General features: G+C 38.8%; 5 protein-coding genes across 9 annotated transcripts in view; 2 read left to right on the plus strand and 3 right to left on the minus strand.

Annotated features, from left to right (window-relative positions):
* Positions 1-472: 472 nt before the first annotated feature.
* On the minus strand, positions 473-46,802 carry LOC139147693 (neuronal acetylcholine receptor subunit alpha-7-like). Its single transcript, XM_070718854.1, has 10 exons — positions 46,521-46,802; positions 22,193-22,286; positions 20,400-20,551; positions 15,761-15,805; positions 14,793-14,902; positions 12,606-13,029; positions 11,983-12,079; positions 10,230-10,424; positions 4,734-8,151; positions 473-4,499 (listed from the first exon to the last, which is right to left on the minus strand). The coding sequence occupies exons 2-9, from the start codon at positions 22,233-22,235 to the stop codon at positions 7,733-7,735; spliced, it is 1,485 nt and encodes a 494-aa protein (XP_070574955.1). The 5' UTR covers positions 22,236-22,286; positions 46,521-46,802; the 3' UTR covers positions 473-4,499; positions 4,734-7,732.
* Positions 46,803-53,066: 6,264 nt separating this feature from the next.
* Positions 53,067-53,543, plus strand: LOC139148699 (histone H3-like). The gene has a single exon (XM_070720182.1). It carries the CDS (start codon positions 53,090-53,092, stop codon positions 53,498-53,500), a length of 411 nt encoding a protein of 136 aa, XP_070576283.1. The 5' UTR covers positions 53,067-53,089; the 3' UTR covers positions 53,501-53,543.
* A 6,022-nt stretch (positions 53,544-59,565) lies between these two features.
* Positions 59,566-61,046, plus strand: LOC139148700 (histone H3). Its single transcript, XM_070720183.1, has one exon. It carries the CDS (start codon positions 59,595-59,597, stop codon positions 60,003-60,005), a length of 411 nt encoding a protein of 136 aa, XP_070576284.1. The 5' UTR covers positions 59,566-59,594; the 3' UTR covers positions 60,006-61,046.
* A 2,271-nt stretch (positions 61,047-63,317) lies between these two features.
* Positions 63,318-103,009, minus strand: LOC139147694 (acetylcholine receptor subunit beta-like). Of its 2 annotated transcripts, XR_011555780.1 has the most exons (9): positions 102,846-102,959; positions 79,524-79,666; positions 78,451-78,495; positions 71,094-71,203; positions 70,156-70,606; positions 69,346-69,430; positions 68,418-68,609; positions 65,790-66,897; positions 65,201-65,406 (listed from the first exon to the last, which is right to left on the minus strand). XR_011555780.1 is itself a non-coding variant. In XM_070718855.1 (8 exons), the coding sequence occupies exons 1-8, from the start codon at positions 102,916-102,918 to the stop codon at positions 66,440-66,442; spliced, it is 1,557 nt and encodes a 518-aa protein (XP_070574956.1). In that variant the 5' UTR covers positions 102,919-103,009; the 3' UTR covers positions 63,318-66,439. The 2 variants fall into 2 exon arrangements, 1 of the variants encoding a protein (XP_070574956.1); XM_070718855.1 differs by having other exon boundaries at positions 63,318-66,897; positions 102,846-103,009.
* Positions 103,010-119,478: 16,469 nt separating this feature from the next.
* Positions 119,479-135,794, minus strand: part of LOC139147695 (neuronal acetylcholine receptor subunit alpha-2-like) — a 61,718-nt gene continuing 45,402 nt past the window's right edge. For 3 of the 4 annotated variants that reach the window (XM_070718856.1, XM_070718858.1, XM_070718857.1), the window contains 7 exons: positions 130,293-130,432; positions 130,058-130,102; positions 127,535-127,644; positions 125,409-125,838; positions 124,084-124,180; positions 122,068-122,250; positions 119,479-121,223 (listed from right to left, as the gene is read on the minus strand). In XM_070718856.1, coding sequence (XP_070574957.1) covers positions 120,817-121,223; positions 122,068-122,250; positions 124,084-124,180; positions 125,409-125,838; positions 127,535-127,644; positions 130,058-130,102; positions 130,293-130,432 — 1,412 coding nt within the window. In that variant the 3' untranslated portion in view covers positions 119,479-120,816. Of the gene's footprint in view, positions 121,224-122,067; positions 122,251-124,083; positions 124,181-125,408; positions 125,839-127,534; positions 127,645-130,057; positions 130,103-130,292; positions 130,433-133,606; positions 133,745-135,794 lie in introns of those variants that run through there. The other variant, XM_070718859.1, reaches the window with a different exon arrangement.

Raw genomic sequence — 135,794 nt, forward strand, 5'->3', positions numbered from 1 at the left:
TTTTATTCGGTCGGGCCCTGGCGCGCGGAAAATGCACCAAAATTTGTAAAGAACACAGCTTGACATTGGAAAGGCAGCATCAACCAGCAAAGCTAGCTCTCTCTCTCATATATTCTTCTACCGAAGTGCTTCGATATGAAAGTTGATTAATTAATTAAAGATTTCTACTCAAGTTGCCCGAAGAAAAGTGCGACACTGAAGTGCTTCGGAGGGATAACCCGAACATGCAATGCTGCATCCCTCATTTAATATGAAGCGACGGTATCTAAATTCTCGTAATTGCTCCAGTTCGCATATACAGGCTTCGGCCGAAGAACGAATTATCTTAGAACCACGTACAAACACAGAAACCCCGTGACGTGCACGCACACGCATCGACAGACAGACAGACAGACACACACACACACAGAAAGACAGACAGACAAACACACACACACACACACCCTCAAGGATGAATGACCATTGATAAGTCTTGTTACAAGCTGACGACGGATAATCTTTAATGGAGATACGCACGTTACACTATATATTGGTTTGAATAATTATTAAAATTGACATCATTCTGACGTGGCTGGCTACAAGCCTGAGACGTATGTTACCAACCCTTCTTCAAAAACGACGCGTGTACGTGACAAGCTGCTCTCACAAAGACTGATAAAGTTCAACAAATCCCACGATAACGACGTTACCAATGTTACCAATGAAGAGAAGCGCGGGAGCTGACTATGATAGAAGAGCGACAGAATAAATAACATACAGAATCCTACATTATTAGCGAAATATCAATTTGAATTGAGCACCAATCAAGGACAAGAGGTGAATTTTAAGGTGAGATGGTACACCCAATCGGATAGTCACACAAACTCAGTATAAAAGTGAACAACTTTGTATCGTTATCACATTGTGGCAGCTCGTGCAGAGCGCCCTCGTGTGATATAAATTATGCATAGTATAAGGCTTACACATCATATTTTGCTTTCGACAAAACAGTAATACAAAATCTTTCATGATTGAAGTCAGAGCAAAATCTACAGACCCTTCTGCCCAAAAGTAACTTTATTTGTATTAAAGAAAACCAAATTCCCCGCTGAACGTGACATGAAATTGCGCCATGGATTTTGTTGTCTGACAACTCGAAGTCCAGACTGGAAGATCAGTTGCTCGAGGCAGGGCTTGCCTTCCTCTGTACCAGGAAGGGTACAGACCTACCTAGAGCAATGGATCTTCCAGTCTACTTGGAGCATACACAGTATATAGAGCAGAGGTATTCTGCTCTACTGTCAAACTGTCTCAAATTTAATTATGACTATAGTATCCTCTACATTCACACCCCTAGCAGTGGTGGCGCTGCAAGCGAGTCGACTTCTTACACTGACAATGTGCACCAGCTGGATCGACTTGCTCGAAATATAGTGCTTCCCGCATTTCTCTAACACGGAGAAAATATTCCGTAATTTGACGTGAAAATTCTTCCAAAAACTGATGCGAAACATACTCAAGCTGGCTATTAATTGGCCGGCAGATGTAACTTTTAATGTTGTTTTTCACCATTTCTGTTTTTAATGTCAACCGCAGATTCTTTTCTACCCCTTCCCTAACTCCAGCATGTCAAAACATCGACTATTTAATTTGTCAACACAGCGTCAATACATGTAGAATGCACTGTTTATGTTTACGTTTGAATTCTAGTCCGGACCAGTTTCACTCGCCGACAGTAACAATGCAGTCTACACATGTACTGCAGGCTGAGTTGACAAGCTGAACACAATCTCGATATGCTTGGGGGAGTGAGACAAGAAACTGTAGCTGACATTAAGAATAAAAAGAGTGAAAAACATTAAAAGTTACCGCTACTGGCCCTTTAAATTATCACACGCCTTTATTATGTCAAGTCACCTGTGGCCCAATAATAAATAAAGCCTTCTTCGAGCGCTCAGTGCATGCTGCTGAATGTGTGCTGTTGTCAAACGGCAATCAAGTGTGCAATACTCAAATCGTGCAAACAAAAATCGTCTGTGCACCAAAATCGGGATGTAGGCAAAAACAGGATTGGCGAGAAACTTGGCAAGCGAACGTCCCACATATGCAAATAAACCACAACGCATGCGCAGAAGATAAACGCTACAGGAAGCTGAGAAAGTAAACCAATTTCTCACGCTCACCTTTGAACCTGGGCCTTCCAATGTTTGAGTCCATGGAATGTAAATGTTAGACGATACGTAAATATTTATTTCACTTGATTGAGACGACATTTTGAAATTTAAAAAGATGAAAAAGAATTACATTGTCTGCCCATTTTGAATTCGTAATTGCATCACTCGATGCCATTGTAAACATGTTTTTTAATTTGAAAATTATCTTAAAATATCAAAAGATAACGAAGATAGTGGGGTGATTAAGTAAGGAAAATTAGTGAAGCAGTGAAATAGAATTATCACGCTAAACCTAAATTACAAGAACGATTTTATTGTCGTGATAGAATTAATCGAGAAATGTCTACTGTCGTGTCACATGATGACATGACGAAATATAGGTAAATGGTAAAATTGCTTGTCATTGGTTTTCAACTCGTTGTGAGATCTCGCGAGACTTTTACATTCATTGTATCAATTGAAGCCAGGTCTGGTTTCGTGCTGCAGTGAGTTTTGTACGTATTTCGAACAAAAGCGGTTATTTTTATGCAGTTTTGTATATGAGAGATAACATACCAATTTGCCTTTGTCGCGAAAACAATACCACTTACACACAAGATCTCGTCAAGTCTCGCGAAGAGCGGACATTTTTTCTTATCGAACATGCAATTCCTGTTTCATTTTCTCTGAAACATAAGTTTGAGCAAAATGGACGGCAATGAAAAATTTTAAGAAAACAATATTGAATATCACTGATTCTAAATACTAAAAATTCTAAACGGCCTCTGAACCGTATCCTACACAAAAATTTGCATAAATAACCGAACTCAGTATCTACGTGTAATGTCGAACATAAGTAAGTTTTGATATTAAATATTTAAATAAAGTAAAATCTAATAATGCATCCAGTATTTCGTCGACCGTCTGACAGTATGTTTTACAAATAAGGATTCATAACGAAAAATCATCGTTTCCCGCCCTCACAGTAGACATGATTACTTAAGCAATAATGTACCCCTCTCAGGGTGAGCAAAGTTTGCTTTCGCCCATAACGGAGCGAAAGGGGGTACAATATTACTATTATTTCATAGATTTGGCAATGCAAGCGAATTTGTAGATATAGAAAGCACCTGGGGCCACAATACTGGATAATAGAATAATCTGGGGATGACGTCACAAAATTCACTGGTATTTACAAAGGTATATAATTCTATAGATACTGCACATACATTTAGACGGAAATTGGTTTTTGTTCAATAACTACAACTTTGAAGTACAGTTCTTAAAATCTTTGCCGGCAGTCAAACTTGTTCGTGCTCTAAGCAAAACACCCATGGGCGACGATCCCTGATGGTTTCTTTGCGATTGCAGTGGTATTCGGAAGAGCCATCATGACGACGTTCTGTGAACTCTTTTTCAGTATTCTGCATTGGATGTGGATCGGAATCGCGCAGACTCAGTCATTTGTAGAACACAAAATGTAAAACCGTCGGCGCTTCACATGAATGCAATAATGTTAACGGGTAGACGGTCGCTAAAAAGTGACTACTCGTTCACCCATTAAATGTTGATGCACACGTCTCGTGCAACGACGTGCACTCAGCAACGTTAACAGGTACCATCGCCAAACGGGACATTTTTCCCACACAGAACCATTCAGTATTACATCATCGTCAAAAAAAGCAAAGTAGTTGAGCATGACATTAAGAACACAACGAGGTAAAAACTGAACAAATTAATGGAAAAAAAATTATCGCTTTTGTTATCTACATACTACATAAAATGAAAGCACATTGTTCTGAAGACTCACAGATACTTAAAAGGAAACAGTCGTCGGAACTGCGCCTGTGCGAGTTTCTAGCACTATATCTAGATGCACCTCATTATCATAGCTGCAACATTTAAATTATACGATGACAGACATGTTTTAACTTTCACCAATCACCATCGTACCTTGGATACAGTGTTTACATTGGTCTTATGAGTATCATACGACCTTTGAGCTCAGTTCCGACGAGTGTATTCCTTTAACAAATCAAACTTGTCTGAAGACTTATAGATACATGAAAGTGCAATGCAAATGAACGACAGTTCTGATTAATAGACACTGATAAGCTGGGCCATAATTTGCATACCATCGTTGGACGCAGCGTCCTCTCTTGATACATACACACATGAGGAGGGCGGGGGACAATTTACAGAACAACTACATACCGGGAAGGGGTACAGAAACCATGGACAATATGAGACCGGCATTACAAGGATGACACCATTCATTAAATGTACTTTCACTACATTACTAAGTTTACTGCTTTACGGGATGACGTACCGCCACAAATAGTGGCTGTTAACATACATGAGGGTTCGCTTAAAGGTATTCGGTCACCTGTTTTTTTTACAGCCAATCACAGATTTTACGCGGGTGGCCACTTTTTAAAAAGGGCGCCCCACACGACAAGCCATGGCATACTTAACAGCGTCGTCTGCATGAGCTTTCACGTATCGAATATGGGGATTGACAGCTACTGGTGTCACGGGTAGTACGCTAAGCCCCGCCCCTTTACCATATATGGAATATGCAAATTTACGGTGACCGTGTACCTTTAAATGTTGCCACGTTGTTGTTATGTCTATGCATGCATTTACAGAGACTCTATGCAGACACTTTACACTACTGAACTATGCACATCCAAGATCCGCATATGTAGATGCAAACCAACACATGAAATACTAGGAATGAATATATTTAGATGTTAGTCGTACACCAATGCACAAAGTTTTAAAATGGTTTGTTTTTGTCTGTTTTTATCACACATTCATGTGTCAGTGAACACCTAGGCTTGTTATTCCATGAAAGTCTCCTGACTTCCCCGCCTCCCTCCATCGAAGCGTTACATATCGAATTACTTTACATTACAGGTATGTACATGCACATGCGCACTAGCAACATATGACAGATGAAGGTGCAACATTTCTAAGTTAGTAATACGTTAAATCTAGATGGAGAAAAACAATACCGTATGGAACCAGACGGGAACGGTCCTTACTGACAGGAAAACCTGTTTATACGGTCACCTTATTGGACGAGCCGTGTCTGTTTTAAATGCGTCCCGATTACAGGTTACCCCCCACAATTTGTAACGCTTCACGTTACCATGGAGACAGATCTGCCCATGCCAGACAAAGCCCGGAACAAAGGGTGTCCGTAACGACAGGTTTCGATATACACTAAGTGTACTCTGAAGAAGTACGAAAACTACTTTAACATTACTCGGAGCACAGGGATGAGAACGATTAATGGCAAGGTCAGAGGTCGAGGTGATGTCAGAGGTAACCAAAGCAATATGGAGTTTTGGATAGACATATACATTACATCTTCAAGAGAGGAACGTGAACATCTTTTCAGCTCCACAAGTTGAGCTATTAAACTGAACTGCCTGGCCCTCGCAAGCTGCAACAGTGAGCCTGCTTTATCGACACGCAATTCTCAGTTGTTTATTCGATCATTTTCTCAATCCGTTGCACAATCCTAGGATATTCATTTCAATTCAATTAGGATAATTCATTTTAATGCGTTCAGTATATTACTTTTGAAAAGCACACACGTACACACGAGAAAGTCAGTGTCTACCTTGATTTTTTGAACAATGAGTATAGTCCACGAGTTTTCGGTGTGCAAACCGACCGTTAGGACCAATAGAAGTTGTAATTTCAGAAGCACCGATAAAATAGACCTTTCATGTTTAAGCCAACATCTTAAAATGCCAGTGTTTCATGGCGTAAAGTTAACGAACTGATCCTCGGAACTGCCGTCTCTCCTTCAGCTGATTTTAAGGTGTTGTTCAAAAATGCCTGCAAAAATTTCCCGGGCGAGAGTTGTTAAGACTCTCTCACTGATCATGATCTAGTTCGTTCACTGCAAACTTTGAATGGTCGCGTTTTTTTGAGGCAATATTTCAGGTTTTTCCCGATTTCAAACACACTTGCAGTGATGAGGACTTTAATTTCATCAAAGTCACAGAGAAATCCATCGCCTTTTTTTTTAAATGAAGAGGTTCGCCTCCTCTGTTGTTTAACCGGGAAAATCCGAGGACAATATTTTTTCCCTCTGTGGCCCCAATGTGGCATTACATGCCTGGAAAGCAAGGCCCGGGAACAAGTATAGGTGTACAAGAATTGCTATCTGATAATGATGAATAGACTGTTTTCAGGGCCCGAGAACGAGTATAAATGTACAAGAAGTGCTATCTGATATAATGGTGAATAGACTGTTTTATCTACTTTCGCTCCATCTGTAAATGATAATGGCTGACAACTCTTTGGAGTTACTACAATTTATTTATTTATTTATCTATTTATTTAACTATCCTTATATTTATCTGTTTATTTCGAATGTGCATGGGCGAGATGTTCAAAAAACATTTAAAGTAGAGACATGAGCCCAAATTCCTGAAAGTTTCCTCCTCATGTCCGGTAATTAAATGAGCCAGCATCTCTGAAATCCACCTTTTAAACTTTCGTTCAGACTTCGCTCCACTTTGTTCAGAATCATCATTGCAAGTCAGGCTCATTATGCAATTTTTTTTGTGCGGGAACAGAGATGCAGACTATCTCAACTTTTCTGGTAATTGAAATTCAAAACGGTCGCCATTTTGGGATAAATTTTCCACTGTTTACAGTTACAAAAACATGGTAGAGAATAATATTGAGTTCCTTCAGTGAGTCTGTACATGTTGTCGACCAGAAATAAATGATAGTAAAAGTTCAAAAGCTACTCTCGAGAGCCATTCTGGCAAAGTAACTCGAAAATTGTAACTACGAACAACTCCTAGCCTATCCTTCATCTCTAAATTTGCCAGTTTGTAATACAATACCGATGCTAAATCAAGTTTTTGGTCGTTAATTATTGAAGTTAATTTTATCACTGGTCACCAATAAAAGACAGTATAAATGTACTCTTTTCTATATATGTACACGTATATGCAGACAATATAATTATTTTAAATTTTAGTCAGTGAACGATCCTTCCCATACGATTTAATAATAGCAAAATTGAAAGTAATCTTCAATACTTGAATAGAATTTTCGACGCAAAATTATTTTATAAACTCAAGTGTCTATTGAATTGAATAATTTTAAAAGCATTCTGTACAACATTATTTAAAAATATTCCGCCTTGTGCCTTTGATGATGGAATTTAAAGCGCGATAAATTTTCCCGCTCTTTTTTATGTGACACTCAACTGACTTTTCGTGTTCGAGGTTACATCTTTCAAACTGTAAGCAATCTCACTGCCTAAAGTTACCTACACGGCTTTTGTCAGCACATTTTTCTCCGTTACTCAAAAACAACATCGAAATTTCTGTGGGCATCAAAACCAAGTGGAATCTAACGGCGCTAGAACACATCCTGAAAGCATGGGCTTTCAGTTATCCCACCTTACACAAAGAACGAAGTTGGCCGCATTCTTGAGCGAGACGGACGTTTGGAAGTAATGCCCGAACTTGACTGTGAAAATGATGTGCACATAGCACATTATAACGAATTCGAACGTGGAAGCATCTCTCATTTGTTTGGCAGAGCACTGATGTGCCAACAAATTACATCGACTTTCTCGTGGAGTACATCTGTGCGATTAAAGATATAAAGATCGACGTAGAGAAAATGACGAAAAAACATAAGAACAGTCTGTCGATGACGCATGCTACCTGTTTCCAATCGTCGCTGACGTCATTCTCGTGGTCTTCTCTCTCGGCCCGCTGGACCAGGGAGTCGAGCGTCTTATGTACCTTCTTGATCTCCTTGACGATGGAAGAAGTGCGAGGGTCGTTACTGCAGTGGGCGCTCGGCGAAACGGTGTCGTCGTCCCCGTCGGCTGAGGAGTTCCTGCTCTTCGCTGGGGTCGGCGTTGACGGGGGCGAGATGGCATTGTAATCAAGTCTGTACACGACTTTGTTCCCGATGGCATCGACCAGGACAACATTGCTGCGTAGTGGCGCTTCAGGTGAAACCGCGGGTTCTTATGAATAAGGAAAAACATGGCTTTAGTGAGTATCCAGTGAACTCTCTCACATAAGATGGCTTTGTTACTGTTGGTACCTCAAACATCACTTATCAAACTATGAGTATGATAGAAGCTCCAGTGACTTTCTCCTTTTATCAACACATTTACACAATCTTTATAGTTTTCCGCAAAACTTCTATGAATCAAGTTACGACAGTGTTGATATTGCCATACTGTAACCGAATTGAGAATAATAGAATCTCACACACCAAGGACCTGGGATCAGATTTCTCACACGAGTTGGAGATATTTTGTCTCACACGAGCCGCAGGCGAGTGTGAGACAAAATATCCCCAACGAGTGTGAGATATCTTATCCCAGGTCCTTGGTGTGTGAGATTCTTTTTCTCACATGACCACAAAATGCGATAAATTCATATTGGGCACGTACAATATTATCAAAAACCGTGACAACTCTGTCGTCTGTTACTGTACTTTGACCTGCTTACTTCGTAGTTCTAGTCCGTGTGTTACTCGTCGTGCCATTGGATAATATTTTGCGCGTGGAACAAAACAGACTATTTATCATCCAATCAGAGCTCGTGTAATATTTACTGCAGAGTGTGGGACAGTTTCTGAGAGTGTGGTATCGATTTTTCCCACACTGTCGATCCCGCACTCCCAGCGGCCAGGAATGTGAGAAAAAATATTCCCAACGAGTGTGCGAAATCTGATCCCAGGTCCTTGGTGTGTGAGATTATTTTTCTCACATGACCACAAAATGCATTAAATTCACATTAGACACGTACAACATTATCCAAAATCGTGACAACTCTGTCGTCTGCCACTGTACTCTGACCTGCTTACTTTGTAGTTCCGGTCCGTGTGTTACTCGTCGTGCCATTGGATAACATTTTGCGCTTGGAACGAAACAGACTGTTTATCATCCAATCAGAGCTTATGTAATATTTACTGCAGAGAGTGGGACGATTTCTGAGAGTGTGGGATCGATTTTTCCCACACCGTCGAGCCCGCACTCCCAGCGGCCAGGAATGTGAGAACACTCAGTCATTATATTCAATTATTAAACGAAACTGTTACTTTTGATGATATTTTTCTCTTTTTTTTAATTTCGACTACGATTCCTTGTTCTCATCACCAAAGCATGTTGAAACACCTGCTACTTAGACATAGACCGTTTTTGTACATTGCACTGTTATTGTCTGTCCGGACCAGAATTCACTTGTCAACAACAACAATGCAAATTACGCGTGTGTAGACCAAGTTTGACAAGGTGAATATTTCGCAAATCTGCCCGTGGCAGCAAGAATCTAGTTTTCAAAGTACTGGAAAATCTATACAAGAACAAGAAAAATAACTGCTGTGTACATTCCCACTGCTTCTAATTAGTAAGGGCAAGTATGGCAGTATTTTTAAAAATTCTGTGTTAAGGTAGAATGCACCTCGGGGACAGAAATTCAGGCCTTCAAATTTTATCAATTTTCTTCTGACCTACCACTTGTGGGGGCTCATTTTGAAGCTCTTGGCGAAAGAAAAGTTTTCACCGTCTTAGTTTTTCGAAACTCGAATATATTATTATTTCTCATAGAGTTAACACAGGGATGGCGGCCATTTTGGATTTCAAATGTCGACAAATTACAAGTTATTTGTCTCTCTAGTACCAAAGTTTGCGCGGTGACCCCTGATTTTTATTCTTGCTTTGATAAGAGAATGGTTGAAAGTTTCACTGAGGAAAGTTTGAGCAAAAGTTTAATAAGTCTTTCACTTTCGAGGTGCATATTACCTTAATTTCACTATTTCTATATTTCTTTTATAACGAGCGCCCCCTGTCGGTGCACGAACAAACGCTAGGAAACAAGGATGATTTATCGTTCAAAATGTGCCAGATTTTGTTTGTTGTAATTTTTGCAATCACATGTGAACAAAATTTGTTCCTTCTATTGGAATAACAATCTGCTGACTTTGACCGAGGTGACAATTACCGATTTCTAGACGCCTTGTGAAAATGAGGATGAGAACTTACAGTTTTGACGAATAAAGAGGAAGACATACTCCAAAATAACCCACACCTACCGTTTTGTTCGTGCTCTTTTTTGGAAAACCTGTCCCTCATCCCGAGAGCGGTGAGCACGTATTCATTCATGGTGATTTTCCGCAACCATAAGGGCACGTCGGTGTGGTCAGGGCCATGGTGCCAGAATTTCAACACGATCACGTTCATTCCAGTAGAAATTGCCACCAAGATCATGTTCAGGATAAGGAACTGGCCTAGAAAATTAAAACAATTAAAGTGACGGTAATGTATGACCACGTGTTTGAAGTTTTTTACATATGTTTTGCAATCACACATAACTAGAAAAAAGTTACTCACACTGATAACCTAGGAGAGTCTCAGTTTATATATATATATATATATATATATATATATATATATATATATATATATATATATATATATATGCACACACTCAGTGACACACACATCGAAAGTTGGAGGCTATATGCGCATGAATGACGTTAGCAGCATATACATCTAATTTTAATTATGGGATGTTCTCGACGAGAGTGGAGTGATTGATAGTGAATAAGTGCATGTGCAAGAAATGTTTTTTGAATTTTTTTGTCAAAAATCTCAATCCCCCACACAAAACTAGCTACATTTGGTGAAATTATATGTTTGACAATTTGATATGAATGTACTTGACTAGATTAAGGTAGTTAGGAGTGCACATAATGATATTTGAATTTCACCAAAAAATTTCAGTGCACTATACTTTGAGAGTCCATGGGTAACATTATATTAATAACACTATTTCCAGAAGTAAGCCAGCCATATCTGTGCATTTATTATGTTTCATTATTGATATGAATGTACTTGACTAGATTGAGGTGGTAAGAAGTGAATGTGTATACAGCAAATATTACATTGGAATTTCACGCAAACATGTCAGTGCAATACACAGAGTTAAACATGTGGCATGTGCTCCATATGGGTTAAAAGTGGTGGTATCTTTTGGTCAGAGTAAGATTTAGTATGTCGTAAATATAAAAAAAAACAAGGTCAATTTTTAAAGAATAAACCAATGACAGGGGCACAAACGAAGGGGTATGAATATAAGCTTTCAAATTTTGAACGGGGAGGATCATGTTTCAACAATAGAAAATGAGGAGGGGCAAATTATAGATAGAGATACTGGGGAGGGCTTTTACATGATGGAGCATTTCTGATATATACCGGCCCAACACCTTATGGAAGCTCCCTAAATACATAGTTTAGTGCATGTAAAGAAGATATCAATATTGGAAAAGATCTATAGTGAATACATACATTGAATGGCCTCGATGAGAAATACACAAACGATATATCCTCCCAGATATGTACAAGGTGGTGTTATAGGTGATTGTTCTTAGAACGTACTAATGCAATCCGATTAATATAAAAGACGTCGAGATGGCGAGTTTTTTACCTTTGCTTTTTATTTGCCGTTCTTGTTAGCTGATTTTCGCTTCACTGGTGAGGCGTCTACCAGCTATCAAGCACAGCAAAGAACAAGTGAAGTGCCGATGGTTCACATTTCAATACCATTAAATCTAGTTTTGTTCGAGTAAAGCTCCCCTCGCCGCAAATGGAAATGTTATGCCAAAATGACGCCATTTTGAAAGCCAAGTTTTCGAAGGATTGTTCTTATATCTAGACTATAGCTGTTGAGGGCGCTGACATTTTCTCCGTGTACCTAATGAATTGCAGCGTCGATATGACCATGAGTATAGGGTGAAAAATTCACCACGAACAACGTGACGTTGAAGGTGGTAACACGATACTCACAAATGATAGGAACTTCGCTGGCTGTCGGTGGCATCAGGTCCCCAGACATTGTTAAAAATACCGCCATAGATAAAAGAATTGTGATGCTTAGGCCAATCTGAAGTTCAAGAGAACAAATGAGGACAAGATTATAAATCGATGAATGATACAAAGTTATCAAGATCAGTATTTCCCATGACAAATTAGGAGTTCATTTACTTTATGCAAAGTACAATTTGAAGGGAAAAAATAAAAGATTATTACAAAAATGTTGGTTTTCTTTTTATTCAAATGTAAGAATAACATCATCAACAACAAAAGCAACATCAATAACTATCGATATAATAGCGGTGGTGACTACGATAATGATGACGAAGACGACGATGACGATGATGATGATGATGATGATGATGATGATGATGATGATTCAACAGATAGAAATAATCCCGCAAATGAGATTTACAGCCATGAAGGAGAAAAATGAATGTATTTTTAAGAGGAATTAATTGTCTTCTCGTATGATATCCGTCTACAAATTGTAAATTCCTCGCCTATTTTGTACTGGGTGAAATTGGTCAGAGTGAAAAAACGCTTGAAAGCTCAGTAATGCACGAAATTTGGACCTTAAGTACTCCTCCACTGACCTTTTCGCCGGAATCACAAGGGAGGCTGAATCCCAAAAGCGTCAGAGCAAATATAATGATGCATGGTATTATCAAGTTAAATATGTAGAACAGCGGCGCCCGTTCCATGATGATGGTGAGGTGGATCTGAGAGAAGTTGTACGCGTTGACTATAGCAATGGTGTCGATCTCAGTGACGTTCCATTCCCCACCGGTGGGTATGTCTTCCGAAATCGTCGCATTAGTGGCGCTCAGGACGAGGTACCGATTACTGGTGCGCCATGGACTGAACGTGAAGTTGCAGATTTGCTCGTCGAACGGGAAGAGAAAGAACTCGATGAAGCAGAAGCTCTCCAGTATCATCTTTGCGTCGTAGGTAACCATTCCTGATGACGACACTGCCACTGTACCTCCGCTCATGAGGTTGGCGGCGTCAGACTCGGCGCTGAAATAAGCGAGAATTGAAAATGGCATCATGACGGCGTTTTATCTAGAGCCTAAGGACGCAATTTTCCTGACATGACTAAGGTCTGTCTGGCATGACAAATTTGTAGCTACTTCAGAAAGATAAGTGACACAGGAAGACATGCATGTTTCATGTAAAAATACGGCAGGTAAATTCCATTTTATGTTGTATTTACCTGGGTCTATCACCAGAACAAAAATCGTGAAATTTGGCAAACATATCCCCATTCTCCTAACGGTGCCTACACATGGAAAGATGTTCCAAATCAGCCGGTATGAAAAGCGGTCAAGTTTACAGGAGGTTTGATATAGGGATACATGTATTTTGTGTTTAGAATAGTGGACTTTGCCTACAGGTCGTGCAGCGTATTTGCCAATTTCATCGACCTACACGTAGAAATGTTAAAGCAAGAAACTGCCATTCTTGTGTTGTCGTTTTCGTGAAACTTTCACGAAAGACACAAACGTTCAGATTGAAAAGCGAGGTGAAAAGCAGTGTCTCCGTGCTTTATTTCAATGTAAGATGCCGAGTTCGATGTGTTTCTCCATGCAAAAGAAATCGCAAAGATGTGTTGACCCTGAATGGGTGGGTACTAATTACAATGTAATGATTTTGTCATATACCATCGTTCATCTCTACTGTCAAGTCAATATAGCACTTGTTTTGTCATACATCTGAAAGTAATTCACATAGGAGCATTTGAGAAATATACACAAGTCTGGAAGAACATGGCAGATCTCGAGTTGCTCATCTAAGGAGCTTCAGAGCAATGCGAACTGCGTGCAAAGAAATCAAGGTTAACTGAGTATTCCCATGCGATGTATTTCAATGCAAATATTTGTTTTTACATTTCTTGTGTAGTTACTGCTATCTTTGGCATATACAATTACCCCCCCCCGCAAAAAAAATAACACACTCATGCACACACACACACACACACACACACACAGACACACACACGAGAGCAGTACCAGTGTGTAGCTGTTTACTACGTTAATGAATGTTCACACAATTTTGTATGACCATATGAAAAAGTCAGGCATCAACGGTGTTGTCTCCTTGAAATTTACGAATGCAATTAACGGACACTTATAATGTCAACACTGTTTTCGGACCAGGACACACTAACATGTAATAATACTAATACGTAATAATGAATAAGGTCAAGTTCAGTAACATGGCTAGAGGTGATCTGATACAGAAGAACATTTTGGCGCTCACTTGTGACGTACAGGCAGAGCTTGAGCCGTATACACCAAACCTTGTCAGTAGTAGGTATACAATTATGAGTTATTACTTGTTGTGCAGAATGTTGAAACATTCCTTATCGGATCAAATTTATGATAATAAAACGGTAACCCTTAATACCATCTATAAATTACATAATACACCAGAGACAGAGACAGACAGACAGACAGAGAGACAGAGACAGAGACAGAAAGAGCGAGAGAGAGATGACAGACAGACACACAGAGACACATAGTTGGACCACAATGGAAATGTTTTTAACTTTTTCGTGTTATCCCAACACTTTCATGGGTTTTTTTTGTATTTGTTTGTATTGTATGGTTTTTAAAGTGCTAGATAAACCACATCAAATAAAAATAACACAGAGAGACATGTGGACAGAAAGAGGAGCGGAATAGCGAAAGAGACGGACAGGGCGAAAAGGCCGTTTCCGTAGAGAGTGTTTTATAGGTACCCTACAACAGTCTTGCTCACAACATAATAGATCGACTCACTTGTTCCACAGAGTAACATCAGGGAGCCATACTTCATTTGACATGACCCAGATGGTGTCAATGCCGCCGAATTCGTCTGGATCCCACTTCAGCCCAGCGTCTGTCCAATTCTTCACGACACGTGGCAGGCATAAAAAGACGACAAAAACATCTCCCTTGAATATTCTTATGTTGATCTTGACCAAAACACCAAACGAACTATTGCACAGATACAGTGATTCAATACGTGGATACATAATTTATTCTCAATCCTCAAGTTCATCACAATGATATATATTCGATGCGATGGTTACTTGACTTAATACCATATTAAAGGTATACAGTCACCTGTAATCTAAGTATGCTCAAATGTGGTCAAAGGGGCGTTCCTTGGTATTCAAAATACCCATGTGAGGGCGCTGTTTTTTAAAAAGCGGCCACCCGCTTAAAATCTGTGATTGGTTAGATTTTCTCTTTCCATGGTAACTGTAGCAAAATTGGAATAGGTGACAATATACCTTTAAAGGCCTTGCTTTTGATAAGTCTTTGTGTACCAACATGCAGGCGTGCAAATCACGGAGATATAAAAACACAACGACAACAAAAATGGTAATAACTAAAATTCAAAGCAACGCATTAAAGGTATACTGTTACCTGTTCCAATTTTGCCACAGTTACCATGGAAAGACAAAATCAAACAGGTGGCTGCTTTTTAAAAACAGCGCCCTCACACGAGCATTTTGAATACCAAGGAACGCCCCTTTGACCATATATGGGCATATTTAGATTACAGGTGACTGTATACCTTTAAATCGAAGGATCCTGTCATTCTAGACAATTTTACATCTGTTTTCAGAATAGTGCGATATTTTTGTCTGCTTCCCAGTGATAACTCATGATTTTGTTGTTAAATTGCACCCTGGCGTCACTTTCGAAAAGATGAAAATTGATAAGGCAACGGAAGCAAATAGTAAAACTGCAGTTTGTACCATTTTAAGACCGGCCACAGTTTTCAGGATTTGTCGCTTTTCATCCTGGGAAGAAACCAGAAAAAAATGGTTTTAAAATCATTTCACTAGAACACCAGGCCAAGCACACATACTTAATCTCGAAAGAACAATGTTTATGAGTCTGTATACAAAATTGATACGAATACACGTACTGTCAATAAAATGATATTTACATATCGTCGAGGTCATGCTTGTTTGTTTTTCTCACTATTTATAGAAAGTAAATAACCACTGTACAAAAATTAATATCGTAAAATTCTCATGTCGTCAGCGGCGTAGCCCTCATAAAAATCTTACTTTTTATTATGCCCTGTAAGTAGGTATATCTGACGAAAACTAAAAAAAAACAGACTAATATATCATTTGCTGTCAATTTTTTCATGCAAAAGTACACATGCACGGTCTGCGCACGTGGGCAATTTTTTTTTCTGAACCATTTTAATGACACTGTTTTATCATCGATTTGACTGTCTTATGTCTTACGTCAATAATTCTTATGTTTGAACACTTCACTGTAAAATGTCAGTTCAATCTCCCATATCTCAGATCCACACTCTGATATTTGCCGACGGTGTAATTAGCCGTTCCTTCATGGTTTCGCGTTCTATAGCTTATCAATATTATATACCCGACTGCTACCGTTACATCACATTCGAGTGCAGCTATATAGCGGGCGCTTACTTTGTAAACATGTAGGCGATGATGCTGATGACAATAAGAAGGGATTTTTTACAAAAATATGGGATGAACAGTTGAACACTTGGCAACAATATAAATCGACTTCTATACATACAAGATAAAATTTCCATAACGTAGGCCGTAGACCGATAACAGGGTCTGAACCTAAGTTACACAAATTTTCGTTCGCGTATATTAAGCGTTTTAGTATTTTGCAAGCGTGGCATATAACTAAATGTTATAGGGAGGACGATACCAAGTCATCATTTAAAAAATCTAACGGGATTTTCCAGGCGTACAAGGATAGAGCTTAGTGGAGAGACAGTCGGGTGTTGGTTCGTGAACTAACTTGACGTAAGTGGCATGATAAAGAAAAATGATTTACCTATATCCCAATTCCCAGCAGGATCTCCAGTTTTGCGAGTATGGTGTCTCGCATGCTAATAAAATCTACGTTTTCCCTTGTCTAACATTAACCTCCTTCAATTTTTGTGTTTGTGAAGCTTGGTGATGACATTTTGAATTCACAATTCAGAGTCAGCGAATATCAGTCACAAGTCAGACTTTTAACAATATTTTTACAGATTAAACTCCGCATTTTTTATGATCTAGACCATATCGGGCTCGATAGACCAAACTTACGCTGTCTTTACTTATTTATTCTTGAACTTAAAAATGTAGGTTTTGTGGGAACTTTGGTGCATGAATCGACCCCATAGCTCCAGCTACCAATTCAAATAATTACACACAAGTTCACAAGCTTTATTTCCTGACTGTGTTTCCCTCATCGTATCCACGGTAACTATATAAGTATGATCAAAAGCAACCGCTACTCTCGCGACAAGAGGAAAAACATTGTTTGTGTCTTGGATTTTCTTAGAAATACTGGAAGAGAACAAGTCGCATAACGAATGTGAAGTTTTTTTACTAACCAGTAAATTTCCGCTCAGTTCAAGTCAAACGCGAAAAGAATTTTCATCAACGATTGTATTGGGATGGATATAATAATTACATCACGGAAAAGAACGAACAAAGTCACTGATATAGTACCTGGAAAATTGCAATGCGGAAATATTTGTTGCTGATCCTTCTGCGTTTTCGAAAAGGGAAACAAACTCCTAATAAGTGAAAAGCGATTCTTCAGAGAGCACTTCTTTTATCTTTCCATAACTCTAGGAAAAAACTCATCTCAAGGCACCGCACGGAACGACATGATTCGAACGAGACCAGAAACGAACACACACACACACACACACACACACACACACACACACACACATATATATATATATATATATATATATATATATATATATATATATATATATGCAAATAAACACACAAAAAGCGCGAACTTTTCAGCTTTTCACCCTAAACTAACAACAGCAAGAATTAAGATTTAATATTTTGGCCAATTTGATGCACGCATTGAGTAAATAACATTTCAAATTTCAGACCAGACTTAAATTCCAGATTGACGTTCTCGAGTGGTATTTTCTAAGTGCAGACTAACTTGTAGCTCTTTAGCCTCAGTCTTTCTGATTAAATGCAACTCTATGGCTGAAGCAAGCATCGAAAACCGAGACTTTTAGACGGCAGTGAGTTGGAAACATCTTCACTGAAAAGCATGTTAATGTTCGGTTGTCGTAGATAGGAAAAGGCTGAGTCCCAAAGCTGCTTCATATAATGTCATTAAACTCTGTGATAAGAGTCTAGGAGAATGGGACGGACACAACAAGCTGTCGTGCAGAACACACCCGGCGAAAACACTCGGCTAAATAGTAAAAATTGACTGCAACGTTATTACCCTTTAAGCAGGAAATTTAACCGACAAAAAATTTTGAAAAAAATCTTCCTCAATATTTGACAAAATAGCTATACGAAATAAAATAATTAACCAAGAAGCAAAACCTTTTCTGCTAAAGAACAATAAATACTTAAAAGTGCTACCCCTTCATACCACTTCATCCAAAGCTTTCACCTGAAAAAATATTCAGTTTTTACCTCCATAGCCCGAACGGGCTTACTTATGTTGCACAATCGCAGTAGAGAATGCGCAATGGGCTAAACGCTATCCAGTTAGTGTTGCCAGAATTCAAGGGCGAAAGTCTGCTGTAATGTCTTCACTTCAGCTTCAGTACGTGCCTCGAAATTGAAAGACTTAAAGGGCCAGTGATGCTAACTTTTGATAATTTTTTCACCATTTTTGTTTTGAATTTGAACCATAATTCCTTGTTCTACTTCCCAAAGCACGTTGATATACATAGTGTTCAGCTTGTCAACCTAGCCTGCAGTGTATGTGTGTAAACTGCTTTGTTATTGTTGAAAAGTGACTTCTGGTCCGGGCTAGAATTCAGATGTAAACAATGGCAATCGTTTTACACATATGAATGCTAAGATGGCAAGCTAAATAGTGGGCGTTTGAACATTCTTTTGGGAGAAGAATACGAAGTTGCAATTAATATACAAAACAAAAATAATGAAAAAAGCATCAAAAGTTAGCATTAGGCCTACTGGCCCTTTAAGCTTTTGCTCAAGCTTTCCGTATGGAAACTTTAAACCGTTCTCTCTCGAAATCAAGAATATCACACAGGGGTCATCGTGCAAACTTTGGTACTAGAGAAGCAAATAGCTTAACATCTACCGAAATTTGACTTTTCAAAATAACTATCTGTGGGAAAAAATTAAAAAAAATTGTATTTTCACAAAAACGAAGATAACTCCAAGAGCTTCCAAATGAAGCCCCACGGGTGGTAGTCTAGAAAAGAATTCTAAAAAAATGAATATCCGAATATCTGTACCCTGGGCGCTCTCTACCTTAAAATGAAAATAGAACGCACAAAAGAAAGTTGTTTGTATCTGTTTCAGACTTCAACCAAGTCCATCGTGTAGAGACACAGCTGTCACAAAGTGATAATTTAAAACTTAAAAACCTTAAAATATCAACGCTGGCGACACCTGCACCATAAGAGGAGAATAGTCGTCGGCCGATATAAATAATCATATTGTGCATTTAATACAAGGTGCATCAAAAAGCTGAAAAGTCAGTGTCGCCCATAAATCTTTTCACGCACACTATGTACTAGTTTTTCCCAAACAAAATCACACACCCATTTGTCAAATTCACAGGCAAAGCATAGACAGTAGAGTGGGGACTGTCTATGGGCAAAGCAGGACAGCGCCTACGAAGCCGAACTCACCTGACAAATAATGTCGTGATACCATATGACGTCATTGTCGGAAAAAATGTTGCATCGTTTACATTATTAGCGGCGCTAAACAAACAAAAGAACGCTGTAACAGTATTTTCCGAAGTCATCGAAATATGTATATGCATAAATAAATGCATAGCGATTGCGTGTTGTCTCCAACAATGAATATTGAAAGGGCAGTCAATGAAGCCATTTCGATAAATTGTCACCAGAGGTGTTTAACATTGTAGAGGTACTGTTCTAAGATATTTTGAACAAATTTTAGCTTTATCGGGAAAGTGAAACTTGCTAGCTACTACCCTTCGAGTTGGCCCCTCCCCGTCACAACAGCTCACCGCCAGTACTCCTTGCTCCCCAACAAAAAAGCTCCCTACTGCACCCCCTCCCCACCATATGATTTTACCCTCCCTCTCGACGAACCTCCGCAAACCTCCGAATCTTATCCGTTGCCCATCCCCTGGTCTGATATCATGTTGTCATGGATGTCCCCTGAGCGAAAGAATAAACATTTCCCGGCAAATAGATAAGAATTTTTGCCCGCGCAGAAGGCCTTTCCTCGCCCACCTGCACGAGGACAATCAGGTCAAGAAATTACCTGAATTACTAGTGATGCTGAATCGAGATTTAGCGCATAACATTCACGCTATCGGTCTCACCCTGTCAACGTCACGCATTCACACTCAGAACACCCAACCAAACCACGAAAAAAGGGACGATTAGGGACTTACAACATCCACTATTCTCATCAGAAAATATTCAAACGACACCGTGATGACGTCAGCAACATTCTCCACAGGGCGGACTTCTCTCTTGTAACTGCTATTGAACAAATAATCGAAAAGCTCCCCTTCTATCTTGGCACCGGCTCCGAGACCTGAGGCTGAACGATACAAGGAAAGTAACGGTTTTACGATTAATCTCATTACTCACAGTCATTTTATCTGCTAAAGCGTGACTACTATTGCCCAGAACATGGTTAAGTATTAATAAAACATTGTACGACAGTCACCGGCATGCTACAGTGTAGCATCAAATTTATTTTGCAGTCTTGACAGTCAGGTTCGATCACACGGAGAAAATATTCATAGTCGTGCACTGGCTTCAATCTTGACACACATCATGTACGCAAAATGTAATTCAATTACTGCGTATCTGCCTACCCGTTCAATTCATTCACAATATTAATTGTCACAAGTATAGTTACACGAAAATATCGAACCTCGGGGACAGTTTTTCGGAAGCTCCAAGTCTTACAATGCCATTCTAGACTGCTGCTTGTGAATTCATTCTAACGCTTGTGGAGTGACTACAGTTTTCAGTGTATTCCCCTTCTATGAAAATGAAAACTATATTATCCTATAGCTTATTCTACTTCTACTTTCAAAGGACAGCATAATTCGGTAAGGCAGGTATGGCCTTACTTTGTATGAAAAAAACAACACTTTGCGTTAAAGTCAAGGACAAATCGACCCAAGTAACCGAATACTGAAAAGAGGCAACCTGCATTGCCAAGATACATGTATAGAACGGAAGTTGGGTTACTTCCCTTACATTATACATACATACTACATATAACCCTTTAGGGTAAATTTATCGGTGATGTGGTCTAAATTGGACACATAAATTTCACAGTAACCGAGGTCTTAAGGGGGGGTATGGTTTCATCAACCTAAGGTTATTTGAAGATAAGCATTACGTTCCTTCACCAAAAATTTAAGTTTTCCACAAATGCTTTTTTTTGGCAAATTATGGCTTGGCCAGCGACATCTGATTTGCTGTAGGTTTTGCTTGGGCCCCGGATGCGCAAATGCTTAGTTTTCACCAATAATGCTTTGCAAATTTCGACGCCATGGATTTTTTAACTAGGGTCATACATCATTAGTGATCTAAAATGGGGCCTTTAAAATAACGAGAATTGATGTCTAAATGACGTATAGGTTTTGACGTGCGGCCACACACCCTTTGTATTTCTCCAAACAGGTACCTCCTTAACGAGGTTCAGAAATTCGAACTCGTGGGCATATATATCTCAGCCGAGTTGCTACGAAATCTTCCGATCATAACTGCTGCCACAGTTCCTGATCAGAACTTTTCGATCCCTGCATGTCGGTCATATGTGAGTTTTGCATCCGATACCTTCGCATCATACTTAGATAGACGTCTCCTCTCATGACGAAAAGCCTAGGGGCATTTTGCACGAAAGAATAACTTAGTATAACTCAGTTGACAACCCGAATGTTTCGTCAAGAGTAACACCACACAGCATATGCTTGTACTCACGTATTAGATGGCATGGATGAAGATACCGCCTTAACACGTACAACATAATATTACCATGGATTGTGAACATCAATTTAACATAAATATGACACACATATTCACCTATGCATATCTAATCAATGTCTAACATGAGGAGCCTAGGAAATTACGGAAAGGCGGCTAAAAACACGGCATTATGACAATTCCTTCTAGTAAGAACAGAACATCCTGCTTATACGATGACACTATGTAAAAAACTCACCTGACAGTAGACATATCGTGAAGAATAGAAAGCAGTTCGCCATCTCCGTCGCTAACTTGTTCTCTTTGAGCGTACGAGTGCTCTCGACGTCAACCTACGCAGAGATTAAAGACGATATAGGTGAAATTGTGTGCCAGGACGTAATGAAGAAAGTGAATAATGGTGCTACTAATCACTCGTTCAATGCACTTGTAAAATATTCATCGACGCCGAATACATGTAAATATATCAGGTTTTTCAGCGTCCACAAGTGTCTTGTATGTGTGGGCAGTATTATGGTCCGTGTCCCGTATAACCGCCTGTGTCATGTGACTGCTGATGGGTGTTGTGGTGGGCGAAGTGTGATGCCGGGTACCTATCACACTGCAACGGTCTTTCTCCGACAGTGAATGTTCACAGCCTCCAGAACTGTGTACGAGCGAAGTTATGAAGCATACGCGCCGTCATGGCCATGAGTATGGGCGAAGCTGTAAAGCGGAGCTCTACAGTCATGGCCATACATGGGACGCCCGTGACATTTTTTTCAGGTCATTGTTGGAAATTTCGAAGGCAGGCTATGTTTGAACTGTTCTGTTCCTGGCAAGCTATTTGCGTCACGGCAATGTGTTCCGGTAGGCTAAATACATCGTAGAACGCGGGACCGTGACCGAAACCGCGATGAGAACACAACAGAACAAAAATGAAACGGCAAACAGTTCAAAAATAGCGCAGTTACTCACAGTTCAGCCCGTCACAGCGTCGGCAATGATGACCGTCAAAGGTACCTAGCGTTTACTCGGTTACACTTGAACGTAAATTTGTATTTCATGCATGCAGTCAGATATGATCCAACATGGTTTGAAAGCTGCCGAACTCTTTTCTGCCGTTATCCCCTCAGAGGTATTTCGCTCTCATGTTTTGTCCCACCAGCAAATATGTGAGTCAGCCGCGCCAGCCGCGGTTTATTGAATATGAATATTTTATCAAGATATAATTAACTTTCCAATTCAGCAGCGAAATGAAATGTGATGTCAATTCAGATAAAAAAACCAATCATTGACGATGGAACTGATATGATACGGCCAATCTTTCGTCAAATCCCAGGCCGCCGTTTAAACAACTTTTACAACGATAAAAACCTGACGAGCTTACTCCTGAAAACATTCAATTTTCATCTTTGAAGACTTCGCTGAAGAGATTAATAACAAATACTTGCACATTCTTCATGAGTTATAATTTGTCCCCGATGTATAACATTACACTGCCGTGCTGTCCCCCGTACTTTTTCCATTACGTTCACGCAATTCACATGATGTTTGTATTTGTTTACCCTTGTTGAGCAACGCCCTAAAGGACAGTGGCCTTCCATACACAGATTAATATGTATGTATGTATGTATGTATGTATGTATGTATGTATGTATGTATGTATGTATGTATGTATGTATGTATGTATGTAGCTAACTATGTATCTAGCTATGTATCTATGACTCTATGTACAATGTATAGATATCTCATCGCGAACACATGTCGAATACCAGCAGAGTAAACCTGAGACAAATAGAGAGACAGTCCTCTATTTGTCTGTGAGTAAACCCTTGGGGAGTAAACCGATTGATTCTGATTTGCATGTTCGTGCTTGACTCTGCGATAATCAATCCAGAACATAGAGTGTGTGTTTGTACGTCACCGAGATTGTTTATACCATGTTTTTACCACGTTCTGCAGTTTTGATGATTTTTTTTTTGTTTTTGTGTTGTTTTTAAGGGGCGTAATTTTTTCTGCCAGTAACCAGGCGTAATATGACCTTGCACAGCAAGTGAGCAATTTACACTCACGCTCATGCATATCATGCCATAACGCTAAATAATCACCAACACCGCCTTTGGAGACCGTTTTGAGGCATGAATTAATAACGCTCTCCTCGTCAGCACGATAAAAGACCTCGCAGTTGAAAATACGAACGATAATGAATAATTTATTTATGTATTCATAAAGATAGTTCCAACTCTATATCGCATACAGAAATAATTGTCTATTAGGTCATGCATCGTTTGTAAAACTGTCTTTCCTAATGAGTAAAACAAGGTCGAATTTTATCAGTGTGTTTTAAACATTCTTCAAATCTCGTCAGCATCACAAACAAATCTTTCCTATCTCAGTTTGCCGAGGGACGCTTTTCAATTTATGAGGCAAGAATTTCTTTGGCTTTTGATCAGATATCCCGTTGTTCATTTTAATTCATTGAAGAGTCTGTTAACGAGAAAGGCGACCTGTCAATCGTTTCCTCCAGGGTTATATAGTAGTGTAAGCTATACAAAGGGATTAAATCAGGCATAGACATTATGATACCACTTCTCGTTATAATAAGAAACAATTCACACCTGCAATACATTATATATATATATATATATATAAGTGAAGAGGTCAAAGGGCACCAAACTGAAAGGACTGACTGTTCAGTTGGTCCTGCAGAACAGCATGTATTCTGTCAACTTTTAAGTAAGTTTTCTCACACTACGCTATTGCAGCAAGTTTAGCAACATCTGTATAGAGTTTCTACGAAGTTTTGAAAATATGGGCATTTCCTTGGACCAGTGGAGAGCAAAAATTGGTTGCTTCATGCCGCACTCGAAAAAGACGGTGAGCACGCCTTGCATAACAATGAAGAGATGGTATGTGTCATTGTCATTGAAGGTGGTCTTCTTCATGCTACTACTGTGTGCTGGCGATATTGAATCTAACCCAGGCCCAAACAAAAGTAATACTGCTGCACCTCGACCTGTTACAAGACAAACCAAGTTGAGTGAAGTCGGTGTTGAGGTCCCCGAGAGCCCGGTAGGTGCAAGTTCGAATGTTGAATTCAGGGAAATTTTAGAGCAGTTGACGGCACTTCGACAAGAAATGACTGGAAAGTTTTTACAGCTGAATAATTGCGTGGAAGGTCTGAGAAACTCCATGACACAGCAATTTCACGAATCCAGTGTTAAAATTCAGGATTTAAGTCTCGATATTCGTGAGTTAAAGGAAGATAACGAGCGTTTAAAAAGAGAAAATGAAGACTTGTGTAAACGTCTAAAGAGAGTAGATGAGAAAGCGGAGTACATGGAATCGCAATCAAGAAGGGAAAATTTAGTTTTCTACGGGTTTGCAGAGAAGGAAAGTCGCGAGACATGGGACGAGTCAGAACAGAAAGTTAAAGATTACATTAAAGAAGAATTAAAGATTGAAGATGACATTGATATCGAGAGAGCGCATAGACTCAACACTAAATCATCACCGCGTCCAATAATCGTCAAATTTTCGCGATTCAAACAGCGGGAAAAGGTGCTCATGACCGCAAGACGAAAGAAAAGAAATACAGGCGATAATTCACAAGTCGGAGTAGCAGAGAATTATACGGACAAGGTACGCGCTATCCGTAAAAAATTAAAACCATATCTCGACGACGCCAGGAAAAAGGACAAGAAGTGTACACTGTCATATGACAAATTAATAATTGATGGTGAAGTCTACACGTACGATCTAGAAAATGATAAATTATTAAAACTCAACAGATAGGGACTGGGCCAAGGCTCAAAGTTTGCAAATAGAAGAGACTTGTCTGATTTTTCAAATACATCAAATTTCACATGTAAAAAATTAGGCTGCATAACCTGGAATGTTAGAGGGTTATTGAGTAAATGGAACGATGGAGATTTTATAGAATTTATAAAGACTTTTGATGTTATAGTATTGGTTGAAACATTTGTCTCTGAATTGTGTAATATTCATTTGGATGGCTATTGCGCCTTTTTCGTTAGTGGACAACAAATTAGAAGGAAGGGGAGACAATCAGGTGGTATCGCAGTATTCATTAAAACAATTTTTGCTAAGTTTGTTCGGAGACTAGAATGCACTAAAGACTTCGTTTTGTGGCTGAACTTTGAGTTTCCAAATCAGAACAATTTATTGATCGGAGCTGTGTACATACCACCTGTTGGATCGCATTATTCTAGTGGTGACATGTTCGCCGAGATCGAAAGTGACATAGTCAATCTGTCGCAAAGATTTTGTAATGGTAATTTTATGTTAATTGGCGACTTCAACGCTCGAACTGCTGAACTAAATGACTACATTAACGATGACACGGGTAATCACATACCTGTTGGTGAATATTACAGTGTGGACACAGATGTGGGTACACGTCATAACTGTGACAAAGAAGTAAACGAATATGGAAATCTTTTGCTGAATTTGTGTAAATCAGTCTCCTTGCGTATTGTAAATGGTCGCACAACTTCTGATAAAGAGGGGCATTTTACATGTATAACTGCAAAGGGTGCGAGTGTTGTTGATTATGTTCTTGTTTCGCATAATATGATTGGTTCGATCTCTGACCTCGAAATTGGTTGTAGAGTTGATTCAGATCACATGCCAGTGGAATTTTCATTAAATTATGATGTAGAAGCTCAGTTAGGTACTGATGATGTTAATCAGTACAACTGTATGTCACAATATTGTAAATACAGAGTTAATGAGGAAATGTGTAACAAATTCAAGGAGAATTTGAGTACGGGGGTTTTTGGACCTAGAATCCATAATATTATGAGTGATATAGATAACACGCATGTAGACGGGGCGATTGGTAAAATCAATGAACTTTTTTATAGTTTATTGCCAAGTAATCGATCAACAAGATTTAACAAAAAATGCACTAAGTTCACTGGAAATGTTTGGTTTGATGAAGAATGTAGACGCACACGGGACAAATTGCACATTTTACTTAGACGTTTTCGCCATACTAGGTCGTTAGATCTTCTTGAGCGCTACAAGACCCAGAAGCATGATTATAAAGAGATGATTATAGTGAAAAAGAATATACATCGTAATGCAAGAATCACAGAGTTCATTAAAGCAGCTTATGACAAAGACAGTAAAAAATTCTGGGGCTATGTCAGGGAGTCTAGGCCTTCTATTCCGTCTTTAATCAGCTCACATGATTGGTATGATTTTTTCGAGTCATTGTTCAATCCAAGTAGAAATGCCACTTGTGAAAATTCAGACTATTCAGACACGTGGGAGTATTTCGATACAACTGTTACAGAATTTGCTCAAGGTCAGTTTCCATCGTCTGTTCATGACCAATATGACGACATGTTGAATTCACCAATTACTGTGGAGGAGGTGGAAAATAGTATTAGAAAACTTAAAGCAGGAAAGTCCCCTGGTCAAGACGGTATTCCGCCTGATTTTTACAAATATTGCTGCAATGAATTAAGCAACTTACTCTGTGTTTTATTTAATGCTATTTTTAGTTCGGGTAAATTTCCGACGGCCTGGCGGGAGAGTATTATCTTTCCAATTCATAAAAAGGGATCGAGACAGTTGGCAAGTAACTATCGTGGTATATCTTTGCTCCCGATAGCAAGTAAAATTTTTTCCAGAATTTTATATATCAGGTTATGTAAATGGGACAATATTTGTGAATATAGAAGGGAGGAGCAAGCTGGCTTTAGAGCTGGTTACTGTACTACTGATAATATTTTTATTATTCACACGCTCATCCAAAAATATTTAACTACTAAAAGGGGTCGCTTTTACTGCGCATTCGTAGATTTCGAAAAAGCCTTTGATAGGGTCAATAGAACAGCCATGTTCTTTAAACTTGGTAATGCAGGTATAAAGGGTAACATGTATCGCATTTTGTATTCCATGTATCAAGAAGTCAAATCTTGTGTTTTAACACCATCTGGTCTGACTGACTTTTTCAATTGCCCTGTAGGTGTCAGACAGGGATGTATTTTGTCTCCTTTTCTTTTTTCCTTTTTCATAAATGACTTGCACGAAGAGCTAAGGGTTGATCATATTTTAGGTGACGATGTCGGATGTTCAGTCGGAATGATTAAACTTTTTTACCTTCTATTTGCTGACGACCTCGTACTAATGTCATACAATGCAATAGGACTACAACGTCTGCTTACCAAATTAAAAACTTACTGTGACAAGAACAAATTGAAGGTTAATTTAAGTAAAACTAAAGTTGTTGTCTTTAGAAATGGTGGAGTGCTAAGGAGCTATGAAAAATGGTTCTATGGTCAGCAGACGGTTGAGATCGTGTCGTATTATGTTTATTTAGGATTGAAATTGTCTTCAAGAGGCCTATGGTCAAGGGCTATTGAACAATTAGCAGACCAAGCATCAAAGGCCCTCCATGCTTTGATGATTAATTTGAGAAAATTTGGCCAAGTGCCAATTCCTCTGTGCTTTGAAATATTTGATACAAAGATTGTACCGATTTTACATTACGGATGTGAAATATGGGGCTATCATGAAGCCAAAGTTGTTGAAAATGTCCATATCAAGTTCTGTAAATTCTTACTTTCTTCACATTCATCGTATATTCACGTAGCTGTGAGAGGGGAGCTAGGTCGCCCAACTCTAAGGGCTATACGTCTAGTGAGGATGATAAAATATTGGCTGAGAATTTTGAAAATGAATGCTGATCGGTATGTTTTGCAGTGTTATCACCTCCAGTGTACTATGGCGGAGTCAAACAAGGAATGTTGGGTAAAAAATCTTAAAAGAGTTTTATTTACATATGGATTTGCTGATACATGGTATAATCAGGGGGTTGGAGATGAAAATAGATTTATTTGTATTTTTCGCCAACGATGCTTGGACATTGATTTTCAAAATTGGTGTGAAAAGGTAGTTTCACTGGACAGATTGTCTAGCTACCAATTGTTTAAAACTGATTTGGTCTTAGAAACATACCTCACCATTGACATGAAACCTGTATTTCGTTCAGCATTACTTAAATTTAGAATTTCTGCTCATTCTCTTATGATTGAAAAGGGAAGACACTTGGGAATTCAAAGAATGGACAGAAAATGTCCGGTGTGTATGGATAGTATTGAAGATGAGTTTCATTTCCTTTTCGTTTGTCCTCTTTATGTAGAACTCAGAAATCAATATATTCCAAGTTTTTTCACAGATCAGCCACTATCACAATATAAATTCATAAGAATTATGAACGCTATAGACCCAGTAGTTATAAGGAATTGTGCGAGATACTTGTTCTATGCTTTTGAAAAAAGAGCATTGTTTTTACAAGATTTATGATTGTATTGGTTTTGCCTTTTTTATGACTGAAAATCTGTTTGGCAGTATCAGTTCATGGATATACCTTTGACTCTCTAAGTGTTTGCTATGTATTGATTTGTAAGCTTGTACATAGGGCCGGTGGCCTGTAGTACTTATTGAATAAATACTACTACTACTACAAACTATATATATATATATATATATATATATATATATATATATATATATATATATATATATATATATATATATATATATATATATATATATATATCATTAAGTAATAGTATCTGTTACATGAGTTTCATACGTTCCATATTTCTTAAATAGAATGGTACGTCCCAAACATGTATGTATGTATGTATGTATGTATGTATGTATGTATGTATGTATGTATGTATGTATGTATGTATGTATGTATGTATGTATGTATGTATGTATGTATGTATGTGTGTATGTGTGTATGTGTGTGTGTGTGTGTATGTATGTATGTATGTATGTATGTATGTATGTATGTATGTATGTATGTATGTATGTATGTATGTATGTATGTATGTATGTAACTTGTCATCTAATGTGTGATCGCAATAGTGGGGGCGGCCACAATGCAAAATGTACTTCATCAATACTATATCCACGTAAATCCGATAATAACATATACCCAGTGTTTGACGTGTGCATACGGTGCAAGGACACAAAAATAATCCCCGAGCCGTTATTTTGAGCATTTTTACACGGTACGCTATCGAACGCTTTATACAAGAGTAACCGCAAGATATTGAACAATGTTGAATACAGAAAGTTTTCAAATATAATTGACCGGGATGTTTTTCGTTCTACGCCTCTCAAAGATTACAAACCATCAGAAGATCTCAAGCCATGAAGAGAATGAAAGGTGGTTAAATCAGGACGATTAACTTTACTTTAATTATCTACAACCGATAAATTTAGTTCTAGTTTTTTAGTCTGTGTAAATGGTTCAAGAGTAAGCAAGCTGCCAAGTACCCCTTGAGTAACAAAAACTTCGAATTCACTCGACAATTCATATGTTATATTTCAGCCTGTAGTGGTTTTTCTCAGTACTAGTGTTGGTGGACAAGTTAGTGATCTGTCCCTGTCTGTCTGTCTGTCTGTCTGTCTGTCTGTCTGTCTGTCTGTCTCTCTCTCTCTCTCTCTCTCTCTCTCTCTCTCTCTCTCTCTCTCTCTCTCTCTCTCTCTCTCCCTTCTCTCTCTCTCTCTTCTCTCTCTCTCTCTGTCTCTCTCTCTCTCTCTCTCTCTCTCTCTCTCTCTCTCTCTCTCTCTCTCTCTCATATCCCGCTCAGCCATCATCACGTCGCATCTTTTGTAAGATATTAATCGAACTACACGTAGTGTCACTTCAATAAGACAATGGGAGAGATTTGTCATTTTCACCTGTCATTCTCGTCATACTTGACATATCTGGTTGCGTGACAACTGGCTGATCTAGAGCTAAATCATATAATGACGGCCTATTTTTGTTTCGCTGTTTTGATCACATGGCAAAATACCAGGAGAATTTTAAGGATGCTACAGGCCGACTTATTTATAGGGATACATTTACATGTAGTTAAAGATCAGTCAGGGACGTGAAAAGAAGTAAAGTTTAAGCTGTTATACTGATGGATTGGGAACTGTATTCCAACATTCGAAGAACAGAAAGACCTTTGACCCGTGGCAGTTTTGAACCTTTGAACTTACAAATTACCCTGACCGGCATTACATCGAGTATTAGATGAAATTCGGTGAAAAACATCGGTCAAATGAGGAGGTGCCAGGCCATTCAAGGACTTGAATGTCAATAATACAGTGAAATAGATAATTCGTACTAGCTTAATTGTCAAGCTGTGCAAAGTAATAAAGACAGTTCGTTGAGAAACAATGATATCTATCACTAAAACAACTCTTCCAGTCCCCTTTTTAGCTCCGCTGTCAGCGACGCGGAGCTTATTAAATAGGTTGATTTTCCGTTGTCGTCCGTCGTCGTCCGTCCTCCGTCGCCGTCCGTCGTCCGTCAACATTTGCCTTCTCCTCTGAAACCGCAAGTCCGATTGCTTTGAAATTTTATATGCAGTTCACTTGGGGTGACCTCACTTAAGTTTGTTCAAATCGTGATGAAATTTACTATTTTTGGGGCATTTTTTGCTGTTTTTGGTAAAAAATCTTCTGCTCTGAAACCGCTCGTCCAATTACTTTTAAATTTGATATGCAGTTTATTTAGAGTGACTTCAATTAGATTTATTCAAATCGTGGTGAAATTTGCATATTTGTATTTTTAAGGTAATCTTTGTCGTTTTTGGTGAAAAAATCTGTAAAAGTCTTCTCCATCAGATAGCTTTGATATTTTTTACATAGGTTCCTGGGATGATCTATAGCAAATTTGTTCAAATTGTGCAGAAATATGCAAATTTGCATTTTAAAGGCAATTTTTGCCATTTTTTGTCAAAAAATGTGATACGCAAAAAGTACTGCTTTGATAGCTTTGAAATTTGGTATACTGATTTCTACAGATGAACTAAGTAATATATATTGAGTTTCTGATGAAATCTGTAACTTTGTATTTTTCGGGCAATTTTTGCCATTTAGGGTCAAAAAATGTATATTTCCAAAACTACTCATCCGATAACTTTGAAATGTGGTACACAGGTGCTTATAGATGAACTAAATGATATTTATTGAAATTATTATGAAAATGTACAATTTTGTATTTTTGGGGCAAGTTTTGCCATTTTTGGCCAAAAAATGTGTTTCTAAAAAAGTACTGGTCTGATAGCTTTTAAATTTGGTATACAGGTTCCTACAGTTGATCTTAATGATATTAGTGACATAATGATGAAGTCTGCAATTTTGTATTTTGGGGGCAATTTTTTCCATTTTTGGTCAAAAAATCTGTTTCTCGACAAATTGCAGGTCGATAGATTTGATATTTGGTATATACAGGTTCCAAGGGAATATTTTAATATTGAAATTATGGTGAAATCTGCAATTTTTATTTTTAGGGGCAATTTTTGCCATTTTTGGTCAGAAAATTTCATTCTCAAAAAACTTCTTGTCAGATAGCTTTGGTTGACATGTTCTTAGGTATGATCCAATGTGATATACTCAAATTTTGATAAAATCTTCAATTTTGTATTTTTGCAGCTATTTTAGCCACTTTTTTCTGGCCACCGAAATGAGCTATCAAAGATTTCCACCTTCTTCGTCAACAGGTGTTACAAATAGTTATTCTCTACATAAACACAGCGGAGCTATATCGGCCGTTAGGTCGCTTGTTGAGTTTGTAATACGCTTAATATGTATTTTAACTTTGAAGTATTCCCCCTGACAATACAACAATACTCAATAAAAGAAAGGAACAGGAAAAGTGCACTTTACACAACCGAAAGAGTATACGTAGCGGTAAATATACATACATTATACATCAAATTTATCACCTATACCCAGGCGTGGTCGCAATAGTTGTGCGGGCGTAAATGCAAGATATACTTTTTTTGTATAGACGAAGGAGCGATCGATAGTTGCGATAGTTGGAAAGGCTATTTTTGCACCAATTCTTTTCTCAGAGTTAATGTCAAGTTTCAAGTGTTAGAATCAAGATATTTAGTTCAAATTTTCAGGATAACTCCCTTAGTTAATATTTTCTCCAAACAATATAAAAATTGTATATTTGCAGCCATGATTTTGAAATATGACACCAGTAAATATTCAAATTTAATTTTTCATATTTTTTTTACATATTTGAATTTAATAATAATTGGATAGTATTAATATTACCAAATTAGTTATAAATATGTTGACACTATTTATTGCTAGATTTGTACGGCAGGATGTGTAAATAAAATTTGTTTTTATGATTTTACATGGGTTTATATATCAAAAAATTATTACAAATTCTTTCAAATTTCAAAATGTGATTATTCAAAAAGTACTTCAAATACAGGAAAATTGTGCCGTACAAATCTTATCTGTAACCTTGTCAATAGGCTGTAAAAATTCCATGTCCATATCTCATTTTAAAGTTGGATTAAATTGGTATACAATTATCTAGGAAAACTGTTATTCTGTCAAAAATGTTGAAAACAAGCCATATTTGCACCCCTCTTTTGAAGCCATAGAGCAGTTTTTTTGGTTAATCTCACTTTTGACACCTCTTTGACACTCAAAGAATCTAAAAATGCATTTACAATAGCAGTCACTCACTCTGAATGCCAGCACCGCCTTGTCAAACTTTCCTGAAAAACAGCAAATAATGACTTTCCCTTTTCAAACATTTTATTAAAAGCTAGGGGACCTCTACCATAGTTAATACACTAAGGACTCCCCAACTTCTTCTTATTTGGTCAGTTTTTCAGAAGTTTTAACAGGCTATAACTCTGCAATGCCTTTGTGCCCAAATGTCTAGTTTTTTTTATTCCACAGAGAATGTTGACTACTTTTATATTTTAATAGTTGTGTTGAAATTTATAACTGACGCTCTAGCCTTTCCAACCACCTTAACGGGGAACGGAGACTTATAATAGTAAGTACAAACGTTTAGGTTCGAACTAAATTTGGAAACATTGCATCCACGTTCTACCTACTGTCTGACGGTTCGAGCAAGTAACGAGCTCTTTATAAAGCTGCAAATTTACATTGACAGCTTTATTTACAGGTTCATTAACACTTTTAGCAGAGCCCAGTCCAACCGAAAATGACGTGGCGATGAATACTGGTAACTTCTCTGTCTTTACGGAGTGTGTTAATGTGTTGAACACGCCAAACCTCTTCTAAAATGAAACACTCGCTCCCGAGATGGACCATGCCTCTTAACATGATCGTTCCCGTTGCTGGAAATTGTAAACAGGCAGTCTCTCCGTATTCTCGTTCGCATGGCTTGGAATAGTGAAAACATTAAGTATCGCTAAGGTCACCACAACCCACACTTTTGACCGAATACAAACACGGAAAGGCTGTAATTTTCAACATTTTCCGAAAACAAAGCAACCATTCACGCAACTTATTGGGATATACACAACCATAAGACAAACCTTGCTGATTATGTCCACTTTGAGACTAAAAAATTGATTTTGTCTTGACAGCTTTGCGCACGAATTGATCCCCTGCGCACAGTTATTAAATGGTAACCCTCGCCCAAAGTTTCCCTTTATAGCAGACGGGCATTTCATTGTTTCCAGACAATGGCTTTGTTTGAATTTTAAAATGTTTAACTCGCTAATACTATATCCACGTAAATACGACAATAACATATGTTCACTTTTCCATAGAAATGTGCTTACGGTGTAATGGCACAATATATAACCCTCTACCCGTAATTTTGATCTTTTTTTACATGGTACACTTTCTAACACTTTATATACTATTAATCAGTAACCACACAATATTGAATGTAGAGAGTGTTGAAATATATACTTGACCGGGGTGCTTTATCGACTTTAAATCTGTTTCAAGCCTCTCGAAGATTTCAAACCATCAGAAGATCTCAAGTCGGCAAGAAAATGCGACGAAGTTAAATAAGGACGATCAACTATATATTTAACGTTAATTACCTATAATCGATAATTCTAGTTTTATCTTTAATTTTACATACAAGGTTTAAGAGTAAGCGAGCTACCAAGCATCCTTTGAGGAGCCACAAATTCGAATCCGCCCGAAGTTCTTATGTTAAATTTAGTTTTTAGCGTACTTTTTTGTTTGCCAATTTAGATCTCTCTCTCTCTTCCTCTCCCTCTCCCCCTCCCTCCCCCCTCTCCTCTCTCTCTCTCTCTCTCTCTCTCTCTCTCTCTCCTCTCTCTCTCTCCTCCCTCTCTCTCTCTCTCTCTCTCTCTCTCTCTCTCTCTCTCTCTCTCTCTCTCTCTCTCTCTCTCTCTCTCTCTCTCTCTCTCTCTCTCTCTGCACACCCATCGCGCAGTAATCTATTAGACAACGTTAGAGAGATTTGGCATTTTAATTGGACACATTTGCATGTGACAACTGGCCGAGCTGCGTACCAGCAGAATTTAAAGGACGCTCCTATTTGACATATTTATAGGACTACATTTGCATGAACATATACACCAGTCATGGATTTGGTTTACTAGAAACGAACCAAAAACATTTATCATGTACATCTTCCTCTTATTGAGTATAATGCACTAAACTTGAACCAAAGAATAAACTTAATATTCGATCTCAGCACATTTTTGTCATTGATATGTTCGGTTGCAATATAGTACAAGCTTCAGCACAGTGAACCGATCTCAATTTCGTGACCTTAATTCGCACACGTGACCTCTAACTCTGAACATACATTTTTGGTTATTTATACCGTCCGACGTCTCTATTGAGAGATGGTTGAGCCAGTCCGCGGAATTTCGTATTTATGAATCAGAGAGAGCATTTGAACACCGACGTCCTAGTCCTAGTTCTATATGGCATCGTAGGTTTCCAACAATAAAGACATCGAGTCACCAGGCCATCCTGTTGACTTTAAAAATTACAAGTTCGTGATAGGTATCCTAAATATTTCGAAAGGGAGGCTATTTATATCTAGGTTTACCAACCGTCTATTAAGAACACGATTGGAATTAATGTTGGACAATTGGATGGTGAAGTAACGCCAATTTAATCTGCAAACGTAACCTCATCTGCTTTTCTTTTTAAATTGCACACTCCTTTTTATGAGAAATTTGTAATATTGCAACATTCAGCTATAGCGCACCGTACACTTTTGAGCAATTTGAAAAATATAGGCCTAAATATCAAATCATCCAAAATTAGTTCCAATTGTGTTTAAGGTAGAATGTGACTCGGAGACAGATATTCTGACTCTTAAACTTGAAATATTCATTTGGCCTACCACTTGTAGGGGCTCATTTTAAAGTTTATGGACTACATGTATACATGACAGTTTTTACAGGCTTCAAGCTAGTTTTTGGAATCTTATTTTCTCCAAAAGAGATAGCACAGGGATGGCAGCCATTTTGAATTTCAAAGATCAGTAAATATTTAAGTTGTTTCTCTAGTACCAAACTTTGCACGATGACTCCCGATTTGAATTCTTGATTTTGAAAGAGAATGGTTGAGCCTTTTTTGGGGGGAGGGGGAAAGTTTGAGCGAAACTTGAAGTATTTCATTATCGAGGCGAGAACTACCTCCATATCTCTATAGAGACATCGGCCGGTATATATTGCATTAAGTCTATGTACAAAATGTAAATATCAGTGAGCAACAATTATGAATTTCCAAACCAGCCCTTTCTAAATCATATAATAACAAAACATCAACAACATTATTAAAGTAAAAGAATAACAATGAAAGTGATGGTACGGGAAATTGTAGGTACTCATGACGTTAATAACAAAATCTTCAAATTTCGGTTTCTTTCAGTTCCCCTGAGGAGCACATGACACTTCTTTTGCTGCGATGCCAATAAAGTGTGTAGTAATGGTTTCAAACAAGACACATTTGGCTCACAAATCGCTTAAAAAATTTTCACCTTCTTGAATAACTTTGACAGAGATTTAATCACAAATGTGCGATGTACAGTGGAGTACACAGTGTGCATTCGATCATTGCATTGCGACGTCTTCTCCTGCATGTCACTCCGTATTCCGTATTTGTGGTTGTTGGCACGTCCACCGCATTTTGTTGTACAATTAAACTTATCAAATGTTTTCACATTGAACGCATATGGCCGTCACGTACGATCACTGAAGGCAACGTACTTGTACTCGTCATTGGATATAGTCTTAATTGGCATTGAATATATAATGTCTATGCATTTGTTTCGAGGGTCATAAGATTTATTTCACTGTATTAAAGCCACTCTAGCTCTGTGCATTATTCTTGTCAAGTTTTGTCTTTTGTTGTGCGATAATGTAGGGTTCGCAGTTGGTAGATTTGTCATTTGAATTTACATGCTATCATATCAAGGGAATTAGCCTTTTCTTTTTGGCATTTGTCATCGCATGATAATCGGCTAGCATGCACTGTATATGTAGATTCCATATTGCAGACACTGGCTGCATTATTCTTGGCACTTATTACTTCTTCATTTCAATTCAACAATGCGCTTATGCGATTCCCTCCCTTGTCCTAGTCCTTGGCGGTTGCATTCTTGTCGTTTTAGCATAGACCCTCGAGAAATTCTCGAGGGTCTATGGTTTTACTACACTACCCTAAAAGTATTGTCTCTTTAATGAATTAGAAGACTGTGAAAATGAAGGAAGAAATAGGGAAGATGATGTAAGAGACAGTGGTGACGAAGTGAATAACTAAGAAAATAAGGTAAATATAGTTAATTAGCATAATAGTAATTTTTCACCAGAATGATGCCATGACCTCTGCTGTGACCTCTACCGAGCGATTGCTAAGTGACAGGCACTAATCAATATCGCGGCCAGTGTTAAACAGCCGCCCCTCGCCTAAATCTGATTTTCTGTTGATTTCTATCTCAAAATTAATTAAATTGTTTCTTTATACACATGGATTAGATTATTCGAGCTCCGAACTTCACAGAAGTTGTTGTCTTATACATATTTCGTGATTTATGTTAATGTAGTCACCAAAACTGCCACTTGATTTGAGCGTACGTTGTTTAGCCTCGTTTTGAAATATATCTCGTAAATATTCATCACGTGATGATATTTAACATATTTAATGACTTTAAGCACTTGCTAATTGCATAAATAGCAATAACTTAGCATGGTAGTAGCAAAAATGTAGGTGGGTGGGATAAATATTATAATACAAATACGTTACATACCCACGTCTGCAAACAGAAAATGTGTCTTGCTGGTTTATTTATGAAACAGCTATGTAGACTCGGGCGTTTAAGTATTTTTTTTTTCAATAAATGAGGTTGATGAGTGTTCATCTATGTATTTTTTTTTTATTATTATAAAGCGGACAAAGGACAGATACAGAGACAAAACAGCTACACGAAGCTGACAAAAAAACTAACAAGCAACAAAGAGAGACAAAGGACAAACTACACAGCACAAAAAAAGGAAAAGGAAACTTCAAAAGGACTACACATAATGTTTCCATTTTGACAAATGTTTCTCAAGATTTCCATTCTTTACAGCAATATTTCTTTCTACATCCCTCACTGTTCTGACCGTGTTTATAAAAGCAGAACTTGACAACCTCGCAGAATTTATAAAACAGTTGTTGACATATGTATTTGGATGTCATACCATATTGATACTTTAACTTAAATATATATCCGGGGTCAAAAAGACGCCGATCTAGGGTTGACTTTCTTTTCATTCAGTCAGCAAATCTGCAGGGCTACTCTCGTCGGGTGCTTTAGCTAGATCTTGAGGATAAAGTTCATATGGTACAGCTGCATCTCACTTGCACATTGATGTTAACTTTATCTTGCAGAGTATTTGCAGGCTTGGCTGGCTGTATTCTGATCATATGAGCGCGATGATGGTCCTATCACGTATATCACAGAATAAATTAGTTCACGTATAAACCAAGGTTGCAAGTATTTTTACATTGAGTCATTTGTAGAAACTGCGCCATAAACAAATGTTGAAATAACCAGGCCAGAGAGAAATTCATGAATACTGCAGTGCTCCGTATTTGCTGATCTTGCAAGGCAACAAAACAGGCAAACAATTGTTAATCATTTTCTCACGTACCGGTACATTTTCCTCCTGGACCATTAATTTTGTAAAATTAGAATGGTTTGCTGATTTTCGTAAATACAAAAACACATCAAAATCAGCTGAAGTAGATTCGGTAATTTTGTCGAACAATGATCTAACGGCGATGCCGACCTACTCAGGAATAGACCAGAAGATCTTGGCAGTGGTTGGACAAGTTTGCTGCTTTTTGAACTTGAAAATGTTTGTTTTTACTGTCAGACGACCGGAAAAGGTGCAGGACAATGGGAAAAATTTGTTTTTGAATTATTTTACACGAACATTAACTTAATACGCTCATTGTTTGTTTGACTCAAGACGGCGACAAAGGTGCACAATTATGAGGAAAATAAACTGGCAGATAATTTCCGCAAAAAACTTGGAAGTTGGACATCATTTGCAGATCTATAAAAGTTCTGTTTTATCATTTCAAAGTGCTTGAACCAGTGATTCAAAATGTCCAATGAGGCAGGCCATCACTCTCAAGGAGGCGTATTTGCATGAAAATAGATCATAGCCGGAATTTTTAAGAGAGAAATAGCCTTCACAGTAATATGATCCAAAAGGGTGAACTAAACTAAAATGAGGCTGAAGTTTATAGATATGACCCATAGCTTGCAGTAAACAAACCATATGGTTCATATGCTGGTAGATGAATTGACAGATACCTACCGGCATCAACGCAGAGCCTAAGGTTAAACTCTACATTGACGTAATAAATATCTCGGAAACGTGTTGCTAAACTAGTAATTCTATCTTAAGTGTTATGTTTAAATATACATCAAATATTTAAAAGAAAACATCCTTCACCCGATGAACAAATCGAAAACTAGTTGCACTCATAACGTGAAAGCCTGGCAAGGTGAGAATCAAAGTTCTTTAAAAATTGCTATAACAAGGGTTGTGGTATTCAATGCAATGGTCCACCTTGGAAGAACGAACAATTTTACAACTTGCTTTCCCACCTATTTTATTCATCTCAGATTGTAAATTTAAAGGGACATAAGTTGTGGTATCGGTTATGGTATTAAGTTAATGTTCGTGTAAAATAATTCCGTATTGTAAGCACGTTTTCAGCATTCTGTGTCTACAGCTACCGTGTCTGACCTTAATTCCTTTGTCATGCTGAAATTTTGAGTATTTTTTGTCAACACAGCTTGTATGTCTGTAGTGATCATTGTTTATTGTTTACAAATGAATTCTAGTCCGAACTTGAATACAATTTTCAACAATAACAATGTAGATTATACTCATATAGGTTGTGTTGATATGCTAAATACTTGGCATTAAATTAAAGTTTAGGGATTCAATGCAGTAAGAGTAGGGAAACCACAAAACAAAAGTTCTGAAAAAATAGCCAAAAGATACAGCTCATGGTGCTTTAAGCCGACAGTTCACAGTTTGGGGAAATTTAGGGGTTAATATCGACGACATGTCTTTTTTTATTGGACACCATGCGATTTATTTGAATCGTTACGCCGGCAAAAAGACATTTGTTATCGGATATTTTTGACATTTATAATAATCCCGCGGTTGCTTGATATATTGATCGCTTGGCCGAAGAAAAGTTCACAGTGCCTTTTATATCGACAATATCCCGCGGCAACTGAAAGTTGTCAAGAGTGATTGTGCCATATATCATGAAAAGCCAGCTGACTTTTTGCTGCATCAGCTTGCGCAAACAAACATGAAAGGCTGTACCCCAGAAATAGCACCCACGGTTGCCCATATGTGTAGCAGGAAGCTATGTTATAGCCCAATCATCTGTATCTTCTTGCATGTTTTTCAAATAGATGGTTTGAAATCGAGAGCAAGTTTTGTAAATATACTTATCGAAGTGTGACCACAGGACGTTTTTGAAACATCGGCGACGAAAGCACAACTTGCATTTTAACAACAAAATACATGTAGTTTTCTACGTGCAATACATGGCTGCTGCGAGCGAGTAAAAGTTACAAAGACCGAATAATTGACTGAATCACAGACAAATAGTATGGAAACGCAGACTGGAAACGCTGCATGCCTTTTGTTCCACTGTCGTCTCGGTAGACTATTGGCTTTTCATATTAAAATGAGCTTCAAAGGTGTTAAACTTTTTGGAGGCTTTGTTTGTGGTTGATAATTACACGGGATTATGCGAAAATACGACGAGATGGCATCGTACTGCCAGTCGCGTAGCAACCATAGTTACTTTGTGAGCTCTCATGCCAGAAACACTGCTTCACGCCAATCAAAACATAACACAGTTTCATAAACATGTCCTTCCTTGACGCACGTGTAAAAGACGGTATGACTGACCGTAAACCATTGAATAAAACCAGACAGTATCGATAAAAGACTTTCAAATTTGGTTCAAAACACTCATTATATATTGATAAAAATATGAGAGGAATTTTTAAAACGTTAAAACTCACTTTCCTGAAGCTCAAAACACTCCCGTTTTCGCCAGCACGTCCATTCCGCTCAGCACCTACGACAACAACAACACAAACCTTGCCGAACATACTTTCGCTTAACAATTGGCGAAAATCCGAAATTACCGAAGGATGCATGGTCGGCACTCTTCGAAAAAGAGAGGCGAGAGCAACCTGAGGCGAGGCGAACATGGATGGGTTACGTAACCGCTTCACGCCTTGAACAATACCCGTTGCGACTCTGTATGCTTCTCTGTGACTGAATCAATGATCGCCGAGGATTTATGACGCCGGAAATCAACCAAATATGAACTGAAAATACTCATGTGTTTCATAATATATTGCAATTGTGTTTAAATTTAAACTTTTGCCACATGTTTGCAACTGCTCTGAAACTGTTACGATCAACATCATGAACAATATTCATCGCAGATTGTACAAATATGTAATTAGTTGAAATGAAAATACGAAATTTCTTCGACTGCCTAAAGTATAAATGCTTTATGACATTCAGTGATGTTGTATCAAAGTATCTTCAAGTAATTCAAATTATATATCGCTAACTATGAAAGTTCATTAAAAATGCAAATTAGCAATGAGCTGAAGTAAAATGCTGGATGACTTTCAATAATATTGTATCATAGTATCTTTTTAAATGTACATAGCAAGTTTCATCAATTTTTGTCAAGTTTCGTCAACTTTAGTCTAGTAAATTTAGATATATATCCATAATTAGAAAAGTTCATTAAATATGCTTATAGCCCGGTGCGGACTTAATCCATAAATCCGGCAACATATTTATATAACGATTGCAGTTTCAAAGGAGAAAAAAAGACAGAGACACCTCATAATCTTCTTAAAACCATAGTTAATCTCGATCCCAGGCCTTTTCGAGCCGAGGTTTCATGATTTTCAATAATATGTGTCATGGTATCTTCGATATATGTAGCGAGTTCCGTCAACTTTGATCGACTCAATTTAGATATAAATCCCTAATTAGCAAAGTTCATTAAATATGCAAATTATGAATTGACCGAAGTAAAAATGCTTAATAACTTTCAATATTTTAAATCAATATATTCGATATACATACCAAGTTTCATCAATTTTGATCAAGTCAATTCAGATATATCTCTAAGTAGGAAAGTTTATTAAATATGCAAATTAGCAATTATTTTTCATATCAACCCTTTTTACCTTTTACTGCTGATATATCCTGGTGTGATCAACATTTGTGACAAATCTCATCAAATTGTGTGCAGTCGTTGTCAATGTATATCCATTTTTTCATTTTTTCTAAAATCATCAATTGTGCAAATGAGCAAAAAGTACAAGAAACATCTACCAAAAACTAATCCGCAGTTCTGCCATTTGCAAAATAAATCTATGTATCAAATCTGATTTTGAACTGATAAGCCGTTTTTGAGATATCGGAGTAACAGACAGACAGATATACACAAACAGACAAACAGACAAAAAGATGTCGCTGCGACATAAGACCACGTGTGTGAACACGTGAGCTAAAAACATACTCAAGAGATTGGATGGTATTTTTTGAGGCGGAGGTAAGCAAAATGCCGGCTACCATTTTTTTTTTTTTTGAACGCGGCCTAACGTGGCTGAAATGAACAACGGTTTAATTCGCAAATGCTCATATCTAATTTCGAATAAAGCGTTTTTTTCTTTCATGAATACTTTTGTTTGGAAAACGCAACTTGTATCAGCTCTCATATTAGCTGGTAGGACCTTGAATGCACACGGACACCTCGTTCACAAAATTAATAAAGGAATTTTGACTCATGAAAGTTGGTGTTATTTTAAACGCCCGAACCACGGTACTACACGGTTCTACACACTTTCATTTTCATCGATCATTAATGGTCTTATCTGTTAGCAAAACAGAAACAGACAAGATAAGGAAGACAAAGCTAATAAGAGAGGCGTCACGGGGAGGTTATTGATACAAATATTGACAACAGGGATCGCACGGTGATACTTATCGTGTTATCGCATTTTGTGTTCAACGGGTACCGGATGGACTACTCACTTCAGTGAACACTTTTCAGAGTGATTGTTTTTCAGTGGAAAGTTTTGAAATATTCCTATCCCATGCGTTAATTTGCCTGTTGAAGGCCAGACGATTTACCCGACAAAATATTTAGTGTTCCAGTAACTTTTCTACTTTTTAATGACATTTTCATATATATATATATATATATATATATATATATATATATATATATATATATATATATATATATATATATATATACACACACACACACACACACACACACACACACATACATACATACATACATACATACATACATACATACATACATACATACATACATACATACATACATACATACATACATACATACATACATACATACATACATACATACATACGTACGACTCAAAGCAGTGGGGACAGAAGCCATTAATAAATTAAAAGCACTGACTGCAAGATATGCAAATTCTTTACACCGTATTTAAAACGAACGAAACTCAAAGTTTCTCCAACGGTGAAAGATTTGCTTCAGGCAAATTTTGCAATCTCGGCTGTTCTGACGGTGGGATTTTGCAGTCACTGTCCTTCGTGGTGCTGTCTGCCGTTAATTGATTATTATGCAATTTTGTGTATTTTGACTGGGTTGAATTTTAAAGTCAGATTAATAAGTTTGTCTGTTTGTTCGGTTTTTTGTTTAATATGAATATTTAACCATTCTATTTAGAGTAATTATTGAATTGTTTAAGTTGTACAAAGGAAGTCGCAGAGAATCAAATAATCTTGCACCGTTGACAAGAAACGCTTGGTTTGTGGACTCCGACCGGGGCACAGTGAGTGGACAGTTTCGATAAACCACAGCCAAGTATTGAGAGACTCGTTCTCAAAAATCTGCGCTGTGTCGTTTGTCGGCGTGGTTCGGTTACAACACTCACGCCATGACCTGGTATGTCTGCCTTCTCTTCGCCGCCGAAAACAGCAGTTTGGCATCCATTGATAATTTCGCGCACATCCAAAAAATACAGAGGACGAAATCGTTCCCTGTTGTTGTCAAGTCGTCAAACAGAACGAATAATGACCAACAAATAATTATCAGTCGGATCCCCGGTGGATCAGATCACTCGATGTCAATTCTGCAATAATGTTTATAACGTTTTATCGCAGTTTTATTGAAACCGTTTTAACAGTTTAATTATAGGCTAGTTTGGTGGTTTGAGTTTGTGTGGCAAAAGCATTCTAGGTCGAATTGTGAATATATGTAGCACTCCAAGGTTGTTTATGGGCTACAGTCAAACCTTGGTGATCCATACATCCGACGCATGAACAGGGAGGCAAAAGTTTTTTTTAATGATCAAAATCGCGCCTTCAAAAGATTTTATTAGAACCTGTCATCGGACCGTCGTTTACGCGTTCCAAAGTGTAGAGCAGTGAGGCTGTCAGTTTTATTCCGAATTCCATTTCAATTTTAAACGAGTCAAATGCCCAGTCATTCTACTTGAATTTAGCTTTCTTTGTTTTATGTATTATGCTATGTTATGTCACGTTATGTTTTATAATTTTTGTGATGTATTGTGTGTTTAACACGATTAGAACTAATTTGGGATAATACGATCTTTATATTTTTCAAATTTCTCAACAGTGTTAGGTGCCCTATAGTTGAATGTTGCAATATTACAAATTACTCATAAAAACAATAGTGTAACTTAAAAAGGAAAGCAGATGCGCTTACATTTGAAGATTAAATCGACGATACTTCACCATCCAATTATCCCAAATTAGTTCCAATCGTGTTGTTTTGTATTCAGAACCACATGTTAATTTCTCTATGGGAGATATAAAAGTTTCTGAATCTGAAAATGTGCCCTTTGAGCAGCACTGGTACACAACGCACGGAACGTCGTTCCACAGTTTTAACAACATATTCAGTGGCTAAAAACTATCAAAACGCAATAACATTATCCTTCGTACCTGCTAAATACTTGGATCCGAATAACACAGCAATCAATCAATGAACGACACGTTTGTGCCGCAATATGACATTTGCAACAGTGAGTGTTACCTGGCATAAACACGTCATGAAAATATGTGAGTCGCGGGATAGTTTACGCTGCAACACAACCCACGTCTAACATGATATCTTCTTTCGTATTCCTTTCGAAAGAAAACGGAAAAACTCAAGTTGATAGAACTGTTCACACTTGTACACGAAGCCCTCCAAAGACTGAAAGCGAATCTAATACATTTTGTCTCCCCCCCCCAATGATTTTCATTGAATCGAGTGCATATTTGAGCGATAGCCAGGACGCAGCAATTACTTACGCAGCATTTTTTAACATCGTATTTGTACATTATTTTAAGCAGTCTATTAATTTACAAAAGTGGAGATTTGTCTGATTATTATTGGCGAACCGTTCGTTTAAAGAAGAGAAAATTTTTCTTCCGACCTCGAAGACAAAATATAAATATCGTTATCCGTTGTCACTCCAGTATCCGACGAGGTGTTTCAGCAATGAATGGCGTTGATAATTAAAGAAGACATTAACACGATTGGAACTAATTGGGATGATTGGATTTTCATATTTTTCAAATTTCTCAAAAGTGTTAGGTGCCGTATAGCTGAATGTTGCAATATTGCAAACTACTCATACAAAAACAAGTGTGTGATGTAAAAAGAAAAGCAGATAAGATTACATTTGTAGATTAAATCGACATTACTTCACCATCCAAATATCCAAAATTAGTGCTAATCTTGTCCATTGAAATACGATTGCAATACATTAATATGATGTTCCAGAGATATATTCTGTTTTGATAATCACCTGTCTGCAGCAATTGGTACCAAAATAGATATTAGCGCAGAATGTGGCGGTAGATGCAGACCATTTTCAGACACAAACTGGAATAGCCACAGCTTGCCATGAAAACAAACTGAACTAAATAATATTTTGAAATGAAAATTCGCGATACTTCACATCAGAGAACACGTTATAATTATGAACTCGCTAATGAGAAAACACTGAAAAATGATATTAAAAGTGATTGAAGATCAAATCGAGTGTAATATTGATTTTTTTTACCCTTAGCCTACAGACATTAATAATTAACCATCATTCTATATCATGATCCAGAAGCTCGACAAAATATGGCTTTCCTAGAATAAATGAAGCAAAACTAGATCAACCATACCTCAGCTGATAGCACTCTTCAATTGGTCTCGCGTTCTCGCTACTTCGTATGAATTATCTTCGAAGTTAACTTGGTCCCCGGGTCTGTACACGCTCTTCGTTCATATCGGCATATAGGGAGGCTGGACTGTACCAAAAAAAAGATAGGGGTTGTCTCAAATGCTTGGTATGTTACCGCGTCTAATTTTACGGTTAGCTGAGCGTTGTTCACGGCGTATAATATAGTTTCATCCCTATGTTTGCACTACATGTCTGTTATACGTCAGCGCGGCAATCTGCAGATCTGCGTAGAAGATACGTGAGATCACGTGCAAAATCCAGGTCGAATGATTGGTCTTTCCAAATCCGAACAGTACTGTGGCTGTAGGGGTGACGCCGGCACAACGTCTCTTGACGAGCCGACAAATTTCATAATTTTTAAAAATCTTACACAATATAGCGGATGGTGATTAGAAAGGCGCAACAACGCGTGCCTGCCAGAATTTACCGAAACTATTCGTAAAAAATGACTGTGTGCGTCTCGTCTGTCTGTCTGTCTGTCTGTCTGTCTGTCTGTATATGTATGTATGTATGTATGTATGTATGTATGTATGTATGTATGTATGTATGTATGTATGTATGTATGTATGTATGCGTGCATGTATGTATATTACCATGCCCTGTCCATTGCGTTTTAATTGGCCGAGCTGAATCACGTGACTGCCCACAAATACACAGTAATGGTTTGTTTTCATGCCCGTGAATATGAATAATATCGTAAACACAGTAAATTTTCGGCTAAAATGAAAATTGTAATTTGTACAAAGATCATAATCAACCACAAAATAAAATGGAGCATTTATGGGCCAAGTTTAGATGTTTTTTCAAAAAATCTCCGGCTTTGCAAAATTTTTCAGCGCGCGCACTACTCACTGACAGGTTCTGGGGCCGCATTGTCGTTCGCACGGAAAATTTTCGTAAATAAATTTTGACGGTTTTTTGGGGGTTCGTTGATAATATAATTGAAATAACAGACTCCGCACTGACCATTAACGTTTATTTATGGGTGCGGGCTCGAGGAAAGCCAACATTAACGGGCTCGGCAAGCCTCGCCCGTTAATTTTTGGCTTTCCTCTTGCCTTACCCATAAATAAACGTTAATGTTCAGCGCGTCGCCCGTTATTTCTATATTATTGACATGTAGCATAAATAGAATAAAATGTAATATTTAAAATTGAATTTCACATTCTTTATGAAAAATAATTGTTATGTCACAGTTTTTCCAGAGACGGCACAAAACCAAATCTCTTAAGTACTCGTTTTACTTATGTACTCCATGATTCTGTGTGTTTTAATCTTTTAATTTACAGAGCTGCAATTGCATTTATACAAGTACAAAATTTCCAGAACACTGATTTTTAACTTACCTCTAGCAGTATTGTTATTTTTTTCTTACATGTTATGTTATTATGTTATGTTACATGTTCCTTCCAACATTATTGGCTTGAATCTTGCTGCAGATGTACCCCATGCATGATCTTTCTGTTTAATTGATGATTCGTTGTTATGCTGATGTGTAGACTTGGTTCAAGTCTGTGATTTGTGAATGTTTGAGTGGGAATGCGATGATCTGTGTTCTGTTTTCATGTGAAGCGCGTGAGTAGGGTGAACGCTATATGAATGAACGCTATACAGGGAGTTTCTCTGGCAGAAACTAAATCACTACTGCCGAGACTCAGAGGTAGTGCATTCAATCATTAGGAAAACCTAGCCTGGGCTGCCAAATTCCAAATAGGTTTGTATGAAATAGGAGAGACACGCAAGAATTTCTAACAAATAATTTTTTTCTTAAAAATTCACCGACTTGAACCAAGTCTAGCTGATGACGTGTAGAGACACACTTTTACCCAAACCAACTCCAGGTAAGCTGTATGATTATTAAAAAGAAATATATATATCATCTCTTTTGACAAAGTCACAGTACTGGATTGTTCATTCCGGATGTCGTTATTCTTTTTAATGCTTGTGATATCGGACAGGAACTTATCCAAGACTGGTTCATCTAAAATGGATTCTAATCTCGAGACTAATGTTATTTGAATCTGCTTCAGGCAGTTTCTGATAGTAGTCTCGAAAACTTGCAGCTCCACATTACATGTAGTAAAAAATATTGATTTCTTTTTCTCATTCTCTCATTTCTCTCAACTGTATTACATGTATCATACTTGAGATCTCATGGAAACATGGACTGGCAATGTAAATTATTTCTTTCAACCAACAATTGATTTTTACCACGCATCATTCAATCTGTAATTAGTGTGTGCCAATGGACCTTCCCGAAGATTCTGGTATGACATGGTAGGAAGAATTCCATTGGTCGAAGTCTGACCGTCGACCACCATGCCACTGTTTCTCCCCTTTGTCATTCGAACCTTTGGAACTGTCCACTTGAAGTTTCAGGTAGGAGGCTGTAGGTGGAGGTCAAAGGTTGAACTTAGGCCGATAGAATCCCATGGCCGGTATACTGGTAATCCATGAATATTTTCACCTTTGACCTTCAGATTCTAGATTTGCCTCTTACGTGCGACAGTCGTGATATTTAGCTTTAGCAGGATATTAATCTATCTTCGGCGACACTCAGTCTTCATCTTATAATAGAGAACATTAAATCAAATAAAATATCACTTTAGTTTTAATGATGCATCAAAAATATTCAATAAAACGCTTCTTCATTCCACATATTTTATGTGACCTTCTACATAATAAATAGTAACTACTCCTTTTTATTAAGGAATAACCTTGTAACTCATCGCCAGTGTGTCTGAACCCAAGTTCTCCGTCAATTTCAAAACTCAATTTCGTAACTTTCAATTTCATCGAGGTAACAGACATAAATACGATTGTCTTCCAATACAGAAATACAAATATCTTTCTCGGTATAAATTTCATTTTATCTTCATGCCGCGTTTCACAGATCTCTGACTGATAAAAAGTGTTGCAATCATAAATTCATCTCGTAAATATGTTCATACACGAGCTCAATTTGATATTTTCTGGCATTTAAGCATTTTGATTAATTGCGTCATTAGATTTATTTACATGATAGAGCTCATTTGAAAAAGAGTGATAGACATGACAGATAGTTGTCGTGAACTCCGGAAATATCTTTTGAAGAGTTTCAGGGATTGAGATAATTTCGTCTGAACACTGGACTCCAATGCTGCCAGTTTGACGTGCCGTCCACTTGATTACATTGTTCTGCCTGACTGAATTGGAAGCCTACTTTTCGTTATAAACCATTACCTGTGATTTCACAGCATGGTGCGCAACTGGCGCAAAAATGCCATTGCTTTTATTTTGATCGACGGACTGTAGTAATGTTCCTTCATCCGAGGTTGACAGTCTGCTCAGTCTCAGTCCCGCCACGACTGTGGCCCAGTGCAGTTTCTACGTGCATTGACATTCGAGTTTTAAAGGGGCTGCTCTCAATCCCTGGTTCTCGCATTAGTCGTCGTCGACATTGACTGTTTGTGTGATTTTAGTCCTTTGTTCTCCTTTGAAAGTCGTGCACAGTTAGTAAGTTTGCGCAGATAAAAAGCTGCCCCTTTAACGATGCTAATTATGCCCATACTTTTGAATATCATAGAGATATGAAATGATAACCTGGAGGCATGTGCATGGCCGGGATTGTTACGATCGTGGACTATATGTCATCATGACCGGAGCTACCTCTATGATGTCATTTACTATATGCTCAGTTTTACAGACTTAATTCACAGATCTTTTGCCATGCCGAAACTTTGAGGTCAGTCGATTACCGGTGCATTCATTTTGGCCTCTTTACTCTCAGCCGTATTTGAATTTCAAATTTCAACAGCTCGCTCATTTCCAAAGATAAATTCAAGCATTTTACAAGTGGTATAGCCACAAACTGATGACGTCAAATCACCGTACACAAAACACAGACGCCTTGTGGCACTGGGTATTCTATACGGCGATTTGACGTTATCAGTTTGTGGCTATACCACTTGTAAAATGCTGCCCTCTAACGACTCCAGCGCTCGAAGAATCCACCCTCTAGTCTCGAATTTGACTTGACCTTCACATTATCCGTGCCGTGTACACGAGTCCGCAAATTACCAGTAGTCCGCATGAACATCTCCCCAGTATCGTGTTTACGTGATTCGAGTAATTTGCATCGGGATATAAATTCTAGTGTATGTAAATCAGTATAATTAGACCTGTTGATCAATAAAAACGCCTTTAGTGTATGCAGATGTGGCACACGGGGTGTTGTCATAATGTTGTCACCTTAGCAAGGTGACGACACTACTATAAAAGTAATCTGTTGATGGTAGCATTCATTTAAAACCGAGCTAAAAGGATTAACTCATTCGTATCGGAGGTTGATATTGCCACAGAGTCGGTATTAAAGTCCTTTTGTTTTGCATCCTTTCGCTAAGAGTATTTGAAATTAGATTCGACTTATGTAAATATGTTCAACGACGTGCGCCAATAGAAAGCTGTTAAAACATTGGCGATGAACGCACAACTTGTTAGATTTTCAACAACGAAGTAATTTTCGAGTTTCAACTCAAACATGGCCTCCATAAATATACGTGTAAGCGGCTGAATTTAATGAACCAAATCAATCAAGGATTTGAAATAGTGACATTTTTGAAGGCAACATCGCTAAGTGACGGGAATAGCAAATATCTATCTGAAGATTGGATCGGATCTTGGAAATTAAGTTGCAAAACGATACAGCCAATTTCCGCAAACTTTTACTTTCCTTGGGTGAGAGTGAACTGTTGTCGAACTATCTACGTGCATGTTTCTATGGATACCTATGAAAAGTGTTTCTGCGTTTTCTAAAAGTCCCGTTGAAACATCTTTTCGTATTCTATTCATTATTTTAGGTTGGAACAAAGGTTAAAGCAGGTTGTCTTATTTACTAAGGAATGATTTAGCACCCAAAATATGACGTCACGGTATGCAATTGTAAAGCACCTCTTTGAAAAACACTTTATCAGAATGAATAATGAAAATAACACAAAATGTATATGATAAACCATATACAGTATTCTTCCCCTCTACTGTCTATACATAAACAGACCCTATGCTGTTTGTGTAACAGTGCTGCATTGAAGTTTAAATTTTGTCATTTTGAAAGGACAGACCTAAGTTGGTTTGGGTGTGAAATGATGAGGGCGCTGTAGTTGGGTAAGGTGCGACTGAAATTCCATTATTTGTTTGCCTACCACACGGTATTAAGATCTCTGTACGAATTTCTAAAAGCTAGCGAACAAGTTACGGGATATAAATATGAAATTTAGCACCTGGGAAAATCACGGGCCAAAGTGCATGATGTTGCCAATCGTCCCTGACCATCAAAATAGAAACGTGACAGGAAGAAGTTACGGCGTTAACAGTTTCCTAATTCACAAGGTCGCGTATGCCCACGAGTTGCCTTTCAAAAAAATATGCAATATTTGAATAAAGATTCTCAACTGACATTTTATTTTTGCTCTTTTTCGGGTGTTGCTTTCGCCGGGGTCGATACGAGATCACAACAATCTTAATGCGTGCACTTCTCTGGCAATAGAGTACCTAGAAACAAATTTTGTAGAGATTCATTTTTTCTGACATATTTAACCCCGCAGACCTAGAGGAAGTGAAGAGGTCTCGCCATAATTGTCAAAAGCGGGTTACCATAACGTAAGAGCAAAATAGAGCCTCACGACAACAATCACTATCACTCCCCCATCAACATCGAATGACTTTCGTTAAACACCGGCTATATATTGAACACATTGCTGTTATTACAAGTAGAACTGCTGTTGTGGTTGATGTTGATGTTCGAAGAAGACACTTTGTAAATTGTGTTTATATTTAGTTCTTACTGAAAACCGAAACTAATGTTTTTTATATAAATATTGTTATTATTTGCAATGTCCCTATCCTGAATATGTTTAAGTATGATTGGAAGTATCACAGTAAGAATATGATTGGAACCCCTGATAAAGATTCAAGTTTCAGGAGAGGGTGCAGACTTCGAACTTTTGACATCACCCCTAAAGTGGTAAAAAGGTTTAAATGGACAATGACAGAAACATTGAATAAGTGTGTTAAAGCAAGCACATAAATTATGTTTTGCTTGAATGAACTGATCAGCTGCAATCTTTCTAATTTTCTCTACCAGTCTCTCAAACACGTCAGTAATAGTGCAGTGTGTATCGCTAACATGGCAAACAGACAACTCTTGTATATTTCATGTTGTGCCCGTAAACCATGGTATACCCATGGAGTTAGGCACTCCATGGTACGCCATCCAGTCCCTGAGACGATGAATTCATTCCATTGTGGGCTTGGAATCTGCATGACGTGTGCATAGGGCAGTGTGTCAATTAGGATCATCGAACGTAGTTAGTTATTCATTATTGGCCAATAGGCAGTCAGTTTTGTCCAAGTGTGAAGTACATTCTAGCCAATCGTAGGCATTCGCGCCGATTTTAAATCGCATAAATAAGACAACTTTTCCTGAATTTAGTATTACACGACTGTCTTCAACCAAGAACACATATCCACAACATGGCACGAACCAAGCAGACGGCACGTAAATCTACCGGCGGTAAGGCACCTCGTAAGCAGTTGGCCACCAAGGCAGCCCGTAAGAGCGCACCGGCCACCGGTGGTGTGAAGAAACCTCATCGTTACAGGCCCGGAACCGTCGCTCTTCGTGAAATCCGTCGCTACCAGAAGAGCACTGAGCTTCTCATCCGTAAACTTCCATTTCAACGTTTGGTCCGTGAAATCGCTCAAGACTTCAAGACCGATCTTCGCTTCCAGAGCTCTTCTGTCATGGCACTCCAAGAAGCCAGCGAAGCCTACTTGGTGGGTCTCTTCGAAGATACCAACCTGTGCGCCATCCACGCCAAGCGTGTCACCATCATGCCGAAGGACATCCAGCTTGCCCGCCGTATTCGTGGCGAGCGTGCCTAAACTGTGTGCTAAAGCATACACAAACAAAACAGCCCTTTTCAGGGCCACCACATTTTCCAAAAAGAGAACTACCGTAACCCCCCTGCCATTGGCAGGTCATCAGACAGCTGTACCAATTAACAGCTATAAATAGTGCTTATCACATTGTGGGTGTCTTTTCGGCAAAAAGAGTTCCTGAAATGGTTAGCTAACAAATTCTTGCCACTGAATCATTTCACTTTTTAATATTTTGACACCAGTGACTATGCACTGTCATCCTGTCACGATCACCATTTCAAGCGACTCTCACATATTCGCTGAAGGCTCGCCTCAACATTTGTCTGCAATGCCTATGTTTTTCTGCGGGTATATGCGATATAAAAGTCTTATTTAAATTCATAACACACAATCCTGTTGCAGTGACAGACCCTGGAAAACACAATCATTGGTTTATTTGCAATAAGCATTGGCATACTCACTATCTAAATAAAGGGACTATTTGTCTACCCCTGTAAATAGTGAAAATTTAAAAACATGACAGCATTCAAATATTTATAGGTACAGATCTAATCTTGTGGTATGTAAGTAGAATTATTAACAACACGTCAAAAGATTTGCTACCGAGAAAAAACTTCATTGCTTTCTGCATACTATGGTGTCCAATCCATACCAAAATTACTACTTTGATTTTACAACTTGACATGCAACTCCGTTTTCTATTCCACTACTAAACGTGCTATTCCCCTGCTCCGTGTCCTATTCCATAAGAGTGTATGCTATTCCATTTTCTATTTCTGAATTCTGCATGCTGTTCTGAATTGCATTTGATAACACAACATGCCATTCCGAATTCTATTTTACAATTCAACATGCTGTTTTGAATTGCATTTGATAACACAACATGCCATTCCGATTTCTATTTTACAATTCAACATGCTGTTCTGAATTTCATTTGACAACACAACATGCCATTCCGAATTCTATTTCACAATTCAACATGCTGTTCTGAATTTCATTTGACAACACAACAATAGTTGTGGAATAGGATACAGAGCAGGGGAATAGCATGTTGAGTAGTGAAATAGAAAACGGAGTTGCATGTCAAGTTGTAAAATCAAAGTAGTAATTTTGGCATGGATTGGACACCATATGCATACGGGAAAGTAATTTGACGCAGTACTGACGATTGAAAAAAAAGCTACCACACTCATTTCTTATACCCACTTCCGAAATCCAAATGGTTCTTCCCTTATGTTCAGTCATAGACATTAGTTCCCCCCTCTACTGTCTATGGTTCAGTCCTGAAGGTACTAGTCTTTTTTTTCGGAAGTCTATGGTTCTATCTAACTTTTATTTGTGCTCTGTGCTCTGTGCATAGGGACATAAATTCTAGGTGTATGTAAATCAGTACAATTATACTGCAGATATGGCACAGGGGATGTTGTCACAACATTGTCACCTTAGCAAGGTGACAATACTACTGTGAAAGTATATTCTTTGACAGTAGCATTCATACAAAAACTAGCTAAAAGGATTACCTTATGCATTATGGAGGTTGAACACCTCCCAGGTATGAAAGCCCCATTAGCTGTATCTTTTTTTGCATACTTACGATAAGAGGGTTTGAAATTAGATGCGACTTATGTAAATATGTTTGAACAGGATCGGAACTAATTTGGTATGATTGGAATTGGAAATAGGGTCGTTTTAACCTGCATATGTAAGCTCGTCTGCATTTCTTTTTAAGCTACACAATTGTTTTTGTGAGTAATTTGTAATATTGCAACATTAAGCTATATGACACCCAACACTTTGGAGAAATTTGAAAAATATGAAGATCCAATTATCCCAAATTAGTTCCAAACGTGTTTTTAAAAAATTTGAACACAGAACGTTGTTAAAATATTGGCGATGATCGTACATCTTTCGGATTTTTAACGGCAAAATAATTTTCGAGTTTCAACTCAAATATGGCCTCCGTAAATATACGTGTAAGCGACTGAATTTAATGAACCTAATCAATCATCAAGGATTGAAATACCGACATTTAAAGGCAACATCGCTCAGTAAGGGGAATCGAAAATATTGTCTGAAGATTGGACGGTATCTTGGAAAGTAAGATTTAAAACAATATAGCAAAATAATGTGGATTTCAATTTCCGTGAAACTTCACTTTCCTTTGGCGAGAGTGACATGTTGTCTAACTATTTAGGTACATGGTTCTGTGGAAACCGATGAAAAGTGTGTTTCTGCGTTCTCCTAAAGCCCACTTGCTTTTCATGATTTTAGGTTGAAAATGAGATAAATTAGGTTATATAGTGCTACCTCCATGATTTAGCTGTGCTAAACTTTGCGAGTAAATTGAGTAAATTGTCTTTAGACACAACCAAAATATGAACGCCGGTGTACACTTTATCGGCATGCTTTGTGAAAAAAGAGACAACCTTTCTATGATTAACTATATACATGTTATCTGCCCTCTACTGCCAATGTATAAACCATGGGTTGTGGAGGGACCGTGTATAAACAGACGCTATGCTGTTTGTGCGCCAGTGCTACACAAGTTTCAATTTATTAACTTTTAAAGGACGGACAGTTAGTTCTGGTGTAAAATGATGACTCGAGGGCGCTGCAGGGGGGTACAGTGCAAGCCACTGAAATTCCATCATCGGTTCGCCTACCAATGGAGGTACCAATACCTCCATAGCCTACCACACTGAATTAAAATCCGTCTACCAATGTCTTAAAGCTGACGAGCAAGTTATGGGACATAAATCTGAAACAGCGCCTGGGAAAATCATAAGCCAAAGTCAGTGTATGATGTTGCCAATCACCCCTGTCGAATATAAACGTGATAGGAAGAAGTTACGGCGTTAGTAGCTTCCAAACTAACGAGGTCACGTAGGCTACCCCGCGTTTGCTCATGAGTCGCCATTATTTCAATAAAGATTCTCAACTGGTATTTATCTTGTGCTCCGTTTCTTATGTTTGCCTCGCCGGGGTAGCCCATAAAGGTGCGGGATTGCTGGATAGCCATAATAGCCAGCTTTGACATATTTAGCAGCTATTCAGCTAAGAGGGTTTACAGCAATGACTCAAGGGATAATTAGCGGCTATTCAGCTATTATGTTTGGGACCTAATGACGGAAACTTAATAGCTGCTTCGGGGTTGTTGAGCAGCTATCCAGCTATTCTGCTATGATACCAAAATCCTTAGCTATTCAGCTATTCAAGCTAATAGCCGTTTTTAGCCGCTATTAGCCAATGTTAGCTGGCAATTAGCTGGCTATCAGCTATTTTCTTATCAATCATATTCATGCAAAGTCACTGTCATGTTTTCCCGTATTAATTATTGCCTTGCCTGGAAACTGATACTCTCATCATTAACACGCCGAATGAGGTGACATACAATTCGTACATGTATTTTCTGACATTTTTATTACATTTCAACATTTGCTTTAAACTCGAGAAGTCTCCAAATGTCTTACGGTGCGATTACTCTTGCAATGCAGCACCTGTTTTTGCGATACTCTCTCTTATTTACACCTATTATTCCCACTGCCGATCTTAGTGATCTCGCAACTGCGCTTCCGCTTTTCCACATGAACCGAACTTCTATACTGGTCGCAGTTCTTTGTCTGATTTAGAACCTGTGTAATCAGTCATTCATGTTTGTCGCCGGGATTAGTATCTGTTAAAACCTGTTAAGTGGGCATAAACATTACCAATTCTCATGTACAGCGTGATCTTTTGGCGTGATTCTACCCTTCGCTTATAATATACCATTTCCTCCGTAGAGCCCCGCTCGACAAGAAATGCACAATGCAATTAGGTATTTCTGAAGTAACCGAACATTTGATATTACTTTCTTGTTTCTACCCATATTCTTGCACATCTTTCATTTATACAGAGGCCAAGCCAAAACAACAGCTTATCGTCCAAATGCTTGTGTACTTGTCAGTTGTGGGAAGTCTTCTACAAACAATTTTTGTGTTCAGCTGCAAACTGACATGCATATTTAATAAGTTTTTGAACAAAAGACAATGCAAAACCCGTCACTGGTATTTGATTAGCGTCTGCGTGAATGTCGGTACAATTAATCACATGAAACTTTTTTAGACACAAGCAATCACATGAAACCTTTTCAAACAGAGACTAACTGACCATAACTACTCTACCGCTCAACCAGCCATGTGACTTAATACATTTCTTGGTCCTACAAATCGCAAGATTCCCCGATCATTTCGTTTCATGCTAGTGAATGAAATCCTCAATACGTACAATTTGTGATTTCTTCAGCTCTGTGGAGGGACCGTGTCTCAATGCAGAAAAAATGCCATGTGCGATGGTTAGTAGAAACTTACACTTGCATGAAAAAAATATCTTCCAAAAGAACTCAATACTACGTTCTTGGTTCTACAATATTTATTCAGTATATTTATGAGATGTCTAATTCTTTGTACACCTAAGTGAAAGTCACGCTCGTAACTTCCTTGGTAATAAGTAGTTGTCAGGCTTTTTCAGACAAGTCCACTGCTTAGCTTGTAGCCAGCTAATAGCTAGCTAAGAGTGGCTATTAGCGGCTAAAAACGGCTAATAGCTTGAATAGCTCAATAGCCAGCCCATTTAGGCCGCGGGAGTTGTTAGCTGGTGGCCAGCTAATAGCTAGCTAAGAGTGGCTATTAGCGGCTAAAAACGGCTAATAGCTTGAATAGCTCAATAGCCAGCCCATTCCGACCTCAGGAGCCAGCCCATTCCGACCTCGGCAGTTGTTAGCTGGTAGCCAGCTAATAGCTAGCTAAGAGTGGCTATTAGCGGCTAAAAACAGCTAATAGCTTGAATAGCTCAATAGCCAGCCCATTCCCACTGCGGGAGTTTTTAGCTGGTAGCCAGCTAATAGCTGGCTAATAACAGCAAATAGCGGCTAAAAACGGCTAATAGCTTGAATAGCTCAATAGCCGGCCCATTTCGGCATCAGGAGTTTGTAGCTGGTAGCCAGCTAATAGTAAGCTAAGAGTGGCTATTAGCGGCTAAAAACAGCTAATAGCTTGAATAGCTCTATAACCAGCCCTAAAATAATCATTTGTTTTTAGCTGAATAGCTACCTACTACGTTTATTAGCAGCTAAAAGTGTCCTGTGGAAATTAATAATAGCTTCAATAGCCACAAACAGCTAAATATAAGCTTCTTATGGCTAACGTAGCTATTAGCTACCTAGCTATTTAGGGGCTATTCAGCTATCCAGCAATCCCGCACCCCACTCGGGTCGCCACTATCACACCAATCTGAATGCTTGCACTTATCTGGCTCTAGAGTAACTCGAAACAAATTTTGCAAAAATTCCTTTTTTCTTTCTGACAATAGACTTCGAGCAAGTAGGGAGGTCTCGCCAAAATCGTCGAAAGTAACTTTAAAGGCCCACGAGCTGCAACTTTTAGCATTAGTTTCGTGAATTTAGATTTAGATTAAAATCAGTTCATAGAAATGTTCTTACTCAGAGATGTTAACTCAAGTGTAATTATCCACTGAGTGGGACTGCATGGGGAGGTTTCAGTAAGACAAATAATACTCGGGTGCCACACCCTAAAATGTTAAAAGGTTTCATTTATTGACAACGAGAGACAAAATGAATAAACTACCACATTAGTAGTAGTGTCTATTGCCAACGTTGTATTTACAGACAACGCAGACATATGTCCTGTCGTGCCTGCCAAGCATGGTATCACAGGCGCTTGTGGGCTGTGAAGTCTGCCTAATCGATCGATCGTTTGCTTGATCTATCGATCGTGTACTCGTTGCCCTGCCTTTTATATAATTGCCCTTGAAATAGGAATCGCAGGCGATAAATTCATTGCATTGTGGGCTTGGATTCTGCATGACGTGTGCATAAGGCCGTGTGTAAATAGACCCTCGAGGGTCTATGGTGTAAATTGGGATCATCGAATGTAATTAGTTATTCATTATTGGCCAATAGGCAATCGGTTTTGTCTGGGTGTGAAGTACGTTCTAGCCAATCGTAGGCATTCGCGCCGATTTTAAATCGCATAAATAGGACAATTTTACCAAATTTTAGCATTCCACGGTAATCTTCTACCAAGAACACCTCACCAGAAATATGGCACGTACCAAGCAAACAGCACGTAAGTCTACCGGTGGTAAGGCACCACGTAAGCAGTTGGCCACCAAAGCAGCCCGCAAGAGTGCACCAGCCACCGGTGGTGTGAAGAAACCTCATCGTTACAGGCCCGGAACCGTCGCTCTTCGTGAAATCCGTCGCTACCAGAAGAGCACTGAGCTTCTCATCCGTAAACTTCCATTTCAACGTTTGGTCCGTGAAATCGCCCAGGATTTCAAGACCGATCTTCGCTTCCAGAGCTCCGCTGTCATGGCGCTCCAAGAAGCCAGCGAAGCCTACTTGGTGGGTCTCTTCGAAGACACCAACCTGTGCGCCATCCACGCCAAGCGTGTCACCATCATGCCAAAGGACATCCAGCTCGCCCGCCGTATCCGTGGCGAGCGTGCCTAAACTGTGTGCTAAAGCATACACATACAAAACGGCCCTTTTCAGGGCCACCACATTTTCCAAAAAGAGAACTACCGTAACCCTCCTGCCATTGGCAGATCATCAGACATCTTTCACAGCCATAAATAGTGGATGCCACACTGTATAGTGCTCCATTACTAGTTCGGTAACATAGGTCGGCCACTGATAGATAAACTAAATTGGACATTATTGACGATGGTATGTCATCCTGTGAGTATTGCCTTTCCAAGCAACGTAGCAGTTTAATAATACGACTAGGCAAAATCCCTCAAGGGTCAATGGACTATGTTTACATATTAAATTTTGTGCAAATAATCAGTCCAAGTCTTTGCACAGAGACCCCAATTTGACCGTTTTCTCTTTTTTTTCTCGTCAGGGCCATACATTTGTCAATATGTCACTTCTCACATTAAAAATCTTTGGGTGGTTCTCTCCCCTAATCATCTACTGGTATACGTCACATCGTCTCAGTAATGTTTAATATAATCGTCGGGCAAGGTTTATCATTGAGAGCTGATAAGAGCTGTTAATTTTGTAGTGCAAATTTCTTTAATAAACGTCACTTGGGAGCCCATGTTGCCTTTGGAATAGCCAAATCAGCATCTACATTATTAGTTTATTTACATATGCGATGACATAACAGTACTTGTTTGAAGATGGCGAAGCACCTAAGCTGGAACCAATCCGCATTTTCACACAAAAGACGTCACATCTCGACATAAATCACAATTAATATTAGCTCGGTCATTAAAGCATTCAAAAATTTCGGTGTTTTCAAAAACAGTGAGCATAAGGTTGATTTACTTAAATGCACGGTTTCTTTTAATTATTTTACCCAAAAAAGGTGTTGCCAAATGGTACCTTGGTATACTGTGCAAGAAAGCATGTCCGGCATATCTGAAATTCTCTTTTGTTTCCGAACAACAAGTCTTCAAAGTGTCAACTTGATGACTTTACATAAATTATCGGCCTTTGCTCAAGTTTGTGACTATATCTTCAGGTCTTGGCGCTTTAATGTAAATGTGAGACACAGTCTTGCACATATAAGCTTATTCATTCACTGTCCACAGACGGAAAAACTAGGCAAAAACTGTCCAATCGCAACCAACTTAAAGCCCGGCGCGTAATGGACCGGGATCCTGATTAATGCCAAGCTTTGGTGGGCGTTTTGGGGTATGGCTCTGCATAATGAGTCTGTTGGTAACGGTTGCTAATGTTTGCATTATCTGCATAATCTGTTTGCTCTCAAATCACCCTCGGACTATTAAAGTACAGCCTTCGCAATACGCGAAAGAAAAAAGAAAGAAGGAAATAATATCAATATCAATAATATCAGCTTACTGAGTTATTTACTGAAGTTTTTGCTGGGTTGATTTACTGAAGTTTCGGGGTCATGTCATCGTTCGAGAATGATTCGGCTACTGACCGCCATATGTACATACGGAATTGCCGCCGTACGTAGTGGAAATAATCATCAAGAAAGTAATAAACATAACCATTAAAAATAATCCGAAGCTGGCAATTTCGTATTTTTAAATCACGAATTACTGATCTGAACATTGATTAGAAACACGGTCAGGGAAATGGTAGGAAATAGGTGAACGACGCGACGTCATGACCGATCGCCAAAATAAAACAATAAAGTAAGTTCACCACATCACGGAAGGATCGAGATTTCCATAAATCTCGCGTACCACGATATCTGTAAGCGATCGACGTCGGCTGCTCGGTTGCTTTGAGGGTGACCCCGGACAACTCATCACGAGTTATGTTTATTTTTTTGGAGCAATGGGATGAACCACGGACTGGGTTCATAGATATCTTCGTTATTGTTGCTGCGAAAACGAGCCCTGCCACTCCTTGACGTGTTCTGCTGGGACGTGTTCTTCCAATGACCAAGCTACCCGAGTGGCAGAGGCTACGGATTCGCAGCAACGTTATTGAAGAAATTTAAGTCCAATCTTTGTCGAAATCTTACGATGTAGTGCCAACTCAATGAGCCGATCTCGGACGCACGTATCCTCATAGGCCTAAGCCTTTCAAAGAAGATCGGGTGATGACGCTTACTTGCTCACCTTGAACAGACAAATACAATGTTTTGATGTCTTACAAGCTTTGTTTAATTCTCATAACAGAAGTCCAAATGTTACTGGGGCAACCGGTACGTCAAAACCTTACCAACCCTCCGAACACGACATGTCATTGCCATGTGTGAGAACACGTGTACATGTACACAAACCATACGGCCGTTTTCAGGACTAGCATTTATATCAAAAGCGACTGTAGCGTACCGGTACTTTCGGCCGTAGATTGGGGGGGGGGGTTTAAAAAAGTGGCTCTCTTTGACTGACTGTAATTAAATTGATCATGGAGGCTACCGATATGCTTTGATGTTTAGTTGTTTTCGATGTCATTGTCAATGCAAATTATGGACTCTGCCTACAGTTTTGGAAAATACAGTGTACGCACTTTTCGCAAGAATGCATCGTACCGGTACTGACCACAGGCCAGTAAACAGCACGCCTGTGGTACTGACTCATCTCTTGCTAAGTAAAGTCCGAAAAGGGTTCACTTTCGCGATGTCATTGCATCATAAACGCTTGTTAGTAAAATAGTTTATGACAACCACGAAGTTTTCATCCCGTGCGCACGCCAATGTACATGTAACTCTAAGCGTACACACATCATAATTGTTCTCGTATGCACAGCAAATGTTTGACCAGTTTACACCTCTGCTGCGCGTCACTGAATGATTGACAATTGTTTGTATCGCGGAACGACTGTACCCCAGGGGCCATTTCCTTTGTTACGAAAGCGATTTTTCCCCTAATCGTCGTAATTTTAAAATTCTTTGTGAAACTTTGCGAATACCTGTATGGCCTACGTGTAAACAAAGTACACACTGCCAAAAAACGGAACTGAGAAAATCATAGACTCGAGGGTCTTTGAGAAAATCAACCATTTTTGCAAACGACTCATGCAAGAAGTCCGACTCGCGCATAATTTTTAACCAGAAGTCAGTGACTTACGGTCCCTTCACAATCTATTTGTCCAACGCAGAAATATTATTTTGCATGTCCAACCGAGTGCGATAAAATGTGCGCCCCCAGTGTCAAAGACTCTCAGTCAGCTTTTCTCAAATGATCGGTAACTGCAGCAACAACATCAAACGCCCTCAACGACTATTGCAATTCACTGGGCGCATACACTTCAGTGTCATGGTACAGATACTTCGAAGGTCAATATGTAGGACAATTAACAATGCAATTTTGAGGCAAATACACACTTTCTGGATTATATGTAAATACGATTTATTTTTATTCATATTCTACAAATATTTACAAAATTGAAATAAAAAGTGATTTATTAAGGTGGTCATGATGCGCCTTGTAAGTGAAAGACTTTGCTCAATTTTCCTCAATGAAACTTTTGACCATCTTCAATTCATAGATAGCAGAGAAACTAGTATTATCAGATCAAGAATAAAAATCCGGGTTCAGCATGCAATTTTTAAACTAGAGAAACAAATTACCTAACATTTATCGATTTTTCAAATTCAAAAATGGCCGCCATCCTAGCCCAAGAGCTTTCATTGAGCCCATGCAAAAGCAGTAGACTAGAAGACTTATTTGAGTCCGAATATCTTTCCCATGGTGCATACTGTACCGAATTGTCTCAAACTGGCATACATTTTAACGTGATCGTGTCTGTCATGCCTAGCCATATCAAGTTAGATGCAGCTGCTTCAAGTGTATTGCTCTTTTTCTTGAAATTATTAGTTTCTGTGGCAAAACTAACTGCGAAAACTAAACTAGCCCAACTCCTATCTCTTTAGGCGGTCTCTCGCGAACGTTTGACCCAAGTATCAAAGATGCAGCATGTTTTTCGTTTGTGACACACGTAAATAAACTGGCTACGTCTCTCTCTCTCTCTCTCTCTCTCTCTCTCTCTCTCTCTCTCTCTCTCTCTCTCTCTCTCTCTCTCTCTCTCTCTCTCTCTAATACGCGTCATATACACAAGAAGTAACGTCTATCCACACAAGCTCAGAGCAAATAACATTTACTTGCTTGTCTCTCTACCTGCCGACATTTTTGTATTTTCTTTCTATCATTAGCATAGTAAGAAGTTGAGATTTTTTTGGAAATGCTGTTTTTCGGGACATAATAACGGAAACAACTAGAAACACAAACTATGCTTTACAATATATTTGACACTTAAACTTGAGAGAGTTGTTGACAGCAACCTAACAAAACCAAGAACATGAACTTCACTTTTTACACTTGTGGTGGTAGGTATTGGCACAAACTTCTACATATTTATTATAATTTCGGAAAATTGTGGTAAAAATAATGCCTTGTGATGTGGAGAATCTATAACTCGACACCTGAGTGGTCTGTCGCCAGACTAGGTATTGGATCCTTCACATCCCCGAGTCATTATTATCCCTCTGGAAGGACCGTGACCGCAACATTCAGCTTTTGATTTCGTTATGACTTGGGGTCTGCAGGATCATGGCATTGATCCTATTATTCATTGTGTACTTGTAAATTTTCTGACAGCTAGAGTTTGAACAATGTGAGCATGCGTTCTGAACAACGAAAACCAGTTTATGTAATGACAGTTATACTTTTTGGCACATACAAAAGTCTCCATTTCGGTTTGGCTGTCAAGGATAAGATTGAGTTAGTATTCAAATTATAGTGCCTGTATGGGACAATTAAGTGATGAGAACATAAATATTTCGCTGCTCTTCAATTCAGTTCTGTTATCACATCACTGAATGTTCCGTGTTACAGAGAGAAGTTCCCCATCCCCTTACTGGCTATGGTACACAGAGGAATTCGGTCGGATGTATCATTGTGACAGACAATTGTTCTGTTGGATGGAGGCATGCAAACAAAGTGCGCCATCAAACCATGTGTGTCGCAAACGTTTTTAAGTGAAAACATTTAACTAGCCTGACCTTTGCGTGGATAGAGTCGCGACGTTTTACCCCAACTATAATACGGCCAAATTTCTTACTATGCAAAAATGAAACTCGTCACACAGTTTGCTGCCCGGGGAGTGGCACTGTGTCTGACTCACCCCATAGACGCTCTTAATTCTTACTCAGACTTAACCCCATTTAACGGGCTCAAACAACTCTGTTCAAGACCAATATGGTTATCACAAAACTGTAAGCTGAAACAAACCAACTCTTTATTCGCTTTTCAGGACATTTGATTGCTCAGATATGACAAGGCAACATTTTTATCCAAATCTCGCACGACAATAGTAAACTGGGACTCATGAAATATTTTGCTAGGATTCAAGTTGAATTTTAACCGAGTTGGTTTTGGGCTGAGTTGGTCTAATTCAAAATAGCCTTTGCCCCAGAGTTGACCTTTAACCTTTGAAGATATACTAGTATGATGATTTGCGGTCACTTGGTAACTGTAAGTGACTACGGGTTTATGCCTACGCTTGTTGTAGATTGTAGATCCCTGTTGGTGATGATTAACTTATTGAATTTCTATACGGCGCCTCGAAATTGAGAGACTCAATTTTTTTCTAAAACCGTTTCCTCGATGAAAATTTAAACAATTCCCTTTCAAAATCAAGAAAAAATACCAGGGGTTACCATGCCAAATTGGTACTACAGCTCGAAAACGAATCACCCAAGTACAGACATATGGAATTCAAAATGGCCGCCAGCTCAATATTGATGTTACCACCATGTTGGGCTGAGTTGGTCTAATTCAAAATAGCCTTTGCCCCAGAGTTGACCTTTAACCTTTGAAGATATACTAGTATGATGATTTGCGGTCACTTGGTAACTGTAAGTGACTACGGGTTTATGCCTACGCTTGTTGTAGATTGTAGATCCCTGTTGGTGATGATTAACTTATTGAATTTCTATACGGCGCCTCGAAATTGAGAGACTCAATTTTTTTCTAAAACCGTTTCCTCGATGAAAATTTAAACAATTCCCTTTCAAAATCAAGAAAAAATACCAGGGGTTACCATGCCAAATTTGGTACTACAGCTCGAAAACGAATCACCCAAGTACAGACATATGGAATTCAAAATGGCCGCCAGCTCAATATTGATGTTACCACCATGTTGAATAATGTTATCTTCGATTTTCTTAAAACGGGTTTCAAAATAAGTACCTACAATTGGTAGACCAAAAATAGTATTGTAAAAATATTTGTCCTCCAGGCGCATTCTACCTTAACTGAACATTTCCAAAATGCCTAACACGACGGTTATCGAATACCGGGATCGAAAAAATAGTTTAGGCTGATTTCCTTTCGAGAGACTCGTTTAAAATTCAATCAAAAGCAGAAACGGAGCTACATATTACACTATTGCTTGACAATACTATCGAGAGGTCCCTTCTCACTCTTTGGCTTTCTAGAAATGTTCCGCTGACATCACAATTTGTCCGGTTGTCGTCTGCGAACGTAGCTGATCTCCAGGAAGAGATAGAGGAGGGCCAGTAAGCAGAGGGCAATATACGTGAAGAGAAAGAAGCGGTTCAAAACCATGGCGACTTTTTTCCACTCCTTGGCTATGTTGCCATCCTTTTCGTCTTCAATTGATTTCATCACGAGGTATTTAAGGCTCCTTTCGATGTCGTCTAATTTTTTTGAACAGCTGCCCATGTTCAGGTTGTTTCCGTCGTCGACCGTGTGCACGTCCGCCATCATGGGAGCCGACAAATCGTCCTGGCTGTGGGCCGTGCACGACGTCCTCTGATTCGCTATGTTCTTCAGCTCGTACACGTCATTCTCCAGGAGTCGACGATCGCACGTGCCTTCGCTGTACACACAGATCGCTCCGCGAGAACCATTATTGAAAACTCCGCTGTTTCTTCGACAAGACTTCGCACCTAATCGTACAAATAAACTTGATATTATACAAAAGCAAGATATGAATTGTGCATTATATTACCATGCCCTGTCCATCGCGTTTTAATTGGTCGAGCTGAACCACGTGACTGTCCAAAAATACACAGTAATGGTTTGCTTTCATGCCCGTGAATATGAATAATATCGTAAACATAGTAACTTTGCAGTTAAAACGAAAATTGTCATTTGTACAAAATTCATAGTCAACCACAAAATAAAATGGAGCATTTGTCGTCCAAGTTTAGACGCTTTTTTTTTTCAAAAAAATCTCCGGATTTGCAAAATTTTTGCAACGCACGCACTACTCACTGACAGGTTCTGGGGCCCCGTTGTCGTTCGCACGGGAAATTTTCGTAAATTTTGACAGTTTTCGGGGTTCGTTGATAATATAATTGAAATAACAGACTCCACGCTCACCATTAACGTTTATTTATGGGCGCGGGCTCGAGGAAAGCCAAATTAACGGGCTCGGCAAGCCTCGCCAATTAATTTTTGGCTTTCGTCTCGCCCTTGCTTATAAATAAACGTTAATGGTCAGCGCGTCGTCCGTTATTTCTTCAATATTATTCGTCACCTCTATTTCTGAACGAAAATAGACATCAAAAAAACTATTTGATTACGAAGTCTTTTTTCAAGCATCAGAATACAAATACTGTAATCACTTTTATATCTCCTAAACTTCAATGCTTTATTTTAGAAATTTAAATACTAAGTCATGAGATGGCCAGCGAACTCCTTGATCATAATCTTTGACAAGGTACCGCTATACATTAATCTTGTCTTTGATTTACAAAAGGAACCTAATAGCCCGCAGTCGTTCGGCTTTTTTCGGCATTAGTTACTGGACTGGGCCTCCAATCGCTCGGCTTTTCTCGGTAGCAGTTACTGGATGGCCAATCGCGTTCCCCTAACGATATGTGTGACAGGCTACCGCAAACGCGACAGTCTGCTGAAGTTTTATTTCTTCAGTTTATTCTGTTTTGATGTTTACGTGCCCACAAACTTGGAGTGATCCACGAACCCAACAGTAACGCAGTATAAAAAATAACAAGAGAGGCAGAACAAAACTAACTTTGTCCAAATCAATGATTGAACAAAGTATGTCTAATACACTATCTCATATTCACTTTATTTCTAGTATATCAATGTTTCAATATCTACTGGAGATAGCGGACATGGCGTGGCTGACCCCTAAACTTGTGAATCAGAACATTTACAGGAATGTGGTTATTTTCAACACGTTTTATCCAATTCCTAGAAACGCAATTCAATCTTATGATAAATTTACTGTGTGTGGGAGTAATTCGGCAGCCACAGCGAGATGACGTTATTGATAAACAGTTCGGCTCCAAAGATTAATGATGTAAGCTGGTAATTTAGTCCATTTACTGCGTGAATGACTCTCCAATCACGTTTGTAATCACAAGAAAGCACAACCAAACGCACCGTAGACTTTAGACTTTTCCAACCCCCACCCCCACCGCTCGAACTGCAAACTCACCTCTCTTGAGTACAGTAACAGTCCGGTACTCTTTCTTCATGCAGAGCACCTTCGCCATGTATTTGAATACCAACGTCTTCATCCATCCGGGCACTTCGTGGCCCTCCATGCTCCTGTGCCAGTATCTAAGGACGATGACGTTCATTCCCGTGAATACCGCCACCAAGATCATCGTCAAGATGTTTACCAGAGCTTAAGCGAAAATAGATAAATAAACAAATCAACAAACAAATAAATAAATCAATTGTATAAATTTTCAAATCTTTGTTTTTACGATTGCAATACTTCTGTCGCATTACTTCCGTCACTTCAATTTAAAAACTACATAGACTTGCGAAGTGAAAGAAATCTGTTTGTTTTACATCAAAGGATGAAATCACATTTAAAGTTAATCCAAACTTTTCTTTTGCAGTGTTCAGAACTTTAGGTAATACAATGGTCAAGTCGACAGAGGAAACCCGTCGAAAACCACACCCTAGCATTTTCGCTTCTTTACGATTCTGACATCTCGCAGACTTCCTCGACAATAAACTGTCGTAAAAATTATTACATCTAGAGAAACGAGTAAAGTTTGATTTGACTTGGAGAAAAACTACAGTGCACATTTCACAGCTTAACACAGTCTCTGGCTGAGCGACACTGTCAAATTTGAGCAGAAATAGCTAAGGGGAAAGCTTTGCCTGTTCACTGTTTAACAAAAGAGGTCTAAAACAGACTTTCTGCAATTTCCCTCGAAGTGCGGTATTAACTGCGTTGCCGCAGCCGCGTTACCCGTCTTCCCATGGAGGTAGCACACCAAGTGCTACCTCCACGGTTTTCCCCTTCCCTGTCTATGCACAGGACCGTGGTCTACACTTGTGAGAGAACAGCAGAACACAGTGTCGTCTGGTTGACTGCTGGTGGCGTTCAAAATCAGAGAGATTCTCACCCAACATTGATACACCGGAAGCCGCTTCTGGAATCATGTAGGCCATGGCATTACACACCAGTATGATGGTGACACTCAGACCAACCTGTGTAAGATGAGGCATTTTGAGTGAGTGAAGAATGAACATCGCCCTCTCTCCAGGTTTTCTGACAAGGTTTGCCATATGGTTTCGGGTTTAGTTGACATTTGTAGTATTTTGTTATGTAGTACAACCGAAGAATGACACGCACGCACACATACATAATATATTCTTTGAAAAGGTCCATAGTGACGACGGAAAATATGCAGTGTAGATTTAGGAGCAAGGAAGGCATGTAAGGAACATAGAAGCAGCACAGTGTTCAGATCTTTGTAACTAACAGATGCTTTCAGCATTTGCTTTGTCATTGCGGAGGGCGTATGAGGAAACAGTTTGTGACTATTCAAAATATAATTGACACTGTAGGGATTCGTCATCAGGTCTCGGGTGGGAAAATTGAAAAAAGAAAATCTGTGAAGATATTTTGCAACCTTGCTCTCTTACCGTGAAATATTCATATGACTGCATTCTTAAAAAGTGGGGGAAATGTATGCACGCCATGCGTGCTCAAAAAAAATTATCAAAATCTTGTAGCGAAGAAATAAATTGCACATCAGCATTCAGGTCACCCATACCAAGATTTCAAAGTCCAACCCGTATCAAATAAAGCGAAGCGCAAGACATGCGCAAAGCAAAACCTTCCACAGGTGTCTTCGGTTTCTACATGCATAATCTCCCACGGTGTCCTTCTCTCAGCCCCCGCTTACCACCATGAAGGGACTGCATCCTACCTTTTCTCCCGAATCGGGCGGGAGCAGAAATCCGAACAAAGTGAGCAGGAATATAAGTCCACAAGGGATCACAAAATTCATCAGGTAGAAGAAAGACTTCCTGTGCAGGTGTAGCTCGGCCACTACGATGAAACTCGGCACTATGGAGACAAGATCCTCCTCTGTGTACACGCGCATGCCGATCAGCTCCCAGTGGCGGGTGACCGCGTTGATACTGCGCATGTTCGGAATGCTCGTTTCCTCGTCCAGTTGGAGAGTCAAGTAGTCCATTCCGATGAGTCCAGCCGGGATGCGCATTTCAAATTCCTGGGTGCAGATCTGCGTGTCGACTGGAAAGAAGAAGAAATCCATTGTGCAGACTGTGTTGAGATTAACGAGTGCATACCACAGAATGCTGCCATCGTTGAACACTGATACGATGGTGTCCACCATAAAATGGCCTTTGTTAGCACTGTAAATGAAAAAAACCCAAAACATTTATCTGGTAAAGATGAGATAAATATATATTTTCGCTTTTGTTACTTATTTTCTCAGTCAATATAAAAATGTCCGGGCATACGCATTGTTAATCTTTGAGCGTCCTCACGATGTAAGTCTCGGCGGATCGTGAAAATTACCTAAATCTAAAATTCTAAACAATTTTATTCCCGAATATCCACCACTGACGCCCCAATCATAACAATTTCACGAAGTTATGTGACTCAGTTCTTTAAAGTTATCGGGTGACTAGACTACATCACGTGCACGAAATCAAACATTCTTTTTTGATATTTTTATTGAGCAACAAATATATGTTTTGCGTGTTTGTTTGGAAGTCTACAGGACAAAGACTGTTTTCTCGTTCTGTGATTACTATGTCTACACTGGCTAAGTAAATTGGGAAATTATTAGTTCAAAAACGTCCCTATTACCCCATTCTACTCAGGCAATTGCCATACCTGTTACGGAGAACTATAGGTGGCGTCCATATCTTTTTACTGTCCAAGATCAAAACTTGTATGCCGCCAAATTCGCTTGCGTTCCATCTGAGATATTGGTCTCGCCATCTCTGGTGGGAAAAGTACAGCGACAGCATTTGAGAAAAAACCTGGATTATAAAGGTAATTCGCGCCTCGAAATCGAAAGACTTAACCCTTTGAGCGCCAAAGTCAATTTTGTCACCTTTATAAAATGTGCCCCAGCCAATTTTTTTTCAGATGTTTGCCAAAATTTTGGAGGAAAACTGTAGCCAATGAAATGTGTTGTCCATTTGATCCAAAATTATCAAAAAAAAAGAGAAAAATTCACAAAAATTGATAAAATGTTGCGCTGAAATTTTGGTTGGAAAAATTACAGCACTCAAAGGGTTAAACTTGCTTGTACTTTCCTAGACGAAACTTTACACCCTTCATTTTCAATTTGCCAGAGAGACAGAAGAACACATCCGAGAAATAAACTTAAAATGAAATTAACAACAGGTGACCGGCGTCACAGAAATCTATGTACGCAGAAACCAAATATCGAACGAACAAATTTTAATAATCGCGTCGGGGTGCACTTCTCTTTGGCAAGTAACATTGCTGAACATGCAGGTGTTGATTTTCTCTTGCTTGTTAATTGATCGATAGTTATTCCATTTTTACAAAACCAAAAATTATTGATTTGTGCCTTGTTATATTTCCTTGATTGCATGTAAAATATACTGCAACCTAAGTATTGCCTAGCTTTCTTGACAGTGTTTTTGACCCAGTAAGGTTCTATGTTTACAGCCTTTGTAATAGCGTCAGCCAACAAAGAGCAGTCACTTGATTATAAGTCCATGCTTGTACGTTGACACACGATCTTCCTTTCCAAGCCAATTGATAGTCCATACGACAATAGACGGAGGAGATCACGGTTAATAGGCAGTTTTCTCATGCATAATTAATGACCTGTCGTTTCTGCAGGCAATGTTTAAATGAGTGAAAAAAGAGAGAGATAAAGCCGACTCTCCGATGTGACACTAAACTCAAAAAAGACACTTGAACCAATTACTGAAAAATCGATGCTATCCGAAGGAAGCTGTAAAGATTACTTTTATGATTGATAATAACTGTTTGAAGTGTATGCACACCGACAGGTAATTTATATAGGCGAATCTTTAGACATTACGTGACTTCTTAAGTTGAAAGCAAACCAAAGGGGACAGATGAGTTTCCTTTATATCAGAACCAATTACGACAAAACTGATTCTATCACACAGGATATGTGATAGCCATTATTTAATTGTCGATATGATTTTGTTTGGCATAGACAAGTCAATATCCAATTTGTATTTCGGGCCTTCAGGCTTCTGGACAGCCATCCATGCGTCGTTCATCGTTAAAGAGGCGTCTATATCCAAGTGGATGGATGAGATCCCATCACGCCTTCATTGAGATGAAGTTCACGGCTATCCGACAATGAGGTCAAGTTGCTCACAAGTGATGCTGCAAGGAATCTTTAATGGAATCAAAGTTTTAAAGGGGTTTTATTTTCAAGATCGGACAGCCGCCGTGCAAATGTGTTTACTCACCGGCTACCTCTCTCACAAAGAGATACCCTTTGCCATGTCGGACTGTTTTCTAGAAATTTAAGACAATGCATTTTCGTGATTTTGATTTTGTGATTTTACATGCTGTGATGTAATCCAAACAACTGTGGAGATACTGGTGATTGTATTTAGATCCAAAGACACTGGCTTCCATTCTCTGTGTATAATTATTATCATCGTATGATTATGTGCTTATCATAATTATCGCCAGTTTTTTGATGTGGAAATAACGGTTCGATAATATGACAATATTCATGACTCAATTATCTTTTACTTGCCAAAGTATATCTGACATGTTGAAATATTGAATACTCGACAGGTTTAAATGTGTTCAGAAAAACAGAATTCTACACACAAGTTTCATTTTTGTTGTTAAAAGTTGTTCAGCGTCATTCGCAAATTTAAACTTCGGAATTCGGTCTAACGCTATATTGTTAAAGTTAATTTAACTGGGGACTTTGTGTTCAAACGAGTTCACGCAGAAGGCGAGACTGAAGAGTGCAGCATGGATCAAGGCTAATGAGAATGGCGTTGCAAACACTTTTCTCAAAATCAATTTTGTAAAATGATTCATTCAATTTTCATTATTTTTTGTATGTGTAAAATTATTTACCGTGAAGGAAACCCTTAGGCAATCTCTGGTATATAGCATGGGGGAAATATGGTCCAGTGCTTTTCTTTTGTAACACATAGAAAATAAGATTCCGTCACGTTTAAATGACAATTAATACTAGAAATTAAATTAAGACTTGTTAAGTGGCATGACAGCCGTGTCCGTGAGTAACTGATTGTCAGACGTTTTTGCTCGTATTTAAAGCTTTCGAGGAAATTTAAAGAGACAAATGCAAAAATTGACACATTTTCTATCAGTCATGCGTGGTAGGGTAGACATATGCTCTGTCGATGATGCAATAATCCCCTGAGTCGTTCAAGGAATCGGCCATCGTCTAATATTGGCTGAAGCGACTGTTCCTGTACTGTTCCCCAACTTTGAAAGTGGTGAATCCCCGTCAATTCTGACAAAACATGAGGTTCTGCCACTGAAGAGCGTCAGTTTACACGAAGGTAACTCTCCTTACTCAAAACCCTCAAGACAGCAAAATCTCGACCGACTTTAGGTCAGCTGTACTTTTCAAACGCCGGTCGATAATGCGGGCGGTTTTCTACCGTCGATCTATTGGTTTGCAGAACAATCTCAAACAGGATGTAAAGCGTTTGATTGCCTTACAATTGCCTCACACAATATGCTATAAACACCCACATGACCTTTTTTCCCTCCAAGCTCCCGTAAAAGCGTTGATAGCATGCTGAGATAACGCGCTGTAAAATGCGGATGAAACCAACGCTTGTGGACCGATAAAATTCGCGGTAATCACCGGTACTTGCTACATCTTACCACAGCTGTAATTGGGAAGAATTTGATAGCGCCGTTTTTTATCCAAAGTCGTATAACCTTTTCCCAATCGGATGAAAGGAGGCACATCTTATCATCGCGGAGCATTTTACCTTCTGTCCTCCTTCGCCATCTTTTTCAAAAGAAAGGTCAATCGCTCGAGATAACATTTCTCTTATCGAGCACTCGTAAACGGTATTCTTTCAGATAACCGCCCATACCATCGCTATCCTATCTGTGTTTTGTACTTATGTCCGATACGATACATCTCACAATCACTGTAAACACCCGCTCTTCAACCCGAAAGAGAATGATATGAAACGCTGTCGACTGATCAAAGAGGGGCAAACCTCTTTTTGTCCACGGAATATCTACAAGATAACCAAACTACATCCGAATTTATTCATAAGGCGCGGAGTTGTTCATCCGGGTTATCTCAAAACAGGTTGACTAACTAGATAAGACTTTCAATGGAAGACAAAGAAATAATATCATAAAAATGGCCAGTGTCAGTAACAATTGACAATATTGCAAGAACAAGATATACCCTGGCTTTGAAGGTTAATGTACAGGATAGCTTATGCTGCACATTAATCGTATTTGGGATATTAAGAGTCATAAAGCCCTGCGGAAGGTGTACCTTTTCGCTCTTGTCTATAAAGTAGTCCGTCTAAATTATTGTAAAGCCATTTCCGTGCTGTGTTCGTTGTGTCGACCTGACATCCTGCTAATCATCTTTTGGTTATTCACTTTATAAGCTATGGAATCGCCTGATAAACACTTGCTAGTTGACTTATCTTCGGACACCATTAACGGATTACGTTGATGAAGCCAGCACCGGGCACATCGGTTACATTGGACACCTTTTACTCATCTGCTAGCATGCCTAGGGGGACTGTGGCCAAAGGTGATGATTTCATCCGCTTATTCGCTAACGGTGTCCACAGATTAGTCAATAAGCCTTCCTGTCCCAATTCCGTTCTCCATTTGGAATAATGAAGAGGTCAAGAGATCTTGTCGTATAATCAAAACAGGAGTTTGTGGATTCACACTGGAGTGCAAGCTAACAGCCGTTTACTCGCGACTGCAGAAAAAAAAACTCGTTCACGGCAATAAGCCTGCATTTTCATGTTTTTCAATTTTCCTCTCGCACGTTAGACATTTGACATCATAAACCCTATTACATTGTGGATTGTACTAGTCAACTCAATTGCACGTCATACAGCACATTGGCATTACTAAAGACTGGCAAAGTGTTAGGTTGACCATCTCGCTTCCTACCTCCACATGGGTTGGACACACGGTCCCTTCATAAAAAAAAACATGGTTGACACAAGAATGTAAAAATAATGCACATTACGGAAAGTGTTTCAAACTATTCTTCATTTGGATGAAATATTTCGCAAAAATAGTAAAATGGTTGGTTTAGTGGAGGCTCTTTCGGTGACTTCTGAACAGCCGCATATGGTTTAATGCGATAGTGTGCCCAACCTTTACGGTCTCTAGAGTTTTCGTCAAGCCGCCGAGACGCCGTAATCCCCTGAAGACTCGATAAAGCTGAACGTCTGTTAAGTTGAGAAACAAATAGCATGTACCGCATTCGGAGATAAAGCCGAGATTCGAGAATGCTCTTTTCGCATTCTGCTGCAGTCATTCACATCGGCGTAAACCTGGACGGGGTTTTATCGACTAGAATAACGTTATAAATATAAAAAAATGCATGTACACTTCACCGTAACATCGGAAAGGCTAATCTCCTTCTAAGATTAATGAATCTGTTGATTCGTTTAATTTTGGTAGCCTCTATCTCTCTGGGAAAGCAACAGAGTATTCCTAAAGTTTTCTCGACAGGTTTGATATTACTGTTGCGGATCAACACCTTCCTAATATCGAATTCAGTGCACAATACTCATTTATTTTTAAGACCTCCTTTCGAAAACTGATCATTTTAATGCTCACAAAATGGTTTGCCCGATCGATAGCGCACTTGCAACATTAAGTCCAATTTTCTTAACTTGCTTTACTTTTCTTTCCTTTGAAAATCGCTGTTATACATACATTTGCATGTATAAAAATTGCCACTTTATCAACGGAGTTTTGAATTATATCATGAGAATCCGCGAAATTGTAAACGACATGTACGGGAGGGGTTTTTTCAGTATCCATTGTAGAGTTCTTTCGTGAAATGAGGAGATTTCCAATTAAATCTTACCCCAATTACCGAAATTAAAACTCATGAACTACACACGAGTATCAAAGTACTAATACATCTCATTCTTCAAGGTCACGCACCTCGAAAGTGAACGACTTAATATTTTGCTCCAAATTTCCTCTGACAAACTTTCAATCATCCTCTTTCGAAATCACGAAGATGAATCACTGGATCAACGTGCAAACTTTGGCACGAGAGAAACACAGTGCTTTAATTTTACCGATACTTGAAATTTAATATGGCCGCTATATCTGCGTTAAATACCGGAAAAACACATTTTCGATTTTTCTCAAAAATAACGGGTGAAAATTGTATTTACCCTAAGACCTTGAAAATGAACGCACTAAAGTGATATATCGGAAAACTATTGTAGAACAGAATATCTATCGTCGAGGAGCATTATGGTGACACCGTGACATTTTCTGGACTGTACATTAACAACATTTCATGGATCAAGTAAGAAACGTCGGACGGACGTCAATCATATTGCAACATGGTTGGAGTCAGTTTATTTCCAAAATGCTGATTCCAGATCGAGCTGAGCAAGTTTAAGTTTGATTGATGTTGTGATTGAAAGCGATGACGACCCTATATTGTAGTGTCTTGAAAGATGACATTGTATGCTCTTGTTTCTTCATATGAGCCTAAGACCCACTTGTACATGACTTAACTGTCACGGAACGATTAATCTTTGGAGAATTGTACCCGCTGTTAGGCCAACGGATAGATTACATTAAAATTATGTGAAACTGTAAATAAATGCATATCACAGAGTGGCATGGCTTTCACGGGGCCAGTATAACTTCTCAACACGGCTCTGATCAGTGGTGCGCTCTCATTTCTCAGGAATGAACCGTGGAGACAGAGCTAGATTATTCTGTGTGACCTATGAACTCTGACAATAGTAATGGTCTCATGCTGACGTCATGACTTGCGTATGTTGGGATGATCTAAAACGAAAGATAACTGGCATGGCGGGCGATAGACTCCCATAGGAGTACTGATTATTATCGTCTGCCAAACGACTTACTTCCAGTTTCCATTTATATCAGATATAATTTATGAGAAAAAGTGTGTGGTTTTACATGGTTTATCTTAAAAATAATCTCCAAATACTGACACAAGAGAAGAAGATATCACACTTCGCAGGTGTAAAGCATATCCTACAGTTGTTGGCCGCAATGTGAAGTTGATGACGATATTGGTAGACTGTCAGATAATTCAAAGTCCAATTGAACAAAAGACTGGCAAGAATGGAAATGGAACTGAATGAATGAACGCCAAGCGCCTCCAAACATTATTTCCTGCGATGATTTTCCCACGATTACCGACCCGATGCCATGTTAAAAATTGTATGACGAAGTCTCCACGGCTGGGGCATACGACGCTTAGAAGTATAGGCGCAAACATCTGATGTTGGTGTCCGGTGATAGATTGCAGTCGATCATAATTATTGAAGTTAATATGTTCTGATGTTTTAGCGTGTCTTGAACGTAGACTCACTTTCACTGTCGAGAAATGTGTCGAATGCATGTACCTAATGCGCCATTATGTAGGTGTCACAGTCTATTTAGGACGTTGTCTGCGTTCATTTGCGACTTTCGACCGATTTGTTCGAATCTTGCGATTTTGTCGGTGGGCAGCTAGGGAACACCAGAGGGACTACTTCTACTCTTGTGAATAATTAATTAGTTGCCCTCTAAAATATCGTTGCAGGACGGATGGCTGAACCTTTACTCTTCTATATGAAGTAATTGACCTGGGAGCCAGAGAGAATCTTTCCTATACGCGTGAGAAATTCGAGTCACGTCGCCGCGATTTGTAACTTACCGGTATGTACAAAACTTTGTGGCACATCCAGCATGCAGCAGAAGGATCTACTATTATGCTCCCTGTAGCATTACTCTGAATCAATGTACTGCATCTATTTTTCCCGTTTTTTTCACGGCCGAACAGTACTCATCACTCCAACAACTTCTCTCTGACTCTATACGCTGCAGTAACCTCGCAGATACAAATTACCAAGTACAAACAAATGACACAGCAGTGAAGTGTTGTAAAAAATTGAGAGTTTGAATTTGTGTCCCCGGGGCGCATTCTACCTTAATAACATTGACAGAAAATCGAACGCTGACTCACCATCTGGACAAAAGCTGCCGTCGACAATATCTGCCTGCTTTCATCCTTGCATAAAAGAGGAAAAAAATAAATGCGCGTTACTACACATGAATTTTATGATTAAACTCTAGAAGGCGTCGTTGTATAAGGTCAACAGTTAGAGGTCAGGATTCAACAACTGCTTGGCAGATTAGAGCTGTTTCGTTTGATCTTAAGACGGCTGGTCAACGATGTGCAAATATCCACGGGGATATTTTTTGTGAAAAATCATGTCGGCTTCTTTTGAAACTAGCAGATATTAAAAAAAAAATAGATTTTCAAAAATGTGCACACAATCTGCCTGCACACATGGCGTAAATAAAAACTTGAAGGGCACCCTCCCACGATGACGCGGTCATCCATCAAAATATCGAAATATCGAGAGGTATCTTTCTTAATTATTATCTGACAGTCCCCCATGTTTAATTCTGGAGCAAACGATTTTTTTTCTTTCTGAAAGACATGTTCAAAAAGAATTGTAATGAAAATCATTAATACAATTATAACATTTAATATAAATGAAAGAAAACACATAAATACTCGCTATCACACATCACCTACATAGTAGATCAAAGAAATAAACATATCGCTAAACAAAGCTTCAGATAGCCTCGGGAACAATTCCACCCACCCGCAGAGCCATACACCCACCCACGGTAGAAAATTCACTAAGTTGCGTCATTATTATGTTGATCGGCACAGCTTGTTGGAAAGAGAATAATGTTCTAAGGTGCTTTGATTGATGACACCGCTATTTTGGGCAGCCTGTTATGTCTGTGCAGCAGATATTTATAACTCGTTCCTTGTTGCCCAGACAAACGATGGACGAATTTCATTTTAAAAGTATCGTCCTTGACCAACTTATTGGTCATGCATAGACCATCCATGAGGTGTGAGCAAGTGATGTTATGCGTGTAACAACAATCGCTTCTTCTACCGAAAGCGACCCATGGTAAGATTATACGCATGTTGTATGCGCACAGCACCAACAAAAATAGATTTAGTCGGCTGCAATGACATGGCATGGCGTAGAGAATTGTTATCAGTCTACTCACCAAACCGACTATCTGTTCAGGTGTGTACACCATAGTGACGACCAATGGATCGGTCTCATTGATAACGGGGCGGAAGGAGGAATCAAAGCTACCGCCAAACAACTGGTTCAGCAAAGCTCTTTTGTTTTCCATGGACGTCTTCCCTGCAAGAAAAATAATATGACGTGTGTACGATCGCCAAAACGTTTGGTTTTCGTAATGGTAGAATGGACCAATATTTGGGCTGTTCGAAATCACACAAAACGCCGTTGGTCCATAACTCATGGACTCATTTTGAAACTATTGAAACATGTAACATTTCATCTCCCTTTTTCTGGGATGCTGAAACGTTGGCGTTATCCCACAGACTCAACTTGCAACATATGCTGTGTTCACACTCGGGCCAAGGGCCGTCTCTGGGCCAGCGCAAGATCATGATTAGATGAGAAAATGTTGTGCCGTGTTCACACTGGATTTGAATCCGCCACATCTCAGTCACTTATCAGCGTCGCTCTGGGCCATGGCCAAACCTTAGGGCATCAAGTAGGCCGGGGGACTTAATCGTTTACACGTGCATTTTTGGCCCGATCGCAAACATTTTGTTTATTATAACATAAGCGGGAATTTTCCTCCAGAAATTTCTTGTTCCTTTACAAGTATTAAATATATGTATCCTACTTGGCCGTAAGATAAGGGAAATCTTCTTATCCCTAAATATACCACTAATATAAGACAATTTTCAATGAATTACTCCTTTGTTACACTCTGGAACCAAATCCCAGAAAGTATAAGATCTGTGAAATCCAAATAAACAATTAAAAGAGACTTGAAACATCATCTCTTGTTTATCTAACATGGTACTTGCCAGTCTGTCGTGTATATTATTTCTACCACGAAGTTTTATAATTTATGTACTTATATTGATATAGAATTTATTTCAAACAGCCAGGCTACATGTTCAACATAGCGCTCTATGACAAAATGATATATTCAGCAATTGTGAATGATAGGGGATGGACTCGATTAGTATGATATTTTTAGTCTTTACCCAATTTACTAATCCTTAATGTGTCTGTAGTTTTCTATTTTTCTTTTCTGTTCTATTGGGAAATAGATATCCTTAATATTCTTATCCTTATCCAAATTTGTGTCGACCCTGTCTGAAACTATCCCTGACTCGACATAAATTAGGCCGTCCCAGGCCATTACAGAGTCGATACATCGCTTTAACATAGGCTCTTTTAAACCCATATTAGGGCCGGCTCAGAGACGACCTAAACGAAAACGCTGTAGTGTGAACGTAACAAAAACCGGCGGTCATCTTGAATTTCAAGGATTGGCTCATCCGAAATAAATCACATCTCGGACCCGCATAAATTACTTAAACAGTAATCCTTACTTTTAATAACCGCGAAAGGGAACACTTTAAATGTTTCCTAAACAGAGATTGAAGAAAATATTAAAACTTTCACTTTCGAGCTGTATATTAGTCTAAGTTGAATAGCCCCGTGATTTTTAACGTCAATATATATAATAAATAATTATGATATATTTTTTATTGATTCTGTAAAATAAAATTCTTGATTAAAATAAAATTCTTGATTTCTACAGGGCATTCATTTTCTCTATTTTCATGTTTTATGCTTTTTAATTGGGTTTGAATTCACTGCTTCACAAGTAAAAAATGGAAGTTTTATTGTTATTTGATATTTTATCAAGAAATTTTAATGTGGCTTTATTTCATCTATCAGCGAAAACAGTTTAATATCAAGGCCATGGAATAACCAATGTTTTAACAGTATTATCATGCGAAGCGAGGGCTTGAGATGAGAACGATTGATTTATCTTTTCACCTGGACACTTTACGTGAACAGAAATGTCAGAGAGGCCAAGAATGAATCCACAGTGGCGCGAGAGATCGATAAGCCTAGTTGTATCAATTCATTTGCTACATAAACTAACTAACGACGGGTTTTTGTGTTGTGGCAAGCATAGTGTTTGTATTGTACGGCAGATGAAACCTGACCTGAAATATCGTAGATGATGTCAGTTTTTTTTTTTAAATGTTTTTTTATGAGCCATCTATAAGTGTCGTCATGTGGCGGCGATAAGTCATTTTAGTGTCGTCATGTGGCAGTGTACAGTCACAGAGTAATATCATAGACAGAGTGGCAACAGCTATTGTTTAAGGCGTGAAGCGGTTACGTAAGCAATCCATGTTTGCCTCGCCTCACGAAGCTCTTGGCTCTCTTTTCCGAAGAGTGCCGACCATGCACCCTTCGGTAATTTTCGTATTTTTACCAATTGTTAAGCGAAAGCATGTTCGACAAAGCTTGTGTTGTTGTTGTCGTGTGGTGCTGATCGGAATTGATGTGCTGGCGAAAACGGGAGTGTTTTGAGCTTCAGGAAAGTGGGTTTTACCGTTTTAAAAATTCCTCTCATATTTTTATGAATGTATAATGAGTGTGTTTGAACCAAATTTGAAAGTCTTTTATCGATACTGTCTGGTTTTACTCAATGGTTTACGGTCAGTCATACCGTCTTTTACACGTGCGCCAAGAAAGGACATGTTTATGAAACTGCTGGCGTGTTATGTTTTGATTGGCGTGAGGCAGTGTTTCTGGCCTGAGAGCTCATAAAGTAACTATGGTTGCTACGCGACTGGCAGTACGTGCCACCTCGTCGTATGTGTCGCATAATCTCGTGTAATTATCAACCACAAACCAAGCCTCCAAAAAGTTTAACACCTTTGAAGCTCATTTTAATATGAAAAGCCAATAGTCTACCGAGACGACCATGGAACAAAAGGCATGCAAGTGTTGCCACTCTGTCTATATGTTACTCTGTGGTACAGTGCAGTGGACGATTTCATTTTTTTCCACCGAAGCGGTAAGGGTTGAACCGAGTCAGTGCAAATGCAAAGCTACACTTGGCCTTGATTTTAAAATCCATACTCTGAAAAGCACAAAAGCTGTGACACTTTTCAATAGTTTCATTGTTATAAAACAAGAGCACTTTCTCATTCTTCTCCCAACACGATTTGAACTAATTTTGGATAATTGGATGGTGAAGTAATGTCGGTTTAATCTGAAAATGTAAGCTCATTTGCTTTTCCTTTTAAGTTATACACTTGTTTTTATGAGTAATTTGTAACATTGCGACATTTGGCGCATATAACATTGCAACATGGCGTTGCAACGTTGCAATAACATTGCAACATGGCGCCTGACACCGACGTTTGAGAAATTTGAAAAATATGAAGATCCAATTATCCCAAATTAGTTCCAATCGTGTTTCCCGCATAAGTACATTTAAACACCAAGGATGAGCCTTGCAATCTACGTATTACAAAGTACTGTCATCGTTTTCAAATTAATTGAATTTAAGCTCACATAGACAACATTAGCATGATTAAGATCATCTGCATTTCGACATGTATTGCGGTGTAGAACAGCTACATAGTTTACACACGGAACAAAATATAGGAAGATTCATAAAAAAGGTTACATCTACTAGATAGTTGACTGAGTGCTTCAGCATCGTAGATCTAAATCAGAAACTAGCCCACAGTATTAACGCACTGCAATGATATAAAAGAATAGATTTGATGACTTAAGGTAGAATGCGCCTCGGGGACAGATATTTGGACTCTCAAACTTTTTCAATTCTTTTCTGATATACCACTTGTGGGGGTTCATTTTACAGCTCTTGGTGTAAGAAAACTTTTCACATGCTTAGTTTTTCGAAATTCGAAAATTTTATTGTTCTTCATAGAGTTAACACAGAGATGGCGGCCATTTTGAATTTCAAATATCGGTTAATCTTGGGTTATTTCTTTCTCTAGTACTAAAATTTGGTGACCCCCGATTTTTGTTCTTGATTTTGAAAGAGAATGGTTGAAAGATTCCTTTGTACATCACATCAATTGCACAATCAAAAGAGCACATCAATTGGTCGGTTTTATTAAACGGACTTGCTGCGACTTCACTAATACCACTGCCATCAAAAGTATTTACATTGCACTTGTTAGGAGTATCCTTGAGTATTGTTCAGTAGTGTGGTCTCCACACCAGAAGTCGTACATTGACAAAATTGAACGAGTTCAGAAGAAATTTATTAAATTTCTTTGTTTTAAGGAGGGTGTGGAGTACAATGTTGATAATTATTTTACATTATGTTCTTATTTTAAACTTTCGCCTCTTTTTATTCGTCGTCAAGTTTTAGATCTTTGTTTTATTCACAAGTGTGTCAATTTTATTACCGATTGTCCGGATATTAATAGCTCCTTCACTTTCTTTGTGCCCCCAAGGCGTCTCAGGTCTTCTGACCTTTTCCGGATTCCAACTCACCGCGTTAACCTGTCTAAATATTGTTTTTCGTCTCGGGCAATGTCACTTTTAAATAGTGTCTATCGTTTTGATATTGATTTGTTTACCAGTCTTAGTACTTTTAAAACACAAGTGTCATCTGTTTTATTATCTCTTGCTGATAGTCATTTTACTGTCGAGAGTTTTTGATGTTTGTCAGTCTCTGTTGTTATTTGTTTAGTGCCTTTTTTTAAATTAGTTTCTGCATGTTGTAATTTGTCTTTCTCATGTTTTAATTTTTCTCTGTTTGCATCCAGTTATTGGGCTATGCCTGTTGGATGTCAGAATGAATAAATAAATAAATAAAAAAATAAATTAAGGAAAGTTTCAGCAAAGGTTTAAGTCTTTCACTTTCGAGGCGCATACTACTTAAAATAAAAGATATTTGAGCAAGTATTTTCCTTGGCAAGGATCCGATACAGCTTACGATTCAGAAAGGTGGAAGAAGCAATACAGTGAAATCTTCAAGTCGACTCACGTTATGATAACTTAAACTCATAAATTATTCAAGGCCTCAAAAAATCCTGAGCCGGGGTATCGTGTACTTTCATCATGGCTGTTTGTCTGTCTTGTGACTATTTGTACACGACTACGAACAAGTAAGCTTACGTGGCCCTTTTCATGTATCGAAGCTGAAGGAATTAAGTACAAAGGCAAAAAGCTTAGTCACTAGAGCTGATTTGACTATGGGCGACAGCAGGCATGAAGTTTTTCCTAGTCCCGAAGGTAGCTTACCACTGCGGGTAGTTATCAGCCCTTTTACGACATTTGACTTCCAATTGGTAGCTCACTTTTCTAGTTTTAGAAAATTTCGAGGTAGTAACGACAGGCTTATTTAAAAAAGTACCAATACAATTTTATGCATTTACTGTAGTTCTGTCCTCGCAGGGCTTTTGCGAATTAGTGACTGCATGAATGCTCTCTCTCCCCATGAACGTACAGAATGATACACCCGTGGCCACTTTAGTGTTGATAAAGCTTGTCTGGTGCAAGCAGAAATTCTGTTTGTATAAACGAAACAAAGTGGTGGTCGGTGTAATAAATGTAAGGTTCACTATCGGCACCCCACTGTTAGGATTGAGATAACGTTCTACTAAAATGTCTCGCCTGCCCAATTCAAATTGATCACAACACTGCACTGTAGACACGCTGTAAGTCTGCATGCACTCCGACAATGAACATCAATAACAACGGTCGCGAATATCATACGGGAAAATCCTTCAGTAAGGACGTGGGCAGCTTGATTGTTCAAAATATAAGACATTAATTGTGGTGGCAATTTGGCATCTAGCGAGGTATCACTAGGAGCTACAAAAAAACAAGCAAGCGACCGTTTTAAGATAAGCGTGGAGGGAGCCAGAAAAGTTTGGAAGAGATATACATGTATCAGGACAGGTTCCCTTCAACCGGGATGAGAAAAGTGTCGTTCATGGTTACACACATGTGAATACATGTACATGTAAAACGCTACCCCGACTGTACTTTACTCTTACCTTTCCGTACCAAGTGAAATTGGAGTATAATTTTATTCACGGTTTGTAGGAAAGAAACATGGCTTAGTTTATTTCGAAAGTTTTGCAGTCAAGACGGGCGATGTCTGTAATTTAATTGCTAACATTTTCAAAGTGGCATTTTCTCAATTCCCGCGTCTGAACAAAGACTGAACACGACACTTACGATACACCCTATAGTATCATTGGTATTCATTCACTGCAATATTGAAATCGGCAAAAATGTGTGATGTTCTGTAACACTGACTGCATTTGAAACACATGAGTTTTACCTGAAACTAAATACTGATAGGGCAAATGCTGTGGTCAACATCATTTGTATACAGTGTATTTTATAATCACTCCGTAATTTCAGGCTAATCGGCGTGTCCATGAGGTACTGGTAGTATCATTATCACCACTGATACAGGGTAAAGTAACCGTTTTATCACCCTTATGCAGACAGAATTTCTGCTTGCACCAGACAGGCTTGATCAACACTAAAGTGGCCACGGGTGTATTTGCTCTCCGACCTCATGATCTTACAGAAATCAAGGCAGGGATGGTGTGCTGAAAAAAAATGTTATTTTTGATCAAACGTCATTCACATGAATACTGAACAGTCCAGGTAAAAGGTATCTCTGTTTCTTTTTTAATTATCAGACGACTTCAGAGCAAATGAAAGGAAATAGCATTGCCATCTGAATGCCTAGCCAAAGTACTGGTGCATAGATTAATTTTTTCTTCGTATTACGTCCACGCGAACGCAACAAACGCTACGCTAGTTGCAAGCGCGTGCCCCAAATTGTGTGGGACGATTCCATTATTATAACAACCACGAAAACCAAACAACAAACTGTGACCGAGGAAGGATAAAACACTGAGCAAGAATCTGTTCAGTGTGGGTAACACTAATCATTAAAACTTATAAGAAAATGTACTGCATATTTAGCAATTAATCTCGCGGATGGGAATTCCATTACATAATGCAAGTGATATCTAGCTTTAAATAGCTTGCTAAATTTTTTTCAATGCTTTTATGAGATCTTGCCTGGCTATTTTGTTTCAAAGAACTGTCTCGCGACACGGGACAAACACCATGTTATACACAGAGTTGATGAATGCACAATTTACTCAATTAAGACCACGCCATATACTTGTTTCACACGGTTTGCAATCGACCGTTACTTGGTATGTAAAATTCTCACAAAATCTCGCAACGAGCAGGAAATCAAAGTCTCGCGCGATTTCGGTGAAGCGCAGAAATGGTCGATTGCCGCCTTGGTGAGAAATATCGTACTTGGCCGAAATTGTAATTTTGCATTTATGACTACAAAAGTTCAATATGCAGATAGCGCAGACGACGAGCAAATGATTTCGTTAACTTTCAGAATGAAGTCTTAAGATATTTATTACACTATTATACTTATTAGCTTCATCATCGGAATGAAAGACTTCGATATGAGGATTTACTTCAGGCATAAACTCTCCGTTGTCATGGAGATGTTGATAGGAGATGCCGAGAACCAATTTGAAAGGCTCCGAAATCAAAGGACCTGTAAACTGGGCATGTCAAACTATAAACCAAATTCGTTTTTGGAGGGATACATGTGTTGTAATAATATCAATTCAGTACAATGGCCGTCAGCCTCGTTTCACGACGAATTCCCTTTTACCATATTAAGCCAATCGTGTGTCTTCATTAAGGAGGCATTTTCACAGTCTGGATATAACGTAAGTACTTTTATCTAATCAGGGGACGCATATAGATGACGCAACGCAGTAAATTACACCTGTGAGGAAAAAAGCCACAGAGAAAGAGAGAGCGACCTTGATTCCACGATGTTGTCTGAAGCGTGCTATTTCACAGAGACTATAATTGCTATGCTGGTGGCAAACCGCAAAAAGGCGATGAACAAACTAAACATGTTCTTAATCTAGATATTCAAGGACTTAAAAGGTTAACTCATATTTACATAGTCGCTATGCCGAAGGCAAGATTTACCATTAAAATCTGGATAATCTGTATATAAATATAAAACTGATGAGCTTTTCACACTGTGCACGTTCCTCATACTAAAAAAACAAGCTTGGTCGAATTGTGTGTCGTGGCAATTTTATATTTCTATCTCTTTTTCCCTAGCTGCCGCCTGTCAAAAAATACAGCCTTTCAACGTTTCTAGCGTTTTTGCGGTTCGCCGAAAAGGTCAGATGATGCTTCGATGGCGTTCGCAACGGAAGGTGATTTTGCACTTCAGACAATTGGAAATAAGTGTACAGACAGCCGCGATGATTGGATAGAGAGTGCGAACACATCGAGTCTGCTTTCCCACTGATTCTAGCAGAGAAAATGCTCCTTTTGCATTTAAATTGAAACTGACAGAAAAACCAACACGAAAACTTGTGGGGTACAATATCAGAACTCATTGCGTAGTTTTGAATATCAGCCACAAGCGTACACACAATCAAAAGTCTATGACTCAAAGGTTTTCATGCCGAGCGAAAAAAGATACCATGTTGCGCCTAATATCGTAAAGCGGATGAACTTCTGTTTATTTACTTAAAGTTGCAGTAGCTGTAACTTTTGATTAGTTTTCTTACCATTTTTGTTTTGTGTGTCAATTGAAAGTTCTTGTTCTATTCCCCAAAGCACGTTCAGATCAGAATTCACTTTTCAACAATAACATTGAAGGCAGTCTACACGTGTACAGACTAAGTTTACAAGGTCAACACTGTATCTCAACATGCTTTAAAGGGCCATTATTTGTAACTTTTGACCATTTTCTACCTCGGAAAATTCCATGTTGGAGGCTCATATTTGTTGCAAAATGTTGTTTTACGAAGAAACAAACATGATTAGTGATGTTATAGCCACATAAAACTGCTAATTTTTGTTTAAACGTGTTGCCCTTCCGAGCTCGTTTGTTGACGTCTGGCATGCTCAGCGTGCTGGGGAGAACGCAGATATGGTGACGCCGCGATCACGCGAGATGTTCATTGCGTCGTGGATTGCCAGACATCTGGCTACGCAACGTGCTCGGACAATGGACTACGACGTAAGTACCGGGCATAAGTAATGACTATTTATTTTGAAATTGCTGTAAATGGCTCGTGCAGGTGCAGTAGAATGCCTACGTTGTAATCTGCGTGTCAACAGAGTTTGTATTTCTGTCCGGACAAAAATTGAAAATTTCGTTGTAAAATCACTTGTTATTTAGTTGTAGGGCACGTAATGTTTCCGAATGATATGCGATTCTCTGTTATTTTACAGGCTATTCAACATGAGCCAGTGATCATTTCAATCAAAACTAACGGAAAAATCGCCACAAGATACAGCTAATGGAACTTTAAGAAGCAGAGTTTTCCTCACTCGTGGACTCGACACATGGGAATCAACTTGGTCTACAGATCTACCCATCCGGCGTAAAACTGTAGAGGCAACCCAAGGATCCGCCTGCGATACCAGAATATATCACAGAATCAGTGTATGTATACGGCGATTAATTGCTGCTCATGTGCAGGAAGCCTTGATACAGTGTTCCTTTTTCTTCGTGCTTACCATTAGAAACCTAAAACCAACTTGGAAAATTTCATTAAGTTAATTACTTCTAGTTTTCATTTTTAGTGCGTCATAAATACATTCAAGTCGAATTCGGCACTCAGTTTGGAAGACAGGTAAGTCAAAATATAGAGTCAGAAGCGGGCCTTTTCTTAAGCGAGGTTTACACTGGTCGCCGAACACCAGCTGAAAATTTCACGCGTCTCCGTCAGGTGATCGTCTCCTTGGCAACCGAGAAGTGTTTAATTAAATATATGACGTTCATTTCGCGCTGTCATTCATATGAATCAATCAAATACAAACTGTAAAACGTGAAATGAGCAAAACATCACGAACTGAAAGTAAGAAGGGATTAACACGATACATGTTCTTATGAATACTAAATCACAACGCGGGAATGAAATCATTTGCACTGACGATATAAACTTAACATGCAAATCCAAAAAACTTTAATCCCATATTTTGGATTCTGAAGCTGAGCGCCCTAATTCCGTTTATTGTCTGTTGACTGTGTTATCCTTTGCTAATAAGGACGGGTATTACACAAATATTTACGATAAAACCCGGTTCTCTTTGTTTTCACTCCGTCGAGAAGCCTCGTTCTGATTCTAACTTGCTGAGGAGAGTGTTGTTGAGACTTGGCAATTTAGCAGATTCGCATTCCGCATCATCTGGCAGCACTGACCCCCGGGTGACTTCCTTTTCCATTAACGTTTCCGAGCAGAATTATCAAAATTGAAACGCAAATGTTAAGCGTCTTAGCATGGAGTAATAATTCGCCTGTATTCTTTGAAAACCGAAGAGGCCGGGATTGTGCGCTCGAGCAAAATCAATTCTGAAGGAAATATGCGAGTTTCAAGTCATTGGATGAAATCCCACGGAGCTTATTTAGACTAAGTGAAGCCATTTCTGTGCCGTGTAATTTGTAAAAGAATAGTTAGGGTTAAATGTTTTTTGCCGGTGAATCCCAGTCTATGCTTTCATTACAGCAACAAATGGAGCATCATTTGAAAAGTTGGGCCAGGCGAAGTCTTTTTTAATTCAAACGCTGAAGTTAATACCCATTGTAAATCCAAAACTTAAAAAAAATAAGACATCTGATTGTGAAATTTTTAAAAGTTTATTCTTTTAGGCTAAAAAATATCGGGTTTAGATATTTCGCTGAAATTTTTATTCAATTTCATTCCATTACGCTTCGAGCTTTCGAGAACGACTCGGTGTTAGTTTAAATATTTCTCTGAGACGATGTTTTAAGTGTGTTCCAATTTGCACCAACCCCTTTCGAATTTGTGATTAATATCTCTGTGTAATGTGTCTTTATCTGGCGCTATCCTTGTTAATCCTTCCGTCTAATCCCTCGATAACTAGAACCATCCTTGTACAAGAAAATGCAGTTTAACCATTGAAGACGGGACGCAACGTCATGCATAATAATGAGCCACTTGCCCGACGGCGTTGGTTTTCATGCTTTCATCATCAATCAAGAACATACATTGAAACCTGGTGTTTTGGGATTTTAATAAAATAAGGGAAACCAAAGTAAATGAGGATTTTTTTTCTCAGTTTTACTCTGCACTGAAAGTGAACTGACATTTAAATATTAATACCAAAAAGTACACACGCACTTAAATACACAGATGAAATATATGAGAGGTGAAGACCCTCAAAGCTATGTGATGAATAGCCATGTATTTGCCCCGGTATTTAATTTAACGATCAGATCTCTTCTAAAATCAATACGCCGGAAACACATCCTTCAGGGTCCTACAGCTATCATAAATGTTGTTCAGGATGTTAGCCATGTTTAAAAAGCATATCGCGGCGTAATATCTGGAATTATTTACACGAACACTTAGCTGTGTTTGCTTTACCATACATACCCTCCAGTATACCAACTATACAACTGCTTGGTATACACTTGTCTGCCGTACGATTCAACATATTTTGCGTCACTGCGAACGCTTTCGAATGTTTCCACTTTCAGGAATTTTGGCCGATCGATTGATTGATTGAACGATTGATCGATCGGTTGATTATCTCATTGATTCAAAAAAAAAACCATTCAAGTTTGATTAAAAGTCGGTATCAGCCATCAGATTGTCTTGCTGGGAAATTTACTTACTAGCTAAGATAACAATTTCAATGGAATACAAAAGGCAACGTCACCTCCGTTATCCCCTTACAGACCAGAGCAAACTTGATCCCGAGGATAGAGTCCCCGGCCTTTAAGTTAAAAGAAAACGTTCATAGAAACGTTTTGTGTTACACAGTAAATTACAACGCGTAAACCAATTGTGTCCAGTTTGTCGCAGGAAGAAAAGTGACTATTGCCATATTCTTACTTGGAGATATATTGCTTTCGATTCTCATACACTTGTCGCCAAGAGCGCAAGCCTATATATTGGAGGTATACTGCGTGTTTGTAGAGCAGATGAAATTATATATAGACTTTATACTCAGCATAGCAGAGCCCTGGCAGTCGTGTAGCCGAATGTTTTCCAGTTGTGACAGTGCAGTGCGGCCGTTTGGTAGTTTTCATTCCGGCGAAGAGAGTGAGTGGAGCGGAGATATGTGAAACACGGTGATTAATGACACCGAAACATTTAACATTATCCAAATGACGCACTCGTTCATTTTGTCACCTCGTTTGATGGTGATGTCTTTATGAAAAAGAGAATGTCCATTTCAGAATGCATCAGCTTGTGTCGTCAACGAAGGAAGAAACATGGTAAAGATTAATATACGTGATATATTCTTGTATTATGTATTTTAAGTTACGGAATCTATGCAGGCCCAACCTTTGCAATGCTCTGTGCAATTGCCCAAGGTACTGCATTTCAATATAGCATTAATTAATTAAAGTCTTACTTTCGTAAGTCTTTCCTGAAACTGCTTATTATTCTGGACAAAATATCGTCGAGTTGGAGTTTATTACCTTAATTTGCAATATCGACGTCTGCGGTTTCCGATACGTCAACCGCGAATTGAGCATTTTTTCAGTTTGTCTAAACGCAAGCAATAAATGTTTTAGCGTCTGTACTACGTGCAGAAATAATTCGAGTGCCCATTCCACTAATTGTCAATAAAACCAGATTAGCTTATAGTGCGGAACAACACTAGAACTCCATTGTTACTGCTGAAAGATATTGAGCCGTGCAGTCAAATATGACGGATTGCAAGTCAGTCAGTCTGGCTGTCTGTCTACAATTTATCACACATTCGTGTGCACGAAGGGATTAGTTTGTGGGTAGGTTAATTGTTGTCCAGTAAAGAACCACCAGAATGAGTATCGAGTCCCTTTTATTGCCCCCTTCCCTCCATTAAACAGTTCACCATTTCAGTTTCAGGTCATCAACGATATTCCGCTGATAGGTCGTTACGGAAAGGACAATATGCAAGGGCGCACAGTTGATCTAATAACGTCGCTTTGAAAGAAGTTAGGTCAATTCATAGGATATTGGTCAAAGGAAGCGCCAATGCACCGAAAGTCTAACCGAAGATACGGTCGTCTACCAGGGGCTTACTAGCATATAAACATTTCCAGAGTTCACGTAAAACCGCAATCCCTGAATCACGAACATATACAGAATGATACAGTTATATATACAAAGATCTACAGACTGTAGACTGGCCCGAGTCGCTTGGCTTTTCTCGGCAACAGTTACTGGCTGGCCCAGCCATCGCGTTCACCCAACGATCTACGCAACAGCCTACCACTAACGTGACAGTCTGTTAAAGTTTATTCCATCAATTTACTCTGTTTTGATATTTATATGCTCACAGACCTGCAGCAAGTCAACATGGACATTTAATGCCATACTGTCTATGAAAAGACGGACAGATACAATGTGATACACTTGGACGACCACATTCACCAATATCTATGTACAGACGTACGCGTACCTTTTCAAATATAGCTAGATACCTATATACTAACCTAGATGTAGACTTACAGCTTCGAAAAGTCGATTGATACATACTTACGCACGTCCATGCACTCGTATACACATGCTTAGATCCATGCATATGTACAAACATGCGTACGTATGTAACCTACCTACCTATCTATCTACCTACCCTACCTACCTAACTACCTACCTACCTACCTTCCTACCTACCTACCCACTTATCTACCTACACTGCAATACCTACATACATACATACTACATACAAACAGACATTATTTAGACACCCTACACCTCCCTGGGAAATGTGAAAATAGGCTATGTAAACGTGAACAGCGAAGTCCATTGATCAAAACTGTACTGTTATTAAACATAAGAATTCGTGTGTCTTAATCTCAATATTTTGTTGGAATCCATTACGGCACTTAGACTGCAAAGTCAACGATACATTTAGCGTCATTTCTACTTAACGCAGTTTTAATGAGACCGGTTATGGCTTTCTGCTGAACGTCACCGAGGCTACCTACAATTAATATGACAATCTCAGAACGGAATCCCAAGCTATTGACTTCAAGGGTTAGAGGATAATACTTATCAAACTTTGAATGGTAAAATCTTGAGATATGTGCATCAAAAGGGACAGCTACTTCTACGAGCGTTAGTTGTCTGTTTGCTTTGTCAATAATAACACTGTCTGGCCTTTTGTGTGGATGTTGAAATGTTTGTTCAACATTATCTTTTAATAGTTTATGAGTAAGTACTTTGTCTTTGAATAATTCCTTGTTTTGATTATATCCTAATATGATAATATTCTGATAAAGTAAATCAAGTATAATTCTGTCATGTTTAACCTGATATAATCGTTGAAATTTAGTGCACCCGTTTAAAACACGCGAAACAGTTCCAGAGGGGTGATTACACATAGTAAATAGATAAAACAGACTTTCACACTATGAGATTGCAACCGACCTTTAGCTACGAATGATCTAAGTTTATCATCAATGTTGTGGTTACTGAGATATGTAGCTGAAATTGAATGATGAATTTTTCCAGCTGCTCTGACCCATTTCAAACACGCGAAACAGTTCCAAAGGGGTGATTACAAATTTTATATGATTTGCTGAACTAGCTGGATAGTAAATAGATAAAACAGACTTTCATACTATGAGGTTGCAACCGACCTTTAGCTACGAATGATCTAAGTTTATCATCAATGTTGTGGTTACTGAGATATGTAGCTGAAGTTGAATGATGAACTTTTCCAGCTTCTCTGACCACTCTCCCCTGTGAAGATTTTGCCCTGAATTCATCCTCGTACTGTTTCAATCTATGTTGTTTGTGTTTGTACATTGTGTAAAACTTGTCTGCCGAGTCAGAAGTGACTAGACTGTATAACAACTGTTAGATGATCACGAATCCTTTCCGATGTTGTTGCTACGGTCGACGAATTGGTTCCTTAAGCACCTCGAGTCTATTCGTTGCAGGCCGAGGAAGAATTAATTGGGATCTGAAAACCAGAGGGAACAGATAACAGAGAAACATGAAGGGACAAATCAAGTATCTATCGGACAATCATGATTAAGTGGTCGCATATGTCGCCTGGCGGATACAAACCAATCAGGGGATCCTCCTTGATGAAAACATCCATTCACCCGAGATTGTCGGCATTGTCTTTTAATAAGCCACCGTGACGTCATCGACCACCGAGGAGAAGTCAAACGAGTACTCTGCAGAAAGCCATTTTGCGAGCCGGCGGCAGCTGGGTTACTCCTCTTACTTCCATTAGTTTCAAGTATCTTGCATGCTTTCTTCTGCAGGGCACGTTGCTCAGCGCATGAACACCCATCAATTGGACGGGAATGCCACAAATGGTGTCACTTGGCGACACTGCAACTCGCCTTCTCAGTTTTTTTCTTATCTGCAATCACTTATATTTTTCTGGAAGGCGAAAGTCTCTTCTCCTACGAGACGCGGAACGTAATTTCATGTCTTAAGGTCGCTCTTAATCAATCGCTCTTCAAGAGGACTTAGCCGCAACATCCATTTCCCGGCGCTAATCACACGATTAAATGCCTACATCTATAAACTCTTCGACATATCTTGCATTTTGTCATCTGACCAGGGTGCCAAAAGGTTTGCCGGAAATGTCATGTGTAAGCAATGTTTGGACGTACGATGTTAAAGGTATACTGTCACCTGTTCCTATTTTGCCACAGCTACCATGGATAGAGAAAATCTAATCAATCACAAATTTTAAGCGGGTGGCCGCTTTTTAAAAACAGCGCCCCACATGGGCATTTTGAATACCAAGGAACGCCCCTTTGATCATATATGGGCATATTTAGATTACAGGTGACTGTATACCTTTAAACTTACGTGCTGGTACATTTACACTGTAATCCAGTACATCCATGCACTCACGCACGGTGCCAGATACAGTTTGTAATAGAACATTGGAAATTCACAAAGCTTTGGTCAAAAACAGAAATCAAGGTCATATCGAGGAAAATCCAGAACAATTACTCTGTATTTCATGTTTTCTCTGTCCAAGCCATCGTATGCTGTTTGTTAAAGCGAATGTATTTGCAAAGTTTTGTTGAATAGAAAAATCTGAACTACTTTTAGCAGTGTCCCAAACGATCCGTTCTTGCGCTTAATTTTCAGGCCGATTACCTACATGGGACGGGAACAGTATTAAGCTAACTGGATTAAGCAACGGAACTCTGAAAATGAGTCATTTTTTTCAGATTTCTGCGTTCCCAAGGAAACGATAATCGAACTGAACTCGGCTACTATGGTTGCAAGAGGCTCACCTGTAATTAACCGTATTCCATTTGCAATATTTCTTTCCTCTACTCCAAAGGACTGTGTCGCGATGGTTCGGTCAATTTACAAGTGAAGTAAGGTTTCTCTTTTGCTGAGCACAATAATTTCTCCAGCTCAAAATCATTCGCTGTCTGGGGTTCAGTGAGGAGGAAATATTCGTCAAAGTCAGATCCATTTATTTTTCAGGCAAATTACTTGACCGTGGGAATAATCATAAAGACAGTAAGCAATGCAATGACAGTAAGCGATTAAGATTTCTAATGACAAATATAGTATGAACGTCTTTACAAAACATTATATTCTAAACGATGAAAATACGCTGTGGTGATATTTGGATGAAATAGGTGTACCTCTTTATAAAACCGCAGTGCCATTTGCCGTTGGATTTTCTAGAAAAAAATATAATTGACCATAAATACGCCGATTCGTTTTCGCGAACTGATATTTTAAATCTCGTGAAACACCGAAGGGCGTCCTACTTGATATTTGCATAAAGACGTGTTCACCGTTAAGGTAGTACGCGCGCATCTCACAAGTTAAATGGACTTTAACTTTTGCTCAAACCTTTCTCAAGTAAACTATGAGCCATATCCTTCCGAAATCAATAATAAATATGAGAGGTCATCGTGTAAAATTAAGTACCAGAGAAACAAATTACCCAATTTTGCCAACACTGTCAATTCAAACTGGCCGCCGTACGTTTGTTAATTCTACGGGGAAAATAACATTTTCAACTAAAGCAGGCAATCGTAATCATTAACTTTACAGAGAACGGCTACTGCGCAAACAATTGATCGTATCCCCAACAATCACTCCTGTAAGCATGTAAGGTGAAGAAACAAATTGGTTATTACGAAATCGTCATCTAGTCAAAGGGAGAGTAGCTGTTATAACTGTAAATAGATTATCATTATTCTCGACCCAGTTCGGGATTATTTGCTAATCAAACGTATGTTGATACACACAGTATATAAAACTGACGCAATGCATAACTGGCTTTTGGACCAGACCAGAATTCGTTCTCAATAAACGATAAACGCTACATATTAGGCTGTGCAAGTCAAACGCCAGGCATCCCTAGGTGATCTCCCGGGGTGATCTATAGGAAGTACTATACGAAATGCTGTATTTTACAGACAGAGCAAAACTAATGTCACACACCTATCAGAAACTCTGTTTCTACGCCAGCTCTCATGGCTTCCATTCAACGGGAGAGAAAAGCGTTCTTTGAACAGAAAGCGTAACATAATCACGTGGATTTCGCTGCTAAATTACCCCGCAAGGAAAATGCGCCCATGATAGCATCTACCACCAGGGACCTCTCCCTGTGTACGCCATGTCGACAGAACAAAAGGTATCCCGTGAATTGTTGGACAAATATCGATTCAATGTGTAAACATTTCTAAAAAGACAAGAAAATATATCTGTACATGGTACTCCTCCCATCTTTACAAGTTTCTGCTTGCTTGTATATATTTGATGTAAGGAGGCCAAATGAGTCTAAAAATCATCAGGTTGGCGGTTACTCTGAACAACAGCGCAGGTACGGTTTTTCTTTAAAAGGTATTTTAAAGAAATTTCCCTTTTGCCTCAGCGGATTAGTATGTGCTTCACCCGATGTATATAGGCTGCAGTTTGAAAAATTCAGAACTATATTCACATTACGTCAAATCAGTGCGATAACGTCACGAATTTTTGACATCACCGAACGGTGGATCATTTCAAGGTTCATCTTAAAAGCCCACGAGAGCGCAATTCGCGAATCAAAATATGTACATTAAGCAACATCAGATATTTGTTGTTAATGGATGTACGGTTCATTTTTCGGGGGCTACAGTTCAAGAGTTCACGTTATGCTGATTGTCTTGTTCAGGCATCGGATTACCTCTGTGCGGTGATGTACAACACACGTGGGTCTTCAAATGGATAGCTGTTTGATTCTGTAAGTACACGCTGACAGAAACGTTTCTGAAATGGGACTTACAGGGGATGCCGGCTTATACAGCTTTAGTTCACTATTAACCATTTCAGAATATAGACTTCGGCTTTAGCGAATCAGATGGCTAGATTCAGACACGGTACGCACCACATTTCTTTTTTACACTTGTTTCATGGATTGTTTTGATGCATTTCTATTCGTCATTCGTTTTTTTTACTGTGTGTTTTATACAGGTCGGCAGACTGCTTAGCTCCGACATGAAAAATGTGATGTCAATCTCGCTATATCTCGCAGGCCAGTTTAGACAGCCGGGGCATGGTCCCATCTGCGTGAAACTTACTCTTCTATAGGCCTTTGTTGATTTAGCTATACTTACGTTAGTATTTTCTAAATGTTACAGAGTGACTGGCAAATAGATCATTGGGGAAAGTGATTGGAGCGTCTTGGAAGATTATCTTATTGGTAGATTGTCTTTATTTAGAGCAACTTTGCAATTTTGGCGATGTTGATTGGTTATTTTGAAATGATTCACTAAAAACAATAAGTAACAGCCCACCACTGAATTGGCTAAAAACCTCAGAGACGCACAGACACCATGTACATTTCAGTATGATGCGCGCGCACTGCAAAGGCTGCTAAAATGACAGAAAGTAATACAGACTTTTTTCATCGCATAGGAAAGTATCAGGAATAGAAAAAATGTATGACCTAGAGAGCAATAATACATTCTGTACGTGTGCTTGCAAACTCAAGATATTTTACTACATAAGTTCAATTCAGCTTTTGAATGCTAACTTATACAATCCATGTCATACAAATATTCTTCCCGCCACTTTTTGCAGAATCGTGTGCTATTTCGTTTCCGAGAAAAGGCAGTTTGTATTTCGTTCATATGATTTACGAGGTTGCATATTCCTTTACAGATATCTAAAATGCAATCACAAACCTAGTGCAATAGTTCCAACGGCGAGTTCAATTATTTGTATTCAGTCCCTGCTCCTTGGATTTTGATTGATATTTTTGACAGTTGTTTATTAAATTCGTGATCATAAACGTGTATTCCAATCATTCATTCCTGAGGAGTATGTGAGGGAAACGGTTTACTAGATTAATCTCACCATCTTCTGATCCGTAATTTTTAGTATCATGCCACAGGCAGTGCTCTCTCTCTCTCTCTCTCTCTCTCTCTCTCTCTCTCTCTCTCTCTCTCTCTCTCTCTCTTTCTCTCTCCTCTCTCTCTCTCTCTCTCTCTACCTCTCTCTCTACCTCTCTCTCTCTCTCTCTACCTCTCAACCTCTCTACCGCTCTCTACTCCCTCTCTCTCCCTCCCTCTCTCACACACACGGCACGACTGCAACCGATTATTGTCATAACTGAGGCAGCTGAAATAATTTTACACCATATTCACAAACGAGTTTATTGAACACTGAGGAATATACTCTATCTGTTCGATGAGTCGAAGAATGAGGAGTTGTTGGCCAGGGGACGGCAGAAAAAGAAATTAATATGCATATTTTGCACCTTCAAAGATTTCACATTTTCAATCTGAAAAAGCAAAGGACGCCTTTTTTGGATTTTTTCAACCGTAAACCATACATGGATTTCTCAAAAAGCATAGCTCCAAGTTTACATTTTTCACCACATACCCTTTCAAGGTCCAAAAGTGCAATCCCATCTAAAATTCGTCGTAGGACTCCAATTTAAAAGAGTATCGAGTTTATAGTGAGTTGTATTCAAAAAACTAGTCGCAAAAAACATTGATTTCAATTGGCTATTTCCATGCTGTGTCATAAATTTAAGGAATTTGTGACTTCGCCGATACGCGATCACATTCTTTCATCTACAAATTACGCCAGGTAAAATCACGGACTCAGCTTCTCCGTGAAAACACGTCGTACCTGCATTTATCGGTCAACGATAAACACTGAACGGGTGGAGAATGTGAACAGTGTCTCCTATGAATGTAAACAAACTCCCTAATTCCCACACAGTGCTGTAGTGCTTGCTCTCTCACAAAAAGACGACGAACCGAAACACATACGTTTATTCAGTGGACGGACACCAGAATTCGAATAAACCTGCTACAAAGTCGACAAGCTTGGTTTTAAATATGCACTTTAAAATTCAAGAGGCATTTTTCGCTAATACTCGGCACACGACATTTCTCCAGGTCCGTTCGTTTGAATTGACCTAATCGTGTGCAGGATGTCTTCTAAAGCTGTAAAACGTACTCAATTGTGCGTGCAACGTTCTGCAACTTATAGACATTACGTCCCCTTCCACAGTTCTGCATCACACGCATATAACATACACATGTATAGTCTTGATTTCATGACTGGAAAGGTGATTTGAGAACCCATGTGAAATTGCCGGATTTTCTTTTGTCAGAACCAACGACACTCTGCTATCCTGCCCTGCAACATGGTCGACAAAAATCCTCGCCGATACTGCATATACACAAGATTTATAGGCTTTTTAAATTTGACGCAATTTCACACACGGCAAATAACATTCCTTTGCGTCTTGAATCAAGATGTGATCACAAACCAAGGCTTACAACAGAATTCTGATGTGTCAAAACAACTTTTGCTGGTTAATCCACAGGAATGGCGTCAATATATAATTGATATCACATTCTCTTCATTCGTTTTCTTTCCTCCAGGTATATTTTCTTCACAGGTTAGAATACTGTTGTCTTCAAGCTTTTCGTACCTCTGAATTCCGAATTTCTTAGCGATGAAATAAAATCCACTTTTACTGCAATGTTTTTCACCACTTAAGGTCATATTCATATGGAATTATTACATTTCTTCTCAATGGGTCTTGCGCGGATATGAAATTCCTCATTCATTGCCAGTTGCACCAGATCGACAACTATGAAATTTTGCAATGGCTTCCACACATCCCTTAAGGCATATTTCGTGTCCTACCGTTATGAATGGAAATTTTGAAACATGAAATATCAAATTTTAAGTCCAACTTTTCCTTAAAATCGGCTCACAAATGAGCAATTTGAGTTTTGAAGCCGTAAACCTAATTCTTTGAGTATAGAATCGTATATGACGTCTTTGTCATGAAATTTTTTGCTTCACTGAAAATAAACTGTAATGATAGGCATTGGTCTACGAGCGCCACTATGCCGCGTTGATTACATCATATTAATCACAGACGAGAAACGAGTTATACACGCGCCCCTTCGGTTACATAGATACAGTTATTACGCTGCTAATGGTCAACTTATGAGTTCTTAATAGTCTCCCCTTTGCGTTAAGCGAGTTGTTTATGGCGACATCTCTGCCGCGTCTAGCTTAAGGGTCATAACTGTTTCTCAGCTGATCAAGAGCGTTATGCGCGCCATCCTAATATGTCGCGGCCATTCCACACTCGGACACAATTGACATTCACTCGGGTATCACGTTCCGTGATCTGCTCAGAGATAAACACCCAACTGCAGACGCCATTTCTGAATTTCGAATTCTTATCTTTACCGACGATCGGTGTCAAGTTTAGCATTGCCGTTCATTTGCAATTCGTTGAATTTATTTTGTTGAATGTAGATCACAGATTTTGCAGCGGGTCTGGCTCAAAATACATTTTTCATATGTTTACTGACTAACTATAGCTACAACCAGATGAAAAATGGTAAGGATGGCAGCAAATGTATAAAAAACAACATGTAGAATCGCCCTGTTTTGAAAATAGGGAACAAAGCAGCAGAAAGTGATTGATGATGTTCAGTGGGAGACGCCATCCTGATGTTAACCAGTGAAACGAGATTAAACTTTTGTCACGAATTGTATAGTGTTTGTGGCGGCAGTTGTTGCTGATAGTGTGAGGCGGAGAACAGCTGGGCGGCATTAATGTCGAGAAAATTTATCATTCGAACTGCAACGACTTGAATATATTTTGTGTGTCAGGCAAAGCAAATTAAATTCAAGACAAAATGCATTGGAAGGTATGGCAATAGATAGTCTGCAATGATCCGAATTTTCGGTGAATCTATAGGACAGAGAACTTAACAGCGTCTGGCGATGTTTCCGATTTAAGGACCGTGACGATGCGCCAAACAAGTGACAATCGAGGGGTTTCACGCCCTGATAATCTCATTTTTGTGCAAACAGACACTTCCATGTGTGATAAGTCCGAAGGAAAGACCCGCATAGTCTCCCTTAACAAAATTTTCCTGAATGTACATAAATTTCTACTGTGTCTCCGGAACGACCACATACGCCATTTGTCAATGAGCTTACGTGGATACAATCAAGATTTCTCCATTTACATATTTATCTGTAAAGCACCATTTGTAACCGAATATTAGTCCTAGCTTTTGGGAAAAGACCAAAACGAGGGTCAGGTAAGCTAAATTGCAAACGATTCGATAAAAGTATACTTTACATAAAGCACATGAACACAGGAACTGTAAACTTAAGAGTCTCTTATATGTATACAAGATGCTAGATGGTGCTTTTACCTTTGTAAGTATCAGCGCTTGATCAAAAATTCACGTTCACTTTAATTTGATCGCATATAGCCTTCCATTATCGTTTTCTCGTATCCAGTGTCTGACAACCATTCCTAAAGAGTACGGGTTATCCATGGTAGTTGTCGCAAACTTGTTAACGAATACGCCATTGTTGTAAACACCTTGGGGCTGCTATATTAATACGATAGTTGTTGCTTTCGCCCTGTTCGTCGTTTGAGCACCGGCGCTGTGACGATGAATAATCACCACACCGGTACTAGACTCGACGACCGCGGTACAATTACCGTGCTAGCAGTCAACATGGCAACAACTGTCATAACACCATTAACAAAATGTTCGCCGATTTTCGTAGATTTTGCACCATTTATTGACGTGCGTTTTTCTCCTTGAACGGAAATAACTCGTTTAAAAAATTCCGTTTGAGGCAAAAGACGTTAGTCTTGAAGGTACAGGTGTTTGGTTACATTCTTGTTTATCAGGAGCAAACGCAATTCTTTAAAGACCCAATCTTAAAACGACTGCCTTTGCTTCAGTCTAAAACAAAAGCAAGTGGTATTCCACCATACTAAAACGAATCGATATGTAACTGGCCATTTAATGTGACAACCTACGATTTCACGAACATTTAATGCACTTTTTACCGAAAGAAATTTCAGCAAATTCAACTTCTGACGGCGACTTTAGACTGCAGTCCCTGAAGCTCAAATTTCCCCGTCAGAAAATTGTTTCTAAAATGTTACATGCTACCCATGCAGCCACGCATGTAGCACTTACCTTCGATTTTGATCAGAGACATCGTCCAAAGCAGAACGGATAGAAAAACACCGGACAACGGTAGCCTCGCCATATTTGCGTTCTACACTCTTGTAAGGCTTTCCGTGGATTGGTGAACTGCGTAGATACAGGCCGCTGGGGATCAGTCCGCTCACATCAGGACACATCAAATAATTCTCTAGTTTCGGAAACATCAAGCGCGGAAAGAAATCATACGACGAGAGGCTATAAAGTTTATCGTCTTGAAGGGCTACCATAAATTTTCATTAAAATTATTGCAATTGAAACTAAGATCAAATTCTCTAATAAAACCTCTGACCTTACAAGTTAATATTAAGTGGAAGTCCTCTGATGCTAAATATCAGTGAACTCATAATAAGGTTTGAGAAAGACAGTCAGAAAGCTCTAGTAATTTTAAAGGCTGAAATTGTTTTGATGTTCAATGATGTTCAAGGATATATATATATATATATATATATATATATATATATATATATATATATATATATATATATATATATATATATAACACAAATTACAGGTACAAAGTAATAATATCTGTTACTTAAGTTTCATGCATTTAGCAATCATCTGATTATTGCTTGATGCATGAAACTTAAGTAACAGATATTATTACTGTGTACTTAAAGTACTTTGTGTTATTATTTATAACGCTCTGCTTTATGCATCGAAATCTGTAATTTCGAACGAGGACATGTGTATACTGTGTACTTATATATATATATATATATATATATATATATATATATATATATATATATATATATATATATATATATATAAGTATATAGGTATACAGTATACACGTGTGTCTATGTATGTACACCCTCAAGTGGTTTTGTATTAAAGTTTTATTGCAAACATTAATTAAGGGTTGCAATGCCTGTTAGAAAGATGTAAGAGTACAGTTCTCAATCATCAGTTATTATTAGAAGTATTGTAATCCATTTTCTAAAAATGTTTCTCTTACTTGTTTTTTTCCAAAGAGCAATTTCGTACTCTGTGATAGTTGTGTTTGACTTGTGTGGCAAATATTAGCAAAATTTGATGGCTTCCTATCATTTATATTTGTAGAGTGGTTAATTACCATTGAACACGTGTCCGATCGTTTACCCAGTGTATGAGTTCGAGATTCGGACACACAAAGAACATTCTGACGTCACCCGCACAACTGCGCGTTCATGTGTTTTTTTAAGACCACGCTGCTGTCATCCAGAGTGACGTCAAGAGTTGAGTTATCACACAGAAGCGCTGTCTGATGTTATCGCTTCTGCTACGCGAAATTGCAATGTTTACTCATGTCTGCAAGCTCAGACCCCTTGATCGAGTCTTGCTCCAGCGTCTATGCTGCAACGGATCAGCGCTTGTGACTTGTTGACAAACTTAACCAGCGGAATTGAGATCGACTGGACATTCAGCACACCTGGGTGCAACTAAGTTGCAACGAAGGGAGCTATTATTAGAAAAGGGACAATTTCTTTCCCGTATTCACCTGAAAGGAAATGATGCAAATGAAGCAAAGACGGAACTCATTACCCGGAGTGGAAAATTTCGCCTTTTAGCCAAGTCATTTCAAAGGTGGAGTCAGATGGTGCAAAAATTTTACAATTTGTTTCTCTTAACAATAAATTACCCTTATCTAAACTTAATACCAAAAATTAACTCTTGTTAACAACGTGCGACGTACGGCACTGAAACTGTCTCGGATGAGAAGAGGGATTGCTTCAGATAGTCTAATTGCATGGATGAGCGGGATGTCTTACTTGCGGCCTTTTTCATAACCTAATGTCGACGTAATATTCAAAATCACGACAAAAATACCCAAACAGTGAAAACAAAGTAGGCTGTGGTATTGAATACATTGTGAAATAAACAAGACAGCAACTGAAAAATATCGATCATTGTATGTTTTGGTAGATTGAAGGAAATTTATTTGGCGCGCGGAATTCCTTTCGGATCACGTGTGGACTGAACTTATACCTGTTTCAAAGAATTCCCCCGTGTCAACCGGAGAGACGAGCGCCATTTCAATGACAGACAAGGATAGATTCTGTTCTAACTTCCATTTTGTCTGTAGATCAAGGATTAGATGTGATAGAGGGGAGACCGTTGAAAGGCACGCAAACAGCTGTATTTCGATGCATTAGTCAGAAGGATGTAAAACCTTCATGCGTCAGATCTTTTCTAAAAGTTAAAGAAATAGCCGGGCTTTGTGCTTGTTTTTGACAAAGGCGTCTTTTGCTCCTTTTGCAGGGGAAGTCAAAGTCACTTTTCTCCTGTCCCGGTTGGTTGTTTCCACGACATTGGTTTAAACAGTTACTGCGGCTTTTTTTCAGGCCACTTCTCGCAATCCATCGACCACAATGCTTGCTGCACGAGACCTAACGAGATTGTCCGTGGCCGGATCGTTTTCAGCCGAAGGAGCAAGTTTCGTAGAAAGCACAAATGGTCTGCAATATTAGAGATAGTATCGCTTATATTATATATTAACCTGTGTAGTCAACCAATTGTCGCTCCAAATCTGACTTGTTTAATATAACTTGCCATCGATTGGCACCCAGTACCCGACCCTCCCGAGATCTTGCGAAAATCAGAAAAATAGTTTGCGTCATAAATGCGAATATGCGATTACGTGACTCATACGGTGTGCTTTATATAACGACATCATTTAAAAATTACGTTTCCCTTCGTTGAGCGCAGAATTGACGCGCATATGCCGCATTATCGATCGAATTCCAAGCACAACGACTGCCAAAATAGGTCCGTCAGCAATGTCTGTACTCAGCACATTGATGAATGTTTGTCTTGATTTTACATCAATTATACAAAGGGTATTTCAGATCGTGACTTCGTGTACATGGTTCTTCGATCCATGGCAAGTTACAACCATACACGTATACACGCCACAATAATAGAAACCAATTGGATTGGTTACTGAAAATAGTAGTGTCTTTCATAGACAGAAACGGCACCGCATTGATACAGCGTATTCTTCATAATGTCTCTATACTACAAAGCCTATACGATGACTTTATGTTAGAGCTGCTTAAGTCTTAACGGGCGGGACCTCTTTCATTGTAGCGACGACTTGATCAACTCACGTCTTCACCTGTTTAATTTGATCACCAGCGTTAATTGCCGTCTTCATCGGTACGCCAACAACCACTTAGCGAGAATTGCCTTCAAATTGGCAAAGTGGTAAAGACCGCTTTTGGAGCAGTGCCCGGTCCCTTTATAAGACTGTCCCGTAATTGATCGCCACAACATATACGCCCATAAGTCAATTTCGCATTCCCCTCGGAACATTCCAACATGTAAATGTAATTTCGCATTTTGCTGATCTTTTAGAGACAAACATGTCGCTCCTAGCAAGCCTAAACTAATAACAGGCGTGTACTGTTAGCGAATTTAAGAATGCGCCCCAGGGACAGATTTTCGGACTCTCAGATTCTTCCAATACTTTTTTGGTCTACCACTTGTTGGGAGGGGGGAGCTCATTTGGAAGCTCTTGGAGTACGTAAAGTTTTCACCCTCTTTTTTTTGAAGTCGACAATTTAATTCTCCCCCTTACTTTTACTCAGGTATAGCGGCCATTTTGAATTTTAAGTATGATCGGTATAAATGCTAGGTAATTTGCTCCCAGCTGGTACCAAAATTTTGCTTGGTAACACCGATTTTATTCTTTATTTAGCAAGAAAATGGTTAAATGTTTCCTTGAGGAAGGTTTTGGTGGAATCTTTTAAGTAGTTTAATTTCGAGGCGGATACTACCTTAAGACCAAAATGAACAAAGATATATGTTTCTCTTAAACTTGTAGAGGTCTACGGCCTCGATAACGGTAGTAAATAGTCGGCGTTTTTTTAATTCTGCAGAACTACCTTACTTCAGGAAACATTATGGAGGGACCGTGTTTATAATTAGTAGTTTTAAAAACAGACTGAGCATGCAGGTAAGGCTATGGGAAACAGTCGTTTCTGTTTCACTGCGTCTTTTGCAAACCTATAACGGCATTAAGCTATAAATAAGAAAATGTATATCAAATGTATTACAAAATGTCATAATGTTTTCTCAATCTTCGATCATTATCCTAAGTCTGTCACAGCAGTTTACATAGGCGCGAACGCAAACAGACATGCCGCCCGGCGAATACAGAGAGCATAATCATGCTTTGCTGTTAGCGAAAAGATGACGTCAGCGTAGTTCAACCACCAACAAGCCGAGCGCTGTATGTTTTGTAAATTTGAAGGCAACATGAGGCATCATTCGTTTTGTCAGCACATACAATTGCATGTAATTTTATCCGCATTATTCTAGAAGCTATGAAGACATTCGAATTGGAATCTCCAAAAGTGCTCATGGAATACAGTGTATATACTCCTTGAAACTCATTTTATAGATGATAAGCATTGTGTGGCTGCTCTTGAGCTCGTGTGAGGAGAGACGCATATTATCTTCTCAAGTTCGTAAACCATTAGGAGATTAGACAGCTGAAGTTTTCTCATGGTTTGATGATGGCGATGCTCACGAAAGCCGTGATGAGTTGGTTCATCGACACAAAGGTTTTTTTTGTTCAATGTCATTTCTACTCTTCACCATGTCACCCTTTGCTTCTACTTTTCTTCTCTGAGGCTATAACGGCGAAAACTCAAACAAAGTTCCCACGATTTATCACATAATCATGACATTTCCCCTAACTACAGCATACGAAAGCAAAATGAGCAACGATATTTATTTTTTTTCCTTTCGGGCGTCGTTTGAATAACAATTTATTCATTAAAATCAAGATTTAAGACGTGAAATCAAGCAGTTAGTTAGCAAGCAAATAAAATATTTGCCGTCCGTTGAGCTATTTGGCGATCGTTCGAATAGCTTCTAAATTCTGAGACCCGAATTGTGACGCAATGTAGTTGTGGACAGCGCAAATTAATTAAACTAATTTCGGTACGTGGTAATATATCTCAAAGTTTGACTGATTGTATGAGAGTGTGGAGCTAATTGTCGGCCGTTTACAACTCTTAAGAAATCAAAAACCAACATTATGTTGCGACGTGGAGATGATGGCAAATGGCTGTTGATGATACGGTGATTTGACCATGGCAGAGCCGAACACTTCGCGTGGCGATGGAAATTTGGTGAGCGATCCTTTCTAAACTGCCGAATCCGTGGTTCGTTAGACTTTTGCTAACTCCGATTCGGTTGCCAGGGAAGCCCGCACGGTAGACCTGCAGTTTCGTTTGTGATAAACCATGACGCGGAAAAGTGTGGAAAGATTCAAATAAACAAAACTATTCGTTGTGCAAATCGCCCGCAGCTCTCTCACGCTAGAAAATTGCAGCAGCATCGAAATTGAGTTCGTGGTGATGAGTATAGATATTTCAATGAAAACGTTGTATGTGTCTGTCGTGAAGTGGATATATTCTATTTTTGCTTGGCAGAAATTGCATAATTCACCTGTGTGCACACCTGAAATGCATGTTTACAATTGACGTCATTAGGCTAAGGGTCAGGAAGTAATTACTTGACCTTGATTGGCAGAAATCCATTGAAGCAGTGACTTATGAACGCTACGATGCGGTTATTCAAAAGCGCGGGGCAGTGATAAATCGGTGCCGCGCTACGGTAGCATTGAATCCCAAATGGAAAAAAATCAACTGTTTTTTCATTAACTTGTTATAAGGCATCGTCAAAATTACTAAATAGTGATTTGTGCTGCAATCATTAGCTGTAAAGGATCTCAATATTTTGTTTTCCTGTAAGAGTGCGAAACAGGACATTTTAAAGCGCCAACAAACACATTATCGAATCACGCTGCTTTCAGCGCAATATTTACATATGGAAAATCAGCCATATTATCCACAGTTGACGATTTCATTCCGCTGGGCCGACTTTCGACAGAAAACATATCGCTGTGATATTGTGCGGTCAGAATGAAAGGAAAATAACTCGGCATGGCACCGGTTGCAAATGTGATGGAAAAACGGCTCGTTATTACGCTCGACCATGCGTGTACGGCGCGGCGGGCTTTCAAAGAGCGGAGTCGATTGGTGTGATGTGTCACTGTATTTGAAGAAAACACCTGAAAAATTGGAACGCCTGAGGCTGTCCTTCCCGCGCTCTGCCTTGACACACTCAATATTACCTCACTTCACTGCTTTGGGCCATTGGGCTTGCCTGCTTAAGGTAGTACGCGCATCAAAATTTAAAGACTTAAAAACTTGCTGAAGGGAACTTTAAACCATTATCTTTGTAAATCAAGCATAAAGGTCAAGGGTCAACTCGCAAGATTTTACACTAGAAAAACAAATTACCCAATATTTCCCGACACTCGAATTCAAAATGGCCGCCATCTCTGTGTTAATGGAATTGGGAAATATCGTTTCATAAAAATAAGTCGATGACAACTTTATTCACTTTATGAGCTTCAAAATGAGCCCCAACTATTTTTGGTAGACAATAAGTGTGGTATACTCGAGACGTATTCTGCCTTAAAGACATGTTTTTGATATCAGGGTCTACTTATAAGAGCTTACTAATCTCCATGAAGTAAAATTTCTTCCCCACAGAAAAGTGCACTGACATAAGAAAACAGGGAAGCGCACAGTACAATAAATTACCCACAATTCTCTTTGATTTGTATTATTGAAGGTTATTTTCCTTGTAACTTTTTCAATTTTGCATATAAGCAATAATGTGCAGCATCAGAATAATTGTAAAATAACATCGAGTAAATGTAAGTTAAAATATTTCAGTGAAAGTTTCGAAATAACCATATAACAACCATAAAACTCACATTCTGTAGGTACTACAAATGTCATACTTTTGGGCAGCAAGTTATGACCAACTGAACGGGTCATTCGCTGAGAAAACTTAACGTGCAAATTTCTTTTGACGTTTCCATTGCCAAAAAAACCAATATCCTTTTATTCCATGAAACAGGTGCAACTAGTCTCCCTACTTTCCATCACATCATTCTGTATGGCTGTTAGACACGATATCGATCAGTTATAAAAATGGTATCTCCTCTCTCAATCATGCATAATTTTCCAAATCATTTAAAATGAGAATTTAGAACATGGGAATAATGGTGTGCTCAAAAATGCGTTTTCAGAATTTTTACAACTAGTCTGCAACTTTGTCTACACATGGGAGACATGGTAGACTTCACTGGGGAATCTCTGAGGATACAAATCATAATGAATTATGGGAAATCTACAGTACTATGAAACGTAGGCCTGGGGGATTATCGTGTCTTCGTTTGTTCTATCATACAACTGATGGTAGTTTTAAATGCAGATGTTTCTAGAATGACAAAGACACATAATACGTGAACTATAGACTGATAAAAACCACGGAGACATTTATAGTTTGTTCACGATGACACGTACCAGAGCAGAACATTGCAGTACCTTAGCAGTCTGATCCCCCAAAATCTACTCGAGTTCTGTTGATGTGTTGATGATGTGACGTATTTTCAGCATAGCTGCACGCTTCGGGTTTCAGATTTGTTAGGCGTAAATATAGCTGCAAACGCGCGACACCGAACACTGCTGCTAGAAATTCGGACAAATGTCGTCAGTATCGAGTGACAGTTGTTGCAGCTGGTATGTCTGCGACAATGACATATTACTGAGCAATAGCAGATGAAAGCTACTTTTGCCCAATGTTTACTACATCAGTCATTTTAGACCAGACATCCTGTCCGATACCTCTGATGTCACTCGTCGAAGTTCTTCAGAGGACGTGAGGACGGGCCTATAGGTGGTATTTTAAGAGCCAGAAAATATCTTAAGAGTTTTTAGCTTCTGTTGCTGAAAATTATTTGCACGTTCGAGATGGGCCGCACCGTAGCACTTATTTTTCCGTTCCAGATCATACATGTATATATAAAGATATAACACGATTGAAAGTATGCCATATGGCCCAACATCATTGAGTTCCAATTTTGTAATACTGTATAAACAGGCTAAAATGCACTATTTTTGTAAAAGCATATTTCTACGCCGCTATGTTTTGTTCACACTCACCGTTGACGGCGAAGTAGTGCCCCCTAATTTACAGTAGTTGTTGGTGTGCGCCTTGAAAGTGAAAGAAATAAACTTTTGCTCAAACATCCCTGAATGAAACTTTCAACCACTCTTTTACTAAATCAACAATAAAAAATCGGGGGTCACCGTGAAAAGTTCGGAACCAGCGAAAAAAAAATGCTCAACATTTTGCGATATTTGAAATTCAAAATGGCCACCATCCCTGTGTTTACTCTGCGGGGACAATTAAATTTCGGATTTTCGAAAAAGCTGAGACGGTGAAAGTTTCTTCAAGAGCTTTAAAATGAGACCCCACAAGTGCTAGATCAGAAAAGAATTGTAGAAATTTGCGAGTCTGAATATCTGTCCCCGAGGCGCGTTCTACCCCGGGATTCTACCTGAGCTCGAGTAAATATTGCGATTACTTACCAAGTCCGAGCGTCAACTTGGCCGTGAAATGATCGCCAATTAGATAAATGGACCGCAATCAGTGAATTCAAAATACATCGGGAAATGCAGTACGTTAATGTCGCAGATGGTATCGACTTTTACGAGCTAAACTTGATCTTGCAGATTGAAGTTGCTAAAAGGTGTCACACGAACTTATTAATACACGGCACGCATCATTTCGACACGGTAAAATGAGAGATACGGGGTCGAAAGTTCATAGAAGTCAACAGTCATTTGCAGCTGATCCAAGGGTCAATGCCCGGCTATGTTAGTATCTCTACATTTGGTGGCCTCACTATCTGTCCTCCAGGAGTCGGTTCGTTGAAATCTATTCACATTCGGCGCCAGTTCCACACCCGTGCTGCTTTGTATAGAAATACTTGTTACTCACAACAAAACCTGCACAAATGTAAGTTGTTTCTGTCAGTCAAAAAATTCTTTCTAGAGGAAATGGTCTAGATTCAGAAAATCTGTGTGCACTTCAAAAGTAAATTTCCGTCCTCTTGCGCAGTATTTTTTACACAGGTTACACTCCACAGGTTGCGGACAGGTGTAAATTGCTTTATTCATGTTCGACCTATACATGAAACGCAAGGGACGCGCCATGCCGGAGCTCACAGCATCAATCAAAATATTCAATATGAATGAACATGAATATGAATATGAATACTGTAGAGTAAGTATTTCACATTGCTTTTTTGCGTTATGTTAGCTTCTTATATGCCGCCATTCCTGTGTTATCTCTATGGATAAAAATACAATTTTCTATTTTCGAAAAACTAAGACGGTTAAAAGTTTTCTCATTCTAAGAGCTTTAAGATGAACCCCCACAAGTGGTAGATCAAAAATGAATTGTAAAAATCTTAGAGTCCGAATATCTTTCCCCTACGCGCATTGTACCTTACTATTCAAATATTTCTCTACATTAAAGTTAAATTCCTATTTCGCTAATAAAAGCATGGAGCTTATTCAAACTGTTTTGCAGTAGGCTAACTGCAAACTCGGAAACTCGGTTCAATACAGACATTTAGGAAAAGAAGTTTTTAGAGTTTAACCATGGCATAAAACAAGAAATTGCTTTTGTAACGCAAATAAATCCTGGCCATGTTCAGCTGAGTTAGTTCCTATCTGCTTGTGGACCCTTCAAGTTTGAAATTCTTCATTATTTCAACTTGTGACACACGCCTCACGTAATCTTGTTTAAATGCGGACGTAATTTACATACAAGGACGCCTTTGCGCGACATGGAAGTTAATAAGGCCTGTGAAGTCACATGCCAAGACTTCTTTAACTTTGTGTGAGGTGGATATGCGTGTATCTGTTTTTAAGACCGAATTTCTCTCCCAGACACTAAAACAGTGAGCATACAGTACACCATGTGGTCAGTATGATTATTTGAATACTACTGTGTAATAATTTTGCTGACCGTTTGAGGCAAGCCTTCACATGACCAACATTTCAAAGAAAGCTGTCGATTTTGTTTTTGAGCGCCCAGCACACTTTCTGAACGTCGCTCTTGCCATGAGTAAAAAGAGAAATATAATCTCGGACTAAATATAATCTCAGACTAAATGCGTTTTGCGCCATGTCAAATAAAATTCAAACATGCATTAATTTTTAGGGAACACATCGGTCATGACGATATGACCATGTGGACAGTAGTCCCATAATATTCTCCGTTTATGGGACAATTTAGCGTTTTAACAGTCTATTTAATGCTGTTAATTCTTTGATCGATATGAGCTCCTAAATGGCTCTGTGGAACTAATGGCTTTAACAAAACTCAATCAAGCCAGCAGCTGCAGTTCGTCCAGGCAACAACATTTATTTTGTTTAATTAAGGCTGTTCGCGGGGGAGAAGGGGATCAAGGGGATTATCCAGCCGTCCATTTGAAGGGGAATTTTAAAAACTTGACATCAAATCGTTGTTTTTTGTTTTGTATTCCAGCTTCTCCTCATCAGCGTATGACGTGCATAGAATAACCAAGTGTTTATGGTGAAAACTGTCCCGGATAATTTACCGGTCAGCTAACCCTTGATGGATTGTCCCCGAGTATAGGTATATATTTACGTTAGAATAAACAGCAAACTAAACATGAACAGCGAGCCAACCAGGCTAAACGGCAGTCCGAAAACCACAAGCCACTGTCGACCTTGAAATGGCTCAAATTTGAGGAATAAACATAGGAACTAGGATTATATAGGAAAGATTTGTGACTTGGAAAATTTTCGTCGGATAGCCAGCTACGTTTAGCGGCAAATTGTTCGAGTTCTGTTGGATTTTTTACTGTCAGGTTGTATTGCAAATATCGGGGTACGAAAGATGCCAAGAGTGATACAGAGCTAAGGCTTATGTCTTGGATAGCGTTGCAATTTTTCAGACAACTCAGCTTTAGAGTTGTCTCCCTTGGGAACGACCTTTCCATTCGAAATGCATTATCTTGATTTGACGGTGTCTCTCTTGAGGAAAAAACTCAACACAGCAGGTGACTGTTCTATTGTATGTGGAAGTGGATAACATAACATAACATAACAAAACATAACATAACAAAACAAAACATAACATAACATAACAAAACATAACATAACATATCATAACATAACATAACATAACATAACTCAACATAACATAACATAACATAACTTAACATAACATAACGTAACGTAACGTAACGTAACGTAACGTAATGTAACATAACATAACATTATTATGGAGTCGTCTACAGATGATGGTTTACTCCGTTCAAGGCTAAATTGTGGAAGCGAAACTTATTGTTGAGCTGTTGACGTTTCCCGCATAATTCTAGATGTATCATTAGTCTTTCAAGTCTCTTCCCTACCGAAATAGGTGATGAAATGTGGCGAGGCCACGGATGTGACAGCGATTTTTAACTTCAACCCAAAAGCATCTAAATCATCATCATACGTGATGCGATTACCAATGTCGTGCACTGATCGGTGAATTAAAGATAAGCATTATTTGTTCTGTGGATCGGACGGCATTCCGGTACTTTTACACGACGGTTGTACTTCGCGCTAAAAAATGGCGAAATCATTGACGTCAGCCGCGCGCGTGATCACCTGAAACAGACCTGGACCACAGTGTATCCCCTCTCCCTCCTCCCGCTGCGACAGAGCAAAAAGGCAGAATTCACACTGTGTCTTTCCATTTCTGTGTGCGACCGAGAACGTGTAGGAGCCAAATCATATCCCCGCGGCCATTTAAAATAAACGACGGAAATTTCTTGTTTCTTGATGTGGATTCGATATGCTGTTTGAATTTTTGAATTTTGTAATGGGGTCCCGGAGGGATTATGGGTTAAGTTAGGATGATGTTGCGAGATGTTGCATTAGGTCCTTGCAAGGAATAATTACCTGGCCTTCAATCCAAAATAGGGTCATCACAACGTGCACATGTGTACAAATGATGTCCTCATTCTGAGCGTACATAGAGCTAGTATGCTAGTTGAAACAGGGAGAGTCTGCATTGATCAGTCCTTGCCATAGTTTTCACAGAAGAATTTACTATATTCAAAGGAAATAACATACAGTAGCATAGAACACAATTGGAACTAATTTTTGGATAATTGGATGGTGAAGTAATGTCTGATCTACAGATGTAAGCTTATCTGCTTTTCTTTTTTTAATTTGTGATATTGAAACATTCAGCTATAGGGCACCTAACATCTTTGAGAAATTTGAAAAAATGTGAAGATCCGATCCAATTATCCCAAATTAGTTCCAATCGTGTTATAGCTGGTTTTCTTGCATTTATAATTACTCGCAGCACTTAGGAAGGCCGAGTATTATAATGGCAAAGCTATAAACTCAAAGTCGATTTTCGTTTATTAAAAGTCGGGGTGGTCGGCCTTGACTCTGACAACTCATGTTGATTAACAGGAATTCAAAGATTAGAACATGTACACCAAGTAATTACGATTCCGTATGGTCAAGTGCATCTGATCAATATTAATCATATTTGTCTGTACAGGCATCAGACGTCTCTTCAAGGTTGAATAGTTTAATCCATGCCGGTACACATTGAACGTGTTCGTCAAAAGGATGAGCCAGTTTGAAACAGTTTCTCAATTCACTGACCTTTATTTAAATGTATATTTTAGTTGTCATTGAAAATAAATCTCGGAGTACATTGGTTAAATATGTTTCTCGATCAACCGTGATGATTGAATTAAATTGGCAAGGCAGAGTTTCCAACTGTCATAATCATTTCTTATTTATGTCAAAAGTAAAAATTCTGCCTTAGAGGTATTTGCAAATATCTGGGGATTTTTTGAGATGCCGCTGTAAGCTTGTTCATCAAGTTGCGTTCCTCGTTGACCGGTGACAGATCAAAATGTACTGGATTTGCATTCGCCAATATCATCCTCCGTCTGTTACAAGCTCAAACAGTCTATTTTACGGCGGCATTTAAGCTTGGAAATCATTTTGTCCTCAAATTAAGCCGATAAAGAGAATAATATAGTGAAAAACGTCAGCGAGGAATCAACCATTTAAATATTCGTGGACAGCAAAATGAGATCGCGATAAACCTATGATCAGTTTGGCGAACATGCTCTGTTGTCGGTTCGTCGTAGACAGTAGGTGAAATGTTTCTTTACTTACTGTAACGACAAGAAAGCCGTTCATATCGTTCAATATTTCGTGTACTCTTATTTTGATAGAGTCTCAGTCAACAATGGCACGGGATTTGGTGTACTGTCCTTTGCATGACACTGTGCGATCGCAATCGCGTGTCCGTTGTTCTCCTTATTTCAAACTTGTCCGAGGTGCTAGCTTCCATACTACAATAACTCACCCACCTTCCACTGTGACAACATAATGCTCCGAAACCTGTAGTATTTGAATATGGCATTTAAAGTAAATTAGTGTAAACACGATTGGAACTAATTTAGGATAATTGGATGGTGAAGTAAGTTCGTTGTAACCCGTAAATATAAGCTCATCTGCTTTTCTTTTTAAGTCACACACTTGTTTTTATGAGTAATTTGTAATATTGCAACATTTAGCTATACGGCACCTAACACTTTTGAGAAATTAGAAAAATGTGAAGATCCAATTATCCCAATTTAGTTCCAATCGTGTTTGTAGTAGATGTTACAGTTGACTATATCAACCACGCCCTCTTTCTGTAAAGAATTTGTAGTGCTGATGTGTCTAACAGGTGGTAAGTTGACTGCGACTACTTTGAAAATTAAGCCTGGTCGTTGTAGAAAACAGGAAATATTAACGGTTATGTTCGTACAATGTTGACTTAACGATCACTCTGTTGCCACATTAACCCTTTGAGCGCCAACGTCAATTTTTGTCGCCTTTATAAAATATATGCTCTAGTCATTTTTCCTCAGATTTTTGCAACAATTTTGTTAAAAAACCGTAGCCAATGAACTATGATGTCCGTTTGATCCAAAATTATCAAAAAAATTAAGAAAAATTCATAAAAATTAGTAAAATGTGGCCGTGAAATTTTGGTGCCAAAAATTACAGCACTCAAAGGGTTAAACTGCAAAATGGACGCAAATTTGAATTTGTGTGCGATGCCATGTACGCGCACATAACACTGGTCGTCGACCCAAACCTTTGTAATCGTCAAAACACCAACCATTTTATGTCGTCTGCTAGTCATCGTCTCGTTTAGGGAGAATGCACAAAATACAGAAATCGGTGCATTTACGGAGGACGAGCCTGTTTTGTAAATATTCAACAACCATTTATTAAACACGTAAATAAATCGACAGATTACATACAAATATAACGTAAAGGTTTTTGCCGTCATCGGATGGAAACGCGACAAAATACGACAACAACAATAGCAACAACAATCGCATAAATTTAACAGTTACTTTAAATACATCCATGCGCTATATTTGTATTCATTTGCTTTAATACCGTATGGCGACGAAAAATTGACAATACAACGCTAAAAGTACGAATGATGAAGGGACTTTGGTCGACCTTTGAATATAGTTTACTGTATTTGGATCAACAGTTAGCCTTCTGTAACGAGCAATATATCCCCGCCGTCGAGGGCTTCATCAGAGACAGGTCCCCTTTAAGCTATTGTCAAACCAACACAATTTTGAACTGTATAGTGGACCATTAGATCTGGGGTAGGGATGCGAGAATGCCGGTATGCAATTTATTTCGCGTTCCACAATTTGACAAAGCAATTTACGCGCTGTATGTTATACTACTTTTTTCCGAATTTTACACTTTGATTGACCAATCTACATGTTGACAATTTTTTCTTTGAAAAACCAAATGGCAACCCCCCAAAAAACATTAAACCACTTCTACTCCGCAAATTCCCTCTTTCATTTTTTGCCATCCCCCCCCCCCCTCCTGAAATCTAATTGTCCAACCAATTCCAAAATTGCGTACATAACGGACATCGTAAAACGTTGCAAAAGTCGCGCGCACGGTATGAGCACTGTGCGCGCCGAACGTTCACCGCCTGTACGGGACAAATTAAATACATATACTCAGGCTATTAAATTGTCAGTGTTGTATGGATATACAAGGAAACTGTGAAATTTGAAATCTGCTGGTTTCGCACCAATCATTCTAATCTGGGCGAGTTTGTGATATAGTGCCGGTGATATCACTCTCGCCATTGCGTCAGAGATTATTTTCGTTTTCCTAAACGTTGAGTACTTGACAGTTGCAATGTGATTATCACATTTATTCTCATTGAGACGGACACCATCTCATGGTGGCACCATGAATCTCTGAAGCCGATCCTTTGCCAAGCTTAATATGTCGCCCTCTGCCGTTCGCTGTGCCCAAGACAACTTTGACTTTTATTGTCTGATTAGCGAATCTTACCCGGTAACATTTAAATTCGTCCTTGAGGCGAACTTTTGCCCTGTCTAACTTTGTAAAATAATTTTCAGTGAATTTGTTACCGCGAAGTCGATTTTCGTGGAAAACAAGGCCACATGATACCTATGTCTTGACTTTATAAATCAAGAACGGTGTTATTTGCTACGTAGCTCTGTCTTCTCGTGACAAATCGCCAGAGGCAGAATTAGTGATCCGTCTGCCAATGACATATCCCATAAACGCTCATTTGTGGCAATTTCCGTGTGCGTCATCTTTCAAAATGGCAAACTTAGTCAGGGTTCACTGGTGTCGTCTTGTAGGCAATGTGGTTAGTCGGCCTTTCAACCTTCAGCGGGGCATTTCATGGTAAATTTCCTTGGCCACAGGCGTTCTAAGCATTGCTATAGCATAAGTGGACAGGGTGAAGGCTGATAATCGAAGCAGAAGGTCGAACTTGAATACTATGATCGCCCCGAAGGGATTATATGAATCTTGCTATCGCCCGGAGCTGTTTATTCAATTAATTTTGTCTTTTGTTGCCTTCTGATTTATTGCCTGATTTACTTGTGGGCTACCTCCTTATTGTATAATAGTATTCGTGGTAAAAATCACAGGGAAACCGCTTTACGGACCCAATGTGACGAGTATATCAAATGTATGGCAAAAGAACGTCGTGACGTTGAAATATGGGGTTTGTCTGCGTCTGTTACTGTACACGAGTTTTTGTCGCCAACATTTCGCCTTTCCGACATCCGAAATGGCCTATCATGTATGACAAACGGCTTTAACTCGTATCTATCATGAACAGGTGGCCGCAAACATCTGGGCAGCATGGGGTGAGCGCAAGGGCTTCGATTCCTGCTAATCTATAGGCCTAAATGGCAAATGCTTGTCCGATGTCGGACTTTGACCTGATTTTTCTTGTTCGAAAACAGGGAGTTTCCAATTTTTAAAACACTTCCTGCGAACTGATTGTCAAGACAGCAACGTAAACTGCACCATTTTACATCACGTGTATATACCTACAGCTTTTCTTCACGTACCCAATTACAAATACAATTTGCATGTGCTTATACTCTGTATACGGCAAGCTACCTTCTAAGTTAGTAAGAACGAAACAAATTTAAAGTTCTCTACAATAAAATTGTCAGAAACTGTACTTTGCGACTTTAAAAAGTTCATTTTAGCATCTCGTATTCTCTCAATCCTCTCTCTCTCTCTCTCTCTCTCTCTCTCTCTCTCTCTCTCTCTCTCTCAACAATATCACAAAGACTACAACAGAACTTTACCAGTACATGTTCCTAGAATTAAAACATTTTCATTTAATTTAATTAACACAATCGGAAAGTCGATGACTACAAGTGCCTTGAACTTCAGAAACCTTATGCAAAATTAAAGCTCTGACATCTACTTTGTTCTTTCACTGCTACATTGTATGTCACCGTTGGACTAAATTGTAATAACCATTCTCTAGTTTATTTTTGTTTTCACCAGGTTTTTGGGGCCTCCCTTTGAATCCGTCTGCATGAAAATATATACATGACCTTAAACCTTATTGTCGCTTGAAGAAATGGTTCAGGAAGGACTAATGTAATTTTTTTACAAATGCTGTACTCTGAGTTGCTCACAAATTCTGCGGCGTCAAGTTGCTTTCAAAAAAAAAGGTGTTTTACGCATGCATCCCGCTAACTCTTAGCAGCGCCCCCGATAAAGAATGGTAAAGTTATTCCAGGGCGTACGCACAGTGAACTGCACAATTTACCAATAAGGATGAAGAAAAAAATGTGCTGTTCCGATAACCCGACTTACCCAATTTTTTTACCTGCAGACCCTAAACTTTTTAGAGCTGCGTAAACACGGAAGTAAAAACAAAGAAAGAAAAACCCCGTAAAATCACGAGTTCGTTACTTGGTATTTGATTTTTGCTTGAACGAGGATGTCTTTTATGTTTTTATTCCTTTTATATTTATGATACGTTTTTCTGGAAATGTTATGGTCAGTGTTTGATCGCCCTGAGCCCCTAAACATGCATATTTAATACAAAAATAAATAAATAAACAAATAAAAATAAAAAAATTCGGTAAAAATATCCGTGCCGACCTAGTTACCCTATTTTTGAAAAGCATGTTATCGTAACAGCACAGTTTATTTATTTATTTATTTATTTTATTTTATTTTATTTTCGCCTAACCACTGACACCACAGGAGTGCCTGTCGGGGAAGATGGGCGTGGGATTGCTTTTATATTCCTAATACGAAAAATAACTTCATTGATGTCTGAATTTGAATAGTTTGCAGACATTTTGCCTGTAGGAAGAAAAAAATGTGCAAGGTGGGCGAGTTTGAAAGACGAATATGTCTGAGTTAATAGAATTATACAAATACGTTTGTTTTTGTCAGTTTTTGCCAATCAGGCAATAATATCTACCAACTTGTCTATTTTGTCCGTTTATTTTGGATATGTACAATGCACCATACACAAATGACATAAAATAAATTGATAAATCGCCGTTGTTCCCTCTTGTTTGACTAGTCTGCACTTTGGCAAGCAATGCCACGAACAATGTCGGGTCAAACTCAAGAGATGCCTCAGTGCTGTCAGTGCACCATTGCGTCACAGCTTTCCGCGTTCAACGTCACAGATCTTTGGGTCTCGGAGTGAAACAAGTCATGGCCGCAAAATAACATCCTGTAGTGACGGTAAGAATAACGTAGATCCAGAGGAAAAGCCGATTGATGACCAGCGCCACCTGCTTCCATTCTTTGCTGATGTCATCCTCGTGTTCCTCTTCAAGTTTCTGCGACACTAGGAATTTGAAGTTGGTCGCAATATCCTTCAGTTCGGCGATTATCGCCCGCGTTCCGGGATCGAGTTGGTTTTGCTTTACCCAAACGCTGTCACCGGAATTCCTCTCACCGGCATCCGTCTCTTGGCCCCGTAACGTCGACATTTCTAATTTCTGATTTCTGTAGAGACTTCCATTCTTCGCCTGTGCCTTGAGGGCGCTGTAACCGCACTCTTGAGGAGGAGGCGGACACGAACCTGTGAAAAGCATTTTGAGATTTCAGAGGTACAGGTGTTAGCTGCAAGTGTTGAGAAAACAGAATTAGAGGGCGCTGTCAAATAGAATAGTTGATGAACATCATTTACCTTGGCCACTATGACGAGAGCAAGTTCAGCAAAGTCGCAATCTTCGGACTCTTCGAGAGTCACTATTTTTTATTTAAAAAAGAACGCGGTCGACACAGGTCTACCACACAAAATGTACAAAATTATTTTCGAGTATTTCACGGGTGTGGGGTATTTCGATAAATAGGCTGATGGTACCATTTTCACCAGCTATTCAACACAGAACACTTTCACAGAGCGGCACGATAATATTATACAATCGAAAACCTGTGAGAAGCGACCAGTGTTTAGGCAATGTCAGGCTAAGAGAGGTACTCAGTTTTTCTTTCGTTACTTATAGTGACATGGACTTCAACAAAGAAAGTCGAAGTATGTTGATTCATATATATATATATATATATATATATATATATATATATATATATATATATATATATATATATATATATATATATATATATATATATATATATATATATATATATATATACCAATATACCAATGCCCCGATGTGCTAATATCATAATTTAATTTATGAGTGTAACATAAATTATCGCTTTAGTCAGCTGGCATGATGTTGTTAAACTGGATAACAGCATTCACAAGGTTTGGAGGCCGTAAATGAAGATGAAAATCGCTTGTTGGTGTGAAATTCATACAGTATTGTATATTTGAATAGATTGCAGCGTTTGAATGGGTATTTGTTTAATCACATGGCTTGCCAAGAGTCTGTCTAATATATACTAAGGTCCCTTACCAGGAACAACGTGTTCAAAAGTGCCGGACATGCACAGGGCCTTGAACAAGAACTGGAGGACAAACTTTCTCATCCAGGGCGGCACCTCTGTGTGAGCAGGGCCCCGGTGCCAGAAACGGAGAACGTAGATAGTTGTCACTGTTGACACGGCGACCAATATCATCAACAGCATGTTGTACTGGGCTGTAACAAAAAGGAGAGAGTGTGAGGGCGCACTGCAACGATGCAGCCTGACAAAGTAATCAGAACGAAACGTCGTTGCGTTTGTTTCGGTTGAATCATTTCATGAATGCTTCGAGTGGAAACGGTTACAGGAAGAAAACCTAATCATATTATGTATATGTCTATATTACGTTTACATTGAATCTTAAAGACGATTTCACAAATTAGGCCAGATGATTTGAAAAAATTTGTTCCTCGGAACTGCTGCTTCTGCTGAGGGCATTTCTGAATCTCGTCTGAAAATAAGAAGCAAACGTTTCAGTGTGGAATGATTTCAGTATTCAGTATTTAATCAATTACGGCGTTGTTGTCGTCTACTAGTGAATCCACTTGTTTGAAACGACATTTTAGTACTCGCTTCAATCTAATGTGTAAACTGACACTGACAGAGGTTAGGCATGCAGGACCAGATCGAAAATTTTGGGAGAAATCTTCTGACAAATAGTAAAACAAATGTTCATTTTTGTCAAGAATTTAAGAATAACAACATCTTGCCACACAATAACCTCTACAGACGCTCTTTTCTGTGAGAAAATCTATGATGTGGTATAATTAGCGGCCTGACAGAAATTGCAGGGTTGGGCTTTTGTTTTTGAGATGGGTGATATTTTTCGCGCAAGCACTTTTGATGGGTCATTAAATGTCATGCATGCCTTTTAGGGAGGTCATCATTTTTAGTGCAAATATCGCAACTGTAAAAGGCAAGATGTGGCCGATATAGTGCTTCTCCCAAAAATATCAAATCATAAATCGTTTGAATGTATTGGCAGACTATAAACCACAAAACTATATCTGTACATTTACATATGTTTGATAATTTATGTAAATGTGCTTTGCTTGAAGTGGCAGGTAAAAAGTACATGTGTGTACAAAATTAAATATGTTCTCTATGAGAATACTTTTCCCGATATAAAACTAGCAGTACCTGTGCATTTCTAGACGTTTGATAATTGATATAAATGTACTTGGTACGAATAGGGTGGAAACAAGTACATATGGGTACAAGAAATTTGAATTTGGAATTTTACCAAAAATGTTGATCACTATATATGTAAGCCTATGAGAAAAATATGAATCATCTATTCCAAATACAACACCAGCTAAATCTCTGTATTTCTAGACGATTGATTATTGATATTAATGAACTTGGTTAGAATAGGGTGGTTACAAATGCATGTGGGTGGAAGAAATTTGATTTTGGAATTTCACCGAAATGTAGATTCACTATACATTGTAGTCTGTGAGCAAACTATGAATAACTTTCTTCCCATACAAAACCAGCTAAATCTGTGTATTTACAGACGCTTGATTATTGATATGTACTTGATTAGACTAGGGTGGTTACAAGTGCATGTCATGCATATGGAAGAAATTTGATTTTGGAATTTCACCAATGTTGATTCACCATACATTGTAGTCTATGAGGAACTATGAACACTTTTTACAATACAAAACAAGCTAAATCTGTGCTTTTATAAATGTTTGACAATTGATATAAATGTTCCTGGTGAGAATGGGATGTTTGAAAGAGCAGATGTGAACAACGAACATGGTGATTACTTGTAAAGGTTAAAAAGTATTCTTTGAAAGTTCAAAGATCAAAAGATAAATTATATGTCAATTAAGATATTATTGATACAGACTGTGACACGCAGGGAGAGGGTCAATGTTTTTTGCGCAAATTGGGGATTTCAATCTTCTGCTTGCAAACGCTTTTGAAGGGTCACTATTTTTCGCGCAGCGTCATTTTGAAAAATGACAGCTCCCTCCTGTTATTTCTGTCTAGTTCCTTACCTATTAGGGGCACATTGGATGACGTAGGTGGCATGATTTCACTGGATAGACCTTGGAATAGAGCCATAGACAATAGAATAGTGACGCTCAGGCTGACCTTTAGAGAAAAAAAAGACACTCATATATACTAAATCTGATGAAGTCTTCGGAAAGAGCAGTATTTTCTAGAATACAGTATGCATGCTGTTTATAAACTTGGATCACGCTAACACTATAAACGAATAAATAATTGAAATTGGGAAGATTTATTCTAATTTTGATTAGTCTGGGCAGTGAGAGTAAATGGTCGGATGTTCTTTATCCATTTTACAAGTACATGGACAGACATGGCGTGCATTGCATCTCAACAATTTCGAAAAAAGTCAACTTTCTTGGAGACGAGAAACATCTTTTGTTAGAGTTGATAAAATTTTAATACCTTAAAGAAAAGGAGTTTGGGGTTTTTTTCATACAATTGGAAGCATTATATGTGGTACAGACTGATCAAGTTAGTAATGATAAGTCACATGTTACAGAACAATACTATAGAAATAACGGGCGACGCGCTGACCATTAACGTTTATTTGTGGGCAAGGGCGAGAGGAAAGCCAAAAATTAACGGGCGAGGCTTGCCGAGCCCGTAAATTTGGCTTTCCTCGAGCCCGCGCCCACAAATAAACGTTAATGGTCAGAGCGGAGTCTGTTATTTCCATTATATTATCAGCGAACCCGAGAAAACCGTCAAAATTTGCGAAAATTTCCAGAGCGAACGACAACTGGGCCCCAGGAACTGAGCAATACGCGACGCACTGTGACGCGCGCTGTAAAAATTGGCAAATCCGGAGATGTTTTCAGAAAATAGTATCTCAACTTGACCTAACAAGTGCTCCATTTTATTTTGTGATTGATTATGATTTACGTTTGAGCTGTAAAATTACGACACTTCGAGTAGTTAATCTTATTATTCATATTCACGGGTATATAAACAGACCATTACTGTGTATTTGTGGTCAGTCACGTGGTTCAGCTCGACCAATCAAAATGCGACAGACAGGGCATAGTAATATAATACGATATAATTCATCTGGTGAATCACTGACTCAAATTAAGAGGGAATTTCATGTTACGAAATTCCCTTTCATTGACAATGATCCGTGACCATAAAAATTCCATTCATGTTGAAAAAGTGAGAAATATGGCATCCTCTAGCGCCATGCTTGTGACTCTGCTTAATGGAGCAAGGGGATGGGTCAGAGGCTTTATTGCAGTAGGCTATTTTCATGATGTTTAGATTTGACAAAGGCATGGCAGGGATGATCTGAGCATGCGTCAGTAGTCGCATTTACCTTCTCGCCGGAGTCAGGAGGCAAGGAAAATCCAAAGAGGGTGATGAGGTAGATGATCATGCAGGGAATCAGTAAGTTGAGAAAGTAAAACAACGGCTGCCGCTGCAGGCTGATCTCGACAGCAACCACCGAAAAGTTCTGAGCCCAATGGTATTCGTCCCTGGTCAAGTTCGCATCCCGGACCCGGAATTCGCCGGCCGCGATGTTTTCGTTGATGAAGTCGGCCTCTCCTTCCATGACCAGCATGTTGACGTATTCGGTGCTCATGATCCAGGGACCGAACTCCAACTTGCATTCCTGTGCATCCACCGGGAAGTAGAAGAAGTTGATTTCGCAGAAACTCTTGACGTTGACGAGGGCGTCCCACGTCACTTTGCCGTCGTTGTCGATCCGGACCGTGGTGTCCACCATGAAACTTTCTGTTTCTGCACTGGAAATAAAAATTCAACATGCCGTTTAAAGGCGTACTCTTTTGTCCAAACTTTCCTCACTGAAACTTTAAATCAAGCCCTTTCGAAATCAAGCATACAAATCAGGGGTCAACGCGCAAACTTTGGTACAATATTTACCGGCACTTCAAATTCAGAATGGCTGCCACCCCTTTCTTAGAGCTCTATCACGGTGAAAATTTAATTTCCTATTTTCACTCAAAAAGTAAGTGAGATTTAATTACTTCACGAGCTTCAAATGGAGCCCTTACAAGTGATAGACCAAAAAAAGAATTGTAAATATTTGAGAGATCGAATATCTGTCCCGAGGGGCATTCTACAGTGACCTTGACGGTTCCTGATTTGATATGATTGTACATAGATTTGTATCGTAATTTCAACTTCCAAAATATTTCTAATCCATATTAACAGTTACAAAATGTGTAACATCGTAGTATGTAAGACAGGGATACAACAGAGACAGTTATTTTTATGACTATTGTCACAAGATATTTTAAACCGATACTTGCGGCTATACACGTTCACGAAAGTTATCACTTATGTGTACCCTTTGACAAATCGGGGGAGAGAAGAAATTTGGCCAAGGCCCCTGAAAATTGGGATATTCGTCTTCTGATTTGCAACTGTGTATACCACCGACGTACAGTTTAGTCTTTTCGTTCTGTTTGTCAAATACATTCTCATGTTTTACTTTAAAAATCATGTCGAATTTCTCGGTATCATGTCGGATCTCCCGGTGTTCAACTTGTCAACGCTGGCTGCAGTGACATTTTCTGCTCTTCATCTGGGACACCTCACCGATAGTAAGCTTACTGATCTCCTGATTGGCTAAAAGTCCGCCACGTGACATTCCAAAATAGTGATATAACATGGTTCGATTTGCTATTGCCAATATCACGATTTGTGGCATGCCCTCGGGCTCTTATTATTTAACTATTCTACCATAAATGTATACATGCTTCCCTTCTGTGAAGTTGACACATTTTTAATTAATAACTAGTAAGCTAGGGAGGTTCAATGTACTCGGCTGCCATAGCTACAGACGCCAATAGTCTGGTTCCTTGTCCGATTTCTGCCGATGGCCTTCGCCTTTTCGTGAGCACAGCGCAGCCAGCGGCAGAAATGGGACAGAGAAATACTTTCAGTTCTTACGCTATACATACGGCATGTGTTCATTCATGTGCTCTCTTCCTGCATTGATCTGTCGATTTTGACGACCTGAAGAACTATATTGTATGAGTTGGTCTGTCTCTGTGTGTCTGTCTGTATGTCTATCTGTCTGTCTGTTAAAGGGACATTAGCTGTAACTTTTGACTAATTTTTCACTACTCTGTTTCAATGTATCAACTACAGAATTTTACTATAATCCGATCATCATGACCAATGCCCGGTGTCCTGCTTGCCAACACAGCCTGTGTATGTGAAATGACCATTGTTATTGTTGATAAATGTATTCTAGTCCGGACCTGAATACAAAATTTCAACAATAACATTGCAGATTATACTCATATAGGGTATATCTATGAGCTAAATATTGGGAATTTCTCCATGGTTCAGGGATTCAAACCAGAAACTGCAGATGATACAAAGAACAAACAAAATTTAAAAAATGACGAAAGTTACAGCTAATGGATCTTTAATGACCCTGACATAAATATCTATTTAAAGGCAACTCACTTGTTCCAGAGTTCAACAGCTGGAGTCCATATCTTCTTTGATGAGTTCCACAGTGTTGTAATATTGTTGAATTTCTCTGCTTCCCATTGAAAGTGTTCGTCGATCCAGTACTGCCAGTTTATCGAAAATATTTTTAACGTGAGTGAGAGAAATGACATTCGAAAAGCTTGACAAGTGACCATTTACGACTTGGTTTGATTATTTGGGAATAGTTATACCACTGATAACAAAATGGAATTAGGCAGATTTGCTTGTGGCAAGCGACAGACCTTTGATTCCGATCAGAATTGAAGAAAAAATGTCGTATCTATTCTTGATATGCAAGAAGCCATAATTGAACTGCTGAATTACAGTTTGCAAGCAGCTGTTGTATGAAAGGACGGTGGACTTAGACTGCAGCTGTGTTATGGCACGATTTCTTTAGGCCACACTCACTGCGACACCAGTTACTTGCAAACAAGGATTTTCAATAGAATCAGCAAGAGTACGCCAGTATAACTCCAACCTATGGCAATTAATTTACCCATATTGTAATTTACTGCCCGTCGAGGATCAACGCATCTTAAAGAAATCATAAGTCACAGTTGATGGCCAAGATTCGCTTTGTTCTCATCAACATAAAAGGATATCATGTCACGAATAAATAACCATATGAACGAATCGGGCTCACTAGCCATTCCTGCTGGCAGTATATAAGGGCTATTTAAGGTTTACTGTTTATTTGCGTTGTTCTGACGGGATCGCGTTCGCGTCTGCTGGGTGAATCATCAACTAGCAAAAACCTGAAAATAAAATACAGATCACTAAATGATGGTAACCGTATGCAACTTGGATTCTAAGTAAACACTGAGCGTATTTATTTGTGTCGCACACTCGCGCCTAGGGATAAAACTATATGTCCCTGAAGCTTTCAAACGACGACGGGCCTTGGGTCCGATTCAAGAAAGTCATGAATAAAACCCACTGTAAAATATTATTATAATATCAGATACGCATATTCCCATGAAAAATTTAAAACTTTTTTCCGATGTCTCTTATTGGCAGCTGGCATTCAGAAATAATTTAGGATGATTTCCAGAGATAATTTACACTAAGCATTCAGCACAGAAGTTAGCTACCACCCGACGACTAATTCGACATAATGGTTGCCTACTCGAAATGAAAAGGACGCGCGCGCGGTGTTCTGCAGACTCAGTGCGCCCAAAGGATCACGTGATGGTGGTACAAACCAACCCACGTGTACAAGCGCATATGGGAATACGCGCATATTTAAGCGGGAATGCGCACGTGGGTTTGTTTGTGCCGTCGTCCCATCGAAGACTAATGAATTTAAATGTTCGTGTGCCCGAATTGCAACGAAATGGTTTACACGGACACTAAAATAATAAATTCTCGTGAAAGACATGACAAAACGTAGACCCTCATATTTCAGGAGTTCCATTTTTGCTGTCTCACGATGATTGATGGTGGATTTGCCTCCCAATGGACAAGCGATCACAAACGATGGTTAAAAGGAGGTTACAGGTATCATGCAGTATAATTTGACGACATACGGCTATTATGAAAAGTAAAAAATTCATGAAAGTTTCCCACCGGCAAATAAAAGTCTGTATGTTTTAGGTAAACCTAGCCTCGAGTCCATACCGGCTGACCCCGGATTCCTTCAAAGTTTGTTCACGTTTAGAATAAACACGGTAGTTTACCAATTTTGGTCGTTTTGGGTTTTTTTACCGCAAAAATAATTATGAATGAATGAATGATTCGTTAAGTAATTAAGTAAGTGAGTGAGTGAGAAAAACTAGCAAGCAAGCATGTAAGCAAGTAATCGAGTGAGAAAGTGTCATTATTCAGCCAATCAGTAAGTACATACAGGGATAGACAGATAGACAAAGATAGATAGATAGATAGACAAAGATAGATAGATAGACAGATAGATAGATAGACATAAAGGTAGATAGATAGACAGATAGATGAGATAGAGCGAGATAGAAAATAGAGAGAGACAGACGGACAGACAGACACATACATAGATACATAGATACATAGATACATACATACATACATACATACATACATACATACATACATACATACATACATACATACATACATACACACACACACACACACAGATACACAGATATATAGATACATAAATTATCTAGGTAATGGCAGATTTTGGCCGATGTACTCTGTATACTCGGTGGGCATGGTGCATGGAGTAGTGACGTATTGTATTTTTATCTGAGCATCATGTATACTCTCTACAAACGCCATACATACTACACAGTGTAAATTTATCAAGACCCCCTCTGAAAGATTAACCATGCATGCTCCTTGGAACGAATATAAAAGGCTTTACCGAAACAAGTGTACTGATCGACCCAGATGATTTGAAGCTGTTCTGACGTGTAACGATTTTCTGATTCCATACAAAGATGCACGTATATATTATAATGACAATGTACGTCACCATCACAAACGAACTTGTAAAGTGAGTTATCTAGAAGCATTATTTCTCACCATTTTAATACCGGCAGCTGAAGTTAATACCTGTTTTCGCTCGTCCTGAAGGAAAAGAGAGACATTTTGTTTTAAAAAATGCTTACGACCCATACCGATTTGAGAGGAAGTGCGCATTGCATGCACCGTCGACTGACTACGACTTCTAGGAATTACATTGACGCTTTCCATGCTGTGTGATTTCAACGGAAAAGAGTAACACAACAGACAGAAGAATAAACAATAAAAAACGTACCACATCGATTATCTGTTTCAACCAAAATACGAAATGGACATCAACCTTATAGGACATGTTTCGTACAGGCCATGTTGTCGGATCATAGTCATCAAACAAATGTGACATCAGCTTCTTCTGCTGTTCAAGTCCAATTGAATCTGAAATACAACAAATCAATGTGACAACTGAAATAGATCTGATGTGGTAATCCGTAACATATTTATTTACGTAATCCGTAAATAGATATGAAATCGCGGTGAACGCGTTTTTTCGAGCACGGATTGCACACACGGGCCAATCGGACTTCAGAGTCCGAACAAGGAACACACCTCACAGCCCCAAAGAGAAACTGCATTGTTCCCCATCGATCCTTGCGATGTAGATTGCCTGTATCAGCCTTTTTGTCACGGTTACTCGAAAGATAGATATGGGAAAAATGACAATGGGCTATGTGCGACAGAAAATATATTAATTTTAATATCTGTTGGTGGCTTACTTGAACGCACCATGCAGTTTTGAACAGTGAACTTTTTGATGCTGCGTGTCACTCTGGTATGTATGCATTCCTGTTTGTTTTATTTTTATGTTGGTAGTTGTATCTCATGAGCGAAAAATGAACCAAACAACTTAAAAACTGTGTCACCACTTCATTGCGGTAAGAGACCAGCAGGAGACCTAAGAATAAGAAAACAAACCGATTTGGCCTGTGTAGTCTGTCTGCCTGCATGCCTCTCTCTCTCTCTCTCTCTCTCTCTCTCTCTCTCTCTCTCTCTCTCTCTCTCTCTCTCTCTCTCTCTCTCTCTCTCTCTCTCTCTCTCTCTCTCTCTCTCTCGTGTTTCACACAGTGGAACAATAAGGTAATTAGGGAGCTGCCAATATTTACGGCGTGGGGGGTCGGAGGAATTTCACTCTGAAATTTCGTGTACCCCCTGCCAACCCTGATGAATTAGTAAGCCCCTTCTCTAACGCAGAAATTTAGACTGAACACCCCCCCCCCCATTTAGAAAAGTTAAATATCAAGACAAGTCATTGTAAAATTTATAGAAATACAGCAATCGAAAAAGTCCACAGAAAATGGTGTAGGAAATTTCTTGGGGTTCCCAGCCATACATCAAACGAAACAGTTGTTGGAGAATGTGACCGCCTGCCTGTTTTCTTTTATATACTTCAGCGATGTATACGTTAATGGGTCAAACTTAGGGTGACCCTTTTATTTATTTCTTTTTTTTTGTTTCTCATCTCCAGAGGAATACTCGGGCAAGGGCGGGCGGTCTTAATAACAAAAAAGTACAAAAAAAAACTGTATTTGTTTCAGTTCAATGTTCTGTCCATTCGGTCTCTACAATTTTTAAGTACAAAAAGGGGTATTTGTTTCAGTTTATTGTTCTGTCCATTCAGTCATTTCAATTTCTTGTCTTTCAGTTCAGTGTTCTGTGCTCTTTGTCCTTTCAGTCTGAAGTCGCTGCAATCTCACAATTTGATAAAGGTGGTGTTGTTACGAGGATGATCGCCTTAGAGGCTGCGCAAATAAAAAAGGTTTTTTTTTTCATATCGGAGCTGAAATTTACGGTCGGTCGGGATATGAGAAACACAAAATAAAAAATGTCACCCTTACAGAAATGCCACATGAACGTCTACCAAAACAAGCTTATGTCAGCTTTTAAACTTAGAATTTCTGATATTCTTAAACAACATTGGAAAGCCAATCTTATGGACAAACCAAAATCAAGAACATACCGATGTTTTAAGAGTATACTTGAACCAGAAAAATATTTATTATTCAACTGTAACTGGAGAGTAATTCAAAATATTTGCTCGTTTTCGATGCTCTGTACTCCCTCTAGCTATAGAAGAAGGAAGACGTAGGAACATTGATTCGTCAGCCAGCCAGACTATGTAATTTTTGTAAAAAAGGTGACGTCGAAGACGAATATCATTTTTTTAGTGTGCCCACTGTATGAAGAATTACGGAAAAAATATCTACCTATCACAATAAATCAAGAACCAAATTTTTGTAAATTCCAGTCTGTAATGGGTACGACAAATGCGGAATTGAATTTGAACATCTGTTATTTTGTATACAATGCTTTTAAAGTCAGAAAGGAATTTACCTATACATCGTAATTACAACAGTCTGCTTTTGAGTATTTTTCTTTGTTTGCAGAAAAGGTTAGCAAACTAATGACATTTACCTCTGTATGTACATTTTTGTAATTTAGTATCTGATGTACCCCCTTTGCATATGGGCCGGAGGCCTTGGAAAGCAAATAAACATTCATGTCATAGTCAATACTTTTCATATCCTGGTATACCTTGCTAGATCATCATCGGTTATCTCATGGCGATTGAAAAAGGTGTAACCAACAAAATGAACTTCAACGTCACAACAAAATGTAGATATAAAAGCTCACGCTATAACCATTATCCAACCATAAAGTATTTTTTACTTTGGACGGGTATCATGACAGGGTTTTCACTAAGATATCTGAGAGAGCAGAATTTGAAGGTACAGGGGGGAGAACACGAGGGAGGCTGACAGGGAAAGTGTAAGAGGAGGTTGTACCCTCTCTTATGTGGAAAAATTTGAGAAATTGATTTGTGCAATGGTGAAGTCTTGTGCAATATGATAAGTGTTTTCAATGTGTATCTTTAAAGTAAAACTGTTAGAACAACCCAAGGGAGGAGAGCGCGAGAGGGGGTGTCCCCCCTCTCGCATCGAAAAGTTTGAGAAATTGATGTGTGAAATGGTTCAATCTGAGAGATATTTCAATTCATTTTTCTTCTATCTCTCCACATTTTGAGCAACCCCCTGGCCTTGTAGCTTTCTTTTTTTGAGTGACCCCCCTCACATTCCTCCGACCCCCAGGCCGTAAATAATGACGGCTCCCTTAGTACTGACATATTCACATTGATGCCCATCTCAACTACTTCTGAGTCGCTCTTCTTGTGAATGATTTTCTGCATATCTGTAAAAATTTGTGTCAGTTGAAATGACCCAAATACAACAACCCCATTTAGTTCAGAGATGTATTTTCAGCACTTACACGTCACACATTTGGAACGACTACCCGCAATTTACATCACCAGTGGCTAGCAGATATAACAGCTATCAGCCCACAATTGGTGACATTTTGAGAGTGATATGTATCAAAAGCTAAATTATATGTCGATATTTGACCTGACGGTTAAATATCGACTTCACTTCTATGGACAACGTCACCGCTGCCTAGGCTGAACACTCTGATGGTTCCTTTCATCGGAAGTGTACAAACATACACACATACATACGTACATACATACATACATACATACATACATACATACATACATACTGTTGCCATCGACAATTATCTTCCTCGGGGAATCGCCATGCGAGAGGATATCGGGATACAGAAACAGCGTAGAGACTCCAAGTCTTCAAAGATAACACCGTTTATTTCTTATAAATGGATGTTACATATTGCCAGATAGGTCCTTCTCTCAAGATGTTGTCCCTTCGTCTGAGCTGGTGTACGTAAAGACACCGTGTATATACAATTCAATGCATACAATCCTTATTTACAATTCAATGCAATCTTTCCCTGACGTATTTGGTGCCAAGGTACCTACATGTATCAATCGCCAAGACCATAAACACGAGAACAGTGTGTACTTGTTAGATTTCTCACATAAGGTATAATCATCGCACATAATTAAAAAGTCTGAACCTGTCTGAACCTGATAATTAACCTTTATGCAGAATTGACGTCAGAGTCAATGAACTCTGTAACATTCCCCTTCTTTCTATTAATGCGTCCCGCATGAATTTTCAATTAGAAATGAACGGTAAAATGAAAAGCATACAACCGCTAATAAAATAAAGAATAGAAGAAAAATTACATACCTCAAGAAAGTGTGTTAAATAATTCTACACAACAGTTAATATACTTCGTCATAAATATACATGAATAATGAGTAATAAGGGCCCTTTCTTACTGCAATTTACACAGAATATTTTCATAATTTCTTACAAACCCAAAGTGGAAGGGTTATATCCCTTCATTCTGAAAAGTAAATCTTTCCTTTGTTTCCTTTTTTTCTTTGTATCACTACGTATTACAGAACCATCATTAATATCTCTCTTTTTCGAAACTTGCATTTCTATTTCATATCTTGTACAACTTCAGTCACACAAAATTCATCATTATAGGAGGCAGAGTGGGTTTTATCGCCGATTTTTCAATTCAAATTCCAGAGAATGACGGCTTAAACTATTCCCGTCCTTTTCACCTCGTGTAGCTCCCATTGAGGGGCGTGTTAAATAGTCTCAGTTACGTCTTTCTTTTGGTTTCTTTAAGTGGAAGGACTAAATCTCAATAATTTCAGAAGATAAATACATCACTATAAATTCATATTTTCGTGAATTTGATCACATTCAGGGGCAAACGAATCGAGTCACGCCACTCACAAAGTTCTAACATACTTAGGCCGGCCTTGCATACACACCAATCATTCATCTCAGACTAACCGGTGACCACACATTCGTTTCACCTTTATATGTGACCAATTAGCAAATTCGTAAAAAAGACAACAATGCCTTGCCTGTAACTTTCACAGGGTGCTCTCGTAAATACTCTCGTGCGGCATCATTCAAATTATTTTCATCTTCCCATGTATTATGTTTGTGTGAATAGTCCTTCCACTTGACTAAATATTGTAATTTGCCGTTTCTATATCGACCGTAGTTCTCAATGGTACATCAGATTGTAACTTAACACTATTTGCAGTAAAATCAATGACAGCTCTATAACGCTTCAGAAAATCAAGTCCCAAAATTAAATCACGAGTGAGAATATCAACTAAGTTAACATTCAACATTACACGCTTATTTCCAACATAAGCAGGTATCTTCATAAACCCAACAACATTCAATTTTCCCTTCCCCGCTGTTTGTACACAACTATATTTTGATTTCAAAATCGGATATTTCCGTAACTCGGGAATTAAATCTAATAATCGCATGGGAGCCACTGTAATACTAGCCCCTGTATCAATCAAAGAATTTACCTTTCTGTTACAGATAGACACAGGAATTAAATTTTCTTCAAAAGTATTATCTTTCCCAGAGGAACAATCTGTATGGAAATTTTACGAGTTTCACCTTCAGTAAATGACATCCCACAAACAGCTGGCTTAGTAAATTTGCCCTGGTGAAACCCTACAAACTTCTTAACACATTGACGGGCTATATGCCCTGGTTTCCCACAATTATAACATATTCTACTATCGAAATAGTCTCTCGAATTTCTAAAACATTTCGAAATATTATGTAAAATACCTTGACGGCGATTAGACCGTATTGCTTTGCTGTCAGCCTTTCTTCTTCCGTATTTCTGTACTTTCCGTCGTCTCTTGCCTGTCTGTTGTGAGTAATTTTGACGCGATTGTTCATGCAAGTTCGATTCAATGTCCGACATTTCTTTCACAAGTTCTTTCAATTGTCCGATTCTTTCTTTGATCTCCTCCGTTAACTCTGCTGAC

The sequence above is a fragment of the Ptychodera flava genome, chromosome 13 (genome assembly GCF_041260155.1).
Source record: "Ptychodera flava strain L36383 chromosome 13, AS_Pfla_20210202, whole genome shotgun sequence".
Taxonomy (NCBI): domain Eukaryota; kingdom Metazoa; phylum Hemichordata; class Enteropneusta; family Ptychoderidae; genus Ptychodera; species Ptychodera flava.

What these genes read in the sequence shown, in the direction of transcription:
- LOC139147694 (XM_070718855.1), bottom strand. Translation starts at nt 102,918, where the DNA reads ATGGCGAGGCTACCGTTGTCCGGTGTTTTTCTATCCGTTCTGCTTTGG. An exon ending in CCTATAGTTCTCCGTAACAG is followed by an intron (nt 70,607 to 71,093) that starts GTATGGCAATTG and finishes TTTCATTTACAG; the next exon opens with TGCTAACAAAGGCCATTTTA. An exon ending in TTCCGGTGTATCAATGTTGG is followed by an intron (nt 68,610 to 69,345) that starts GTGAGAATCTCT and finishes TTTTCGCTTAAG; the next exon opens with CTCTGGTAAACATCTTGACG.
- LOC139148700 (XM_070720183.1), top strand. Translation starts at nt 59,595, where the DNA reads ATGGCACGTACCAAGCAAACAGCACGTAAGTCTACCGGTGGTAAGGCA.
- LOC139148699 (XM_070720182.1), top strand. Translation starts at nt 53,090, where the DNA reads ATGGCACGAACCAAGCAGACGGCACGTAAATCTACCGGCGGTAAGGCA.
- LOC139147693 (XM_070718854.1), bottom strand. Translation starts at nt 22,235, where the DNA reads ATGGCGAACTGCTTTCTATTCTTCACGATATGTCTACTGTCAG. An exon ending in CACGATATGTCTACTGTCAG is followed by an intron (nt 20,552 to 22,192) that starts GTGAGTTTTTTA and finishes TGTATCGTTCAG; the next exon opens with CCTCAGGTCTCGGAGCCGGT. An exon ending in CTGTGGCCGGTCTTAAAATG is followed by an intron (nt 14,903 to 15,760) that starts GTACAAACTGCA and finishes CGTGTCGTGAAG; the next exon opens with AATTGGACAGACGCTGGGCT.